This window comes from Asterias rubens, chromosome 4 (genome assembly GCF_902459465.1).
Source record: "Asterias rubens chromosome 4, eAstRub1.3, whole genome shotgun sequence".
Lineage (NCBI taxonomy): Eukaryota > Metazoa > Echinodermata > Asteroidea > Forcipulatida > Asteriidae > Asterias > Asterias rubens.
This window is the reverse complement of record NC_047065.1, coordinates 13,088,611-13,232,789: the sequence shown is the minus strand read 5'-3', so window position 1 is coordinate 13,232,789 and position 144,179 is coordinate 13,088,611. Positions and strand designations below refer to the sequence as shown.

The following is a 144,179-nucleotide window of genomic DNA, read 5'->3' as shown; positions in this document are numbered from 1 at the left end:
CGATTTGACGGCTAGCGGCAGGGGAGTCCTGGGGCTGTGTTTTTGAAGCTGGGTCACAGCACTGGCCCCCACGACAGTTTGGTGCTTATTGAGGAACTCTTGGTCGCTGTCGGACGTGATGTCATGGTCGTGTTGGGAATTGTCACTGTCATCACGGTCGAGCTCTCTACATCTGATGTCGCCGTGCTGCGTATCATGATATTGTCCATCCTGTCGCACACAATAGTTGTCTGGACTTAGGTTACCGTCATTCTTACGGTCAGACACCGCGTCATCGTCGTCCCTCGCTGGGTCAGAAGGATCAATACACCCGTCCCCTTTCTGACCTTCGCCGCTCCCCTTGGTGGTGGTCCCGTTGGCGGACTTCGGGCGTCGCTTACGTCGTCGAAAGTTTCCGTTCTCGAACATCTCGTCGCAGTTGGTGGCCAGCGACCAGTAGTTGCCCTTGCCCGGTTTGCCCTTCTCCCGGGGCACTTTGACGAAGCAGTCGTTCAGGCTGAGATTGTGCCGGATGGAGTTCTGCCACCCCTGCTTGTTGTCGTGATAGTACGGGAAACGGTCCATGATGAATTGGTAGATACCGTTTAGAGTGATCTTCTTGTCCGATGCACTCCTAATTGCCATGGCTATCAGGGCAATATAGGAGTAGGGTGGTTTCTGGGGTGCCTCCCGGCGATCCATCGGTGTCAGCATCCCCAGTTGCATCGGGTTAGCGTACCCCATCTCCCTTGCGCTGTAGAAGTACGGGTTATGATGACTGGCTAGTATATAATGTCCAGGATGGTGAGGAAAACCAGGATACAGAGCTCCCAAAGACGCCATATTGAATGAAGAGTTTCTAAAAGTTAGGTCTACTAATTGCAATATACAAAGTCCGGTGGGTCCAGTGTTTAGCGAGCGAGGACACACCTGGGACGGGTTCAGATTTACTTATGGACGGCTGTGCAGCAAAGCTCCTCTCATTTAAGGCGGACCACTGTTATTCTTGACGTAGTCCACTATTTTGTTTTAGGATTGTTTAATGTTGTTGTATGTTCGTTTTTAGGCTGACTTTCCGGCATGAGGCAGTACAAATGCAACAGTGATTTTTAAGCGTGGCTGTCTGCGCATACTACTAATAACTAGTACAGCCCACCCACACCAACTTGTACGTACATGTACACATCATACACACAGCTATAAAGCAATCCTTTAAACTCCCCCTGTACTTAACTCGTGCCGTAAGCTGCCTGGTGTGCCCTTAGCCAATAGCAACCATTTCTCGACTCTCGGGTTTGTTTATAAAATCCCCACATCAATTAAACGTGCCCACCCAAGTCGTTCGCTGCCCGTGTTTATTTTGAAATTTTGCTTAAAAGAAATTGACCACCCATTTAAGTAAACAAATCGCGCGCGTGAAAAATGGCACCTTTTGAACGCTGAATGGATGCGTGGCACGCCTGTATTTTGACAGTACCTTCAACAATACCCACAACTCACCCCGTTGCCAACTGCTGCGCACGGCATGCCGGGATTGTTGCTTGCCCCTACGTAAACACTTAGCCAATCAGCGCAAGTTGTTTTCTCTGTGATTTTTTTTAGGGTGATGCGGGAGCTAGCTAGCCCCTCGCTGTGGGGGGTTAATTTTGTGTGTAGTTTAGTTTAGAAAGAATGCACTAGACAACCCTCTTCACTGCGTGTGTAGATGGAAAGGGAAACAACTACAAGCGGAAACAGTAGCCCTAGTTAAAACCCGAATCTTCCTGAAGTAGGGAGGAGGGGGAGAGGGGACAGTTTAAGCTTGACTGTGTGTGGTTCTTGTCTTTTTTTTGTGTGTGTGGTAGTCAGCGTAAGTGCGCTCTCAGCGAGAGGGCCACTCCAAGTTTAGGCAGAGGAGGGGTACCCGTTTATTTAACAGCGGGACATTCCATAAGAGGGCGATCTAACCAAACAGTTCGTTACTTTACAAAATTGAGTCAAAACACATTTAGTTGGAGGAGGCTTAATGGTTTTAGGCGGTTTGTCTTATGGCCGGGCATAAGGATTATGATAACAAGTCGTATTCGGGAGGATGGATGGTGAGGGAAACAAATCTTGTTCTGGTCACACTGACTTGGTCAGAGCTGTCAACATGTCATAAGCAGACCATATTAGAAAAATAAATATATACATTATTATTTGTCGATTCTCAATCTGAATGTCGTGGAGTTTATGTCGTTGTCATTGTCGTGGTTTTCACTAGCCCAGTTTCATGGTTAAGCAGAAGTTATTGCCCAACAGTATTGTCTGCTATAAGCATAAATGTGAAACCCGGTCGTACATGTGGCATGATAGTTTGGCTGGTAATCTCATTCTGGTAAGCATGATTTTGTTGTGCTTAGCTACTTTGTGTGCTGATGCCGCGCTATGAAATTTGGTCATGCTGCTTTCCCCTTAACTGCCTGTGCAAGCATCCGCGGTTTCAGCCAAGTCACTATATATATCCCAAATAACAATGTGAAAAATAATATTGTTTCATACTTCACTTTCCATTCTTTGCAGGGACTTTGTGTCGTTCACTGTCGTTGTCATTGTCGTTGTTGTCATTGCTGCTTCTCTCTTTACTTTCTGTGCAAGCATCCGCGGTTTCATTGTCGTTGTCATCGTCATTTATAACATCATGACTAAAATCTCCTAATTATCTAAAGGGTAAAACCAAAGAACATTCTTTATCACCTTAAGCAATTGTACATCTATTTAAGTCGCTGCGGTTTCCGCTGCTAATTGCGGATTCGAACTGCCTCTAGCCACCGGGCAATCTCGGTGGTCTATGGTTTATAAGACATCTATCTGCTCTAGAACTGCAAGTCGTGGGTTCGAATCTCACCGATTAGTAAGCCTATGATTTCTTTCACCAGACTCGAGGAAGTGATGAGTACAGTGCTTACATCGTGTTAGCGTGAAACAGAATACATATAATTATTTATCCCAATGCAAATTCAGCATCTGATAAACTATCATAATATTCACTATAGAACTAAAAAGGAAGGCTATTCCCTCATTTTCTTTTTTTTAAGATAAAACCGGCACATGCAAAATGTACATTTTGTTTCCATTTACTGTATGCCCCCCTCCCCCGTTCAAAAACACTTCAAAGATTCATCAGTGCTGCACGCAGACAAAGCGTCACGAAGGAAGAAACAACATGGCTATAAACTTAGAACACCCCCAAACAAAACAATGGTAATGTTTCAAGAAGTAACAAAAGAACATCACCAACGGTATAAAGAAACTCGACACGATCCAATTGCTTTGAAGTTAAACAATTTTGTGCTGGAGTGAGATAGGCTGGAGTGAGAAAGGCTGAGTGTTTTTCTGCTTTATAGACCCGGGGACCAATCATTTAAAACGGGGTAAATCACTATTATCCACACAAAACAGCCGGTCGTTAAAACGTCATAATGTTTCATATACATATGCAGGATTTACGGCTGTGCGGATAGCAATACAAGGGGACATATGTGGTTCATAGTGCCAGACGATAAACTTGCTGTTCATGTTGCTCACCCCCCCCCCCAACACTCACATAAAGCGCGGGAAAGAGGACCGATGTGGCGGTTTCAGTTATCCGCCGTGTTCAGTTTTCCGGGTGACGTAGTCGGACATATCAACACGTTGTTCGAACGGTTTTAGCTTTCCGGCGTGTTCAGTTTTCCGGGTGACCTGTCAGATACCGCCGCGAGTACCCTGGCGAGTACTGTAGTTCTCTCAGCAGTGACCCCCAAATTGTTTATATTACGATTCTTTTCTGTGTAGTCACATAATCTCTTGCCCCATCTTTACATGTATTCATGGGTACAACTTTAGGCAGGTCACACTCTGCTTGCATAAAAAATAACTCATACGATCCCCGCATTTGCCGCTAGTTGTACTCGACTCGTGGACGCCGCCATGACAGCTACCGGAGGGTAATGGATGACTCAATACGGCACTAAAAATGGACTACTTTCGCTTGCTGTGCGCAGGCATCGCATGACGTAATGCTACCGAATTTGGTCATTCGGAAAACTGAACACCGCGGAAAGTTGAAACCGCCACACCGGTCGCCGGAGCAATGTTCGCACCTAAAAAACAACTCTGACAAATTGGAATCGTTCAAGTTTGGGATTTGTGTTTTACGGTGTTTGAATAAACACCGCGCGCCGAGTGTTTACAAACATGAGAGAAGCGAAAAGAAGAATGATAAATAATAAATAAATAAAATGTTATTAAATACAATATCTGCATTTCTCGAACTTCATGTACAACACTTTCTTTTTATGTATTTTTGGCAAATTTCCACAATCGGTTTAGATGAAGATGTTCTTCTTGTTCTTAGACCCTTTTGTGTGTGTGTGTGTGTGTGTGGGGGGGGGGGGGTGTTGAGGGGGAGGGAGTTTTGCTTAGGCCTATGAGCTGATATTGCTTAGTGAGTAAAACACCCATACGTAAGATATTGGGTCACTGGTGCAAGTCTCGCCATTCAACAAAATCCATTGCCTCATCGACCTTTTTTTCAAGATTCTGTATACTGTACAACCGCTCTAACCAAGTGCCGGTCACGACATGAGCATTAAGACAAGTCGTTAATGTCTGTCGCGGTGATAGCTTTCCGACTCTCTCCGCGATTCCCGCAACATTGGCGATATTCTCGCGATAGTGCTGGCCCCCTCTCGCCCCGTGCAATCTCTCAGTTAATGGGGGCAGCCATCAGATTCGCGCGAGAGCTGTGATCTCGCGAGAGCAGTATTCGATCGCGGAGAACCTGAGTCACTACGCCACCAACGACTAGACTATCTCACCGCGGCAGACCAGTAACGACTTGTCCACAAGTCTACAGGAGAATGGGTCTGCGTGGGTCATGTACTCATTTCCGTGTCAGCTTGACGTGTTAAAGCCCCTTTCACACGAGAGCAATTTAACAAGGGTCCCTTGCTAAATGGTTGCACGGTTGTACAAAATTCGTGTGAAAGGACATTATTGTCTCTACTGTCCATGTTCTCTTGCAAAATCTTGTCTTACATTGTTACATTTTAAAACCATGCTAGAATTAAACAAGGGAGCCCGGTTAAATGTCTATCGTGGGAACAGCACTTTAATGAAATTGATCCGAACATTGACCCAAATCTCAGCCAAAAGGTCTTAAGTGACTCTGCTGTATTCTGGGTCATGTTGATCTTAAAAAGCTAACAAAAACAAAACAACAACCAATAAAACGTGCTGACCTCATACGAGTATGCCCCATCAATGGACCAGACTTTGTGTCAATTCTTACCCAGGCCAACATTTCACAGAGTTGCGTAAGCAGAAATTGATGCTTAAAGGTACTGAACACTATTGGTAATTACTCAAAACAATTGTTAGCATAAAAACTTAAACCAAACCCAGCTATGCTTGGCGCAATATCGATACTGCGCAATTTTGCTTGGCGCAATACTGCGCAATGCAACCAAACCCAACCTTGTTTGGCAGAATCATAGCAACATAACCAACACAGGCTCCATCTGAAAATTAGAAGACCGCAACGCATCTCTGGAAACCGAGTACACTTTAACAATAAACCAAGCTGCCAAGATGGACGCCATGCTGTTGTTCACATTTCACTTTGCCAGATTTTGTAAATGATTGTGTACCGCTTTGATAAAAAAAATAAGAAGAAAAATAAGAGGTGTTTCGGGCTGTTGGCCCGAACACCCCCCCCCAAAAAAAAAAAAAAAAAAAAATAAATAAATAAATGTATTAAGACATGTTCTTGGGATATTCAGTCAAAACAAACACCTTTGAAGAGTTTTATAACCTTTTGAATAAAAATAGGCCTAAGGTAATTATGGGGAACATAAGGTGTTGAGCCTCCCAAAATCGACATAATTTGCATTTTAAATTTACGTCATCTAAAACATAGTTAAATTAAAATTTTGCGGCAAGTAAACAATCATAAAAACCGCGAGATAACTAGTTGAACATGCCTTTAATACCTTTTAGCTTTTCCCTGGAAGACAATCAGAGCAAACTGATCGAAACGTGGCGTGATTTCGCTACCGTTTACTTCCAGAACCACTAAAGTCTAAAGTGAGATATTTCACATTGGTCTTATGATTAGATTTAGTAGATTGCGACTCAATCATTCAACGTTTTAAACTCTACTTTATCAAAGTTTGCTCAATCAGCGAAAATAATGCACAACGTCTCGCCCGAAGACAGGTGGGGCACATCACCCGAAACGTCGACACACTAAATTCCCCCACAACAGGTTCCATTAAAAATCGTCTGAGAGAGCGATTGAATAAGCATAAACGATTCCGCCCCTAATGCCCCCTATCGTTGCCAGAAACCCTTCTCCAGTAAACCAGGAGTGCAGTAGGATTAACATCCTCCTCCAACGACGATCATAATAATTCTAAATTCCATTTCGAATATGTGGATAAAAAAAATAAAAATTAAACAAGGCCCCCAGTTCTTTGAAAACTCTATGGAGTATTGATCTAACTTTATTTGACATCCATGCCCCATACTCCATCTACCCTTCCTTACGTTTGCATTTCCTTCCCCCGTGCGACCCCACTCAGTCCTCCCTAAAACTTGAGTGACTTGGTTCTCCAAGTTTACCTTGGACTCAGAACCTTTTTCTGGCGAGCGGCAGCTGAAGATCTAAGATGGCCAATCCCCCCTACTTCAATCGTCGACTCTGATCCCGTAACCAAGTGACGTTTGGGTAGCCCAGCCAAGCTCGGCCGCTCTGCAAACTCTCGGAAGAGCGGATAAGTTATTCTTTCCCTCTCGCTCCGCACGGCATGACCGGGGAACTTACTTCTGCAAATCAAGAAATCATATAGGTACACACGTAAAGAAGGGACATGAATGTTTTGTTTCATTATTTTCTTATTAAATGTAGATTGCCGCATATAGTGTTCTCTGAATGACCTATGTTGTTGTTGTTGTCAATTTTTAAGTGGAAAGTCAACTGTCTCTACTTTGACTCTACACCCTTAGTATATGTTTTGATTACTTGTTAACTCCTGCGAGTTACGAGGCACAAATTTGGGGCACATTGGGGGAAATTATTTTGGGGAAACTACCTTTGATGTTACAAGCATGGAATCCGGCACACATTCAGAGTATATCATGAAAAAATATAACCGCTAGAAAGGACCATTGTCTTTCGAAAAAACAAAAACAAACTTTGTCACCACTGGAAATGAGTTAGTTGTGTAATTCTAATTAAATTACTTTGAAAAAGATAGTGAGGCAAAAACAGCCGTTTTGGACAATTTTGTTTTATTCAAAATGGCTGTTTTGCCTCACTATCTTTTTCAAATGATAAATAATGTGCTATGGCCCTACATACAAATATTGACCGTGATGTTATCTTCAAAAGAACAACCCGATCACCGACTTTGAAAAAGATAGTGTGGCAAAAACAGCAATTTTTGACAATTTCATTTTATTCAAAATGGCTGTTTTTGCCTCACTATCTTTTTCAAAGGATAAATAATGTGCAATGGCCCTACGTACAAGTATTGTTCTCAAGACATTGACCGTGTGCCGAATTCCATGATGTTATCTTCAAAAGAACAACCCGATCACCGATCTGCCTTATACGACAGGAACAGGCCTATTCTGCAATGTTGTCGTTGCAGTCAACGGCTATGGAAATATCCGTATAATTAGCAAAGGCTTTGCGATGTCACAGTCGGAGTTTTTGGTCATTCAAAGTTGGAAAACTATGGCAAAAAAAAATGCAAGGCGAACCCCCTCCCCCCCCCCAAAAAAAAAAAAAAAAAAAAAAAAAAACGCGAACAATCATGGGTGGTACTTTGTTTAATTGACAATTTGCAGAAAATATTGAGATTTATAATAAAAAAAAACACTTTTTTATTAGGTGAAAAGATCCATATCATGATAAGGGAACCGCGTGACCACAACAACGAGCATTTGATTGGTTTAATCCTCTGCCATTGATGAACAATGCTGCATTGATAAAAAAATATCACAGACTGGCAGCCAATGGTATGGTCTGTATGATCGTGAATCTGACCATCAACACATGACATCAGACCTTTTCAAGTTGCCCATTTACGGATTCGCCCGTTAATTTGTATTTAATGTTTTGTTACAATTTTGTCTAGTGGGTCTGTGCACATAGTCTGTTCTTATCGGTGCAATAGTTTTCAACCTTGTGACGTAGTGCATGGAGTACAGGTACCAGTCCTTTAGAACCGCGAGCCCTCGATGACGGTCTGTGACGGTCTTTTTGCATTTGCTCATTCGCCATCTCAATAATGCTGTGTGATATACATGAGTGATGATTAGAAAATAATTTCCATTGTCACCAAACTAAGACTTTCATTTTCACGACACGAACATAAGCGCTGTCATTGTTTAAAAGTTTCTTATTATACTTTTTAAAATTAGTATGGTAAGTTTTTATACTATTTTTTATTTGCCCTCCGTTCTCGTAGAAACTAACGAGAAGTGCGAGGTCTGGTTAGCTTAGGCCCTTTTCGAAACGATTGGATTTGGCTTTGGATTCGGCTCACAAGCTAGCTTGGCCCCGCCGGTTGTTTTGACTATTGCGCGTGCTTTACGTATACTCGCACAGGGTTTCGGACAAGAAAACGGAGCCTGAAGCCGAATCCAAAGCCGAAGCCTTGGTTTCGAAAAAGGCCCAATAGGCACATTGTTCATAAACCCGAAGAGGAGAAACTTAAAAACGAGATTTGTGGCTAGATTATGTTGAAGAGGGGAAGACAAATCATATTACACTCGGAGATTAATTCACAAGCATCGTGTTATTGCGTGTGACGTGTCCTGACCGTGCGGTTAAGAGCACAGGATTTTAACTCTGATTTCTTTTTTAAATTTGCGGAGTGTGGGTTCCAGTCCTGGTCGCGGCACTTGAGCAAGATACTCTATCACAATTGCTTTGTCATTCGGATGGGGCATTAAAGACCAGTCTTCTCACTTGGTGTATCTTAACATGCATAAAATAACAAACCTGTGTAAAGTTGAGCTCAATTGGTCGTCGAAGTTGAGAGATAATAATGAAAGAAAAAACACCCTTGTCACACGAAGTTGTGTGCTTTCAGATTTAGATTTTGAGGTCTCAAAATCAAATTCGTGGAAAATTACTTCTTCTCGAAAACTACGTTACCTCAGAGGGAGCCGTTTCTCACAACGTTTTATAATATCAACAACTCTCCATTACTCGTTACCAAGTAAGTGTTTTATGCTAAAAATTATTTTGAGTAATTACCAATAGTGTCCACTGCCTTTAACCCGTAGGTCCCGTGTACTAGGATTTTAGTAGACGTGACTTTGTGAAGGAAAGAACACTTATTGTGTTTCTGATTCATTATGGTGACTTTTTACAAATGAATGTTGCACTCACCCAACCACTTATACCTCATACACCATTTGATATATTAACACCCCCAGGGGTGCTACGATACTTTCCTGCATTATGGGGGGATGAGTCAGCATGGTGCCTGTGGGTGTTAATAATGTGATGTACAACGTAGGGGTCGGGGGAAAAGACATGTTGGAAGTTTAAGCAGGCGCTGCAGGTGCCGTGCTACCAAACAGGGGATCAAACAATATTGAAAGGAGGTTGATCAAGTAATTAGACCGTAACTTTTCAATACCGTAACAGTATTTTTAATTGCACTTTCTGGTATCAAAATTCAAAACACGTGTAAAGCATTTAAACATTATATCCCGGTTTTAGTTGATTTGCATCTCTGTGAAACTTGGCCAATTATTCCAACGGACGAGTTATCCAATAATGCATGATGAAGTCATGCGACGGTCAACAATCAAGTCGCTGGGAAGGCCTCGTTCCGGAGTCAGCTGCCGGGGACTGGTGGTGGACACGGAAAGAACGGGGGAACCGGACAGAACCGCTTATCAACCCCGTCGATCGGACTAGCAAATGAGGAGACTCTCGGGATTGATGGAACGTTGGCTTGAGTCAGTGCCGGACTTTTACACCTCACATGGGCTTTCATTGATGCCGGGCCACGCCTTGCACAAGAGGTGCCAGCCCCCATCGTCCCGCTGGTCCGGAGCGGGGCCGCTGCCGAGAGGGACCACTGAACTATTTTGTCAGCGGGGAGTCATTGAGAAGCACAGCGGTGTGGAAGGGGGAACACACTACAGCCTGACGGTCCAACACCTCTCACTACAAAAGCCTTCGCAATTGGTGCTCCGGGAGTGAAGTCACACACACGGATCCAAGAGAAATGAATTGTCGTTTGCATGATATTCTTTCCAGTGCTGTTGTGAGGCTTGTTTCTGCCCCAGTTCGCAAGAAGACATCATTTTTTGTTGTCGGGATCGCAGTCGCAACGATCAATGGATAAACGGAAGTCGGAACCGAAGCATTGGTTTTCCAAAAAAAAAGAGTACCCGAAGCGTGTAAAATCTACAAAATGAGAGAGACGGTTTTGATCTGGTTTTTTTTCTATTTAAATTATGCACCTTTTAAAAAGGGCAAACTGCTTTTCTTTCACAAATCTGATAAACTTTGAAGATACCATTCATTTAATTTTTCAAACCATTGAACAGGGATTTTACTGATAAGGTAGAAGGTGTTAAAAAAAATTCCGGATACTCGCGCCCAGAAACTGTTCTGCCCTCAGTTCAATTATTTCAAAAGGTGTGTTTTCAACTCCCTTGTCTCGCTCTGCTCGGCAAAAGAGCTCTCGTTCAAACTCTACCACGACCAACTTCGATGATCTATAGTATGCCTGGCGGAAACAATAAAGCCCCGTGTTTCCGATGCATGCTTTTTTTTTTTATTGGTTGTTTTCAAGTGAAATAATTACTTGCCTTTATTGGTCATGTGTTTTTGCCTTGATACTCAAACCACAAAGACAATTTCTATTATTTTCCATTTTATCCTGTTTAAAGGCAGTGGACATTGTTGGTAACTACTCAAAATAATTATTAGCACCAAACCTTACTTGGTAACGAGAAATGGGGTGCTGTTGATAGTAGAAAACATTCTGAAGTGACTTAGTTTTCGAGAAAGAAGGAATTTTCCACGAATTTGATTTCGATACCTCAGATTTAGAACTTGAGGTCTCGAAATCAACCATCTAAACGCACACATCTTTGTGTGAGAAGGTTGTTTATTATCTCGCATTTTCGACGACCGATGGAGCTAAAATTTTCACAAGTTTGTTATTTCATGCATATGTTGAGTTACACCGAGTAAGAAGACTGGTCTTTTACTATAACCAAAAGTGTCAAAATGCGAAAATCCCCGAAGTTCAAGCACAATAAATCACTCTGCTTGAGCAATAATATACTCTTAAAGTCTCGCTGAATGCCGAATTGACCTGAATTATTGTTGCCTGACCCATATAACCGAGTTAGGCTGACCCTACAAGAGGTTAACAAATGGGATTTTAACATTGATTCTGTGTGTCAGCTTGACCCATTTCTGGGTAATTTGGACACAGATTTCTGTTCATACTGACCCAGAAACGTACCAGGCCCAGCGGGGTGCGGATCCGGGTCAAGTGCACATGACTCCGCAAACGCAGAGTCTGTAAAACGCAGAGTCTGTATAACAAGCAATGCCCTGAAACTCGGACCGTAGTTAATGCCAATCTTGTCCTCACCGAAATTATGGTACGGTTATGTCCACGCGTGAAGAATAATCCGCAGTTTATGTCCACAATATCAAAATTGTTTCATGCAGAAACGTTTCTCAGATTGAAAAGTTGTGGAATCCCTTTCTCTAGAATCACATTCCGTGGAAGGAAATAATTTCTCAAAATATTATGCTTTCAGCTGCAGTGCTTCTACCCGCGTTTGTATGGCAATCACCATCGGTATACATACCATTATGTATTTGTATGTTTGTTTGTTCAAATTGGCCTTTTTGGTGTAAATTACTGTCAATTGTTGTCTATCGCCAAAACAAGTGTGTGTGAAATGGGACAATTTTGTTGGTCTACATTAGCTAATTGTTTGCAGTAGTGATTTTTTGTTCTGAAAAAATAAATACAAATATTAAACATTACTGCGCACATATCTGTCAATAAAGACACCCAAGGCGCAAAGTGTTTAAGAAGTTATTAACTGCCGAATAAAACAGCCGAAACGAAACCCTTTGATCGATTTTAAGACACAAACAGTTACAAGGAAGTTGAGCCCTTTGAGATTACGTATATTATGCAAAGTTTAAGCGGAATATTGTTGGCCACATAGGCTGATTGTTTGTTCTAAAAGTCGTTTTTTTGTAAAGAAATTAACTACCCATTTTGTTTCTCGCTTTAAGAACGAGGTTCCTTTTATCGATATTTGCAAACACGAAACAGTCACTAGTGTAGTTTGGCCCCATTGAGATTACGTTATACAAAGTTTGTTTTGTTGGCTATCATTGGCTAAGTGTTTGTTCATAAAGGTTGTTTTAAGAAGTTTCCTCCGAATAATTGGTTTTATCAAACGGAGTTCTTTTGTCGAATTTGCAGGCATGAAACAGTCGCGAGGAAGTTGTGCCCATTGAGATTACGTATTTACCTGTAAGTCTTCACTTCCTTCCTGGGCGGTACACGTTTGACACCTGTTTAAGATATAGACCCAATCCACAATATTTACACCTGGGGCATAAATCAGTCGTCTGGAGATACCTACGTGGTTTTGGGCGGGAAAATCACGTCTGCAAAGAAGAGAGTGGTGACAGCACGGACGGTTGTCAGGTGCCGTGATCTGGCAACCTGTCTCCTCGTTCCGTTTTGTAATCTGTCCTTAACGCATAAGTGTGGCTTTAGACGGAGCCCTCGATCCCTCCTTGATGTTCCCGAGCTTTAATTTATTGACCAGGTGTGTTGCGGGAATATAATTTACGAGAGAAAAGTTTATTGAATAGCTCCATCGCACTTTATCTGACAAGAGAGTGTTTACGTTCGGCCTTTAAAACTTCATCAACAACATGTAAGCCATGAAAATAAATATTGAGAGCTCAGCCCCCCAAACCGTTTATTTTTTCTCGACACCACTGGGTTTTATAAAAACCGGGTCGTCTGTTATTGGAAGGGTGTTAAAAATTGAGAGCAAGCTCTTAATTTGTCATTCTTTTGGAGGCTCTTGCTTTAATTTGTGATAATTTGGCCCCATTTCCGATTGTTTATAAATGACGTCACTTTTGAACTCGATGAGAACTTTTGTGAATCCAGTTTCTATAAGAGGGGCAAAGTGCAGTGTGTCTTGAGGGTTGCATAGCCTATTTGAAGAATACGATTTGGTCCGGACTTTGAAAAACTCTAATAAGTTGTTCCAGCAGTTGTTTGATCCTACCATTGCTATCAAGTTGATAGTTTGCCTGATGCATCTACACATACGATGGGTGTTTGGTTTTCCTTTTTATCTGTGACTTGTTTCAATGTTCCACACTTTTTCAAGATAATGTTATGCACTGGCCAAATATCATAGACCTGCTTGTTAAGCAAAATATAGCTGGAATATGTTCAGCTAAGCAAAGCTAAGCAAACATCAGCAGAATACAGTCACAGGTTATACATGTAACATGATATGTTGGCTGGTAATCTTTATTCTGGTAAGCATAAGTTGGTTGGGCTTAGCTACTTGTTAGGCCTAGCCGTGGATGGTATCCCCCTCCGAACGAGCAAGGCGATTAAGCAAGACTGCCCTTGGTGTTTGTTGAGATAAACATTGTCGAGATACCTTGTGAGAAAAAAACCTGGCTCCGAGTCTTATTTGACGTCGGTTCAAGGGTAGATCGTTCTCGGTGGACATGTCTGGCAGGGCTAACTATGGGTGCAGGACTACACTGTAGTGTGTGCAGTAACATTTAGGGCACGGCAACGTGCCTTAAAGACTCTGGACACTAATGGTAATTGTCAAAGACCAGTCTTCTCACTTGGTGTATCTCAACATATGCATAACATAATAAGCCTGTGGAAATTTGAGCTCAATCGATCGTCGAAGTTGCCAGGTAATAATGGAAGAAAAAAACACCCTTGTCACAAGAATTTGTGTGCGTTTAGATGGTTGATTTCAAATTCTAAATCGGAGGTCTCGAAATCAAATTCGTGGAAAATTACTTCCTTCTCGAAAACTGTGTCACTTCAGAGGGAGCCGTTTCTCACAATGTTTTATACTAACAACCTCTCCCCATTACTCATCACCAAATAAGTTTTTATGCTAATAATTATTTTGAGTAATTACCAACAGTGTCCACTGCCTTTTAAGAGTAAGACATATTGGACAACATTCCAATTCGTATCATAATTTATGCATACATTTAAGCACGATAAGAATTAATGAATGAGCAAGTTTTGTAATGAGCCTCCTTTCTTTATATCTTGTGTTTATAAAAAACCAGACTAGTGCGATAGCCATAAAATTATGACAAATTATGGGAATGAAATTATGCTGCAAAAGTAGATTTTTTTGACACACCATGAGTTATCTCTGTTTCAAACTTGTAAATCTCGAAATTGCTTGAGTCCTGCAAAGAGGACATTAGAAAACGTTACACATAATGAACTTGAAAGGGAAAAGCGATTTAAAAAAAAAAATCAATAAAAAAATGTAGCCCGTATTTGATTCTGTCCCACCCTGGAACTATAAAGTATAGTTTTTCCGTTTTGCATATTTTTTATTATTTGTTTTTGCCATGAGTCGATGTGTATTGCTGTGTTTGATTATAGCTTTTGGTGAATTTCCTTCGGTAAATCAAACACAGCAATCTGAATTTTGAACTGAATGACGACCTGGATACTACTAAGACAGCGGCCGATTTATAATCTGAAAGCTTTACTTCCAACGATGAAAAACATATTCAATTATACCGCGGCCCTTACAATATGATTGTATAAAACTGTAATTCCCTTTTCTTATTTAGAAACTAGTAGGCCTACTCTACTGTAATGAGTAAACTCATCCGAAATCTTCAGACATTTCCCCCGAACCAGCCCTGTACAACAATAATATTACCACGACAATTTAAAATGTTTGCAAACCTTGTATTTCTATTATTGGTTGATTCTGTGGCCCTTTCCTAAACTCCAGTTTTTTTGGATACAGCAGTTGTTGATCAGCAGTTGTGTGCTAATATAAAACAAGTCGCTCGTTTGTAACAAGTCCCTCCCTGCTCTTCGTCCGTTAGAGAGCTCCATTTTTGATGACGAGCGCCCTCTTTTTATTTTCGCTCACGGCCGCGTATTATGTGTTGACACGCCAACTACAAAGCAATATGTGCCAATCACCTTTGTATGCAAACAAACTCCGAGTCTTTTCGTAGAACGGTTTATGTAGAAGAACTAGTTATTAACTATACATATTTTATATAGTTCATACGTACTTCATCTGTCTTTTTAATATTTGTTTTACCTAAAATGCTGTGTTGTTGTAAAATGCTTGTTCTCCACATACTGATGAACTTGAGAACAATCTGACAACAATTGAATGTGAATTAAACGTTTAAAAGTCCTTTCTTTAATCGTGCACTTTTATGTTCGATCAAAGGATGGCTGATGGCTCTAATTAAAAATGACTTTATGTATGTTGTTGGTAGGCAAACCTTTGATCACGTCATATCTAGTATTCGATTAAAAAAAAAAAAAAAAAAAAAAAAAACGAAGAACACACTCTGACGGTTTCGACCTGTCAATCAAATCCACCAATGGGGGAAAGAAAAAAACAGCACAAACTCGATCCATTGACCACCAACAGCGCCACCAAGTGTCAGTCACGTGCTGCTCTCTCCGCCTCCCCCACCCTTTGTGAACACTCGAACAATCAAATTACTGTTGCTCTAATTATTCACTACACATGCGCATAAACTTGAACTCGCACCTTTGTGCATTTTTTTCCCCTTTTTTTTCTTTTTGGCTCTAGTGTTGTTTATGGCACACACAGACACATAGATTGACGTCAGAGCGGACATCTGTTTGTGTAGTTTTAAGCACGCAATTGTCTCGTAATAGTCCTGGCGTGGAATCCAAGCGGTTGGACAACTTCCGAAGATTGTGAGCCTGGTTTCCGGTTCCATGATAGGGTTTGCACGAGAAGCCCCATTGTACAGACTGACTTTGGGCTTTCACATTGAGGGAATGAAACTGTAAAAAAAAATACTTACAAAGTACCATCGACAGGTCATTGTTTTGTGAATGGGTTTTTATGCAGTCATTAGTGCAGCTTGAAAGGCAAAATAATGTACCTTTGGGTTTTTGGAACCGCTCGATCGTTTTAAAGGAACACGTTGCCTTGGATCGGACGAGTTGGTCTACAAAAAAAAAACGTTTGAAACCGTTTGTTTTGAAATGCATATATGGTTAGAAAGATGTTTTAAAAGTAGAATACACAAGTATCACTCAAAATTGCACAGTTTTCTTTTTACTTTGCGAACTAACACGGTCGGCCAATTATGGGAGTAAAAAAATTGGCTTTCATAAATGGCCGACCGTGTTAGTCGACGAGGTAAAACGAAAACCACGCAATTTCGAGGCATATTTTGTGTAGATCATTGTATTCTACTTTTACAACATCTTTCTAACCATATCGATTTTATAACAACGGTTACAGAACGCTTTTCAAAGACCAACTCGACCGATCCAAGGCAACGTGTTCCTTTAATCTTGTATAATTGTGGATGTATATAATTATACAGAACACGTCAGGCCATTATTTATTTCTTGCCATAGGTCCTTTTGGTTGGTAAGTTGTTTGCAACATAGTTCTATTTTCTATTGATAGTAAACCGAACACTATGACATTTTTTTAAAGGGTTGTCGCGTTTTTTAGATATCACCGACAATTCAAGCGAAATTGTCCAAGCAGGATTAACAATCCCTTATAGGAATACACAAACTGAGAAATTTTGGGGCACAAAAGCTTACATCTTTTTACATAACAATATGAATTCAAAGTAACACAGTTCTATAAATGCTTTGTACTGTCGAAAACTGCTGTATGCTTCTACAGCCAGAGGATTTATGACCATTAATTGTTAGGGTGATTACCAAATATACACATCCACTTTAATATTAAGTGTAGTAAATGATGGTGCATCTTAGGTGCTTAAAAAAATGTTTTTCAGGCCTTTCAGGGTTTTCTTAAAAAATGTTTTCAAGTATTTTAATATCAATTTGAGTGAGCAATAACCTCTTTCTAAAAAAATATTTTACTTCAGAGGGAGCCGTTTCTCACAATGCTTTCCGTTGCTCGTTATACCAAATAAGTTTTTATGTCAACAATTAATTTGAGCAATTACCAATAGTGTTCAGTGCCTTTAAACCAACGTTTCTCCCGAAGAAACGTATCATTGAACTATCCTGTCTTTAGACGTGTGCTCCTACATTTTATGAAAACGGCGTCGTTGATTAAGTGTGTGCTACTATAATAAATATCACCTCGCACTATTCAAGAATTGAGATCGGATACTTAATGTTCCCAAAGATTTCTGCATTTGAGACGGCAATTATTCCCATGGAGTCGGGGTGCCAGATGTTCTTTTTTTGATTGGGTCTTTCTTTTGAATAGTACTTTTCGTTCAAGTCCTCTGGGTTCCACCCAAAGATCACGACGTTGTAACAACCGATGTGACATTTTCACTCACTACGTCGCCAAATTTAGGACGGTTTGACATTTGACATTGGACATTGACATAATATAGGTTTGTACATCAAAATGCATACTTTGACGTTCACGCACAGTTGGTAGGATTTACAATGATTGTCCGTTTCATTTTGTTGTCTGAACATTGCTGAATGTCAATGTCCAATACCGAAATAAATATTATACAATTGCTGTATAAACCTAAACGTGGACGCCATTGTCCAATATCCAAATAACTATTTCTTTTTTAGACATTCGCTGTATATACCTATGTGAATGTCCATTGTCCAATATCGAAATAAATATTAGACATTTGCTGTATAAACCTATACGTGGATGTCCTATATCCAGTGTCCAATCATTCTGAATACAGTCGAACAACATGTATATTTGTGTCCACTTTACTATTCTGTATGGTTTGTCATGAAAATGAACTCCATCTTTTCCCATAACGACCTTCTCTGACCTTTTCCTTTCTTCTCATCCCAAACCCTATAGCAGAGTCCTTTGTAAAGTCTTCGAGAAAGACTCTTTTATAAAATCGGGTCATTAACTATTGTATGCACTTTAATATTCTGTACAGTTCATCAGAAAAAAATGAACTACATCTTTTCCAATGATGACCTGCTCTGACCTTTCCTTCTTCTTCTCCGAGCTTGTTCCCTCAGACGAGACGTAATACTAGTGGGGCTCTGCGAAGCGATATCCCGTGTCCGGTTCGACGACAGTTCCCCCAATCCCTTAATGCCCGGTCTAATACACCAACGTGGATAAAACAACAGAACAGGATCATGGAGAAAAGACCCTACAATGACAGTTTTGTGTTAGCCAGAGCATTTTATTACTAGACAAGGTACACAGTCTGCCCGGTTGGTGAACTTTTGCCAGGGATTTTCTCAGTGTTTTGTTGTAAAGATTTATTGCTCTCTGCTTCCGCTGTTTTGAGCCGTATTAGTTTTAAGAGATAACATTGACTTTAGGTTTTTTTATTGGAACAAAAACTTGTTCACTTGTAATAATGATTTCCTATAACACATGTGTGCATGTGTTTTCAGCACAATACGCAAACCGTTTGGTTATAAAAATAAATTAGTTAGGAAGCATTATTTGAATTAAAGGCACTGGACACTACTTAACATAATTATTATCAAAAACTTACTTGGTAACGAGCAAGGCACGGAGAGCTGTTTATATAGTGTAAAACATTGTGAAGAATCGGCTCCCTCTGCAGTAACATAGTTTTTTGTGCGAAATAGGTAATTTCTCCCTCAAATGATAAAATACTTCACCTGAAACCTTTTACTATGCATCTGAAAGCACACTTGCAACATATGTTTTTTCTTTCATTATTTTCTTGCATCTTCGATGACCAATTTAGTCAAAAAATTTCCCCAGGTTTGATATTTAACGCATGTTGGGGTTTACACCGAGTGAGAATACTGGTCTTTGACAATTACTGAAGGTGTCTAGTACCTTTAAAATAAATTTTACAATTTTCCAGAGATAGTTTGATTTCAAAAAAAATTCTCACGCAAAGCCTGTTGACCACCCTTCCTCCCACCTCCCCTTAGCTTTGTTCGCTGGAGCAAAACAAAATCGATAATTTTGGGATGGCCTCGAACACGATCGCAACGCGTACACGGCAATACGCAGCAAGGCAACTAATGAAGAACTCCTTGTGAAAAAAAGAGATGTCAGAAAATTGTCAGAGCCCCGGGAATCTGTGGCCTTTTCTCCCGGGTAGATTGGGTGAGGATGTTATAGCCCCAATTATTGGGCCACGGGCTGGCCCAAAAGTATACCTTCATATTTCCAGGGCAGATCGATGCGAATTTTCTATATTAGAAAATTGCCCTTTTTCCTTTTCTCTTGTGTTTTGTACTTCCCTCTTTTTTAAGTGCCGAATGAAAAGATGTTGATTTCATCAAAGGTTTTTACCTCAATCGGGGACCTTCGTTGACTCGACTCCTGAATGGGAGGGAATATTTCAATATCATCAAAGGTTTGTGCCCCCAATCGGGGACCTTCGTTGACTCCCTCAATGGAAAGGACGATTTCAATATCATACCCCCCCCCCCCAATCGGGGAGCTTTGAAGATTTCCCGAACGTGAGGAATGGAATGCATTGGGGTATTTTCAGTTCAGTTCAGTTCAATACAACATTTATTTCCAATTCCTCAATCAATATAAATACAATGTTAGCAAAGAGATACAATGCAGGAAATTTGGGGCAACAACCAAGTAAGCACAGCTCGTGTTAGGGAGTGCCCATACAAAGAAAAGTGCAATCAGGAATGTTCGGCCCACAATATTGTTTTCCTACAAATGTAAGAACAGGATTATTCTGTAGTCACGATGAGAGTTCCAAAATAGAGAATTGACCCCGATTCCAGGCCCCACAGCGGCCTGACCCAATTCCGGGTTAGGTTGACTCGGAAAGTGGTTACAAAATTGTGATTTTAAGTACGGATTCTGCTTCAGTTTGACCCCTTTCTGTGTTATTTTGACACTAGGGAGTCAGGGTCAGCGTGACCCAGAAATGCTGAGGCCTTCATACCAGAACCATTTTGTCAGTGAATTCTCCCCACTAGAAATGAGGTCATATACGAGAAAACTGTATTTCGAAAACCCTGATCAAAATGCAAGACTTCTGTTGTTAAAAATCAAGCTAAGGATAATGCATTTTACATGCTGGAAATGGTGCATGTTTTTTTTCCACTCTTTTCTCCTGACTTACACATCGGATTAAACACACTGTACACTATTGGTAATTGTCAAAGACCAGTCTTCTCACTTGGTGTACCTTAACATATACATAAAATAACAAACCTGAGAAAATTTGAGCTCAATCGGTCGTCGAAGTTCCGAGACAATAATGAAAGAAAAAACACCCTTGTCACACGAAGTCGTGTGCTCTCAGATGCTTGATTTCGAGACCTCAAATTCTAAACTTGAGGTCTCGAAATCAAATTCGTGGAAAACTACTTCTCTCTCGAAAACTACTCCACTTCAGAGGGATCCGTTTCTCACAACGTTTTATACTATCAACCTCTCCCCATTACTCGTTACCCAGTAAGGTTTTATGCTAATAATTATTTTGAGTAATTACCAATAGTGTCCACTGCCTTTAAACCCAACTTTCAGTGGTTTGCTATTTCATGTATGCTTGATTATGGTTGATCACACAACACATGAACACTGTGACTTTTTTGTCAGCTCTGCTGATCGTACTATGGCGTTACAGCAAACCTCTCCTGATGTTTAATCTTTCTTCATGAGAAGGTTTAAAGCCATTGGACACTTTCGGTAAACAGTATTGTCCAAGGTCCACACTTCGGGTATCACAACTTATATATACAATAACCAACCTGTGAAAATTTAGTCTCAATCGGTCATCGGAGTCGGGAGAAAATAACCAGAAAACCAACCCTTGTTTCCGCACGTTTCGCCGTGTCATGACTTGTGTTTAAAGAATCCGTAAATCTCGATATCGAGAACTGATAATTGTTTTAATGTTTTCTCAAAAAGGTAAGCATTTCATGGAATAATATTTCAAGAGAAGTCTTTCACCATTACCTTCTGTAAACCCTGTAAAAGTTATTTGTAAATCTGCGAACTTTTAATTTTTTTTTTCTGTACCGAAAGTGTCCAATGGCTTTAACCAAATTCTACCAATCATAAAAAAACTTCTCCCTATCAAATATAATTGTATTTACTTCCACCCCATCTCACAACGCACACCTTTTTAATTCTGAAAACCACACTGCTACTCCCAAACCGAAACTTGCGTGGGAAAATACTCGAAATTGAAAGCCAACTCATTATAAAAGGTCCACACATCCAGTTCCGTTTGTTTTTATGAAAACGTTCCCACCATTGTACCCCGTGTGTTACAGCGACAAATTGCGCAAACACGATCATTATTTTCGCAAGTTTTTGCTCTCGTTCTTGCCTATTTGTTTTTGTCCAGTTTGACAAAACAAAAACACAGTTCAACAAACCCTGGGTCTCTCTTTTTTTCTCCGTTGCAAGATATTTTATGTGGATTAAGTGAGTAGCAGCCGATTTCACGAAACTCTAGGATTAATCCTAACTCGAGTTAGGACGAGTACCCGTCCTAACTTAGGATTGGTTCAATGCGTCCTACGTATTTGGATGCGGGATTCAACTCATCCTAAGTCCTAAGATTAATCTTAAGTTAGGAAGAGTTTGGTGAAATCGACGGTAGGTCATTGTTCTTGAGCCGCAAATCACAATTATGGTAAACTAGAACAAGGGCTGCCGTATAGATGATCGTTTTGTCTTGTTCTACCTTAATTTTAACATCATTGGAGAAAATTCAAAATTTGTGACACACGGTTAAAATAAACAGATGACTTCTTGAAATAAGCTTTAACACTGCAAAAACTGGTGTTAAAATTTACACCATTGTGCAATGTCACTTGTTTAAATGTCGATAAAGAACCAAAATTAGCATTGTAAATGTGTTGGCAGAAAATAGTGTAATTTGGACACCCCATATTCCTTTTTTGGTAGCTTTATGTGGCAACACCAAGGGTGTACTAATTTTAACACCCAGTTTTTGCAGAGTGTAGAATCCCAAATGATCTGTTAGAAATATCCTCTTTTCAAATATTGGTGTTAGTTCTTTTACACCAACATCCGCTTCAAATACGTTAATGTGTCACAACCAAAATAGGACATGATTAGAACGAGCATAACAGGTTTCATCTGTTAAGTAGATTTTCATGGGTTGGTTGCATTAATGTGTTTACCAGAAGCTATAGAGGATTGGAACGAATGTACTCTTCCTATAAACCAATGATCACACCCCACCCTTACACCATTGTCGCGTGCAGATTTTCTGCAGTGTCACATAAAGTAAAGTTATTCAAATTGATCAATAGAATTGGGTGAGGTTTGCGGTAACACAGTGTGAAAATGTCTTTTGAGTGGTTTTGGTTCTAAAAAGAACCCGCATGTTGACACATCCTTTTCAGAATCAACACTACTCAAAAGAGATTCACTTCCATCATGCAACGTTTCCAAACTACAAGGATACAAAAACATGTTATTTTGGTTTTTACTCAAACACTGATGTGTGTAAAGCACTGTTTCCTTGGTATGTTCCTAGAATTGACTTGTCTGTAATAATAACAATAATAATAACCAATTCTTATATAGAGTATTTCACAATAATCGTATCAATGCGCTTTACATTAGTGCCCTGGTCATTGGGCCAATAACATCCCTGTAATGTTTCTCAGCTCCCTTGGGAGTATACAACCTGGGCAACAGTTTATATCGCTCCAAAGGCTTTTTCATTCACAATATCAACCTCTACCCTCGCAGGTACCCATTTATTCCCCTGGGTGAAGAGAAGCAATTATAGTAAAGTATCTTGCTCAAGGACACAAGTGTCACGACCGGGATTCGAACCCACACTCCGGTGAATAACAATCAACAGAGTTAGCATAAAACAGCCTGAAAGTGCTATATGCACAAAATCAAATCAAAAGAGATAGTCATTAGCATACTTTGTTTTACAAAGTAACAACATTACTCACTATGGTTCAAACGAGATCTTTGAAATTGACAATGACTTAATATTTGTTTTTGTGAAATCTTTTTTACTTTCTTTTGGGATGCGTTTTGGCGGTCGTAACCAATAACTGTTTCGATTGAACTGGCCATTTTGGTAAATAATCACTAGCCGAAATGACCGAAAAGGTATTGGTTTTACAGACACCGAAAACACACCAAATGATTCTTCTGGTTCAACTCTCACTTGACTATTTTCTCTTGATTGTTTAAGACGAGGAAGTGGGGAATGGGGGGGGGGGGGGGGGTGTAGAACAGGTGACCCATACCATTTCATCATCTCATGACCTTCTGTCCATCACTCGACAAAGTAAAATGTATTTTTGTTTTTCCATCCAAGTCTTCTTGATTGTCATCCCTTTGTATTCTCTTTGTTTACCTTTCATTGAAGGAGTCGATCATCTTTAAGATATTAAATATTGAAGATGAATGAACTAGGTTTATTTGTATGATAGTTTTGTTTGTTATTAATTTGTGCTATGCTCTCTTGATCTCTAAATAACCTGGAGTTATTGAAAAGACATTATTAGATGAAGAATTCGAAGGTGAAAGTTTTTGATCCTGGATTTGGAATGTCTAGACTCTGAAGTTCGACTGAATCGGACCCATCTACTTATCTCTCGAGTGCAAGAAAAACTCATTGATGTTCTATGTGCACAACGACGAACACATAACCTTTTCAGGGAGGCTTATATTATGTAATAGTTTAAATGTGTGCCCCCCCCCCCCTGTATGGGGTGAGGGTGTCCGTGTTTATGATATTTATGTAATTTGTGTTTTGCTGCACATTTTTATGGACTTTTCAATTCCATTTCTTTTTAAATGTAATTTTTATTGTTTGTCATTTTTGTTCAAGGAACGGATGGAGATGGCGCACAATAAAATAACGCAATACATTTTTATTTTTTTTTATTTTACAAAAACGAAAGCAAAGACCCAAGACGTAAAACATAACTAAACTGTCTGCAAAAAAAAAAAAAAAAAAAAAAAAAAATCAGATGGCGACCTTGCACGTTCATGTTGTTCCCGTATATACCCTGATATGGCATAGCTGCATCTTATTTCTGTCTACCTCTTTTGCATTTTTCTTCTTCCTGTCATTGGTTGCCAGTCCATTACTCTTGTTGTCCGTCTATTGTTATTTCTTCGGGCACAGTGTGTTCTCTCCATTCAAGATAACTAAGATTGCGACCAACAATATTTAAAGATGGCGTCGTGCACGTTCATGTTGCCAAGCTAGTGTGGTGAGGCCAAAGATCCAGAAAGCACTACTTAGTCAAAGTCAATTGATCTAAGCTTTAATGGATGACATTTCAGCGCTCACTCTTGTCCAGCGCTGTAAACCTTATTTTCATACCGAGTTACCATAACAAACATTGCTATTTTCATTGGGCATGCGCACACACTCAAATCTATCTGACCTTTGCCCCCTGTGACAAGTCAGCGTGAATGATTGAATGTCGCCCTCTGCCGTCACAGTTTCGTCGGCGTTAGTGTTAAATTATTTGAAGAACTATAATTTGCCCCCCAACAAATTATTTGCGATCTTTCAAAATCAGGGCCTTAAAAAAAATGTTTTGGTCTGATTGCAGGATTAATGATGATGACCCTTTTTCAGAACACGAATAAGATCAGAACCTTATCAATAATTGTAAGGCAGTGGATACTATTGTGCAATTGTGAAATTAAAGACCAGTTCTCACTTTGTGTATCTCAAAATATGCATCAATAACCAACCTGTGAAAACTTGAGTTGCGAGAAATAATGAAAGAAAAAACACCCTTGTCACACAAAGTTGTGTGCATCTGGTTAATTGCGAGACCTCAAATTAGTAGGAAGCCGTTTCTCACAATGTTTTATACCATCAACCTCTCCCCATTTATTATTACTCGTTACCAAGTAAGGTTTTATGCTAATAATTATTTTGAGTAGTTACCAATAGTGGTCACTGCCTTTAATAAAATTATTTCTTAGTTCGAAAGGGGCTGGTACGTTTTGTAATGACTCTGAAAATGAATGCAAATTCAAAACGTATTAAAATCAATGACATTATCTTTCAGAAAAAGTCAATTCTTTCATCTTGTCAAATGAAACAGGCATCACGTCTCATCAAAGGGAAAAATAATGTTGTAGACACCTCTACATCGGTTTTTCCTTATTACTTTCATAGTCTGAGAGGTTGGCTGGGGACTAATCGGATGTCATTTTTAAAGTTTTCACTATTTCCGATTCCAAAAGGAACAATTCAATTAGACAACGACGTTCAAAAGGGACCCCCGTTAGGGCAATCGTGTGGTTCTAGTTATTTATAGAGGTGTCCACACAACGGGTTGAAAGCTTATTATACATAGAGGGTTTTTATAAACAAAGAACAATAAACGAGTGAGTGAACGTTGTATCATCGGCCCCTTAAGGTGGTAACAGGAGGAAGTATATCTGTCAAGCGTTCACATCTAGATCCAAGTTCCGCTCAACGCTCTTCAAGTAAAAAAAAAAAAACTCTTACCAAACTGCTTCTGCCTTTTTCCCCCTTCCCCTTCACACACTACGAGAGAACCCTTTTCCTTTGACAACATCCTGTACCGAGCACGCGAAGAACCGCCGGCGGGCAAATCCGTGGCTATATACGGCGGGGGGTTGCCACCCAAAAACGACGCACGCTATTCCGTTCTGGTCTGATTAGAATAGGCGCACAAACAGGTAACGAATTGTGAACAGAAAGTCATGTACCGTCTCATGCCATTAATCATCGGTATTAGTGATACCGTTTTTTTAATTCACAAGAGGAAACGCTCCCGAACGAGGGGAACTCTTTACACACCTATTATCCATATAAGTGATACTGTGATGACGGATTTGTGGCGTATACATCACACCTTTTTTGTGGTTGAAGTTTTTTTTCTTCTTCCCCCCCCCACGTTCTTGTCAGTGTTCTCACCTCCAAGCCCAATTGCAACTAATTAGTTAATTCGATTGTTGAAAGTTTGATTTGTTTTCGCCGTTGGACGAAGAGTATGTAGTGTGGTGTATGGCAGGGCGCTGGTGCCAAAAAAAAAAAAAAAAAAAAAGCGAGCAGACTTGCTTTGCTCGATTTCCAGATTTGCAACAAACCTGTAAAGGAACATTACAAAATTGTCTTTGCTAAAAAAGAAGCAGCCGTCGATTTCACTAGGAGTTAGCACTCGTCTTATCTCGAGTTCGGACGAGTAACTCTACCTAACTTTGGATTAATCTTAAGGTCCGCATGCTACAGTGCAGGGTTGGGACTCGTCCTAAGTCCTAAGATTAGTCTTAAGTTAGGAAGAGTTTTGTGAAATCTATTAGATGCGTAAAAAAAGGCTACAGGCCTGAAGTATTTTATTATTTGAATGAGAAATTACCTCTTTAAGAGTTATCAGCCATCTGGGTCACGAGAAAATAGAGAAAACAAACCGATTACAACTTTTTGCATGAAAGCGATTAAAAAATTTCTAAAAAAGAAAAAAGTGCTCACTGAGCGATAAACTCCAGACGGGAAATAAGTTGTATATTTATCACCATAAACTATGACCTTAATACATAAATATTTCAAGGGATGTTTTCTACTATCATCATCAGTAGACCGTGTAAGTTTTATGTAAATCAGTGATCTTAGACGAGTGATGTTTCTTACCATTTTTGTAATGTTCCTTTTACTCTTTGATCTCTCACTCTCGTACAAGAGGAAACATGCGTAAAATGACAAACGAGATTAAACGAGATTAACGATTCTCGTGGGTTATTCATGTCAAAAATGAAGGGGTTAGTGTCTTGAGCCCGCATCTACTGTTTAGGAGAGCTGTCTTATAGTTAATTACGTGAGACTCCTGATTTCAGCTAATGGTAAAACTGTGAATAGTTTTGAAGAGATCGTTGTTTAACTGGATGATGTTGTAGTCGTTAGCATTTTTGTCTATCGAGTAATAGGCCTAAACCATACGGGAACTAACCCATGTGAATTACCATAGAGTCTGTTCCTTGCTCTATGGTATTACCATCAGCTGATATCCTCTGTCGAAAACCCCTAAAACCCAACCCAAAACAAAACCACGGATGAAATAGCAATTCCCAAACACGCCGGCTACTAAATTATAAAAACACACAAAACAAACTGGCAATAATTTGTAAACAGTGGAACAACCATTTTATTCATATAAACAAATTTGTCCATCATGAACCTTTTTTAACTGAATCAAGAACGAGTCTTAACGGTAAAACCAAAATTAATATCCATTATTCCAGATGCAAATTGAACATGTTTTAAAGAAAGTCTTTCTCGATCCAGTAGAACATAAGAAGGCAATCAAATTCATGTGATATAAACACGGGCTGGCCGACAACTAGGGTAGTACCGGTACAATATCAGTCTGTTTGTTTGAATGTTAAGTAATATAAAACTCATAAAAACAATATTTTAAACTTTGGGATAAGTAAAACGAGAAGCATGTCAAATTAGAGACGAGTTGTCTCTAATAAATAAGTGTTATCTATCTAATAGATTGGTTCGAGTTTACCCAGTCGCATCTAATGGGTGATTGGATTTCGTGGCTATCACTTTCATGTTGTCCCTTTTTAAAATAAACTTGGGGGTGGAAAAAAAATTAAACAAAAGGGCTTCATCATTTAGGCATTTGCAGCAGAAAGTTATTAAAAGTTAAATAAACGAAGGTTAAAATGAAATTGAAATAATTAGAAGTACGTAAAATATTATACAATTTTTAACAATGGTATTTTGAACACATTAAGGGAGACATTTTCAAGATTGCTTAAAAGAGTCCACCTTTCGGACTTGCGGCAGTAATAATAATACAAAAAATATATATATAAATAAATGAAGGTTATACAAAATGAACCAATTTATTATTAGTAAACAATACCCAGTAAAATCTTTCACCGTTGTTAACATTTATATTGTACACATTGTATGGAAGAAAAACAGTTACAAAATTGCTTAATAGAGCTTAAGACATTTGTAGCAGAAATTTGAATACATTTTTATTGAAGGCTATGAAACAAATTAAGATTCCAGTAAATAATAAACATTATTTCACAATTATTACCATTTGTTTTGTACACAGTGTATGGAAGACTCAAATACATTTTTAAAATCTTAAAAAAAAAAAAAAAATTATAATAATAATATAAGTTTAACAATTAATTAATGAAGTGGCAAGAACAAAAACTTATACAATGATAACATTAAACAATATATAACATATTAAATTCACTTAATTTCCATAAATGAAAAGGGCACAAGCCAAGTGGTTTTAGTCGCACTTATTTCCCTTCATCAAGTAGAAACCACCAGCAATTGTTACACTTTCCCCCGGAACCTTGATTTAGATAAATTCCATCAGCCTCTTGACATGTCCCTTTTTTTGGACGGACCTAGCAAGGGCACACTAGCAAATTGCAATCTCAATAAACCACATCTCAATCATGACTTGAACCTCCTTACAAGAAATATAACAGTCAGCCCCCCCCCCCCCCCCCCCCCCCCACCACCAATCGAGTAACTAATCAAGCAGCTCACACCACGGACCCATAAACTCTTCAATTCTCGACTACTGTGTAATTATATGAGTCAGATTGGCAGGGAGTAGTTTTCTACTTTACTTCCCCCCCCCCTTTTTTTTCGAGTCGGTTTTCTCTAGTATAGAATCACCTTGCTAAAACAAAATTCAGATTTTTACAAGGATTCCCTTTTTTTAATCGCTTTAGAAACAAGAAAAAAATCCTCAATGTAAAGTATTGCGAAAGTGGCAACGTACAAAAAAAAAAAAAATTTTAATGTCTGTCTGTTTTTAGTATACAATTGCCATCCTCAAACGTGTTCCTGATTTTTTATAAGGATTCACTTTTGAAACCAATTTAGGAAACAAAATACTTCCTTTATTACTACGACAGTGGTAATGTTGATGTACGTAAAACATAACATGTTTTTCTGTAGTTGATGCAATCACCTACCTCAAACATTCCCCCCCCCCTTTTTTTAAGGATTACCCTTTTTTAAACTGATTTATAGAAAACAAAATAATCCCCATTGAAAAAAAAAAGCACTACGAAAGTTGTAATGTTGAGGTACAGGAAAACAAAAATGTTCAGTCGGTTTATTTTTCCTTCTTCCCCGTGTAGACGCCGTGGTGTTCACGCCAGCTCGTGTTGTCGGGGCTTGCAACGCTATAACTCCCCCACCGTAATGACACGACGCGTAGGGGCAGTTCATGACTCACCTTGCCTAGTAGTCGTTCCATCAACAAAACGAGGAAATTTTAATTTGCGAGCTGTCCAATCTCGTTCCTATAGTCGTCGTCTTTTTCTCATCTATCTATCTCCTTCCAAGGAGACGGAGGAGAGAAGGAAAGGGGGGGGGGGTAACCCAAATTATCGAGCGTTAGGTGTGATGAAGCCCCGGGCGGTATGAGATTATATAGGGGCGGGGGGGGGGGGCATCTTGGGGGGGGGGGGGGTGACCGGTATGGGTTTGATTGCTTGATCCGGTCTCGTGTCTGTGCTCACCTAGGGATTGTGTTTTTCGGTCAGACTCTAAAGTTTCTATCTTGACACCAAGCTGTCCCATTCGATTCTATTCTCTATCTCTCCTCAAACGGTGAAGAGATCCTAGGACTTCAAAGCTGGCGACTGGTGGCTTGACTCGCTCGTTGATTGGTATCGTTGTCTAGAAACACTGAGGAGTGTGGATGATAAGGGGGGCCGTCCAACTCTCGTAGCCAAGCTCGAGTAACGCATGTGTTTCTGAAGAGGGGGGTAACAATCAGAAGGGTTACTTAGAGATGGGCGGAGCAAGGTCTCTGATAAATGGGGGAGGATGGAATGACCGTAGAGGAATCGATGAGAGATTGACAATTAATCATTTCCGAATGATTTCTAAACCACCCGGAGACAGTCACTGTATATTATCCCATAGCGGCTTTCACTAACAAGAAATGTGTTTCTTGTTGTGATGATTGAAAACATTCTAGGTTTTTTATTTTAAGTTAATTTGTTAGTTTAAAGACAATGGACACTATTGGTAATTGTCAAGAAATAGTCTTTTCACTTAATGTATCTCAACATATGCATACAATAACAAACCTGTGAAAATTTGAACTCAATTGGTCGTCGGAGTTGCGAGATAACAACGAAAGAAACAACATCATTGTCACACGAAGTTGTGTGCTTTCAGATGCTTGATTTCGAGACCTCAAAATCGATACCTGAGGTCTCAAAATCAAATTCGATGAAAATTAGCGTTAATTCAGAGGGAGCTGTTGCTCACAATGTTTTCTACTGACAAAATTAATGCATAATCATTAAATTTACACCAATACACCAGCAGTTGAAATTCACCTCTTTTTTTTGGGGGGGGGGGTGTCATAATGGCTATGCTGACCACAGCAGTCTTTCCTTACGGTCATAATTCTCTGCTTACAACAAGTTACCAGATCCAATTTTAGTGTCTAAAGCTGTTAGTGGTATAGCCAAGGAACAAAAACCAAATCTCGCTGGAGAGAAATGGGTTACCGGCGACAATACAATGTAATGTAATATGTTCATGACTGGTTGATTTCCTGCTATGTTTTTTTTTTTTTTTGTACTTAGCAACAAACTATTGTTAAAGAGTTGTTGGTGGTGTTGCTTTCTATGAAATTGGGTCTAGGATCTGTCATAATTGTCTACTAAAAGCTGAGGCACAGTCTATGGTTGGGTTGGGTTCGGACTTTTTATTATGCTGTGCGTAAGTGCAGTCTTTTAATTTGGATTTTGGAAACATAATGATTTATCTGTTAATATTTAGAAGTGGGTAAAATTGTTGACGGCGGTATGGTTTATTTGTTGATGTGTACTTTTTAATTTTTTTGGGGGGTCTCATTTTTAGCCAGTCTCATTAGCTTCATTTTACCTCCTTGCCAGCACTGGCGTAGGATAAAAAAATAAAAAAAAACACAAAAGCTGCTAAAAAGAAAGAAAACCTAGAGTTTTAGATCATAATGATGTTGAGGAGTAAACAAACCCAGAACAAAAACACACCCAATCAACGAAGGCGGTGTGGATGGTGGTACGCGGGCTTGGTAGAATATAGGTTGTGGTTCTCATTTGAAGCGTGCCTAATAATTACAAAACATTTTACAGTTTACACTATTTTGTTTTTCAAAAATTGAAAAACACAGACAATACGATAGATTCATTCGGTAATTTTCCTTGTTTTACAGTTCAATATCCGTGTCCAATTTGCAGCAATTGTCAAGCCTAATTTCCAGCCTTAACTCTACGTATGATTCAGTAAGGACTCTCCCAACGGGTATACACACGAGTCATTAACCTGTAACGGGTAAATAGTACGTAGACTTTTCGCACCACTTACTAAGTGCTTGTTGTGTGTTTTTTATCTGCGATGAAAATCATGTCTCAGATCTCCCCCACATCAAGCCCCGTCTTTTGATTACGCCGACTTTTGACAAGTCCCTTTGCAGGAGCCCACATCATCGTGGGATGTTGTCTTTTTTTTTTTACCAAACTCCTTTCGTCCCCGCCCGGTACATGTCACGGGTGTGTGGAGAGAAAGAGAGAGAGAGAGAGAGAGAGAGTCGGGGAGAAAGTGAAAAAAAAGAGGCAGTCTTTTGTGCCGTAGTGATGTCGCCTTAGGTTGCATGTATCCTCTGCAAATTGCGCTCCATAACTTTTCTATCCCCAAAAAGATCTAATACGGGATTACGAGCCCCAAATCTCCCCGACGAAATATTCCGCCAACAGAGAATAGATTATTGTTCTGATAAGACCCGGCAAAATGATCTCGGGGGAACGGAACCAATTTTCAGGCTAAGTCGTTCACGAGTCCCCCCACCCCACCTCCCCCTTACTCCTCGTATACCGCGGCCCGACGAGATTACCAAAGACCTCGGGTTATTGTTCTGCTAAAAAACGCTGCCAAATGCCGTTCAATTAAACCTAATTATGAGGGAGAGGATTGCCAAATGATAAAACTGATATGAGCATGCTGTCTCTCTAATTGTGTGCACAATGCAGAGATCCCTACTCATTTTTTTTTCTTTTTTCTTAAGATTCTCTAAACTTTCTGGATTTTTTTTCTTTCCGGAAATAAATAGAGGTCATTTTTAATTTGACAGCAGTTTCAATTTGAGGAGCCCTTCATCAATGTAAGGACATGCTTCTCTCATGAAGGGTTTGACTATGTTAGGACGGTCTAGCCTCTGGTATTTTATATATTATACTAGAACATGAATAGCCATAGAATAGTCGCTCGTGCATTTTGATTATCAATATTTTACTTTTGTTTGGCATTTCAACCAGAAATACTTGTAACACATCCTAACTGTTTGATTGTTTGTTTATTTGTCTTTATTTATTCATTTATTTAACTGTTTACTTATTACTTGTTAAGTTAACGTTTTCAAGCTCAAGTTTTTTTTTTTTTTGTGTCACGCCATAAAACCATTCCAGCACTATCCATATTCCACTGTCGGTTTGGGGTTAACAATAATGTACAAAAACACAAATCTTAGTGATTTGAAAAAACAATGTCAGGACGTAGGTCCAACACACATCAGATTTCGACTGGTATAAACTTAAGAAGGGGTTGACCAACGAGTTGAACCACCCATGGCGACAAGTTGTCAATTGACACCAATTGTGCTGGGTGACAAGGACAATAAAAAAAAGAGCAAATATCAATATCATAAAAAACAGTAAATCGACACCAATATTGCTGGGTGCCATTTCCACATCACCCACAAAAGTGAAAACAGTGGAAGAACAGTGGGAGAAGAATAAACTACAGTTAGATACAATAGTTGTAAATTGACACACATTTTGCTGGTGCCATCTTCGTCAACCTCCCCCCCCCCCAACACCCCGCAAAAAAGGCGAACAAAACAGAAAAGAGATAAATCACTATAAGTAAATAAATAAGTATAAACAAATAGTAAATACAATATAAATTAATAATAACACCTAATAGATAATTAAACAAATGACTATCCACATTTGATGACGTTTGGATAGTTACAACTCGTCTCGTATAACTCCACATCAAAAGAACAAAATAAATGTCAAAATCATACATGCCTTCATCTTTCCACACTTATGATTATTCAAACTTATAGTTACCTAAATCAATTTACATAATGTACTAAGCACAAATAATTAAAAACGCATTCGTCGTCGCATTCTTTGTTTAATTAGGCCAACTCAATAATTTCTCCATAATAAATATTGTCTTTTCATTGAATTTAATTAAACATTATAAGGACGACGACATCTGCCCTAAGCGCTAAATGATCAGATTAATTTTTATTATTATTACATATTTCTGATAATGAAACCAAGGATGCGCCGTAACTGAACTTATTACTGTAGCTCCCAAGCCTGGGGACACCTGTAAAACAAGGGTGCTTTCTATGCGAACCAGAAACACAACCTTTTTTTCGTATAAGGATTCCCTTTTTCTGAATCGAAACAAAATTCCACATTGAAAAGAATTAGAGCAGTGGCAGTTTTGATGCACGGAACAAAACATTGAGAGCTCGGCTACACGACGTAACTCCATGGAGTCAGTCCCATCCTCCCGGGGTGGGGTGAGGGAGGGAGGGGGGGGGGGGGAACTGACCCAGTTTGGTCAGCTGGACATAACGAGCATGCAAGGGAACCGCAGGGGCACACCACCATCAAAGCGCTCTCAACAAATTTTGCAGTTTAGAGTACATTTCAAAATAAACTCTTGTTGTAGCCCAAAGGCGCCCAATCCGAACGCAATGAGCTCCCATTTTAAACATACCTTTGTCTCGTATAGCTACGGATCTGGAAAACTGTTTTCCTTTATTGAGAGGTAGAATGTTAATACCATCAACTCATTTGCATCAATCGCTGAGCTCCAGGCTTCTGAGCAGACTGTTCACCACGTTATCACTCTAAAAATTTTACAAATAAAGTGGAAAAAGAAACTGTTGTTATGTACATGCTAACCACCTTTCGAATGAGTTTATGTTGGCCACGCAAATTCATACAGATAATATTTATTTAATATATTATTGGCCAGAATAGAACTTTTCTACCATAAAGCCAGCAACGGTTATGAGTTTGGGTAATAAAGCCCGCTTACAACTATGGACAAACGGTCCACCCAATACGAAAGTCGGAGTAACGTGGAATCATTTGTTTGAATATTATTCACACACTTGTTTTGTCTGTACACAGGATGGTGTCTCCGACAGAATCGGTTGCCCAACCCAACCCTAATAGGAGACTTTCCAACGCTAGGTGGCAGCAGACATACCGGGTAAATTTCCATTGTTTACGTAGTTCTGAACATGCGCATAATTCTGAGAACAATGGATTTACCCGGTAAGCCTGCTGCCCTCTATCGTCCCAGAAAGTCTCCCATTGGCGTAAACATATACCCTGATTGGTACCCTGAAGCCACTTTTCGTCCCCGATCAGGCAACCTATATGTGTCGACACTACTAGATGCTCACACATGTCTATAGTGCCGCTCAAGCTATGTCAAAGGGTGCTTTTGCTAACCAATATCCCGAATGTTGAGGCTATCATCAGTCCCTATACTATTATCCTTGATCTTAATATAACCGAGTAGTCAGTGTAAATTTCAAGATCATCAGTCAAACAGTTGTACAATTAATTTCGATTGTTGTCATCTTTAAATCGATTTGTGGACTGGCTGTACTATTGGTGTTTTGAGTGTCGGCCTAGACTCGTCTGCCCTGTTTCGGCATTCGTGTTGAGGCGCAGTGTGAACACATCCATAATAACTGACGTACCCGGTGAAAACGTGCGTGATTGGTGTGTGTCTCTGTGTGTGTGAATTCAGGGAGGAAGAATCCTGGTTGTCAGATATCAAACCATGGTATACTTTTTCAAAAACTACTGTGAGATTATGTGTAATTTTACAAAGCTATCTTTATCGTTGCTTAGAACGAAGTCGTTTTGAATGTTATTAATGTCGAACGTTGACAATTATCTCCAGAGCCTTCTCAAAACTCATCAAAACTCGAGAGACTAACACTAAATCTAGTTTCACCGATGGAGGCTGAATCATAAGTACGGTACTTCAACCAAAAGTTAGACTTTCTAACCTCGATTCAAATCTGTGTTAACCAACCTATAAATATCAGGCGCATCGTGCAAAGGCTTCATCATGGGCGGATGATGACGAGCCATATAGCTCCCATTGAATAGGTTTATGACCCGAGATGACTGGAGCTCGCGCCTGAGTTGCTTCAAATCAGGCAGAAAATGCGACAAACTTGGGCCGTGTCCCGGCCCTTTCTACGCTTCTTACAACATGTTTTGACGGATAACAAACTTCAAGTTCCCATTTCTTTACTCGCCCGTGGTGACAAAACTATAGCAACAAACTCTGAAATAAAGCAGTGGAGCGTCGCTTCGGATGATAAGAAAAGGGGGGAGATATTAAACAGCGAAACCAGGAGTGTATTCTGATTTCGGTGTCTTTTATAAAAAGGCTTGATCTGGTTTCGTTTGTCAGCGGAGCCTTCTGGCCTTAGCCAATAACTACCCTACCGTGGGGCAGTGAAATAAGCCCCGTGCCGTGTTTGGACGAGAGAGACATAGCTTGTTTAGGTGCCGGGGTATCGTGGCTTCAAGCATAGGGGAGTTGTAGGAGTCAGAGGGCCCTAGCTTCCAGTACTATGTGCTGATTCTCTCCCTCTCCTCTCGTGTTTTGTCTGTGTTTGTTGCTCGGGAAGTTACACAGCCCCAAGACACAAAGCTAGGAACTTAATATGGTGTTGAGATGAATTGGCGTGTCTTGCTTGTTATGAGGTTTAAACCCCAAACTGCAGGGTTGTTTTATTATTAGGATTTTTGAAAAATGCCGACTTGGCACATATAGTTTACAATAATGAAAACAATATGGAATGACACCGATATTTAATATATAAACATTTTTTTTTTATAGAGAGAGGAGGGAGAGATGGGGAGAGGGGGCGGGGCTGTAAAAGTAAGCAATTCCCTGCAAGCGATCTGTAACATTAATAAAGTGGTAAAATGTAGCTTTTCAAATCTCAGAATTCATTTGAGACCAATATAAACATCAACAACGTTTTAATTTAAATGTGAAATTTTGGTTCAATCCATCGTTGAAGCTGCAGGAGTTATCTGCCTACGTGTGCTGTTTGAGAACGAAATCTGGGTTATAAAACGTAATAGCAACTCAATTTTACTATCTGCCGATTTGTAGTCTTGCTACCGGCACTTGAAACAGTTTATGTTGGTTTTTATGATAGTTCATTCAAGATTCAAGAAAATGGTGTGTGGGGAGGGGAGGGTAGGGGGCGGGGGGGGGGTAGTTGTGGTGGATGTGTTGGTGGTGGGGTGGGGGCATTGTTGACGCTAGCCTCGTCTAAACATAGTATTAATAAACAACATTAAGATTCATATATAAGTGAAGATAATAAAATAGAGAAACATAACGCAATTACATTTAAGTGACGTTTGAAAGCTTTGCACGGATGATTCCCAACTATTGCCCTGAAAGGGTGACTAAAAAATTATTTACTTTGAAGGCTGATGGATCATCTCTCGGAAAATGTGAGTTTTTATTAATTTGTCTGTACTTGGTATGCATTAAAGACACTGGACACTATTGGTAATTGTCAAAGACAAGCCTACAGATGGTGTATCTCAACATAGGCATAAAATAACAAACCTGTGAAAATTTGAGCTAAATCGGTTGTCGAAGTTGCGAGATAATAATCAATTAAGAAAAAACACCTTTTCATACGAAGTTATGTGCTTTCAGATGCTTGATTTCGAGACCTCAAACTCTAAATCTGAGGTCTCGAAATTAAATTCGTGGAAAGTTACTTCTTGCTCGAAAACTACGCCACTTCAAGAGAGCCGTTTCTCACAATATTTTATACTATCAACCTCTCCCCATTACTCGTTACAAAGAAAGGTTTATGCTAATAACCTTGTTTGAGTAATTACCAATAGTGTCCACTACCTTTAAAGAAAAATTCACTTATTCGAATACTATTCTTATTATACACACCTATAGTAATTTTTCATTTACATATTTTTTTTTTCTCATTTTATGGTTGGTATCAAAGCACTTGTGGTTTGTTTCTCAAGTAAAGTTAAATCAGATCCACCTGTCCCTATCCCCATTTTTGTCATCCCAGAAAACTGATAGAAGTTGTTCTCGTTCCCGTTGTACGATGAACATCGCTGTCCCGTTTCAATCTAAAACGGATTGTAAATGTAAAAAAAAAAAGAAAAAAAAAAAAAGAACTTGCCGACCCGGCACCGTTACATGAAAGTCGATCCCGTTTAAGATTGAAGCCGCGAAGCTTGCCTTAGAAAATAACACACAAAAATCAATCCAACGCCCAGGGGCATTATTTCATGTGTAATTGTTTTTATTAAAAAAATGTGGAAGTAGACCAAGCTATAGTAGTAGTAGTATATGCACGTCAAAGTGGGGAGGAAGGTTGACTGCTTTACGCTTGCTGTCAAACTGAACACCCCCACAAAAGAGTCCCCTCTTATTTCGCGCGAGAGAAATTATCAAAAATTGTAATCAAATTGTTGAAAATGCGGCAAATGAAAGTGCATTACAGGTGCAGGCTCGGGCCTCGGGGGTCAAGCAGGGCCCCTGTTTCTCCCCTTAATTTCACGCCCAACTCACCTGTTAATCCGCTTTGCATGAAGCTTGGTTTGTCCCGTAAAAACAGTCTCAGAATCAGGTGTACCTTCGAAATCGGCACAAACCAGTGGTGTAATGCTATTATATCGGACAATTTCGCGACGGAGAAGTGGTCTATTACGTGTAGCGAGTTAGCCGGCGGCGGACCTGGCAACAGATGCGCGTAACGCGGGGCCGAAATAGAGAGAGAGAGTGAGACTCGAAAAGTGCGGCCTACTTCATGACATTTACAATCGTTGACTTATAAATGAGTTAAACGGAGTAGAGACCTGTAAAAAAGCGCTTGTGACCCAGTGTACTTTCTCCCCCCTCTTCCCCGATGCCCTCCATACTGTGGAAAAGTCAATGTTTGCTTTGTTATTTAGACCGTTTCTGGGCTGTTCTATGAATATAAAAAAGAGAACAAAAAAGCGAGAGATGGGCGGTGCCCACTTGTCATTGTTGCCTAGTTCCACTGCACCGCGTGATGGCTTATCAACACTCATGCTGTGCGATATCAGGCCTGGTACTTTACAGGCGCAACGAGGGCGGTTGCTTTCATGCCCCCCCCCCCCTGCCCCTGCCTTGGTGCCAGTGAAAATGCTCGAGTAGAAATCTACCATTTCCCCATATGGTGGCCTTTACCAAGGAGAAACAATGCCCTGGTGCCCTTGCCCTTTCTGGCAGCGGCCATGGTTTCAACGGTATTACAATATACGGAGACAGGGTGCCAGTCCTATTTCTTTCCATGCTCATTTGGGATGCAAAATGGACAACACAGAGAAATGGCTGCACCGGTGTCAAGGTCTTATTGACATATGTTTTGCTTACTGCATTTCATAGAGCTGCTAACCGTACGTACACGAAAAGGATATGCTAACCCTCCGGCGCTTAGGCAACTGCACGAACAAGAATGAGGTAACTATACAAATTCATGGTGAGCGCGCAAGATGGCCACCTATAATCTTCTTGCTAACCTGTTGATACGCGTTTGCTTATGCAGAGTTTTCTGCTACAGCTAGCTTGAAATGTTTGCTTACCGTTAAGAAGCGCTATGAAATTGGCTCAGAAGGATACTAGACTCGCTCGTAGTTTGGTCCAACTCGACCTGTGGAAACATCCATGGTTCAATTTTACAACCCATCATTTTCTTTTTAGGCCGAGTCCCGAGTTGTAAGACGGCGACCTTGGCTCATGATCCTCCCCCTTCATCCCAACTCTCCCCCTACTCCATTCACATTGGACACGATATGTTGTTTACTTGATAGGGAAATAGCATCCCTCCACCTCTCTGACTTGTGTCAGGCCATGTTTAACATATACATCGATTGTTATCAATTCTATCTGATGACTTGAATACTTCTTCAGCTCGTTGGGAATCTCCCGATTATGCTTGTGCTATTTTTTAGTGGTTACTTCATAAACATGACAGAACAATAAGCATGAAAATTTTGTGCATAAAAGTAACAAAAACAGTAAACAAAAACAAGTAGAAATGATAATGATAATCCTTAAAAAAATAGTGAAACCAAATAAACCAAAAACATGAAAATAAAGTGTTCAAATGCTTGTTCTTTAAAATTCACCAAAAACGAATTCAAATAAATAATACACAAAAAAACATGACCATGAAGTGTTCTAGTGTTGTCTTTATAATTGTCTGTGCTAAACAATTATATATTATGTGATCCGAAAAGCCGATGGTGAATAACGACCCCCCCCCCCCCCCCCTATTCATCGTGAAATAAGGTTGGAGGTAGATAGAGGAGGCAGACACATATCCAGGATGCAGAACTGCACAAACTTATTGCAACATACATTATAAAAACAAATGCATTGGTGCTTTCCGTTCACAAGGAAATCAAACCAGTTTTTGAGCTGATAATAAGCCGAGGGTCTTAGCTAATAAAGCCAATCTCGCCAAGTTCAGGCAAGCGGATGGAGGCATCCCAGTCGGCATTAAAGACCTTTCGATCGCCATTTAGTCACCGGCTTACTGAACATCTCTCTCTCTCTTTCTCTCTCTTTTATTCAGAAATACAATCCGGGAAATTGGCGCTCAGTCAGTACCGTATACAAATTGAAATAGTATGAATGAAGGAACTTCCTTTGAGGAAGAAAAGAAGCGACTGCGGGATTGACACTACTCTGCTTCTTATTAAGTGAGTCTGAATGCCTAATGGATGGGGGGGGGGGCATGACAGTGGGTATAACCTTGCCGGAGTTAAAACAAAAATGGAAGGCTAAGAGTGGATTAAGGAGCTACGGAAACGAAAAAAATGCATGTGCTGCTTAAAACACAAAAACTCGGTGCGTGGACGACTAAATTCATCTGCGGTCAGTTGCATCAAACGGACTTAACACTTTGTTCTGCTCTCTCTCTCTAGGTTACGCCATGATGCATGCTAAGGAAACGTTTGTCCGATTGTTTGTGGAGGAAAAAGGAAGGAAAGTTATACAACCCCTTTATTGTTATTCTTTAGACATATTAAATTTTAGCACTCCCAGGCTAATCAACGCAACGAGAAAATTATCAAAATGGTATCCCTTTCTTCAACGCGGCAGAACTCGCCCGCGTGTATTATGTGATATCCCTCGTTTGATAAAAAGCGGCTGGAGAAAGAAAAAATGGTTCTGAAAGCCCTCAATAACACGCCATCCTGGATGAATTGTAACATAAATCCCAAATATTTACAACTAAACTATACGAGTATATAATAACGTGCATTATGCGATTGAAGGCGAATCGCATAATAAATGGTGGAAGGAGGAGATCGTATTACGCAAGTATAATACACTCCATAGGTCTGTCAAGCGATTTTTTTTTTCACGCGCCTCTTCATGGCCGCCCCTCTACGAAATACATGTAGGTTTTCTTCCCCCATCCATAATCCATACTGTGTGTTGTGTGAATTAAGCTCTTTCTGTTTGATATAAGCCCTGTATACATAATAGGTAAGAAACTGCTATCGGGGTATCAAGTTGCGTGAATTCTTCGCTTCTGAGGAGGTGTTAGCTTACCTTGCCAAGAATCGCGCCCACCGTATCATAGTTTGAAACAATTCAGACACCTTTTTTGGACGTATCATCTTTAGGTTCGATGCCCGGGCGATGCTCCCAACCCCCGACCGTCCTTGTCTCCTCTCTCTGCCTGGGTGTATGACCTCGGGGGATAGTGTCAGAGGCAAAGGCATCTTGCCATCGGCAAACCTCATGATGATGATGACGTCAAATGAACAATGACACTTCTTGCTGTTGTTGTCTTCTCCTTTTGATTGGGAGTGTGCAACAAAGATACCCAATTGTGCTGGATTTCTGAATGGCAGACAATGTTTCACATAATTTGTTATGGCGAGTGAAACGGTCATAATAGAATACTGATAGAATGGATTGTGAAACTTCATCTTGTACTGAAATATTTATTGAATTCCTTATAAGGGTATATTTGGAGTTAATATGGAGTTCAGAAGCATCAAATTTTATGATTAATACCTCTTGTATACAGGGTATATACTGTGTGTTTAGAAGTGGCGTTTCAAATAACTTCCTCTGAATACCTTTGAAGGTATCTTAACACATAGTATCCCACTGCTGCAACCATTTCCAACGTCAATGTACTTTACATTTCCAAGCATACAAAATCATTCGGCTTTAACCAACGATATCAAATAATCATTACAATAGGTATACTCAGTCTTGAAGCACCGTAACAAGCTAAAACTTCCTGGTTACTTGTGAAAAAGCGCAAAATGTTGAAGCAGGAGAACCAACAACTGTGGACATCATTGTCTCAAGACCGTCATAGACTCAGCTTAATGATCCCGTTAAGGCTAAAGGAAAACATAGTACTTAGTATTCTGAAACAACATGTTTCATTTTGTTTGTCTGATAGTAGATAACTTCAAATGATTGTACAATAAACGAATGGCAAGGACGTTTACCATCAACAACAAAATTGACCCACCGATTATGCCATCTTGAGTCCCGTGTAATAGGTGTACAACAAAGAAACCTTATTGGATGTTCTAAAGATGAACTCCTTCAAAAACAATGTTTCAGACTGCGGGCATATGCCCTTAACATCGCAACAAAAGAGACCCTTAACCATAGCTCCGCCCATTAAGAGGGCACTCTCCCAAGGCGCCTCTTTTCAAGATGAAGTGAGAGACGTTTTCTGAGCTTGACACATAATTTCAAAATGTGTTCTCAAACAAACAAAAGAGGACAAAATAGAGTAGCGAAGACTGTTGACGATTTACATAGTTTGTGATCACTCGATACTCCCAGAGAGCACATTTTATTTCAATCGAAATGTACATCGTCTTTAATAATGCAAGAAGGAAGGAAGAAAGAAAAAAAACCACACACGACATTCATCTCTCGTGAGTAGAGAGGGGGGTGCTCTCTCGTTGCGCCATCCCGGGGCAAGAGGCAACGACGGCCCGGCCAAGAGAAATGCTATCCGTCTGAAGTACATCTCAACACAGGAAGAAGACAAAGAGGAAGAAAAAAATATATATAGAATACCAGATGAGATGTTATAGAGGATAGTCAACTTTGATCCACGGCGAGACGTTGTTGGTGAGGGGGGACTTTGGGGCGGGAGGAAAAAGAAGTGGCTGAGTCGGGGCCAATCACAGTCAAGATCCCCATGAATTTTCTTTTGGGATCTTGTCTTATCTCTTCGCAGAAAACAAAAAAAATATATAAAAAAATCATCATCATCGAGTGCCGTTTATTGTGTGTGTAAATTTATCTTCCCGCCTAAAGTGGGAGAAATGAATAATAATATGCGCGGGCAGCCCTGGAGGACAATGACCTACTATCCACACGCGAATGAAATTGAATATCTCCAGGCTGTTTATGTGTGAACCATCCACTCTATAGTTGAGCAGGAGGAGGGGAGGTGGGGGCGGGGGGAACCAGTTAAACAGTTAGACTCATAATATTTGAAACTAAGCACTCTATAAATATGTTTCTGGACTGTATGTTTGTGAAAACAATACCATTCAAGTGTTAGTGACTAATATACACGGATATGATTCCTTAGACGAAAAACATAACACAACATGTATTTGTACTATCGTAACATACATGCTGAGTGCATCATCTATTTTGCGTGTTAACAAAAGTTTTGCAAACAAAACAAACCCTGTTTTATAGACACTGGACACTACTGGTAATTGTCAAAGACCTGTCTTCTCACTTGGTGTATCTCAACAGATGCATAAAACAACAAGCCTGTGAAAATTTGCGCTCAATTGGTCGTCAAAGTTGCGAATGAAAGAGACAGCACCCTTGTAACACGAAGGTGTGGTGCTTTTAGATGCTTGATTTCGAGACCTCAAATTCTAAATCTGAGGTCTCGAAATCAAATTCGTGGAAAATACACTGTTTTTTTTCTCTCGAAAACTACGTTACTTCTGAGGGAGCCGTTTCTCACAATGTTTCACACTATCAACCTCTCCCCATTACTCATTACAAAGTAAGGTTTTATGCTAAACACTATTTTGAATAATTACCAATAGCTTCCACTGCCTTCTCTGAAGTGGGGTCCTTTGTGGGGTCCAAGTTGGAACAAAAACATATTTTTGGGGGATCCATTGTTCAATTTAGTAAAATACCCCGCAAGAACAGTCTCGTGAGCCCAAACTGTTGATCAATATTAAGTAACACGTGACGCAGCCAGCCTATCAAATAGTGCGTACACAGAATTAAAAAGAGAAGTAGGCGGTACAGAGTCACTTGCAAGCGACCGAGTGGGCTGGAGATGAGAATGTCATTTTGGCACGTCAACGACAGCGACACCGACACACAATGCGTTGACGACAACGACTCCTACACATGACTTGTTTTCAGCGACAAACAGGACCGCACTGAATGCTCAACAAGAGTAATACAATCTAGAATCGGCGAATGCGCATCCTTTTAGCCAATCACAGGTCTTTGTCTGCATGTCTTTTTTATTCTTATTCAAAAACTAGAATTTAGTTCACTGTATCGCTGGATAAAGAAAGCGTGCTTCTGCATATCGTTTTTACATCGGCCCTGAGTGCATATAGGAACGATTTAAACCACGGCTTTGGTTTCACTGTTTGTTCAACCTTCAATGGCTGTTTCTTATGGGGAGGAATGTATAGTAGGCCTAGTTCGTATACGCGTGGGCCTACGTGGGTTCGAGCGAAACAAATACCCATTTACCAAAAGACTAAAAACATAGGATTCGAACTGCCTCTAAAGCTGCAGGGCAGTCTCAGTGGTCTAGTTGGTAAGACACTGCTCTATAATTGCAAAGGGCGTGGGTTCAAATCCCACGCGCGTAATATATGCCTGTAATTTATTTTTCACAGAGCTCGGGATAGTACTGAGTATAGGCCCTATACAGTGCTTATAAACATCGGTGTATATGGGTAAAACCAACTGAATCAAATGAATAATTCTTTATCCCCGATGCAAACAACACATATAAAGACTATTGTCGTTGATATATTCACACACACACTTTGTAAGCAAATGCAAGTTATTCAGTTATTTAATAGAGACGAATATTTACATTGATCGCTATCAATGCGAGATTATCATCTTTATATTTTGGCGGTCATAAACTATGTCTCATGAGGACTTCCCGCGCGAATTATTACAAGTCAAAGTGTCGTGGTGACGTCATCCGGATGTTATGATCGGTCCTCAAGCACTGTCCGAAGTCAAGAGTTATGTGACTGTGGCTTTGGCTGTGACTGCCCCAGTGATGAATAATGCAGGGCTAGTTTAGCCTAGCCAAAGCCGTAGCCGGTGTTGTCGACCTTGGTACAAAAGCAATGCATGAAAATGAAATGAACAAGATCACTGTATGCTGCTACCGAATGCTTGTATTTATTTTGGTGTAACTTTATGAAATGTCTGTGTTCAGCATTTTGTAAGTTTGAAAATACATCTTTAAATGATCAAACATTAATTTGGACATGACTTTTAAAAATGTTGTAAAGATTCTCATAGTGGGAAACCTTCTTTGAAATAGTTTTGCTTGAAATGCTTATAGTTAAAATCAGAAGTTTGAAAACAGTGAAAACATTTAATGGGGGTTTTCACTGTTTTCTCGTGACTCTGATGGCCGATTGAGCCTTTTCACAGATTTGTTATGTTATGCATATGTTGGGAAAAAACTTACTGTTTTTGACAATTACAAAAGGTGTCCACTGCCTTTAAGGCTGACATTTCCATTGAAGGAAAAACAAATAAAAAAAATGTGTCCGACACCGTTTGGAAGTACAATTGTAAAACAGTTGCCACCGGAAATGTACTTGTAGTTTCCACTTGTTCTCATGTTACCGTGTCACGATAAACCTATCCCTCAATGCTCCATTGCGCGTCCAGTTCGATCTCAAACTGATAAGGGACGAAAAGAACAGAACAGGCTGGAGCCCTCTGGCATCACTGGTCCGAAGTGGGCCGATTATCCAAATGAACCACGCCCTCTCTCCGATCATCGGGTCAACTCGACTCTAATACCGTGGCTGGTCATACCGTGGCGTGGGCACGTTTGCCAGGAGGCATATTGGCTCATCAGGGGGGTGAGAAGGGGGAGGGTGGAGAGCTAATGACGTTAATGCTCGGGCTAAGACGAAGGATTTAACCGTACTGAGGTGGAGGCTTTTCCTGGATGGGCTGTTTAGACCTCCCTGAGGCTAGGATCTTTCTTCTTTTAGGGGGTTTAAGAAATCACCTTCCATGTCCGGCGTGGATACCCCCAGGGTGCTCAGCTAACACAAGGTCCCCTACCGATCGCAGAGGGCAATGGACTTGCGGTCTTGTGGTTTGTCCGTAAAATGGGGGATGGAATTAAAAAAAGGAAGGGAAATTATGTTACAGTCAATTTCGAATTAAAAAACGAAAAGGTTTGAGGGTGATGTGCGTCCATTTATTTTGTCCAATCTGATTAGAAGGTTGACCGTGTGCGCCTCAATTAACTTGTCATGCTACATGATAAGAATCCTGACATGATGTGAACCCATGTGAAAATTAGACACCATCCCTAAGCAATGTCAGTGTTTTCGTGTACAAGTCATGGTCAAGTCAAACCAGTTTTTGTTAGCACCTTACGTGCTTTATTTATCCATTTTTAACGGTCGCAGCTGTCTGGCTAACAACAAATGTTTCTTTGTGTGTTTATTGTAGATGCCTGTTGTATAATTTTATAACAAAGCAATGTGGGCCTTTATATTTAAGCTTTCTCGACTCCTATTGTTTTAAAGCACATTGAGTTACTGGTACGTTATGCGCTGTAATGTTATTTATTGTTATTGTTGATTTGGGGATATTTTAATCCCTATGACATAACTTTACTCCTTTCCCCTTTTATTGCAAGAACCTTCTGGTTACTTTTAACTGCTTTTTTTGTTGCAATACAAACAAAATATCACACATTGGCAACGCACGCATGTTTTTCTCAGTGTTTTATTTTATTTTAGTATAACATACCGCCGCACGTAACAGTGACATCGCACAAAATAAGGTAGAGGCCGCCAATGCACTTAAATCCCATCAACTCATAGGTGGTTTCCCTTATTAGTTAAATGGAAATTGTCTTAAAATATCCAATCATTGACGACTTTACCAAAACGCAATAAAGGGTGATATATACGTTTCCGGATCAAATCCCCCGCAATCTCCCGCGATTTCCCGCGATTTACGGCACCCTAAGTCACCGCATACAAACTGCCACAGCCTTTCCCTTATGCCTGTAAAATTTCTTTTGAATGCGTTAAATGCAGTGAGAGAGCTTGATGCCAGGCATGGCGCCAGATTATACGAGGAAAAAATTAAGATTCAACGGCACAGAATGGATCTGTCTTAGAAGCCAATTTGATTAAAAGTTTTTTTTTTCTTGTTTTTTTTTGTGGCACAAGTCAGAGAGAGGGGCAATGTTAAGCGTCTTTTGTTAAATTCCCCGTACAGACCTGTATCCCGTAGAATTACCCATATCTTTAATAGTGGGAGGGGACTGTCGACATGGGACCAGGGGTAAGGGTGGCATACCAACCATGGGTGGATAGGATTTGGGTTCCCCACGGTATTGAATTGGGTGATTAATAAAATTGTTTAACCTAATGACACTATTCGGCATTGATAATTGGAGTGACCCTGTCTAACGTGCCTTTGCGGCCGCGATACCTTAGCTTGGTGTTCAACTATAAAGGGAAGATACACGTTTGGTTATTGCTTCTAAAACGAATGGAAATTATACACTTTTGGTTATAGAAGCCTTTATCTATGTATAGCTTTCGATTAAAGCCATTGGACCCTTTCGGTACAGAAAAAAACAAAAAGTTCACAGATTTACAAATAACTTACAGGGTTTACAGAAGGTAGTGGTGAAATACTTCTCTTGAAATAATTATTAATAATTATAATTTTGCTTTTGCTTGTTTGTGCCTTTGAAGAAGGTCCGGTCGGGATCGAAGACCAATATACCATCTCACCAACTAGTTTTAAATCAAAGAGAGGGGATATGCTTTTGACAGCTACTCTTAAAATTACTGCCAATTCAAATTTACTCTGACTTGTGAGAAGTGTCCTCGATGTTGGGAACACGACCAGTACAGCAATAAAATAAACTATAGGTTTTGAGGCGAAGCTGTGTTTCTCGAGGAAAATCATGTTTCAATGTTCGGACGGTAGGTTTAAAGTATTAATTGGGCTTGTGTGTAGGCGAGAGTAACAAGACTCTCAGATTATCGCCAGATCGCTTGAAGTTCACAAATGAATGAACTCTTTGTGGTTTTCCAAAAGTCCCTCTAATTCTAGTCTTGCTGTGAAAGGGATGCATATAAAGACTAAAGGAGTATATGGGTCTGATGTTGAATGGCTTTTTAATTAATCGCACAGCGACTAATGAAATTGCAATTGAAGAAAGAGTAGAGGGTGTTTTTGTTTGAGATGTGTTGCCATGGAGAATAACGAGCCAGACAGACTCTTGTCATTCTCCCGTCGTGAGGAGAGAGGAGGAGTTGGCCACAATCCTCTTAGCTCATCTAGCGGCTTATTTACACATATTGGAGACATTAACTCATGCGTCACCGAGGAATATAACTTGCCGCCGACTTTTAAACCGCCATTGATTAATTAAGGGTATCGTATAAACCAAATCTGCAATTTTCTTTGAACCGATTTCGGCGGAGATTTTTTTTTTTTTAAGAGAGCTCTAAACAGTAGATCTTGTTGTGTGCCCTTGACCTTATCAGGACGGATTCGCTAGAAGAGAAACAAAACTCCTTGTTGGATTGGTAAGGATGGGGGGGGGGGAGGGGTGGGTCTGCCTGTCTATTGATTCCATGTTACTGTCTAATCTTATTCACCGGCTCACGTGGCAATATTCACACGCCACGCTGTCCCCAAGGACTTGAGAAAAAGAAGGGGAAAAAAACCTGGGTCCCCCGGTGTGCGCGCGAGAGATCCCGCCGCGGTGTGTGGGAGCAGACGATAAACGCTGATTTCAAAGGCGTTGATTTGGCGCGAAAAAGTGAATCGGCCCGGTTCACACTGAGCGGAATGAAGATATACGCGTCAAGTCTGACACATTCGCGGGGCTCGCAATTAAATGTCACTGATCTTTAGCCTCCTTCTGATGTTTATTATTTGGTCTGCCGACTCAGTATTAAAATACAGACCTCTTATCGATCCATTTTTTTTTTATTATTAGAATACGGAGTAGGTTTTATGTGTATGTTCTGTAACAGTGTGCCAGCGATCCAAATGATTATTTCCTAAACTTTGATTAAGAAATCAAACTCACGAGCGAAGGTCTCAGCACCGGATGATTTCATATCACCCGTTGATGCCTGAGATTCTGTTTTTTATATTAATAAAAAAACCACGTTGAATTGAGCGGTATTCCCCGTCAATGCACGCCGATTAAAGATGGGTTTTGACCGCCGCAAGGAGCCTTGGGGAGCTACTGTATTCACCGAGGCTTCTCTGCAATCTTTTCTTGTTGTGTGTCCGAGAACTAATAAGGCACTAGCTACAGCCACCATTGAGCCGACCGTTATACGCGTCCATACTGCCGCTTCATTTACTCCTTCCGATTTGCCATGCTACTCGCTCTTCTTATTGAGGGGAACTCACACATTATTAGCAGCTACCTACTTTCTTTGTATTTGTTAATTTAGCTTTGCATCAAGATACAGCCAAGGAATTGCGTGCATTTTACAACATCGTTAGCCAATTGCGTGCGACGGGATGGCTAGTTACACGACAGTAATATATAGGAGCTTAAAGGAACACGTTGCCTTAAACCGGACGAGTTGGTCTTTGAAAAGCGCTTTTGACCGTTTGTTATAAAATGCATATGGTTAGAAAGATGTTTTCAAAGAAGAATACAGTGATCCACACACAGGATACTCGAAATTTCATGGTTTTCCTTTTACGTCGCGAGCTCTAAAACACGGTCTGCCATTTATGGAAGACAATAATCTGACCCACGATTAATAGGGTGCTTTTGGTAGTCATTCTTGCTAAATCCCAGTCATCTTGTTAACTATATTTCTAGGTTCCGACGCTCATGTTATAGCGAGGTAGATTAATGCCTTATTTTGTCATTTTGCTTTTTGACCGTTTTGTTTCATGCCATGCATTTTTGTTTAGGCTTATTTCTTGTTTCCTAAATCAAATACTTAAGTTGCGCAATGGCTTAGTCGGGTACCCATGAAGAGCTACTCGAGTACTGTGTTTATGTGCAGTAGAAGACTGGGTTTATATCCGCGGTAAAGTTACCACTAAACTTGTAGATCAACTACAACGGTAATGACTACATTTTAACAATACCGTGAATAATACTTAAAAACCATTAGTTTTACTAATATTGAACGATACTGTTTGCAATTTCCACGGTGAGCATTTTGATCAACAACACCCGAAAAAATAATAATGCTAATCAAAACAGACTGTACCCTATTATTTGCTGTCAGTGCCCATGTTAGGTTATTACTTGATCTTGATCCATGCTTTATTAAAAATTACTAACATATTTATTTGACGATAATCACTGCACCCCCCCCCCCCCGAATCAGTCTGGAGTCGTGTCTATTTTGCATTTGCTTCAGGCACCAAGTTAGGTGAGTATATCATGGTTGGAGTACAATCCAAATAGTATAATTATCATCTCAATAGTTCGACGAGGCCGAAACCAGTCTTAGAAACCGATGGTTTGTGATCGTATTATGGGTGCGTTCGATTAGCTTCCCCGGGTCGACCCCGGTATGTGGCTTTTTTTTCCAGGACGAACGTGTACAAATAATTACCCACGTTCGTCCTGGAAAAAAAAACGCCTCACACCGGGGTCGACCGAGGGAAGCTAAACGAACGCACCTTATAAAGCCAAGCAGTCTGTCGCATGATGCAACATGACCCTTACATTATAATTATTTTATTATACGGGTGTCTATCTAAAACGGATCCCTTTTGATGAAGATTGGGCAGTCACAAATGTTCAGCACATTTGTTTTTGTGATGTGGCAGACGAGTTGGTCTAATAGTGCAATGGTGTTTGGTGCTAGTGACTGTAGAAGTCTTGTCTCCGTGTCTTTTACTGCCTTTGTTTAAAGGCAGTGGACACTATCGGTAATTACTCAACATAATTATTAGCATAAAACCTTTCGTGGTGATGAGTAATGGGGAGAAGTCGATGGTATAATACATTGTGAGAAACGGCTCCCTCTGAAGTGCCATAGTTTTCAACAAAAGAAGTAATTTTTCACGAATTTGATTTCGAGACCTCAGATTTACAACTTGAGGTTTCGAAATCAACCATGGCGCACACAACTTCGTGTGACAAGGGTGTTTTTTCTTTCATTATTATCTCGCAACTTCGATGCCCGATTGAGCTCAAATTTTCACAGGTTTGTTATTTTATGCATATGTTGAGATACACGAACTGTGAAGGCTATAGTCTTTGACAACTACCAATAGTGTCAACTGCCTTTAAATGCAGTTAGTTGTATACGCTTTACTGACCATTCGTAATAACAATTAATATCAAGGCCCGATTTCATAGAGCTGCTGAGGCAGAACATGTTTATATACACTTTCCTGCTGAGCAAAAAATCACAAGTCACAAATAGTGCATGTGAAATGGTATTTTGAGTGGTTATTTTATTGTACTAAGCATAGTGTGTGCTTATTTGGGCACAGTGTGTGCTTATTTGGGCACAGTGTGTGCTTATTTGGGCACCTCTATGCAATTGGGCTAATTGTTGTTCGCCTTTTTATGAATAATGTTCTTGTGCTTATGTACGTTTTGTGCTTAAACAGATATGCAATTGGGCTAATGGTCGTACTCTCTTAAAGAGACGCGTCATAAAAACCTGGCTTATGTCTCCGTTATACCATCTAGGCACTAGATAGTCTTCAATTGAGACTTTAAACCGCATACGATCTAGCCCTATTACTTATGCATACAAACTCTTAGGGGATAATGTATACACATTATAAGTACTGAAAACATGCATAGTCATTACGGAAGACAACACTCCCCCTAAAATCCAAGCCATACAATCACCATCATATCCAAGAACGAGAGTGCTGACAATTATAAAAAGGGCTCTAATAGCCACGACCCTATGTCTAGGTTTCGCGCTTCCGAAGTTGTTGTAGCGACCTCCGATCGGGTTTAAGGCTGGCGTCGCCTGCCCCAGACGTGCTTTTAGAGTGAGGCAGCGATCGCCTCCCGTGGCCTGGTTTAAATCGATATGCCCAATCGACCCGGTCTTGCCTCAACCCGGTAAATCCCACGCGCGGTGTCCCTTCAAAATCATCATTTTGCGATCCTGGTACTCTGGGTGCGAAGCCCTCCGTGCTATAATTTCCCCTCCATTTTTTGTCTCCACCCCCCCCCCCGCCCGCCTTCCGGATCTCCAGCCCCCCTCTCTTACCCCCGATCGACACACACGCGCGCAGCTAGAAACCACACACATGCATACCACTTTGATATTGCAGATTTTTTAAGTGCTGTCAGGCGGAAAAAATAAGGCAGGGGGAAATATTTTGTTCCATATCTTTCCCTCCCCGTCTCTCCTCCCCTCGCTCTCCCGTCAACCTGTATCGCATCACTACGAGGAGAGAGAAACAGCCATGCCAATAAAGATTAATGCGTTCACAGATCGATAAATATAATTTTCTCCTTTAGGATTGACAAATTGAATTACAGCATCTACTATTTCATTAATTCGGGACGAACTGGTTTAAAGCCTGCCCACTGAGCCTGCCACATAGCCCTAATCATTTTGAATTAAATGCACTAAAGGCCGTTCCTGGCGCGCGCTCCAGCTATCTAGCTAGCCCGACCGTGGGCCCCATTGTGCGCAGTAAAGCGAACTAAGCTAGTTATTCGCGCATGAATTTAATTTCGGGGTAGGTTTAGGGATCACGTGAGCCGGCCACTCATGGAATCAGAATGATGTTGTAGTAGATACATACAGCATGTACGAGGCAAGAAACTCACTCCTTATTACTCAGAAACCCCAATGATGGTAGGATTTCCCTCAACCCCTTATAGAGTTTAGCTGGGGGGATAGAGCTGGTAAAGTCCTAAATTAGGATGCTTTAATCACTTCGATCGACCAGGAAGGAAACTTAGCGGCTCAGCGAACCCAGTACTTTATGCGTCTCCTTAGTTTTCAGACGGAGTACGGGGCGGAAAACCCGCATGGCGAGAAAACACTGCTTAATTGAATGAATCGCGCAACAGGAAAAGAAGGATGTTTACTCATTTGTTGGACGAGCTAGTTCCGACATGACATTCGCGTCTTGACTTTTTTTTTGTTCACACGAGAGAAGCACTAGATCACAAAGCCGTTTACAAATAGAGATTTTTCACTTAAACAAAAACAAACACTCGTTCTAAAAGACAACCCAAAACCACCCGAAACCTCCACCCACCACATTTGACATGTTGAACTTTGTTTAAAAATTCTCCACTGGGAGAAAACTTGCTAAATGATCTGTCCAGGGTAAATAAATACGACAGAATTTGGAGTGTTTTTATATTATCAAAAGAATATAAACTGTGTTTCTAGGTGGGTGTATAATTTCGGGGTCAATGATAATGCCCCAACTTGAGAATCAAGAACCTTGTGTTCATGGGAGCGGCCATTTTGTTTTTAGTTGGCGCACATCCGGGCAACTCCTATGTTCTGTTGGTACAGGATCGAGGCTAAATTGGTTGCGCACTACTTTCAGGAATACATCTTTCCAAAGATGGTTGTTGTTTTTCCCAACATTTTCTTCCTTTTATCACGATAGGAACAGAAAAAAACCCAAGAAGAAGCAAATGAAACTGAAAAAAAATATATCTTACTATAGGTTTTCTCGGTCAATTTCGGAAAATAAGCAGCCAATTTAACCACCAACCTATTTTAATTTGCGCAAAACCGAATGCTACTCAAAAGGGTCATTCGATTTCGTTTTGGGACTAGTCAAGTGCAATGTTGCGTCATTCGAATTAACAAAATGATCATTCAATTTAACAATTCATCAAAGCAGCATTCAAACTCGCAGACGCTTCTTTAGGCTCGTGTGTCACGAAAAAGAATGACGATACGCTAAATTGAACAGAGTGCTAAAGGAATTTGACATAACCCAAAACGAAATTGAATGGCCGAATTCTGAATTTGAAACGCAGTAACAACTGGAGAGGGCAAAACAGCTTTAATTTGATGGCATGAAAACGAATTTGACTGCTCACTTGCCGAATTTGACCGAGAAAACCTATATTAATAAACATTTATTTTAGCGCAAGTTTACAGTGAAGTCTCAAAGCGCTTTTGAAAGTCAAGAGAAAAAAATAACAGAACTGTTGACTACAAAAATTACAGAAAAATACAGAAGAACCGCGACCTGCAAACAATGAAAATTATAACTTGTTTAAAAAAAGGGTATATATTCAATAGAATACGTAAACTCTTTTCATTTTAATGTTATAGCTGTAGATGCAACATGTAAATGCCCTATATGCCCATAATGCTTTGTAGGTGGCTGGAAAAGGTGTACAAGAAAGGAGTATAGAACGACCTGGCCTACTTTTTGCATTGAAGACACTGGACACCTTTGGTTATTGTCAAGACCACTCTTTGGTGTATCTCAACATAATTATGCATAAAATAACAAACCTGTGACAATTTGAGCTCGATTGGTCGTCGGAGTTGCGAGAGAACTATATGAAAGAGAAAAAAAACCTTGTCACATGAAGTTGTGTGCTTTCAGATGCTTGATTTCGAGACCTCAAATTCTAAATCTGAGATCTCGAAATCAAATTCGTGGAAAATTACTTCTTTCTCGAAAACTATGTCATTTCAGAGGGAGCCGTTTATCACAATGTTTTATACTATCAACCTCTCCCAATTACTCATTACCAAGGTTTTATGCTGATAATTATATAGTGTCCACTGCCTTTAAAATGCTTGAATCTATTTCGTTAGAGACTAAACGGGCAACAAATTTTGAACGTGTTCGATACGAGGTGTATTTCTTAACATCCTTAGGTTTTTACCTTTTCTCGCTGCTGAGGATGAAATGCTGATTTTATCGTAGCTTGATGCTGAGATAGGTGCACGACAGTCTGCATCTGTAAAATAAACATAATATTATGACGTTGGTTTTAAAATGAGGTTTTAACATCTTGGTATTATTATGTTACCCAACGACACCACGAAGCAGTGCTTTGGACCACCATGTGGCACACGTCCACACAGTGTTTTGACACTAACATACGAAGTGTGGACCTGATAACCAAAGACGTCCATATATTGGACTTGAAACACTTTGTGGATTTACAGGAGTCTACACATCATGTGTCCACACCTTGTTATTTTCTGTGTGCATAACAAACGATGTCCACACAGTGACTGTGTGTGGGTGTATTAACTATACATACGAAGTGTGATTCTGCGAACTAAAGAAGGCCAGTGTGGACTTACAAATGTCCACACGTGTTGAGAAATAAGATTAATATCCTTAAATGTACATTGCAAAGGTATGTCCACAGGGTGACTGCAACACAGCTTGGTGCGTTTGTATATTGGATGGGGGGGGGGGGGGGGGAGGGGATGACCCAAATTCGTGCAACCTTCGAGTTCTCCATCCCAATCCCATGGTGTATGTGTATACCAACCTCTCGTTGAAAGCGCCCCACCCCAATCCCTGTTTACTGTTTACCTCCCACTAGTTTTTCATTAATCATCTGAGTTAGGGTTCGGGTCACTGCAGACGTCCTCCCCCATGCCCAAACAAACCCCAAACCAAAAAGAAAAAAAAAATCATCATGGCTCGTCCGTTAAAATTATGGCGGGGAGAAAGTCGCAGGGGTGGTGACGGCACAATTCGCTCTCCACCCCGACTCTGGAGTTGTCATTCGCCAGTATAAACTTGAGTCTAATTGTTTACAGTAATGACAGACCATCCCGTCAAACAGATTAATCATGATATTTTCTCTCCATAGTAGATGGGAGATCAAGGCATCAACATTCTTCACCTCGATGGGTCTTGCTTTAAAAGTAACAAAACTTGTCAGAGAAGATTCTGTAATTTTGTTTCTATTTTTTTTTTTTTTTTTTTTTATATATAGCAGACGAGAGGAAAAAAATCAGTTCATTGATGTATGGTGGTAATGAATTCACGCGAGATTGATTTGTGCGCGAGATATACGTATGCATAATAATGTTGAGGCGGGCGAGACTTCGAAGAAATTGACTAAGGGTAATGTTTTCTCTCTAAAGGATGCGAAGAAATGTGTTAAATTTAAACCATAATTTAAAGGCACTGCACATTGCAGTTAGCCTAACACTTGGATGGTACGAGCAACTGAGAGCTGTTGATAGTATACAACATTGCGAGAAACGGCTCCCTTTGAAGTGACGTAGTTTTTAAGAAAGGTGTATTTTCCCACTAAAACAATTATTTGAAACTGAGAAAGACCTCAGCCCTGAGGCAAACTGAAAGCAAACACATTTTGTTTAACAGGGGTGTTTGTTCTGTCATAATTTTCTTGCAACTTTGATTATCAATATTGAGCGAAAGAATTCCCAGATTGTGTATTGTATGCATACGTTGGGATACATGAAGTGAGAATATTGGTCTTTGACATTTTACCAAACATGTCCATTGTCGTTATTAAAGTAAGATCTTCTAAGGAGAGGATAATGAAATGCTCACGCACAAAAGTTTGTGGAAATGTTGTGTTTTTTGTTAAAATACTAGCTTGATCAAAGTGGAATTAACTCGGTCCCTTTGTATTGTATGCATACTTTGGGATACATGAAGTGAGAATACTGGTCTTTGACATTTTTACCAAACATGTCCATTGTCGTTATTAAAGTAAGATATTCTAAGGAGAGGATATTGAAATGTTCACGCACAAAAGTTTGTGGAAATTTTTATACTTTTCGGTGAAACAATAGAGTGATCAGAATGGAATTAACTCAGTCCATTAATTGAAGTATACAGTTACGAAGACATGAGAGATTGCGGAACATTGTTCTGGGTGGATATTGAAATTATTTTCCAGTAAAATAGCCTCGGTATACTGGAACAACTTTGTCCCTTGGTTGCAGTTTGCAGTTTTCAAGAAATTAAGAAAACATCGAATCTTTTAATACATGCGGCTTGCTGGTATGCGGGTATAGTGTGTGACATTCAGTGAAAATCGGATTCTGCTCAACTGATTTTCTTCTGTAAATAGTGTCTGTTTGGAATAGATTAATGACTGGGTATAGATTGCTGTGCCCTTGGCCTTTATTTTGATTTCCAGTATTCCAAAAATGAATTAATATTAACTTGCCTTTGATTGAAGTATGCTGGTATTAAGCATTTTGAAAATAGGTTTTCATGAAAACAAAGTTGAAATTATCATTGAATTTTGCATTTTGGAATTTGATTAATTTTGACCAACTTCGTAATCCGAAGCTGCATTTACAGAGTCATTACAAAAGTTTTTTTTTTTTTTTTTTAAATTAGTAAATTAATTAGAACACATTATTCCCATTTTCTTTGGACTTTGGATGTGTACTTTTTGCTGTATTTTGTATAGTTGACGCCATTTTGAGGTGTGTGACAGACACATTACTATAATACTATGTGGTTTCGGTAAATCTGAGAGTAATCCAGCCGAATCAAAAACAGTGCAAAGCCGTCAGTGTCCCATTTTTCGAAAAAGGCTTATTGGAAGTTTACCCGGCGGTAATAGTGGGTGACCCAACCATAGTAATTGTATCGTCGTGTTACTGAACATCCAAATAAAACGGTCTCGTCCCAAGGCTACTCCCAGATGGTTTGCTGCGATAGCATTATTATCTCCCCCATTGCATCAACTTTAACCTTGCGAATTAAGAAACTACTCTCTCTGGAGGGCGCTGTTACATGATGTTCCAATTTTCAATAAACAAGACTATGTACATGGAAATGTAGTGAAGGTGATAATGTGTAGGGTTTCTTCATCATAGGATTGTGGTCATAAACACTGTGCAATTATTGGGGACAGAAGTTTCTTGTGGTCATGCATGTGTTTTGCGGTTTAAACGTAATATGTAGGGAAAGATATGCATTGTCTAAACAACTGACACAGCATGGTCATAAATGATATGTTTACGCGTGACTCCAGTTTTTGCATCCTTTTCATTACACACTCATTAGTAATACCATGGAGCAATCCATTAAGGTTTGAATTCCCACAACAGACACCGGACAAGAACCAATCAACAAACTGAAGCCCAGGTTCCATGACCAATCTACGCTGTAAATTTCCCACACACAGTTCTCATGAGCACGAACCACGCACTCTCAGCACGCTCACCAGCCAACCACCAATACATATCCTCTATGCCACTCTAATCCGATTACCAGTGAGTGTTGACACTACTAGATCAAGTAAACATGATAACGATGCCAAATTTGTGATTAAAGTCAATTACATATTTCCCCTGTTGTGTATTATTATTGACTCTTAAAATATGGAAACTGTATTTATGGGCGATAGTAAACATACCTTAGAGCCGATTTTGGCGGCAAAATTGCACGATACAACAACACAGGCCAGAGATCATACACAATTTGTTATGAGTTTATAATCCTGCCAAAAGTTGTAGAAGTTGTTATAACCATTATAACAAGCCATTTTTTCGAAGGTAAATGCTTCAATCCACGCGGGGCCCTATGTCGTCAGAGTGGCACATATAATCTACCCCTACACATTTCTCAATCTCCCGCCAAAACTTAACAGTGACGTCATATAATATGCGCAGTAGTCTCCTGTGCAGCGCTACCTCTGCACATGAAAACATGTGTGAAACTGAGAGTGCAGGAGGGAAAAAGTCGGGACAGTTTTAAGTGAATTAGAAACCACAGAGATCGGGGGAAAGCTGAGGCCTTGTCTGTTTGAAAACCCTCCGATGTTATCGTTTGTTTTAATTGTAGAGTACAAGTTGGACTTCTACGAATGAGTGAAACTTAAATTAAGCAACTAGGTTAAAGGGAATTGTATGCTTGGTCATCACTCTAAAAGTTAATGTATATAAAAACGTCTGGTAAGAAGCCTACAGCACCTTTTGATAACATAAATAGGGTTTAAGAAGCATTTCACTTCGAAGAAAAGTGGCAATTTTACAAGCAATCAGTTTGCATTCCCCCCAAGTGGAACCAGAGAAGCTTTACTGTCAGTAACATTTATAAGATGTTGTATTCTAATTAGGGATTATTCTCACTTGTGGACCTAATTAAAGACTCTAGACACTATCGGTAATTGTCAAAGACCAGTCTTCTCACTTGGTGTATCTCAACATATGCATAAAATAACAAACCTGTGAAAAGTTGAGCTCGATTGGTCGTCGGAGTTGCGAGATAGCTATGAAAGATAAAAACACCCTTGTCATGAATGAAGTTGTGTGCTTTCAGATGCTTGATTTCGAGACCTCAAACTTGAGGTCATGAAATCAATTTCGTGAAAATTACTTCTTTTTTTTTGAAAACCACGTCACTTCAGAGGTAGTAGTTTCTCACAATGTTTTATACTATCAACCTCTCCCCAATACCCGTAACCAAGTAAGGTTTTGTGCTAATAATTATTTTGAGTAATTACCAATACTGTCCACTGCCTTTAAGGCGCTCCTGATTTTCGGCGGTATCTCCAAAACGCGATCACCTCTTGAAATGAAACTTTCACAGTTTAGTTTAATTGTATACGTCTGCATTTATATGATTAAAACAGTTGATCGAACGATCCCCCCCCCAAAAAAAAAAAAAAAAAAAAAAAAATAGATCAGATTCTTAACTCGAAAGTGTAATGGCACTTATACTATACTTTACAACTGAACTGTAACATTTCCTCGAAATTTTCCTCCGAGCTAAAGGGATATAAAATAGACAGGAAACTGAGTTTTGCTTCCCCATTGTAGGCCAAAGGGCCAGTATGTGTTTATTTCATCAACTCCTTTTTTTATTATTGAAGTAACTACACCTTATCTATTGTATTGCTTCCTATATATGTGTACACTAGCAATCGAAGGTTTAGTTGAATAGGCACTTCTCCGGCAAGTTTTTTATCAATTCGAGATTTGACCGTCAATAAGTTCCCCTTTTGCGTGGTTTGTCCCGTTCACTGACCTCTTGCTGCTCTTTTTTTTTTTTTTAGAATCAAACACTGTCTTGATTGATTGTCACGTTGCGGCCATTTTTTGTTTCAAACAATGCAACAACCAAAAAAGTTACACATTTTGATTCATACATTTATTAAATAACTAGAGAAACGCAAAAATGCTGTCGAGATATACAAACAACTTTCATCTTAAGATGTGTACAACCAGACCCGTGTCAACGATAAAAATCCAACTATTATAATTTTATTATTGTAAAAAGGAGTTTACACTCAATTGGTATTAAAATCACACAAGAAAGTCAGGCTGCGTGTCTGTGGCTACAGCTTTAAATGATAACACTGTAGTATATGAGACAAGGTTAGTCAGCAAAGCCGCAGCATCGTCGTCCTCTCAGACCGTGCCTCCTGTAGGGCCCAAATCAGATGAAGAAATAGTCGGACCCTCTGTGTGTGACAATGCGACATTTGACCTGATGTGATACAGGGAACACGACTTATCGTTGAACGCAGGACGAACAATTAATGCGCGTTCTATAAAAGTGCTTGCTCGAGCAATTTATTCCATGTGTATTGTGTGTGGAAGGCGTTTTCCCAAAGACGTCTTATGAAGCTAAAATGCTGAATGAAAATGCTGAATGCTGAATGTTTTTTTTATTTTTTTTTTTTATTGATATCCACCTTTTTGGATGAGTCGGGCTCGTCGTCAATTAGTGCATTATTTCCAGTCCATTATGCACTATGGATTGGTAACCCGGTTCAACCAACGTTGCTCCACACTCGTACACATCCACATTGTGTTATAAGGAACCATGGCAGACCGAATTGTTTTATTTATGTTAGGATTTAAATGTTTGTGTCGTCCATATGAGTCCTAAACCACAGCGTTTGTTCTCTCATTTTGCTATTCAATTACGCACCGTGAACTAGATTACACCACAGTTGAGCGAAATCAGAATACGGCACTGCTCTCCCCCTCTCTCCCTCCACACACACAAGAAATACAAGGAATATTGCTGGTCTGCAATAGGAATTTAGTTTCAATTGCCGCGGAAACCCAATCCAATCTCGCCGGTTCATCTACACCTCGAAAACGTCAACTTTTCTAAATTGGAAAATTCCGCAAGAAGTCGGGCCCCCCCCCCCCTATATTAAGGACTCACCACCCGAGCACCCCTTTAGGGCATGTTGCACTGTGTGATTAAAGCTTATTGTTTCATACACACCCTTGTTTTGTGGCAGAGTGAGAAAAAGTCAGGTATGTGTTAGTATCTTTGTATTATAGTACAACGGCCGATATTCATTATGATCACAGCTGTTTTTGGGTACATGTACACATTGGAGTGCTATAGGGAAGCAAGTGTGGACGATACTCCAATCTTACCCGAATTATGATCTCGCGCGCTTTCGGGGAAAATACAAAAAAGGTGATTGGCAGTTATAAAGTAAGACCGTGTACGCTGTATATATATATATATATATATATATATATATATACATACATAAAGGAGAATAGCGGTATCACTTTCGAGCGGCACTGCCTCGGGCTTCGATGGTAATTCACACAGACATTTTTCACCAGAAATTTTATCCCCGTAATGCGGGCCACTCGATTCGGGCTGAGAAATTGTATCCACTGTTTAAGGTTCGTCAAGGCTTTTTTTTTTCTCTTTTTGTTTTCTTTAAAGATATAACCCGGGAACTTTGCACGTGGGACGCAATATAGTGTTGCGTTTCCCTTATAAAAAAAAAGCCATAGGTCCCGAGGAACTGTCGGGACAAAGAATGCAATAAAAAAAAGGAAGAGAAATCCATCTGAAATGCTTTGGCAAATCACAAAGGAAGAGACACAAACTCGCCAAAGTGATGTTACCGAAAAGAGAAAAAAAGGCGGGTAAATAGCGATAGAGATAAATCACCTTTTTCCCTATTGGATCGGGTATCTCTTTCATCAAGACACACTAAGGCGGATTGTGGCGTAACCAGCGAGGGATGAAAATGATCTTTAATAGTCAATGGTACAACGGTTATCAAGACGAACATTATAAGTCGTGTAGATTAAGTTTATCTATTTGTACATCCTCCATAGACTTCATGACATGTCACACAAGACGTTCACAAGAAAAGCCCATCAATAGTATAAAAATAGAGTTGTTACTCGCATGCATTATATAGGTTTAGAGAGGTATCAGTTTTTGTGTACTCATTCGGTTCAAATAAAATACAATGAAAAGTAATGCAAAATGAAAATATGAGAGGCTATAGTGTCACATCATCTATGCTGTGAATATTATAGTATTATGCATGGATAAGCGTTTCATCCAAGCCTATTTGAAGCAACATTGACACCGTATAAACACTTTATTAACACTGAATCCGAAAACGATCTTTGAGAGTGTAATTTTGAAGTTATGATTCTGAGCAAGGGGTAGCTGTTTAAAAGCATAATACTTTATACATTCCTGGGTTGGATTTCGCAAAGTCTTATCTCGAGTTAAGCTGAGAAAAACTCGTCCTAACTTAGGATTAGCCTCAAGTGTAACTATCACCAGGTTTAAATTTCTCAAAGAGTTAAGACTAGCCTTATCTCGAGTGAGGCCGAGATTAACTCGTCCTAACTTAGAACTAGCCTTAAGTTTAAACACCAGGGTTGGATTTCACGAAGACATAAGACAAGTCTAATCTCGACTTAGGACTAGCCTCAAGTGTAACTATCTCCAAAGGGTGGATTTCTCAAAGAGTTTAGACTAGTCTTATCTCAAGTATAGGCATAAGTTTTAATATATCCTATAGGACTATCTTTGTGATGTTGACCACAGAACACGCAGTTTGTTGCACCGTTTTGAACGTTCAATCATCTCCATCATAAAGGTGTGTCTTTAAACTTAATCAGAGCTCTCTCACGAGGTTAAAACTTGTCTTTCTACTTTAATAATACGCTCTCGGATCGAGCAGTTATTCCAGTTGGCAGGCGGGGCTGGAGAGAAGTCAGAGAATGTTTTCGAGTATACACGCTCCTCGAGAGAACAGAACAGACTAAAATGCAAAGATTTGAGAGGAGACCGTAATGGGGACTACTGTTTGATGTGCATAAACGTGGCTTGGTTTGCAGATATTTAACTTGAATTAGAGACAGAGAGATTGTGAGAGAAAAAAGTGCACTGCCCAATGTCACCATGAATGTAATACCAGGGGACCCGTGCGATATAATGTTGCGCCTTTTCATCTATATGGTTTACAGACTGGGGCAGTCGATGGTGCTCCCATTTTCCCCTCTTCGTTCATCTTGTCTCTCGATAGCACCAAGGAAAACAGCTTCAAGTGACGTCATCTGCCAACTTATACTTCTATCCATCGGTTGTATGTGATCCTATCCGCCCTTTTGAAAATTAAAAAGAAAAATGACAAAACCGAAAAAACACGTCGCGGGCCAGATTGGGGGTTTTACGAGGCGAACAAAGAACAGACGGACGGAGGAGTCCTTTTTGTTGTTTTAATGTACTCGACAACATTTGAAGTGGAGACTGCTGGGATAGTTTTTGCCACTGGAGTGCCGAGGCCACGGGCTGGCCAGAACCCCACCCGCGGACAAAAAAAAAAGTAACTTGACATCACACCGTATACACGTGGTAATGCGAGAGTTGTTTGAACAGCTTTTAGAAGGCTATTAGCCACGTATCAAACAGAGACACTGAAAGTATTTGAACTTGGAAACAAAAACACTGCAGCCTGGTCTCGCCAGCGTCTAACTGGTGGGCACACTATTTGCAGTGGGTTCGGGTAGAGCGGGAGACAAAATGTCAAAATGTCCCCCGTACTTAACATGTTGGTTCCTCCGTTCCGAGTGCCCGGTTTGCTCGTGCTGTGCGGAGAGAGGAGGATGTGTTTTTTTTTTTTTTGTTTTTTTTTACGTAAAAATGGGAAAACTTCATAAACGGCCAAAGGGCTGTTGAAAGATGGTCGTGGACCGCTCGCATTGTCAATTTACTGAAGGTGGACAAAACGGACTCAAGTGTTGAGCAGTGCCGGGGACCTAGAACCGGCTGGTTCTCTCTGTGTTTGTCACGTGATACTGGTTTATCGAGCTGGGTGTGGCGGGTCGTTCGGAGGAGAGAGTGTACGTCGGGGCATGTCGGAGATATAGTTTGAGTCACCTGTACTTTGTGAAGTAAGCGATGATATAGAAATACGGGCCACGGATAAATACATGAAGCGTGATCGGTTCGACTGGTGCACTTAAAGAAGAAGAGGCGAAGAATAACTAAAATATTGAAATAACAATCGAAATACCTAAACTAAGAACCGAATTCAGAGCAGCAATTAACTTTTTATTTAACTTAGACGGATAATGGCAGGAATAAATACATGCAAGAAGAAGAAGAAGAAGACTTTTTGACTTTGCAAATGTAACTTTATTGTTTAAAACAATCTTAAAGGATTTGGGTACTTTTTAAAAATGCCCATAGATTTACATTACTGGGTTAACTTGCTGGGTTTGAAGATAGTGACAGTGGAAAGCTGCCCTTCAAATATTACTTACTGGGGTGCTGTCGTTTTTGAGAAATGAGTGAAACAATGCCATGAAAATACGTTTGTAAATGATTAAAATCATTTTCGTCTCATGAGACGAAAATTACTTTCATGACATTGTTTTACTCATTTCCCCAAAACTACAGTACCTCAGCTTGTAATATTTTCAGGGAAGCTTTCTACTATCATTATCTTCAAACTGTGTAAGTTTAGTGTAAATCTGTAAAGATTGTGTTTCTTTTGTCCTACAAAAGTTACATAGACCCTTTAAAACAATATACAAATGAAGAGCTGTTCCATTGAATTTACAACAAAGACATAACTAGAACATTTCAATCAATCGAAATACCAAATTTAAGAACCGAATCCACAAGAAAAGTAAACTTGTTGTTAAACGTTGACTGATATAGTGCATTTTTTAAACGTAGACTGATATATAATATCAAAAGTACATATATACATGCGGCGGTAAATACATGCAGCGTGATCGGTAATAGACTGAGTTGCTTTACAAAGAGGCGAACAAACATAGAACATGTCAAACAATCGAATTACCGAAAGAACCAAGTTCAAAGAAGAAATAAACTTGTTGTTCAAACGTACACAGGTAATGTATATGCTATTGTATTAAAATGAGAGATTCATTGGCTGCAAGAACAACGAACATTATAAGAAGAAGAAGAAAAATAACTAGAGGAATAAGATTGTTCAAAACAATCGAAATACCGACATAAATATACAAAAAATCAAAGAAGAAGTGAACTTTTTACTTAAACGTAAACAGATAATGCCTAACATTGGTGAGAACAACGAATGTGTTCCACAAAACTGGAATCCAAAACAGTTTCAGCTAGACTCGACCCCGAGATTAACACTCAAGAGACTGATGGAACTCTTAGAAATGGACGGCAGTTGGAGGCAGTGTAGAGTGAAATAATGGCGTTAAGTGCAACCAGGGAGTTCTACTTCTCTATGGTTTTGGTTATTTGGAGTTGCAGGTGTGCAGGTATGTCAGCCGCAGTGTGATGGGGAAAAAAACCGTGTTGAACATCTCACAAAACCGATAGTAATATTTATCGTGCGTGTAAAATCAATGGCTTCTGTGGTAAGAAACACGCCTAACTGGATAACAAGGGAAATGACAGTATCCACGGCTGACTGTTCGAATAAATGAAATCAATGGGGATGCGGACAAAAAAACGAGGGAACATGTTGATAATTTCACATGGTTGTGAACACGGCCACGTTTCTCGTACGGGACCGCTCGCCCGTAAAAACTTGGGGTTTCAGATCACCATAAAGAAGGGGGAACGTGTGGGGACGCGTCGTATACACCTTCCTCCCGTGCGGGGAGGGAGGGTGAGTTCGAGCATCCAGTTTACCGTTAGTTGAGAGAGAATACCAAACCCGTGTACTTTCTAGGCCGCGGGGCACGGGGCAACAACTCCGCTACGCCACCCAATTATCGGGGAATCAATGTAAGAAATCTCGGTGAATGATGTCAGAATCGGGGAAAACATGCATCGGGCGTGTGTGCGGACTTCCTAGATGTGTTGTTTCTTGCTCTAGGACATGGTTTATAAGCTACCCCCTACTTTCTGACTCCTAATCCACAAGTCTATAACGCCCCGGACATACTTTGTTTTCGTGCTTTTTGGTGCTGGGGTAAAGAAGAAAAAAAGAAAATCGTCAGTCAAAGCTATTTAGTGGTCTGGCAGACGGAGGAGGTATTAAGGCAAGCCCGTGTACAGAGTGAGAGAGAAGCTATTCACGCCCAATAATCAGTCCAAAGTTTGCCCCGGGTCCAAAAGCACATAATATCACACCGCCTGCCAACCTCCTCTTTTAAAGTCTTGGGACCCCCTTTTTTTATTATAGTGCTACATAAATAAATGCACAAGGCCAGAGCATGTCCCATATTGACAGTCACCTGCTGGTGTATAGGGATTGAAAATTATTCAAATTAATGTCAAAGGAACGAACTAAGTTGATTGAATGGTGTTTGGGAAGGTAAGTTTCAAGACTTCAAAATTCATACATGGAAAAACGGTATCAAAAAAATGATTTAAAGAGCAGTGGACACTATTGGTCATTACTCAAAATAATTATTTGCAAAAAAACTTACTTGGTAAGATTAATGGGGAGAGGTTGATAGTAGAAAACTTTGTGAGAAACGGCTCCCTCTGAAGTGACTTAGTTTTTTGAGAAAGAAGTAATTTTCCCGCGAATTTGATTTCAGTACCTCAGATTTAGAATTTGAGGTCTCGAAATTAAGCATCTGTAAGCATACAACTTCGTGTGACAAGGGTGTTTTTTCTTTCGATATTATCTCGCAACTTCGACGACCAATTATTGAGCTAAAATTTTCACAGGTGTGTTATTTTATGCATGTTGAGATACACCAAGTGAGAAGACTGGTCTTTGACAATTACCAATAGTGTCCAGTGTCTTTAAGTAGGATTTGAAACTTTGCATGGTGGAAACACGGTATGGAAAGGTTTGTGCTAACATGTAACGGCTATCTCTAAATGAGTTGGGGTGGTTCTGAAAAGAGCCGTTGGATTCAACTCGAATTCAATTGGTTACTATTCGAATGATTTAGTCTATACAATAGCATATTATACACATCAATGTGTATACATGACAGAAAATGAAATTCCAGGAGTAATTGATAGATCTCATATACCTGTCTATTAAACAAAATCAAATTAAATTAAAATTAAAAAAAATAGGTGTCTAATTTAAAAGAAATTACTTTTTTTATATATAGAAACGTTGTGCGTGTACTGACTAAGCGGTATTGTGAGGTTATGTTTTAAGACTTGAAATACACACAAATTGTGGACCCCTTTTGTTCAACTCTTTGTTATAGCAACCGTTGTCCCCATTGTATTCCTTTGTGATAGCAACCATTGTCCCGTTTGTTATAGGTCCCCGGTTCGATTGCGGATACAAACCTAGGGACACCCGGTATCAGAAGAATGATTTCTTGTACAAAGTAGCATACACGTCAATAATTTATTAAATACAGATAATGAAACTCTTTATAATAATTGTCCATTATTAAAATTTACCCGCATATTATAGAAACCACAAGCTTACCCAAAACAAGAAAGGGAAAACAGTGGTGTGCGTTCGGCTTCCCGTATAGGGCTGATGACCTTTAAACCAAAAAAATAAAATAAAAATACAATGCTATACGTCGGTATCGATCGCTTTTTTTTTTTTTTTTTTTTACTTCCATGACACGGTGATTTTAATTTAGTTTTATGAAAAGTAATGACTAGTGACCTGTAAGTTGCACTTTGCCGGGACAAAAGAACCCCCAACGCGTCCATTTGTAAAGCTTCGTTTCCGAAACGGATTCGTCCAGCTCGTTGAATGACTTTATCGCGAACCCTCAGCAGTGGCAAGCGCACTTCCTTAAGAACCAACACCAACTATTGGCATGGGTTGCTATTTACTCTCTCGGAAAGGTTTTTTTTTTTTTTTTGCCTGCAGGGGACCCCCGTATGTAAAGCTTTCTATAAAATAACAAAATAAAAAAAAAAAAATAAAAAAAAAAAAAGCTTTTGAATTTGGACGTAAAGGCCTACACTAAGTAAAATCATTTTATAATTTCTAACAATTGAGCGTCCACACCCGCAAAATAATTCTGTTGGCCGAAGCTTTTTTTTAAATATATTTTTAAGTAGATTTTTGTTTTTCTTACGAAAATATCAATTGTGTGTATAATGTTCTGTCTTTTCTTCCAAGTCTTCTTCTTTCTTATTCTGGTTGCGCATTTGCAGGATGATGATAATATCGGATGGGACACTTGTTAAGGGTGTGCGAACCGGTTGAAAAAGCAGTCTGCGCCCTTTGATTGAATTACACAATGACGGCACTGTCGACTGCAATATAATTTACGGTATATCGCTATATACAGGTAACAGAAAGCCATGGATGAGGTGAAATTGAGTTAGTGATGAAAAGGCAGGGGGAAATTACTTTGAGAGTTTCAGCTCTAAATTGACGACATTTGCACGGTTGGACAAACAGAGTGGACGGGTGATATTACCCATATCAGAGCCCGCACGTGAAAGGGGGGCCCTCTCTCCGATGTCATAAACTTGATTTTTTTTCCCTCTTTTTTTTTTTTGGGGGGAGGGGCAAATGTGGGGGAATTTTCATAGATCCCGGCACGCACCAACAATTGGCCAGCTCAGGTTCCTCTCGATTAAAAAAATAAAATCAAATAAAAAGTAGTCGCAAAAAGGAAATAAGTGAAACATCGGTGCTTGGGGGTATTTATATATCAAAAAGCTTGTCAAAATGTGCTAAGTTTAAAGGGAGGATTGTAATCAACTATATTTCAATAGAATTGAAGAGCCAAGTAGAAGTCTTTCCAATGGTCGTGTGTCGCCTTGACATACATATCCCGTTGAAGAGTGATTTATATAGACCTAATGACAGCATAGATCCTTTTCACATTACAGCAAATTAGCAGGGGGTCCCTTGCTTAATTTGAGCATGGTTGTGAAATTTAGCAAATTAATTGTACTGTTAAAGGACTGTTCAACGGAACTTCACAACCATGCAAACATTAAGCAAGGGACCCTTGATAAATTGCTATCATGTGAAAAGGGCTATAGCTGTTGGAAGTTTCCTCCCCTTAATCGGTGCCTTGATCAAAGACTTTATAATTGCTTCATTTTTTTTTTTTATTTGAAGAGGTGAAGTCCGGTTACTGTTCAATGACCATGGTTCATTACATACAGAAGAACCAATACCATCTCCCACTCCACCACTCGAATCCCTGTCTGACACCTAGACGTCATGCAGGTACTCGGTTTCCTCATAACCATGTACCAGCTAAAAATGACACCACATCAATTTTGATAATGTACAACGTCAAGTTCACTGACTCATCTTAAGAGGGAAAACAAAATGAAGTCATTTTTATTTTCTGTCATATAGCCCCGGGGGCACTCACCCCTTCTGGTAGCATGAAGAAGAAAAAGAAAAATGAAATAACATGGAAAAAAAACTGCCAGATAATCACTACGCTCTTTTACAGACAATTAACTTAAGAGGCCCTTGGTAGCGATATCAGCGTGCCGTAGCTGGCCTGGTACGGGGGAGTGGAGACCCGCTGAGCCCCATGACGGGGCAGTCACGACTCCGGTAAATTGGCCGGGGCGGGAGGTTTCGTTCCCTCTGGGCTCGCCTTAATGACAGCATTTAGCACCTTGAGCGTGACAAATGACAGGCCGAGTATTATTGAGGACCACACACCGGTCCCGTTAAGGGTGTAGGACTGTTTTCGACAACAAACTCTTTTTACACAAACTGAAAAACCTCGTTGGATTAAAAAGAATGAAAGAACAAAAAAATTACAAGTAAATCTAGGTCATCGTTGTCAAAATATGACTTTCACACAAACTTAAAAAAAGGGGGGGGGGAAACAACAACAAAATAAGAAAAAAAAGCTACACTTTGAAAAAAAAAGTGATTGATAATCAACTTAAACCAAAGTCATGGTGGAACTGGATATAGTGCGTATGCATAATTTATGCTAATTTTTCCAGAAACAATCCCCCATGGTACGGGACTTCCAAACTTGTCTCGTTCGAATATCAATATCTGGAACATGTTTTTGTGTTAAATGTCTTCTTGAAGAAAAGTGCGCGTGAGAAAACGTACTGCGAGCGATATTAGACTTTCACAGCATGGACTTAAAAAAAAAGCCAAGCGTATGACAAGGCAGCAACTGTTCCCGCCAAACTAATTCACACGGTGGTTAAATCACGACTGTTTGTAGTATGTGATCAATTGCTTCTCTGCTTGGTAATGGGGTATCTATCTCAGTATGCTAAACCTTTACCCCCGGTTAGAATCCCACCTCTGACATAGAACCTTTCTTGAATATTGTCTTTGCACTCCCGACCTGACCATGTTGGTTCCCTAGTGGACTTATCGTCACCGGGGCCAACACTCCTGCAAGTTTACTTTTCAGTTGTAGCATGGAGCTTTACAAAAGGATAGCTTCATGGTTATAGTTACTCCATAATTGTTAAACTCTGCAAAGCTTCAAACAACCCATCAAACTTCTCAGTTTTGTTTGGTCTATTCCTTTTGGTGCGGCAGTATTTTGTGTCATCTTTCCGTCCTAAACAATTCCCATAAGGTTAAGTGTGCTAAATGGATCAATTATTATAACGTAATGTAGCCAATAATGCCCACCATCAAGGCCTATTTAAAAAAATAAAAAAATAAATAAATAAATAAATAAAAAGTATTTTGGCGGGGATGTTAGCATGCAGTGTCATGCTTGATACAAAAGTCAGGTACATAAAATGTGCCATACAATTTCGTGGGGGGGGGGGGGGGGGGGGGGGGGGGGTAAGCTAGTTCAGTGGACTAAATAAAGCTTGTCAAAACTGCAACGTTGTGGCTACAGGAAAAGCAGAGTACGTATAAAGGGCAAACGATTTTGAGGGACATTATTGTGGAGTTGTGTGCCGTTGTTCCAGCGCGGCGGGACCCACGGTCTCGTGGTATAACACCGCGCTGCTGGACCGGAAGGCGGACCTTGGCGGTGCAGTGGGGTTTGTATTATGCTCATCAATGGTAGGCAGAAAAATGTATACAATAATACAAGGAAACAAAAGGGGGTATTAAAAAAGCAACAAGGCGGATTAAACCAGTGATCACACGGTGTGGTTTTGGAGTCTTCTGCATACACAATAAAACAGAAGAATGGGCTAGAAATGGTAGAGAGAAATAATATACGGCTGGTGTCTGATTGTCGGAGTTGAACTTGGGCTGACCCCGAATGAGGCTGGCTGGAAAGAGTCATCGGTAGAAATTACTCTACAAGTAATGTTATCTTTTGTGGTCATGAGTTTAAACATGATTGTGAAAACCGTACGTTCCAATTGTTCACAGATTAGAGCGAATGTATCTATGTAATGTCTATCTTTTTACTGCCAGCAGCTAAATTAATGTCTGACATTATTTGAAGAAAGAGTTAACAATTAATTAATGAATAAATGAAATTAAATAAATGTTTTTAAAACAGGAATCAGTCACTCAAAACTCTTTATGGTGTTATTCACCGTAACAACTTGATTGCTATGAACGAGCGAGGACACTTTGGTGATTTTGGAGCCTTGAGGGATGGTGTAGTGTTGGACCCTCGTTCAATTCCTCGCAATATCAAGAGGAAATAACCAACGGGGATGTCCGATGCAAAAGCTGTAAATAAAGTTTGAAGAAATAAAATTGATTCCATCAAATTTATTTTGAGAGTGCATTTAGAAAAGAGGAAGAATAGGCATAGGCTACATTCATAGTAACTCGCTTATGTATAAAATAAAATACCAAATAATCGAAAATATCATGTTTTAACTTATAGCTACATGGATTTTTTTCTCCTGGTCATGTTTGATAATATTTGTTTTTCCACTGGCCTTCTGTCTGTATCTTGTCTCTGTCTTTGCATACAATGCATGTAATGTTGTCGTGACTGTTTACTGTTACAATATCTTTGATTATGAATATTATATTAAGCCAGGAATATAGACATAATGATTCACACAATTAATAGTGTGTACAATTAGAGCAATTTGTGGTCTTTTGCCCTGTTACTTTTAGGATATTGTGTCGTTTGTGCAATTTATTGTTTTCTGCTTTTTAATCGTGTTACATGTAACTATCTTTACTGAAAAATTGTAAATTCAGACCCTTTTCATTTTTTTTTTTTTCAAATTTCGAGATTTTGCAATTGATTAGTTTTTAGTCTTCCTATTACATTTTGAATGGGCAACATTTTGAAATTGTACAATATATAAGAACACTGGCATGACATGCATACACGGTTCTGGAAAGCAGTTTCTGTTATAAGCAGTTTCTATACACACACAACGTGGACCCAATCTTCCTGTGAATTTCCCAGGGTTTTAGTGTTTTTTTAATGCCCAGTCTGAGTTTGTAGAATGGATGTAAAGCCATCTCCTACCAAAACTGTAAAGTCAATTGTTGTTAAATTCAAGTGTCTTCTTAGATGCGGGAAAACAAAGTTGGTTAACCAAATTATCTCAATCTTTACACAAAAACCCTTGTAGTTGCTTTCAAATGCACCGTTGCTTTAATGTATCTCCCACATTATACCTAACCCAACCCAATAGGGAAACTGCGAGGGTGTGAGAATTAATGTCGTGTTGTGTAGGTAATAATAATCTACATTTATATGACTGAATTAATGAGTGGTGAGGACACACAAAATCGAAAGAATCCCCTGCTTCAATTTGGTTTTGATGCACAACCGGGAGTCCACTGTTTATCCTACGTATGTTGTGCAAACTGTTTTGGGCAGCGGTGAATTTATAACTTTGACCGTCAAGGGATGTCTCTCCCTGACGGTGTATTATATTATTATTCGCGCAGGTACAAGGGTCCTGGCACGGGATGGGAAGTAGATGGCGGCAATGGGAGACTACTTTATGCCAGAAGTCTTAGGAAGAGAAGATCGAAGCAAATGAAACAGGGACTGGAGGCGATAAGGGAGGACAGATAAACAACAATTGAGATGTACGCTCCATCTCTCTAAGGGCAATCTCAACCAATTTGTTGGGGGAGGAGAAAAGGCGTTGTTTCCCCACTCCCGTTACCCCGGTCCGGTATGGTAATTCTTACCCATCGAGCCCTAGAGAGACTCATCATGTGATTTCATTTTTTTTTTTTTTTTTTTGAGGGAGCTTGGCATAAAGTGGCAAGACAAGAGTCTCATCATGCTAGGGTGGTGACGGTGAACCATAGCGCCCTCAATGTTGGACGGGTGATAGTGTTCGCGTATAGACTCCTCAGTAAACGGAAATTGATATTATTTTAATGGATGTTTTTCGTACCAGATTTGCCACGTGGGTCGCTATTGACCAATATTAGGTTAATCATTGGAACCCACATTGTGACTGGAAATGTTGTTTCGCTTTGAACTATTGGGTAGGGTTTTGCGGTAGCACCTTGTGTTATAATCTCCTTTGAGTAGTGTTGGTTCTCAAAAGCACCGGCGGTTGTTAACGACTCAACTCCGTTTGCTCTGGTCGTCTTCAGGAGGATGCTGGACTCTGTTGCAAATAGTGTAGTACCGCTTTGGAAATAAACTGGTGGTTGGGCTTGGCTCGATGGTTAGTGAAGGCGTATTTGAAACAATTACAGATGAGCAATCCCCTTTTTTTTCTACCTTTTTCCACTGATGGATAGTTTGTTGAACCCACAACCAATTGACTCTCCCGTTTCAAACTTAACTTGTTTGTCACAACTCCTTTCGACCTAGGACAATACATGTCTAGCCTATAGTCACGAAAAAGACCGGCATACAAAACAAAATGACGTAATTACACCCCATGCCGATTGGACCCATTTTATTTCCACACTCCCTGTACTTTTTCTCTCTCTGCACTTCCGTACCAAATGGGAAGCTTCTAACATTTCTCCTTTGATTTCCTATTTTCCCCTAAACACAAAAGTACAAAGAAAAATCACGCCTACATAATCAAACCATAATGGTGTCCTCAACTCGACGACAGGATTTTGTACTTTTGTCCCAACGATGAAAAGGAAACCAACAACCGAACTTTATAGAAGCTGAACTTTATTTGACCTGTTGGTGGTTGGCTAGAGGATCTAACAGGTAGTACGGTAGTCTGGTCATGATGATGGGGAAATGACAACGATACCGCACAATGTAACGTTCTGAATACATAGTGTAAACAACACAATTTGTTTGTGTTCATTCCTAGCAATTGAACTAGAGTTATTTTTAAGGCGGACAAAACCTAGCACATTCCCTCCTTCGCAATGTATCATTTTGCAGTGGGTTCCAATCCATTACTACAAAGAGGGCGAGGCGGGGGGGGGGGGGGGTCATAACAGATAAATGCGAATAGAAGAAAAGATACTTGTGCACAACGTATCTGAAGGGTAACGGCAAACTGTCTCATTTTAAAAGTCAATATAAATTATTATTTATTTTTTCGCAAAGTGAAAGTTGGTCTGCTCACAATAGGTCGAGGTCACAGAACCGCCCTGTTCAATTGAAATCGACCAATGGAATAATTAGAGTAGCAGTTTGACACTGGAATCCTTTATCAGACAAATACATCGCAAAATCGTTCCCTCGCTTCGTGTCTTTCCCGCCTTTTTGTATGAACATGGTATCCGTGTGCATTATTCTTCAGAACAAGAAGAGAATCAGAGCACCAGCACTGTCACCCATGACTGAATAATCACGTAAATAAGATACTATAATTATATCATCTCTTAATAATGAATGCGCTTTGCTATATCAGATTTAAAGAACGTGAGTAAACATACTGGCTCTGATATTATTAGCCGAATCCTTCCCTTTCTTTTAAAAAGAGACTCCCTCAACCCCGCCCTTATATCCGTTTCCTTTACCCCTAGTCTCCCCTCTCCATATAGTAAACTGACTTTGCAAATTGCATGCGGGGGGCCAGCTTTGTCCATTTTCATCCCCTTAAATGGCCGTTAATAATGTCTGTATAATTTCAGACCATTACTTCTGCCTTGAAGTCTCCTAAAAACTCTTTTCATATAAAATGACGCGGGATATTGACGGCAGAACAATAGCCACCGAACAATGGCTGTCATTCATAATTTTTGTTGCATTGACTGGGGGATAGTTTTTCTATTAATTTCGGGGGAGAGTGACAATGCTCCCACCAGCCAACCCACCACTCAGACCCAAATCCCTCTGTACATTATTATATATAATATTGTATGCAGACACAAGTAATACCATCACAAAGCGATCTCATGGCATTGTATATATCCGTTCTGACTCTTCATCCGAAGATGATGCAGGATCGAAGATAACAACAAAGGGCTCGTTTTGCGATTTTCTCTTTACACAGACCCCCCCCCTCCCCCGTAAAAAAGAGACCCTCGTCAGATAACTGATTCAAACCGGAAATCAAGCCACGTGTATTTTGAATGTAAAAAATCATTGTGCAGCAAGAGGGGGGACCGGTTGTATAGCGCCCGACCGGTTCAATTCAAGGAAAATAGTAGCATGGCTCCCCCCGACCGTGTGCTGCAGGACCCCACAACAAAGGGGGATTCTATGAACAGTCTAGCTGAAAAGTCTCCCCCACGTCACCGGTCAGTCAATAAACCACAAAATGTTAGTTTCTGACTATAGACTTGACTGAAAAGCTGATTACCGGTTCTAAAGTATAAGCCTCTCTCGCTCATCCCGAGCCCACTGTCTCCCGACTCTCTTTCTCCCTGTTCAATTAAAACGAATAGGGTATTATACGCTAGTTCAAGGCTAACGAAGGTTTACGTATACGACAAAAAAAAAAAAAAAAAAAATGAGGGGGGAAAATATAGACTAAAAAAAAGCCATACGCTTTATAGAGCGATTAAACATTTGATATTATGTATGTATATGGGGCGACTTCAGAATGACTATTTTGCTCCCTGAAAGCAACTTTTTTTTAAAAGCCACGCTTTGTGGAGATGTGCAAACAATGCGTGGCATTGAGATCGAGAATTTTTTGTAAAAAAAAAAATTGAGTGACAGACAGAGAATAATATGAAGGTAATATTATAACGGTGGATGTTTTAGGGGAGATGTTTTTGGTTTTGTTGAGGAGGAGCGGATGGTTTTAGATACGCGTGACTTTATAGCAAAATGCTAATATTTTGATTTATAATTCTGGATCATTATGGGGTGGGGTGGTTTTGTCATATTGTTGCCTTATAAGTGATGTGATTTGCAGCAACCAGGGTCAAGTGCTTAACTATTCCTGTGACCTAATTAAAATAGGTTTTGCTATGGGGTTTGTGATGCGTCATCGTCCGTCATAAGTTTACTGTAAAGTTAGTTTGATGTTGGACATCGTACATTCACGTTCAAGTGTGTACAGTTGCGACTGTCTACTTTGCTAGTTCGATATTGTATCCAACTTTTAAAGGCAGTGGACACTATTGGTAATTACTCAAAATAATTATTAGCATAAAACCTTTCTTGGTGACAAGTATTTGGGAGAGGTTGGTGGTATAAAACATTATGAGAAACAGTTCCCTCTGAAGTGCCATTAGTTTTGGAGAAAGAAGTAAATTTCCACGAATTTGATTTCGAGACCTCAAGTTTAGAACTTGAAGTCTCGAAATCAACCATCTCAACGCACACAACTTCGTGTGGCAAGGGTGTTTTCTTCTTTCATTATTATCTCGTAACTTTGATGACCGATCGAGCTCAAATTTTCACAGGATTATTATTTTATGCATATGTTGAGATACACCAACTGTGAAGGCTAGTCTTTGACAATTACCAATAGTGTCCACTGCCTTTAAATGAATACTTTTGGTTTGGAGATTGGGCATTGCTGTGAACTTATGCTCCGTGATCAAGTTTGATTCCATCGTGTTCACACAAATTGCAACGCACTGGTTGTCGTACGAAGTTATTGCAGCAGAACTTGTCTTCAATTTTGAGAATGGAATCACAATTTAAAAACCCTGTTTGATATGCTGGAAATGTGTTCCTACAATAACCATTACTAGCTAACCGATCTCACCATGTTAGATCATCACAAAACTCAGGACAATTAATGTTTTCCCCCACCATTACCTTTCTTTTGGGTCATTGGTGATGTACCCAATACATCGTGTTATACTGCACGCAATACACGTGCATTGCAAGCGACAAACCGCGGGCCCCAAGCCGCGCTCAAGAAAGGAAAAAAAAAAAAAAAACAGGAAAGAGAAGAAACAAAAATGCTTACTCTGGAATAATATTATAGCATAACGTACCCTTATATTGTGGTAAAAAAAAAAAAAAACAGCGACCGAACAGGCACTTGGACCATCACTGAGTCATCATGGCGAAATTCAAGACTCGCACTTTTGACGAAGAACGACAGGTATTAGAGTGGCAAGAAAAAAAGGAACTGGTACCGTTACAAATCATGAAAAAAAAAAAAAAAAATCTCCAGAATGATTTTTGAATACCCCCTAAAAAGGTCCCTTTTTAGTCATCGGGTTGAGACAATGTTGTTTTTAGGCATCACATGGAATGGTAGACTGCGTTCATTTTCCATAGAACAGTTCAGTATTGTTGTTTACTTGAGCAGAACAGAAGTGGATTAAAAACAAAAACACAAACTCATAAATGTGACATGCAGTGCGTTTTAATTGTAATATATGTGACTAAAACTAATACGATATATCTTGACAGCTGTGCTAGAATTGTCATTATGTCTTTCAAAGTATTTATATCCGTACCAGCAATAATACATAACATGTGAGTGGGGGAGGGGCGGGGAGAAGTCAATGGGGTGCATTTATCTGCCTCGAAGTAGAGCCATTATACACTTTCGGTACAGACAAAAACCCAAAAGTTCCCAGATTTACAAATAATTTACAGGGTTTACAGAAGGTAATGGTGAAAGACTTCTCTTGAAATATTGTTCCATGGAATGCTTTACTTTTTGAGAAAACATTAAAACAATATCAATTCTCGATAGCGAGAATTATGGATTTATTTTAAACACATGTCATGACGCGGCGAAACGTGCGGAAACAAGCGTGGGTTTTCCCGTTATTTTCTCCCGACGACTCCGATGACCGCTTGAGCCTAAATTTTCACAGGTTTGTTATTTTATATGTACGTTGTGATACACGAAGTGTGGGACTTGGACAAAATTATTTACCGAAAGTGTAGAATGGCTTTAAAGAGATCATAGCATGATCCTTAGATTAGGACAAGTCAATTACAACAAGAATAAAACAAAAATGTATATATTTATATATTTTCCGATTCTGCACTCTTATGGGCTTGCTTAGATACTGTTAAAGCTAAGGTGCCAACCATTAATGGATGGTATCACATTTTACTTGTTTTTATTTGACAATTTTGATTTGTACTGTATTGTATTTATTATTATAACGGTAATTGTTTTAACATTATATTGGTGGGTTGGGCGCTGAAATGAGCTCAACCAATAAACATACGAGTTTTCTTGTAAACTGACATTAAACTCTACCATACAGTTTTTACAACGACCAGGATCTTTGCAAATTATGGAGATATACAGGAATTAATGTGCTAGAATTAATGTATTGCTCAGTTAGAATAAAAAGACAATCAGACGGCTGGCGTTGGGCCTGAACGTGGCAGCGTCAATAAAAACACATCAAACTGAAGGTTATGCTGGTACCAGGTTTTATTGTTGGTCTGCCCTCACCCAGGTGAGGTGCATTGGAACTCTCTTCGGTATAGTTTACTTGCCCCACTTATATACAAGAAAACAAACATTGTTTTTGCTGTTGACTTGACATTCTTAGTCTTGTTTGACAGTTTAGAAGCTCTTGCATTTGGGATTTAATGACGCGGTGTACCAGTACGAATCGTTAATTGAGAAGCTTAGCGTGAATGCAATACCACGAACGTGCTTGAGAGGACCATAGTTGCTCGATTGGAACAAGCTAAAACCATTGGGGAACAAACAAACAAACAAACAAACAACACCAACAATTAAAAAAACCAACAGCAGCAGCAACAACGACAAACAACAACTTGACAAATTGATGTTTTTACTAAAACGACCACACATTGCTAATTCAAATTAGTTGAGAATTGGGTTATAATGTTGACTTTACCCATACACCCATTTATTTTGTGTATACTCAGTACTTTCCCGAGTTCTGTGAACAAAATCACAGGCATATTATTGCTAAGGTGGGGTTTGAACCCACGACCTTTGCAGTTCTAGAGCAGTGTATCCTGCAACGAAAGTTTAAGACATTGGACCTTTTCGGTAACCAGTATTGTCCAAGGCCCACACTTAGTGTACCACAACTTATTTATAAAATAACAAACCTGTGAAAATTTAGGCTCAATCGGTCATCGGAGTCTGGAGAAAATAACGGGTAAACCCACCCTTGTTTCCCCACGTTTCGGCGTTTCATGACATGTGTTTAAAATAAATCCGTAATTCTCGCTATCGAGAATTGATATTGTTTCAATTCTCAAAAAGTAAAGCATTTCATGGAATAATGTTTCAAGATAAGCCTTTCACCATTACGTTCTGTGAACCCTGTAAATTATTTGTAAATCTGTGAACTTTTTTTTTTTTTTTTTTCTGTACCGAAAGTGTATAATGTATATACGTGTATACTAATAGCGGTTATTCAAATGAACCGGATAAAAAACAATATTGTGTGGAATCTAATCCCAAGTCAAAGTAACGTCCATTTTTATTTTATTAAAGCAACATTATGTGATGTTATATTTTGACAAGAATGGTCAGTGTTAAAAATATCTTGGAATTCGATGAATAATACAATATTCAAGTCTTAATGCAATAGTGATTATGGAAAAATATTTTTTTTATAATAAAAACGCAAACAGATTGTACACAAATCACGTTCAACTGAATACAAGAAGTATAACGACAATTTTGTATGGGTCTACATGTAACTTGATCGAAAACGCTACTGACACAGCAATAACTTTTTACCAATATTTCATCATCATATTTTTTTCATTATAAAGGAAATACAAATGATACTATTCTGCTCGCATTTGTTTTCATAAAATGCTGAATTGCACGACGGTCTACTTTACACTTTTAGAGCGTTGTGGCAAACAGATTCACGGTTGATTTTGTTAAGTAGGTTTTGATCCAAGATGTCTTATTTTCTTCATAATAGCCCAAGCCATATGATATAGATGAGTTGTTGTGGATTGTGTTGGGGTGAGGGGGGGGGGGGGTCGGACTTCCTCGATGAAATCTAACTTGAAAAGCATCCTTTACTGTTATAGATCTAACCTCCTCGTCAACTCAAACCCATCTCACTTCTCATCCACAAGAGGTCTTAATTTCAAAAATTGGAGCAACCCTTGTTCATAAAAAACAAATAATGCTGCTTAAGATCAGACCGATCAAACTCAAGAACATAAAGATGAGAAGCGATGGTGTAAAACCAAAAAAAGATAAGGGCAAAATGAGAAGGTTTTTGTGTCTTCTCTCTTCTCTACTCGAGCTCCTCACTAGCCGGCCCCATTCAGAAATGGCCGGGGGCTAAACCTCACTGCAAAATGGGCCGGGAATAAACCTCTCAAGTGATGGGGCACGATAGCGTGCTATCTGTATTAATGTCTGGGCAGAATTGCCGTGTTGTTGCGATTATGTAGGGAGGAGGAGTGCTTAAAAACCTGTTCTACCACTCCCCTCAGTTTAAAACCCCATGGTATTTTATAATAGATAGCGTTTATCAAGCAAGCCCATCTTAGAAATACAAATGTTCACACTGTAAGGTATTGAGGCGAAATTATTGTCATGAGATCGCAAGCGTTTATCAGGGGAAGATGAAATCCTATTATCTGAGAGTAGAGAGAGAGAGACGAAACAAAATCCTGTATATTTTTTTGTTTGCTTAGATCTAGTGCATTTTACTGAACGGTGTAAGCCTATAGCATATATTTCCCCCGTTTTACTGTCACCATTCGTTTGTAAAACAATACATTTTATTGATTTGTAAGAAATTCATGGATTAAGCCAGATTTATTTAGTCAGGAAATAAGAAATCATTTTAACATTTAAAATTAATACAGTGTGTGAGATGCTTTCAATAAAGTGGAATCAAAATATTCATAATTCAAAACGAATAGAATAGGCACAATGCAAATGTTTGCAATAAATACAATATAAGGCTAAGTTATTAAGTAGGATTTAAAACTTTGCATGGTGGGGAAACACCATTATATGGCTAAATTAATACAAAGAATAAGGCAAATAATCTCAAGTGTGAAGCTGACCCGATTTCTAAATTGCTCCTTTTAAAATGTTAATAGCGGTATTTAGCATTTCTGGTTTAGTAATTGAAGGTGAACAAGCTACACAAGCTATTTCTAAATTGCTCTTTTTAAAATGTTAATAGCGGTATTGAGCATTTCTGGTTTAGTAATGGAAGGTTGAACAAGCTATACGGGGGTTTTGAAAAAACAACAACAACAACATCTGTTACACACAAGATCAATACACGTCATAATGGTAACAAGTGAATTCCTGACTCGACATTGTTACAATAGTAATTATTGGCACAGTATTCACGCATAATGGTCGTTAATTGAATAGGAAATATGTAGGCTGCATTAGATAACCTCTATTCAACACGACAACAAACCTCCCCAAATAAAAACAAAATCTTGTGACATCCATGAAAACACAGCGACTAATTTTTAACGAGATATACAAGGCCGGGGGAGGTCGTATAGAGTTTTATTTCACCATTTTTGGTGTGACTTTTTTCATATAGATTAATCATATTTTAGCCTTGTGTTGTGGGTTAGAAGAACAACCTTCCTGTATGTTCCATTCACACATGCACAGCTGATGAGAAGAAGCTGTTGCTCACGCAATGGTTATGATATGAGTTAGTTTTTAAAGACACTGGGCACTGTGGTTATTGTCAAAGACCAGTCTTCTCACTTGGTGCATCTCAAAATATGCACAAAATAACAAACCAGTGAACAATTTGAACTCAATTGGTCGTCGAAGTTGCGAAAGAATAATGGAAGAAAAAAACCCTTGTCACACGGAGTTGTGTGCTTTCTGGAGACCCCAAGATCTAATTCTAATGTCTCGAAATCAAATTCAAATGTTTAAGCGGGAAATTACTTCTTTCTCTAAAATTACGTCACGTAACAGGAAACAGTTTATTAATGTTTTATACTATCGACATCTTTGCATTGCTTGTTACCAAGTAACATTTTTACTGTTTGTCCATTTACCCTTGATTTTTTTTCTTGAATTTTGGTTTACACCAACGACCTCTTTGGCAAAAATTTCCACCAAAGACCAGACACAAATGAAATGGTAAAAAAGGGCCCGTGTGGTTATTAATTCTGTTTGTTTGTGTTTAGGCAGATTTAACTTCCATAAACCTATTACGAATTCGCCCTGGAAGAACCCTTCCCCCCCTCCCTCCTCATGTGATCGAACATTTAGACATAAATTAACGACTAATTTTTGTTTAACTATGTTTTGTTTCAAGACAGATTGATAGTTCATATCAATCATACCATATCATATCAAGACAGATGTTGTATAGAGAAATTGTTATCCCAGTATTCCATTATATAACACTTGCTGATGGACGACCGCCCAATTACTTATTCGACATTCACCCGTAGCTAATCCGAACAGTAATGTGATTTCTGTCAGCAGTGGTGCATTTTCTTTTGTAATGATCACAGCACAACAAAACGGATTATAATACACCACCACCCTTAACGTATGTAATAATGTAATAAAGCGAAATACAATTTCGAGAGAAGCGGTTGGAACCCTTTTATTCTCTTCCTCCTTTCTGTCCATGATTCTAGATGATGGACAGGTTATAATAATTAGAATCAACGTTATGGTCTCAGTTTAATTGCTGTCAATCAAAATCAAGGGCATGACTAGAAGGAGGCCATGATAAAAAATAAAAAAAAAATCTACAAGAAACAAAAATGATACCGGTCTGATTCACCCCAAATTCGTTACGGACAATATTGTTGGTCTTTATGCACGGCACTCGGCTGCGACCTAAAACTGACATCAACAACGGCTAAACGTTGTGTTGCCTCCAGTGCTATGGCCATTGCTAGCTATTAATGACATGCAGATTTAATTACTATACGCATTTCCAATAGTTACAGGCTAGCGTTTGTTCCATCCCCCATAATGGAATGATCGGCCTTAAAAATAGAAACACCTTATTTGTGAATAAACATGAGGCTACCACGTGACCTCAATTGAGTCATTTTATGCAAATTAGGCGATTATCCCAGTTTAGCTACTTTGGAAGTAGGCTGCGGCGAATACAATTTAATAATAATTACACAGACAGAAACGAAATTCTGTGAACGCAAAAATGTACACAATAAATTCATCTGATAGTTAACTAAATGGACAAGATTTTTCTTTTATGATTGGAAGACTGGTAGCAAACAAACCAGTTTCAAGTAAATACAGTCATACCCCAGCAGCTCAGCAAGACACCCGGCTTGTATTTAAAGCCAAGCATTTTCATTAAAACGTCATCTCCGTACGTAAGGCGAGCTTACTTCCCCTAAAACGTTCTTATAGCTCCCTTAATTACACCGTACATGCCAATGTAATGGTTAATTATACAATCCACTGTACTGTATCTCACGCTACTTTAACCACATTCAAATCTTTTGCCAATCTTTTTTTTTCTTTTCTTGCGAGCGATACCGGGAGAGAAGAAGAAGAAGAAGGTTTTATACTTTGGTAATAAACATCGTTTGAGCCTGATTTCATTAGGGTCCCCTCGCTCCTCACGACCGGGTGATGTCGGTGCCGTCCCCCGCACCTGGGCAAGGTGCGTGAGCTGTAGACGGGCTAATTGACGCTCTCAGCCCAACCAGAAGTAATTTCCACCCTGTCCGTCCGCTACGACGGACCGAGAGAGAGCGAGAGCGGGAGAGAGAGAGCGAGGCACCGTAAGTTGGCCGTATCAACTCCGGGTTGATAATCGAAGAGGACCGGTCGGCCCGGTAATAATGTGTCTTCTTCTCCTGGTTTCTGACATTTAAAGTATATTGGGATGCCAAGTAAGGCATGACGGGTTTGTTGATGGGGCACAATGAACTCGTACACAAAAATCCAGCTTTCAAAAGGAAAAAGGGGATAACTAACTAAAAAAGAAAGCCACCACAATGCTCTTCTCATCAAAAGACAACACAATTAGAAGTACTGATATTACAAGAACGATGCTTCAATATAATACGAGTGTGCCTTTTTTGTAAATTAGCATGATGGTCGTGAATATTCATACAATTTTGAATGCAATGTAACCACGTGACTACCAACAAATAACAATGGAAACAAAAATCAACATGTTTCGTTTAAAGCGACCTACGGATTGGACTGTGGATTGCTCCATATACATTCAATTAATATGTCGTCGGGTTTTCATTTGGTCTGGTCACCCCTCACTAAAGAATAATGCCTACCATATCATGCCTACCAAATCATGCCTACCAAATCATTGGCTCAATATGGACTGCGAATTAACAATCGCATCACTGCCATTGGATCTCTGAAAACCCACCCGCCATCTTTGTCTCATTCCTGGCCTTCATATATACATTGTCAATGGTTCCGAACCCGCCGTGCAGCGGAACCAATCTATATTTTGTCCAAGCCTCAGTTCGGTCCTATAACTACTCACGGGACACAAAAACCCATAAAAGAAAAATGGCGACGGGTTTTGTGATATTGGTTTGCATGAACAAGTAATACCTCTATGGCAGGACGAATGCATGTCTGCCATCATGTTTTCTGTAACCGAGTGTGTATTGCAACACGGAGTTGGGATTACGTGCACAAAATGGCATCTGCTCACAAATCACATCATTATAGTACGTTGTCGCAAGAACCATGCATGTAGTCACAAGTTACGTTACATACATGTGTATGTTGTGCCCACCATTCATATAGTGAATAGAATATAATATGACCTACATTTGAGACCAGGCAGTGGTAACTCACATGAAATATTAATACCACAACACTACACACATTATATTCATTTAAAACACACTTCGTCACGAAGAGAACTGCAACCGATTTTCAAACTTGTGAGCAAATTTACAAAACATCAACTTGAGTTTCACAAAAAAAAAAGTTATGTTTATGTTCATGAACTAACCTTACGCCGAGTTGTCTTTGGTCGGATCGTGGAAGTCATGACAAGGCAAGGTTCTGGATACCTGTCATCGTTACGGGAATGTTCGATCTTTAAACAGCTCCCCCTTGGCCTGGGTTGTAAAAGGACTGTCGGCAAACTGTTGAGGTGGGAGAGTATAACCTCTTAGCCCTCGTAAGAATCATTCAAAGTTCAGGATAAAGAGTTCCCCCCTAAAAAAAAAAAACTTGCAGGTGTGTGTGTCTGTCCGTGTCGTCTGCAGAAGCAAAAATATACGAGTCAGTGTGAAAAACGAGTGATTATATATACACGAGTGTTGGCTGTTTAGACGCGGCTCTCGGGCCAGGGACACACTGGGGTCGAAATAAGATACCTGGTGGAGTTAAATGTGGAAGAAAACAAACTGGAAATTACTGTGAAAGAAAAGAGAGGGGAAAAAAAACCTAACAGGGCTTGTTGTGATGCCGGGTTTATGAAAATAGCATGGGAGGGATAAGGAAAACACTTGGTCTGCATAACGAGTAAAGCTACCGCGGTCGGTTTGCCCGCTCAGTGCATACAATGCGTTTAGCGTAGCGTATAATAATTGTGGTGTATACCGACCCTGTTTGCTCGCTGAGCATTTTTTCTATGTGTGTGTATTTTTTTTTTTTTGCTTTCTTGGTTTTTCTCTCTCCCCCTTCGCAACCAGCAGCTGGCCAGGCTCGAGGCATATCCAGCGAAAACCCTAGGGGGAATACGACTCTTTTTATGATGGTTATTCTTAAGCGAACAAAGTGCAGGAAAATGCCAATATAGAGGCAGAAAAGTGGAGGTTTTATAGTCTACCGTGTTCGTTTCCATGTCATTGTGAAACGGTTTTCTTCGCTCCCTCGTGAGAGAGGGGAGAGAGAGGCAGGCGAAGATGTAGAGAGGAGAAGAGACGACCTTCGGAGGAGAGCCAATCTTGTCTCCAACAATCGTACGGAAATGGTGGAAAATACTGCTCGGTAAACGAAGGCCTCTGTTGGGGAAGGACTGGGTGACGAGTATTGTTGTAGTTTGCTATTTCTACCTCCATAGGTAGGAGGGGAAGGGGGAAAAAAAAGAAGAAGAAGAACTCACGTTGCTGCGCCAGCATCCGTTGTAAATCTATTCAATAATTTAATATCGTCTGTAAAAAGAAACCTTTATATACAAGGTTGTTTCTATGACGTGGTTTATAGCATGAAGGAGACGTCAGTAATAAGCAATGACGATTAATTTGTTGGAAGGCAAACACTTGTTTTCTTAGCTCTTCTTGTTGGTTTATTCTTCACCTACTTTTCTTCTTCTACTCTCTATAATAGTGGAAGGTTATTGCTGTGGATGGCAATGGTTTGGTTGTTGATTACACATTATAGAGTCAACACGGCGAGAGGAGAAGGTTACTTTAGATCATGCTGTGTGATCTCTCAGTAGGTGACTGACACTTCTACAAAATGTCACTTGAACCGCCGTGACACGCGCAGACGGCTGTGCAGTAGATTAGTGCAACTTTGGTCGAAAAAAGGCGGGCTTTTGTCGTCTGTTTGCGGACAGCTTAGGCTACTTTGTCAACTCCGGTCACATCGTGCATAATCTTGGGCCGCGCGCGTGGCGATCCCCTCATTCACTTGCGCGAGGTATACGAAGAAGAAAAAAAAGGAAAAAAAAAACTCGACTAACGTTTTGTGGATGGTGAACACCGAGCGCCAGTGTTACTCTTAATAAGCAAAAGGCGACGAGTCATGCACGAGAGATCTACTTTTTTCCCTTCTTTTTTTATTCCTTATAATCTTCAAGCCAAGTGGTTGAGAGCTACGCGACCAGCGGATGAAATCTAGAAGTGATCCTGGGAGTTAATCATGGCAGTAGAGGTGTTCAATATCACAACAAACATCGACTCAGAACAATAGAGGTTTTTGAAAGGGACATCACTAAGAACTGAAAGGCACACGAACAGTTTTTAGACTTTACATTTAGAGAGCTGTATACGAGTATGCAAACAACACTTTCAAATAACAGCATTAGTAAGTGACGTGCATAACAGCGCGACAGGGAAACACTTCTAGGAGTAAATGGGGGCAATATGGTCACTTGTTCCCGCCAATATTTTCCCCAGATGTAATACAGACGGTGGTGAGATGAGTATGGAAGTCCGAGATGAGCATTATCGTGAATCACCGGGAAAGGCAGGGGGCTTAAGCACTCCACAACTGGCTCTTATAACAAAAATATTAAGAACGGTTAAAAATATAGAAATAAAAGTAGAAGAAACAGAAGAACAAAGCAAAAACAAAACACAAACACACATAATTGGCACAGGAACGTTTTACGCCTTCTTTTTGGACTCAACCCGTTATTCTGATTACAAGAAATGACAACCAATTTATTCTGCATGCTATTACGTTTGTACATAAATGTTTGCATTGAGTTTGGATACTGTTATGCAAATCGTGCCAAAACGGTTTTTATTCAAATAGCACGCGGTCACTCTGAGCAATCGTCAAGCGCCGTGGAATAACACTGCTGAGAAGTTGAGCATAATTGTGTGTGCTTGTTTGCCTCGTTATTGGTGCTGTTGATTTGTTTGATTGTTTGTTTGTTTATTGTTTGTTTTCACTGAACAGACCATTCGTAACTGCCACACTTGATGGCTTGTTACATGAAAACCAGAATTGTCTGCATCTTCTTGGAAGATTTTACACTTTTGTATACCATTTATTTTTGCGGTCCGATCGAGCAAACTGAGTCATTAATTTGTTGTCTACTCCGGTCATTTGTTATTTTTGAATTAATATGAAAAGAGCATAATCTAAATTGCTTTAATGTTGTCAATACACCGGTGATACCCCCGTTGGTTTGAAGACACTGTACACTATTGGTAATTGTCAAAGACCAGTCGTTTCACTTGGTGTATCTCAACGCATATGCATACAAAAAACTTGTGAAAACTTGAGCTTAATTGGTCGTTGAAGTTGGGATATAACTATGGAAGAAAAAACACCCTTGCCACACGAAGTTGAGTGCTTTCATAATTTATATGCTTGATTTCGAGACCTCAAATTCTAAATCTGAGGTCTCGAATTGGTGGAAAAATACTTCTTTCTTGAAAACTACTTCACTTCAGAGGAAGCCGATTCTCACAATGTTTTATAACACCAACAGCTCTCAAATTGCTTGTTATACAAAGCAATGTTTTATGCTAAAAATTATTTTGAGTGATTACCAATAGTGCCCACTGCCTTTAAAGGTTGGGAAAGTAAGACACGCCAAGAGATGTATGAGAACGAAACTGAGATAAAGGGGTTTAAAGTTAAATTGTTTATTTAAAATACATTGGAACACATTCTTTCAATGTTAATTTTAACATGGTGTTATATATCAGGAAGGAGTCGTCAAATAAATAATGGTAATTTTTTGCCATTTATATTTTTTCAACCTTTACAGTTTTTTTTTTTCATTGTTAGCCTGTTTTGTCTTAGGTATCTCACAATGGTATTTCTGACAGCAACTCGTTTACCGACTCGTTTTTTTCTAACCATGAAATGTTAATTTATTTGTTTTATTTGTCTTGCTAACTAGTTTCAAACATACAGGCCATTATTACCCTAAATACAGACAACATAACATAAACTGAAATACAATATAAATACCAAAGAAAGATATGTCAATTAAAAGCAAGAGAAGCTACCATATTCACCAAATCGTCGGTGACGTTCGGTGTGCATCAATGTCAAACTCGCGTAACTGTATCAAAATGAACTTGTTCAATTCCCCATGATGGCCCTTTACAAATGGCGTAATATTTCGAGATCATGCACAAGATATATTCTTGTCCTTGAAACAAGAAAAAAAAAAAAAAAAAAAAAGAGATTCTAAACGAAGATTCTCCGTACTTCCCTCTGATGAGATCAATAGTTATTAAATCATAACATACTCAGTCGCTTGATAAACCACTGGAGAAACACAAAATAAAAGACGAGACTACCAGAGAAAAGGCTACACACAATACGTGCACTCAATACGATGGCGGTATCAAGGAATAGAGCCCGCGGGCAGTGCAGGCAAGTGAAGAAGGATAGCATATCGGGATGCTGCTGGTCGGGGCCCCGTTTAGTCGTTGGCTGATCGTTCTCCAACATGACAAAAAAAAAATCCAAGACACGACTGGCGCTGATAACGTGGCTACTACTACATATGCCACAATTAATACTGGGGACTGAGAGATCGAGACACACACACTCGCTCTCTCCCCCCTTCCGTCGCTCCTTGCGTCGGCGAGGAGATACTTTCTCTCAGTCGTCTCTCCCCGCATTTGCAGGTGGCAACTTACAACAACGCTGGATACATTTCCAGGGGATTGATTTCCAGAAAGAGGAAGAGCTCGAGACAGGCAATAATTATTTAATGAAGTTTCTGATTTCTATTTCCTGAAATTATTTGATTAAAATTGGAAGGGTGCAGGATAACAAATATGACATGTAAATAAAACCGTTTAACCATCGATTTGATCAAATGATACGACGTAACGCTGTAAGTGCGACACCGCTTTGCAATGTGGACTACTGCTTGATTCAGTTTCACTGTGCTAGGATCATTTTCGGACTGCCGAATATTTCGATCCACTTTTATTCTTGGTCTTTATTTTATTAAGAGTGCGTTTGTCTTACAGTTACATGTATAGGTCATCACTACATTGTAACAACCTAATGAAGTTGTGATTGGGTGGTTTTATTACACGAGTCGCCGTGTGTTAAAAGACTGAGCAACTTCTTTCGCTATAGGCACGATGCATCTTCTTTTTTTTTTTTACAAATCGATCTTGGCTAAGCAAACCATCAAGGATAATGAGATAAAAACAATGAACAGACTAGCAGATTGTATGGTTTGTTGCTTTTCAATAAGCAAAACATATACGAGGTGTGAACCCGAGACCAAAAGAGTCCACATAAGACACGGTTTTGAAACACTGTGTGGACTTCAAGACGTCCACAGCAGGGTTTTCACAAGTGATGAAGAAGATATTTTTCCTTAAAGACAGTGGACACTATTGGTAATTGTCAAAGATCAGTCTTCTCACTTGGTGTATCTCAACATATGCATAAAATAACAAACCTGTGAAAATTTGAGCTCAATTGGTCGTCGAAGTTGCGATATATTAATGAAAGAAAAACACCCTTGTCACACAAATTCTAAATCTGAGGTCTCGAAATCAAATTCGTAGAAAACTACTTCTTTCTCGAAAACTATGGAACTTCAGAGGGAGCTGTTTCTCACAATCTTTTATACCATCAACCTCTCCACATTACTTGTTACCAAGTAAGGTTTTATGTAGTTACCAATAGAGTAATTACCAATAGTGTTCACTGCCATTAAGTAGTTAGAACAAAAGAATGTCCACAAAGTGACCGCAGTAAGGTTCGATTTGAATAGCCAAGTGACCGTCGAGACAGAGATCAAATTGGAGAAGAAATAAAAAAAGAACTTCAATACATTTTGAGTCACAATGATAACACTTCAGTCCCAACGAGGAAACCATAGATCAAGGTTCGCCGCTCAGTGATGTAAGTAAAACAAAGGGTGAAGATTGAGAAAAAAGAAAAGAAAAAAAAAAAAACTTTCTGTACAAGTAGACTTCAAAAGTGAAAAAAAAGAAATGACATTTCGTCTCTTCCAGAGGGGTGACATGTTTAGGGGTTACTGAACGGATTTATCAGACGATGGCAGCTCAATGAGGAAAAACGTCTACGGTTGAAGTTTCAACACTGGTCGGAAATGGCAGCTATTTTTAAATACAAGTTTTGTCTCCCACGCCCTTGTCTTGGGAAATGACGAAATGACGTCATCGGATGTCTCCCCGCTGGTATTTCCCTCAATTCGAAACGGTAGATAAATAAGACACAAAGTTGAACACTTATTTTGCTGTGGTGGGAGATATTGTGGTGATATGCGATAAAGGCACAATCGAGCTATGGTCCGTTGAAACAAAAAGATTACATATTCTAAACTTTGCAATTTCCGTGGGGGCATTTCACATTTCCTGTATGTGATATTTGTATATGGGTGACGGCATTCTATGAAACATATATACAAATATAACCTTATATCAACAAGTGACATTTCATTGCAAGGCGAGCAGAATAAAAACTGAAGACGAGCAGAGAATACTGGCCGAAACGTCGAGACCAGGCTCTTTTCAGAACCAACACTATTTTTAACTCCCAAAAGAGATTTAGTCTGAGTTATCTAACATAGCTACCAATTATCTTAAACACAAATCTTCAAAATACCTCATTTAAGCACCAGCTTGAACGAAAACGATGATTGGCGAAACTCATTAAAAATGTTTTCAACCAGTAAGGAAATTGAGTTCACATGGGATGAAACAGATTATAGTGTAACAAACGGATCATTTTGAGGTGTTTTTCAGAAAGATTCACCAAAAGCCCAGTTTTGAAACCCCTCGTGTTACGTCATTTGGATAAGATTACTGTTTTTTTGTTTGCTTGTTCTTATCCTGGTGCTCCTTGTTTTTAACAAACAACAACAACAACAACAACATCAACAACAACAACAACAACAACAACAACAACAACAACAACAACAACAACAACAACAACAACAACAACAACAACAACAACAACAACAACAACAACAACAACAACAACAACAACAACAACAACAACACAACAACAACAACAACAACAACAACAACAACAACAACAACAACAACAACAACAACAACAACAACAACAACAACAACAACAACAACAACAACAACAACAACAACAACAACAACAACAACAACAACAACAACAACAACAACAACAACAACAACAACAACAACAACAACAACAACAACAACAACAACAACAACAACAACAACAACAACAACAACAACAACAACAACAACAACAACAACAACTATTACAGTTCTGGATACGGACTACCCGGTCGACTATGGCGAGGTTAAAGCACATCAATCCATTTACACTAAAAACAATAAACAACTCAATGACACAGGCTTGAACTGTTCACCACTATTGATATTGAACATGCAGACAATTTCAATGGCACCTTCAAGCGAACCAAACGCTATAATTTGACCCTCTCTTTATAGAAATTAATTAAATTGAATTCTCATTTGTTTTCCAGTGGGCAAACTTGATAAAATGATGTCATATTTTTGTGTTTATGTTACGTGATTATAATTTGACTCACTCAGCGGACTTTACTTAACAACTGCTGATAGGACTGAACTGTAATTATGCGGCTTAGCCCTAGCATGAGGAATGGCCTGTGCCCATTTTTATCGAGAGCGGCTTTTGCAGAACAAAATGCTTAAATATTCCCTGCAAAGCAAATATAAGTAAGGATATCAGTCACATATTGTACGATAAAAATGTTATGTTGGTTGGTAAACTTATTCTGCTCAGCATATTTTGTTTTGCTTATGATAATAATAGCTTATTTTTGTGTTAAACCACTTCTTGAAATGGTGCCAGTTTTTTGTTGTTTTAATACTCTTGATGTAAATATTAGTTAAGCATGCCTCACACGGTATTCTATGCTAAGCAGAGATAAGCTGATACCAGTTACAGATTGGACATTACATGCTATGTTGGTTGGTAAACCAATTCTGCTTACAGCTTCCGTTTGTGCTTAAGCAGCTCTGTGAAATTGTACCAATCATTTTTTTTTAATTATAATTACACTGGATGTGAACCACAGTTAAAGCACGCCTCACTTGTTCGTGTTCTTCTTTCCGACACCAATTAAACAAATTGGGAAAAAAACTATATCAAAGTGACAGTTAAATCTCCGTCATTAATGAAAAAAAAGGAAAACAAAACAATGCCAAGTTTAATTTATAATACGGTAACAAATCCGTTGTAATTTTGGCGCCGATTTTCTTGCCAATAATCGCAATGCCATACCCGCCGTCTATGTATGGTCTGTGGTTTGAGATACCAAACAGCACGCTGTGTGTAATCTACGACGATGGGTCTTAACCCACCAAGGTTGAATCACATAAAGAGAAAGATCGAATAATACGAAACTACTTTCACCATCCTTCTGTCTTCTGCTACTCTTTTTTAATTAATGGCTTCGTATCCCCGTCCAAGGTCGTCCTGAAAAGGAAGGGATCTTTTAATTTCTGTCAAAAATGGGTTGGAAATGATAGGGGTTAAGTCTTTATAACAACAAACTGTTCGTGAGAAGGGCTTACTTATCTGTCGTTGTGAAAATATGGAGGGCAGTCCATACGAGGTGCGTCACGGACAGCTTGGTCTTATGGATGGAGTAGTTTTTTTTAGTCTCCTTTAGAACTTGTGTACTTGGATTGTTAGATTGGGAACTTCTCAGAAGCATTTTCACGAAGATGTGCTGAGATATATTTAGAATGTTAGATGTTCCGGGGTCACACGAAGCAAAATGTTGCACCCAACTTGGAGGCAACCCACTGTGTATGCTACAGCACCACTATACTAGCACATAAGTTTTACTCTCCTTGACAATGATGTGTACAAGAGAATTGCTGGAAGTGTTAACTTCTTGGTATAGTTTTTTGACCAAGATGGACTGATAAATATTTAGATTTTTAGATGTTCTACTAACGAATAAGGCCTTGCCACACAAAGCAAATTGCGCATGACAACGTGGAAGCAGCCAACTACAGTGCAGATGAACAGAACAACACCGGTAGCACATCATTAAGCGCTTTTTTTCAAACGATGTCTTATGATCCTCAAGGAAAATTATGTGAACGATCGAATGTAAATGGAATCTCTTTTTGGGGATTGCCTTTAACGGGCGGCTGTAAAAAAAAAAACTGACTGGGCCCTTTGTTAAAAATGTCGAAGTTTGTCCATGCGATAGAGTCACCGTCAATGTTAACTTCAAACTTTGACTTGAATTTTGCCGAATAATAACATGGGTTGTTTGTAGACCAGAGGTCTAAATCTTGGTATGGGTTAGCGAACCATCTTCGTTAACTTAAATTATTGCATTGACATTTGTGTTTACGTTTTTAAATGAAAAGCTTGCATAAGCTCGAGCAACCCTCACAAATAAATGGGGGCAATCAGTCTTTATACGTACACGAGTCCTAACTAATAGTAGAAGCATGTGAAACGGTAAGCAACTATAAGCTTGCATACTGTTAATCGAGTCTTTACATTGGGCGTCGTCTTAAGAAACATAAATTTCCTCGCTTCATATTTCAAGATTTGAATGAAACTAAAACTCCGGAAAATGTCAAAACTAGATTTATCGCAAATGAAAATTCGTAAATAAATACGAAACCAGCTATCGTCATAGCACCATCTGCACAAACACATCAGTTTAATAATTCTCTGGTTTAAGCCATGAAACTTGACCGCTAAAAGCTGTTTCGAGCACAAAATCAAGGCCTGTGTGCCAGCCACCACACGCATCAGACTGTGCAAGCCTCAGTTGCTAATCCTCCAATGTGATTAGACATCAATGAATAGTAAATAGGCGTTTAATCCAGTCGGAGGGGGATTAACTAGCGTCATAATGACGTCTCCGTAAGTGGAAATTAGAATCTAAACTTAAGCGGGTTTTCCATTAATTTGATGAATTGGTGAAGTTGGATTGTTAAAGCGGGGATGGTCGGTTGAACACGGGCAATGGGTGATCGGGTTAAAACAGTACTTTAAAATTCGTTGGACTTCTATCTCTATCAACTCATAAGTTTTATTGTTTTTTTTTGTAAAGGCACTTGGTAACCACTCAAAACAGTTGAATTTGTTTGTATGTATCTGATAGCTCACACCATATGTGTTCACCAAAGGTGTTTTTACTTCTTTATTTCCTTTCAACTTCGACGACCAATTGAGACCAAATTTTAACAAGTTTGTTTATTCATGCATATTTTGGGATACATTAAGTGAGAGCATGGTCTTTGACAATAATATTACCAAATGCGTCCAGTGCATTTTATCTAATTTGTTCTTTTGATGGTAATCATTTTCTCCCTTAATAATAATGTATGCACAAATAATATTGAAAGTGACAATGACATTTATTTTGTTCTGGATGAGCAACATTGAGATAATATCTTATATTCAGCAAATATTTAACCTCAAATACAAGAACAAACCATACCAAATTATTGAATTCGAGTGGGCCGTTATGAAAAGTCCGAATCCGAGCTAAATTCGTGTATTCGGGAGGGGGGGGGGGTGGAATAAGGGAATAATAAAATGTTCAAGTATGAGGATTATGAAGTTGAGACTTCTACTTCACTTTGATATCCGAGGACCAACTAACGAAAGCCCAAACCAATTTTTAATGAAAACAGGTGTATGTTTCAACATAAATATGAAAGAAGAAATTATAAAACAAAATAACAGATAATGTTTTCAGACTCTCGTCTAGGTTTTAGTTTTCGTTTTCGTTGCCTCCGTGGCAAGTCTTAAGGTTCATGAGAACGGAGTTGTGTAAAGAAGTATCGGTCCTGTTACTTTGTGGATTTGGAGACGATATTTATGATGTTCGTTTTTAGTTCCACTTACACACGGGAGATCAAGTTAAGAGTAAAACCGAAAGGAAAATAAACGACTTTTCCGGTGACAGAAGCTATTCCAATTGTTAAAGACACTTTCTCACTTGGTGTATCGCAACATATGCACAAAATAACAAACCAGTCGATCGTCGAAGTTGCAGGATAATGATGACAGATTTTGAGACCTCAAATTCTAAATCTGAGGTCTCGAATTGGTTGAAATTTACAATTTTTTCACCGAAAACCACGTTACTTCAGAGGGAGCCTTTTCTCACAATGTTTTATACTATCAACAGCTCCCCAGTACTTGTTACCGATTAAGGTTTTATGCTAATAACTATTTTGAGTAATTACCAATAGTGTTCACTGCCTTTAGGGTGGCCAGAGTGTGCCAGGGTGGGGGCGAGATGTTAAGCGCAGGATAAACGGATGTACGAAGTCAGAATAATAGCATATCAATCAGTTTGTTTTCCTTAAAGCCATTTGACATTTTCGGTAAACAGTATTGTCCAAGTCCCACACTTCGTGTATAACAACTTATATATAAAATAACAAACCTGTGAAAATCTAGGCTCAATCGGCCATCGGAGTCGGGAGAAAATAACGGGAAAACCCACTCTTGTTTCAGCGCGTTTCACCGTGTCATGACATGTGTTTAAAATAAATCCGTTATTCCGTAAATCCGTAAAAAGGAAAGCATTTCATGGAACAATATTTCAAGAGAAGTCTTTCACCATTACCTTCTGTAAACACTGTAAATATTTGTAAATCTGTGATTTTTGTTTTTCTGTACCGAAAGTGTATAATGGTTTTTATATATAATACAGAAAACAGAAAAGGAATTGAAGGGAGGTTATGTTTTGATAAATGGAACCCACTCTTTGTTTAAATACTATAATAGCTCATAAAAAATATCTTGGAAAAGTTCGTTTCAAAAGGTTTACGTATTTCCGAAAATCATGAGTGGTTATGTGCTGTGTTCCTCTTTCACTACGGCTCCAACCATCTTATTGTTGTTAAATCAGAATCAATGGAACCAAACTCAAGCTGTGTCAAGAATTGTCGGTTACGGCTATGGCTGTTGTTAAGGGTGTTGCTAACAACACACAAAGTCTCTGTGGGATCAAGCCGTAGCTGTATCCATAGCCGTCAATTCCAGACACGACCGATACCTTTGCTTATGTTGCCATTGTTTAAGTCAATAATTGACCATTGTTTCAAGCTCAGAGGGGACCATTGCAGAACAAACGTTTATAGACTACATGATGAGTTTGTTATTGCAAGAATCTTGCCCAACCTGAATTTAGCTTTTTGAGGCCGGCCATGACGGCTAGACCATCCGAAAGTGCCAACTCCCTGACATAACACCCCTTAAAACAACCCACCCCAAAACCAAAACAACGGGGGCACTCCACCCAGGTCTGTCAGGGTGTGTGGGTGCAGCGTCTTCCTTTTTGGGGAACTTCTTATCGACCGTATTTTGGGGCAGTTATCTCGGCTGGCTGGCCCGGGGGGAATTGTTCGCAGCGGAGGTGCACTGTCGTTCATTCGTGTAATTGCAAAAACACGTTATCCAAGATAGTCTAGCCATTTTGTTCACACCTCCTATTCAAGTATGAACTAAACCTATGGGTACATTATAGGTTTATGTAAAAACCAGTGACAACTCCTAAATGTAGGCCATTTTGCATTATACACCCTTGTATGGGCAAAAGTAGAAGTAGATCAGAAACAAAAACAACATTGCTGAGGGACCTTGTTTGGTGATTTTATTGGAGATTCTGGTTTGAGAAACAATGCATTAATCTCTGTGTGATTTTAATGACATAACTTTTTAATGAAACCTTCCCTAAAAAAAAAAAAAAAAAAAAAAAAAAAAAACCGATGTGGTGTTAACTGCGGACTCGAATGTACTATTATTTGTTATCGCTGACTTATGTTGTGAAACGTGTGTTTAAACTTCAAACGCAAAAGTCTGTTTATACATACAGAATTACCCAAATCCTCGACTAGATTTTGGAGTAGTTTCAGTATTTAGCATAATGGCGACCTTCAATCGTCCAGCTATTTTATAAATTTCCTTTAAATTTATTTTGCATAATTATTCTTTTGATAGAAGGTCTAAAATACCAAAACTCCTTTTGACTTAAAGGGTATTTTATGTACTATTTCCTGACAAAAAAACAAAATGTCCACAGATTTACATTAAACTAACACAGTTTGATGATTATGATAGTAGCTAGCTTCCCTTAAAATTTTACTTACTGAGGCGCTGTAGTTTTTGAGAAATGAGTAAAAGAAGTAATTTTCGTCTCAGTTTTAGCATGTAAAAACGTATAAACCAGTTATGCTATGGTAAAATATCATAAATGGTTAAGGGGATTTTACATGCTAAAATCATTTTGGTCTCATGAGACCAAAATGATTTTGTGACTTGTTTTACTCATTTCTCAAAAACTAAACAACCTTAGTTAGTAATATTCGAAGGGAAGCGTTCCACTATCATTATCTTTAAACCCTGTAATTTTAATGTAAATCTGTGGACAGTTTGAAAAAGTACCCAAATCCTTTAAGAACCCTTTTGCAAAAATTTGGGTGTTAAACTCGGGATGTATTTTAAAACCTCTGGTTTGTGGCTAGATGAACTTAATTATAGAAAAGAAACCTTTACAAACACTATTTGCAAATTGGTGCTCTTTTAAACCGAAAGGTTATTTCTTTGTACGGTTTCATTGTGATTGAGTGACATTTTATGATATTCTTGAGTAAGTCGTCTATGAACATGCATATTTCTTATTGTGTACTTATATTTTATTGCAATAATTGGTATTTTGTTAAGACCAATGAAAGGCTAAATACCATTCGCAATAAATTCACAAAAATAGGTAACTGAAAACAACCAAAACTGTGAATGGATTTAGTTGTACATTCAGACAAGGTTTATTTCGAGTGCATGGATCGAATTTAATAACGCTGTTTTTTTTTTTTTTTTTTTAAATGAAAATTATTTCCTTGTACTTGACTGTATGTTCGAAATGTTATGTTTTTATAGGCCTACTGATGGTATGGATATGAGAAAAAAAAAATCAATGTTTTTTTTGTTCTCTTTAAAAATTATATATATATTTTTTTCTTTGTCCCACTTTCGAGAATTACACATAATTTTTACTTTGGCTGTTTCTGAAATACAAATAAAATCAAATTTATTGACTGCTTTGTCTGGATTAGCAACGCAAAAAAAAAATTCTTAAATTCACAATTTGCCGACCCATTTCGATATTAATCTTTTAGTGTAAACTTAGCCCTTTATTTGTAAATCTCTTCTTTTCGGTAAGACGTGACAAAGACTGGATATCCCGTCTAAAAAACCTCATAACCACACCACACCTGGAGCATATGGCTCGAGACAGGTAAAGCTTTAACTATACACAAAGAAAACATCAAAAACAGATAGGGGAGCGGGAAACAACAATAATCCAGAACACTACCTTCTGTTTCAAGGATGTCCAAATCTCTTCAAGGAATAAAAGTCGAAAATTAATAATCTCAGCATCATCTTCTCCGCAGGGGAAATCATTGTAAACGATACCTGCAAAGAATTCAAAACAAAAGAAATGTTTAGAAGAAGTAAAGTAGAATAAGAAGATTTGGTAGTGAAAAAGAACACCAATGTATACGGGGACCAGGGAAGGCTTGCAGGCACTGGACACCTTTGGTAATTGTGAACGACCAGCATCTCACTTGGTGTATCCCAACTTTTTGCACCAAACATCAAATCTATGAACATTTTGACGAAGTTGCAATACAAAAAATGAAAGAAAAACACCGTTGTTTCCACAAATTTGTGTGGTTTCAGATGCCAAGTAAAATGGCTTCAGGCCTGATTTTTTTAATTATTTGAGTGAGAAATCACATCTTTTTCACTAAACTAAGTTCAGAGGGAGCTGTTTCTAGCAATAATTTAGACTACAGCTCTCCATCATTTTGCCTAAGTTTTTAAGGATTTTTTTTCCAAGTAATTACCAATAGTTTCCAGTGTCTTCAAAGAGCTGCACTTAAATTGTTATCAAAAAGTGAACGCAAATAATGAAGAGTGCGGAGAAAGAAAAAAGAAAAAGGTTTGCGCCTGTCTACGAAGCTGACCGCTTACGCGGGGGTAGGCCCCCATTATAATACCAATATTGATGCTAGGTATACAAATATTGCACAAACGTGGGCTACTTTGGATTGTAAAGCCAACACTAACCAGAACGGTGTGTATGATGAATAATGAAGTGACATTCTAGTAGGACTGGGACTCTACCCCGTACGTGCTGAGCAAAAAAAGACAATCAAAATGCTCCCGTGGGATTCTTGTGCTCGGTTATTGCCCCTTCGTTTTTTTTTTCTTGCGCTATTGCTGTTTGGGGAACGAACTGTATATTATGCTTCTGTTTCTCCCTCTCGGTAGTGTGGGAGAGCTAGCTCGGGTGGAGAGGGGGAGTCTCCGCTGGTGCAGGGTATACGACTCGGGTGATTGTCGCAGCGCTCGCCAACCAGTGCAAGCAGACCCACCACACCAAAACCGAGGGGGCTTTCGTACTTTTATAAGGCGGTCATGAACGCGAAACTGCGCAGGGATTTCAAGAGATTCCTTATCGATTTTTTTTTCTCTCCCCGTCCCCCCTCTCCCTGTATACGTTCTGTTCGTTTTTCAATGGTACGAATTTGGACAAAGACGACGCAGAAATACTTAAGTTTTTATTGTCAGTGCGAAAATGATCATACGGATATAAAGATGGGTTTAATTCCTTTTAGGTCCATGCTATGCATATTAAACGGCTGTATCGATTAGTAAGTTAATTTCAAATAATCCAAGGGAAAAATGGGCACGGTTTATGATTCCTTATTTCACAATGAGCCAAAGAACATTGACCCTGTCTCTTTAATGCTGAAAGACGAGGTCTGGCTGTTTTAAAAGAAGTATACCATAGTAAGTTCATGTTTCTTTAATTATTATACATATAGACTAATTGCTACAATTACTACTATGACATAAATAGGCTATTTGGTTTACGGTAACGCCATGTGGGTGTCTATTTGCCATGGTGTAACCGCGAACCAAATATATAATTGATATATAACCAATCACACTTCCAATCCCATATACTATTATAATAGTAATTATTGTTATAATATTAGGTCCGACCACTTTTTCTTCATTTCTTATAAATTAATTAAAGTCTGTGAGAAGGTTACCGTAAAATTACAAGAAAACACACCTTTTTATTTTAAATTTAAGTTAACATCCTCACCTCTCCCACTGTCACACAAAATGGATGATGAAGACAAACAAAGAGATTTCATGCACGGATAGCGTTGAAAAGAGTACATGTTACATGAGATCGAAACGTCGAGGTAATGAGCATGCAATGATGTGTGTCATGTGTGTCACACTTTAAAGCAAGGGTCACACCCAGAACATAAATCTTACCATATCTATTAGAAAGAAAAAAATAGGCCACATATAGAAAGGAAGATTCGAATCTGACTAGGTCTGGATTTTTGTCCCTTCGTTTCTCCTTTTGATGTTCCTTCTTCTTCGGAGAGAGAGAGCGCACGCTATGCACAAGGGACACCCAGGCTGCGACCGGGCAAGCCGGGGCCTCACATCGGGGGCGCCTGACTGCTAGTCATCCGGTCGTTTCAACACTTAGACCCCACGCGCCCCCTTGGGAATTCCACAGCTATCATCAGAACAATGGGTGGAACTACCTATGCCGCCGACAGGTGTGAAAGAGGGGAACTGCAGCCCTAGCTCATGTCGCCCCAGGGTAAAAAAAAAAACTAGGTTTCGATGAGGAGTTCTTTTCCCTTCTTTTTCTTCAGTTGCCCTCCCTTCAACTCGGAAATCGTGGCCTCACTTCCCCACTATGGCTCAAGTTAGAAAGTATTATTGTGGCCCTTGGGTTAGTAGAATGATGACCATCTGTTATGATTGTGTTTTGTGAGTGATTTTATAAAACACATCCTTTTTAATTGATGGTTGGTTGGGGTGGTGGTGGTGTGACGTATTAAAACAGCTTCGAAGAAAGAATGTGCTCCATCTTAGAAAGTGTCTATATAGGTATTGAATATCCTACTGCCCCGAGCTAGCTGATAAGAGATGGTGATGCAATGATATGTGTAAATAAAATTAAACTTCAACCATTGACTGAAAACCCATTTCAACTCGCCATTTTTTTGAACGTTGAGAGGAAGGGGGGGGGCAAGGTGTTTGCCCTATATACTTCTCTGCGACTTCGCAAAGCGCCACCTATTTTTTTCAAGAGCTTAAAGGCCCTAGACACTATTGCTAATAACTCAATATAATAGTTAGAATAAAACGTACTTGGTAACGAACACCGAACCGCTGTTGATAGTATACAACAATGTGAGAAGCTTGTCCACCAGAAGTAACGTATTTTTTGAGAAAAAACAAAACGAGTAGTTTCTCACTCAAATAGTTTTATTACATGACTTAACTGGAAGTGGCGTGGCCGAGCGGTTAAGATCACCGAACTCTTGTGTTTCTGATCAGCAGAGTGTGGGTTCGAATCCCCAGCCGGAACACTTGTGTCCTTAAGAAAGACACTTGACCATTGCTTCGTCCTTCGGAAGGGACGTAAAGCCGTTGGTCCCATGTGTTGTGTAACGCATGATAAAAACAAACAGCGCACTCATCGAAAAGTGAAGGGGTTAGCCCCGGTGTTCCTGGCTGTGGCTGCTTAATGCGCCGTAGCACCTTGTTAATCCTTAAAAGGTGCAAACTAATTGGGTCTCAAAATTCATCACTGCAATAACCTATCTTTCTGAAAGTTTGTTTATACTCGGCGCATTGAGTACCTTGTTTGGTACATACGTGCGCTATATAACACTTCGATATGACATAAAGCCTGAAGCACATAGGCATCTGAAACCGCACACATGTGTGCAACAGAGGTGTTATTTATTTCATTATGTAACTTCGATGACCAATTGAGTAGACAAATTTCCTCAAATTTGTTATAATATGCATATGTTGGGACACATCTTTACACTATTACCAAACGTGTATGTTGCCTTTAAGAAGAGAGTGATGGCTGGAGTATCTGAGAGCTTATTAGACGATGACGCAAGGGGCTTGGAAACGGGATCGCCAGAGTGGGGTGAGAAGGCCTGGGATGTTCTCCCCTGTCATCATGAGACATTACCACCCCCCCCACACTCAGTGCCCTGGGGGAATCTTTTAAGGAGAGGGAGTACCCTGCTAAAAGCTTGCTTGTGGTCTCTCCATCCCCCACCGTATCTATACGCCCCCAGGGTCGTTGATACGATGGAGCTATGCGAAGCTTGTTGCATTGGGGTGGGGGGGGATTGAAAGGAATTACAAATCTCCCCCCTCCAAAGTTGAGCTAAATATAACAAGCTTGCCCTCTTTTTTCTTTAGACGTCAGGGAAAAACAGTAGGGGACAAAAGTAATGATATTTGGGTTTCTACATTAAGATTCTAAAATGGCAGTAATTTATTCCATTTATACTTAGATTAATGGATACCAAGGCGTGGCTGGAAGGGGGACACAATCTGCCATTATGTATCGACTAGAATTAAAGGCGAAGAGTACTTCGCTTGTTTTAATCCCATTGTTGTATACACTATAACAACCATAGATCGATATAGCCAGATGTGCTTAAACTAACCTGTGAACATTTCGTTTTCAAAACGTAGTCGTGTTTTGAGATATCGCCAAAAAATATGCCCACGAAGAATATTCCCCACTAGGAATACACCATCGCGTTACGACAGAACACCTCACAGGTTCAAATTTTGTGGGTATAAAGCTGTAATGTTTTCACGTGTTTACCACATTACTTCGATGTGAAATGTTTCTCAAAATACTTAATGCTATCGATATAACGTATACCTTTCCTTTAAAGGCAGTGGACACTATTGGTAATTACTCAAAACAATTATTATCATAAATCCTCACTTGGTAACGAGTAGTGGGGAGAGGTTGATGGTATAAAACATTGTGAGAAACGGCTCACTCTGAAGTGACGTAGTTCTCGAGAAAGAAGTAACTTTCCACGAATTTGATTTCGAGACCTCAGATTTAAAATTTGAGGTCTTGAAATCAAGCATCTAAACGCACACAACTTCGTGTGACAAGGTTTTTTTTCTTGTCATTATTATCTCGCAACTTCGACGACCAATTTAGCTCAAATTTTAACAGGTTTGTTATGTTATGCATGTTGAGATACACCAAGTGAGAAGACTGGTCTTTGACAATTACCACTGGTATCCACTTTCTTAACAAAGACACTGACTAGGAAGTGATGTAAGTAGACCCCATATTGATAGTTTTTACCCTAAACTTGACTTGTTCTCCACTTGTTCTCCACCAATGCAATTTACCAATGCAACCATTGACTCGTAGTTTCTATGGGACAAAAACACACAATTTACTCACGACATGCTCTAGCAAGACTTCCATTTTGCGTATTCTCCGTACGAAAGGTAAAACTTTCACTTTTCATGAAAAGTTGGTAAGACTCACAATATCAGGTGAATCAAGGAAAGTACGAGAACTAAACTGAAATTAAGTACACGACCCCGAATTTGAATCAAAGGGGAAATACCCATCTATTTTGTATTTCAAATTGAAACAATTGGGAATTTATTGTTTTCGAGTACTTCAAATTAGGTGAAACGAAAGGGAGATTGGAAGACAATAGCTTTTGTCGAGGTAATTTGCTTTGTATGTTACCAACATTCTTCAAGTCCGGATGCGTGTATTTTGTTAACTCTGATTTTTTTTTTTTTTGCGAGTTTTGACAGAAAGATAAATACAAAATAAAAATAATAGGATATCAAATAAAAAAAGTCTCTGTAACTCCCCGGATACCTTTTCATTTTAAATAAATTCATCATTTTGGTTCATCATAAAACAAAACAACAATTGGAGGGGAGGCTGCTTTACTAATGTCGTTTCTGAAACAAAGCAATACAAATGTGAAATAATAACAAACAAATTTTACACATTTTAAAATGAAACCAAATTTTCTTCGCGTGATATTAAGTCCTATAGGAATTTTAATAAGTCTAACAGTACATTTTAATGTCCAAAATCTGCCCCTACTTGAATCTACAATAGAAAATTCAACTTGGTAATGAGCCGGAAGTATGTTAGTAATAACATTGTGAGAAACGACTCCCTCTGATGTAACGTAGTTTTAAAGAAAGAGGTAATTTCTCACTAAATTATTTGAATCTGAGAAAAACTTCATGCATAAGGCGTTTCTAATGAATCTGAAAGCACACAAATTTGTGGTTCTTTCATTATTTTCTTGCACATTCAATGGCCAGTTGGGTCCAAATTTTCACATGTTTGTTAACATTTTATGCATTTAGGATACACCAGGTAAGCATACTGGTCTTTGACAATATTACCAAAGGTGTCCAGTGCCTTTAATAATTAAGGTAGCTCAACAGAAATCCTGTGACTCGTAAAACGGTTAAATTAATGAGATGGGGTGGGGTGGACGAGTGACTGATCGATCTTGAAGATTAATCGCAGTCTTGACAGGTTTAATAAACTGTTTATAAACACGGCTGACCGTCCTGGTATGTTGCGATTCGGTCGACACGTCAACACACGGGCAATAAAGGCAGTGCGTGACGTCACTGCGTTTAGTGACGGTAGGGCATGGGTTCTAGGGACGGGTTATAATTGTATGATGAGTATTATTATTACTTCTACCTGCACGGTCTTGCATAAAACCAAAAGCCAGAGGAACGAAGTCAAAGACCCGGAGAGTGCCAAGACCAGGGCAAGAGAGTCTCAAATCCAGGGGCAAGATATTCCAATAGCAAGGGAGTCCCAAATAACAGGGCAAGATGGTCACAAGACCAGGGCAAGTCACACAACCAGGGCAACACAGTCCATGGCCAAGATAGTCCATAGACCAGGGCAATATAGTCCAAGGGAAACATAGAACCCAATGCCAGGGTAAGAGAGTTCCACGACCAGGAAAGTGGAGTCCAAGGGCAACAGAGGTCAAAGACCAGGGCAAGGGTGCGTCCCAATACCAGGACAACAGTCAAGAGAGTCCAAAATGCAAGATAGGGCCAGATAGTCTCAGGCAACGGAGTTGTGGGCAAGATAGTCCTAAGAAGACCATGGCAAGAGTGAGTCCCAATACCAGGGCAATAGTCAAGAGAGTCCAAAGGCAAGAGAGTCTTAATACCAAGGCAACGGAGTCTAGGGCAAAATAGTCCTAAGACCAGGGCAAGAGTTTCCTAAGACCGCCGGGGCAAAAAAATGAAATGTGTCATAAACGGAATCTTTACAGTGTAACTACTTTTTTAACCGAACGAATTATTTCCTTCACGTCAGCCATCCACTGTTTGTATTTTCTTAAATGGTTTATTCCCCGTCCTATTCAACACTGGGGACTCTTGCCACCCCCACCCCCAAATTTTGCTCCGCTGCAGCTTACGAATTAAGTTATAGCATTTTTCTCCGAATCAATGTTGATGGGTTAGTAGCCTTGGAATTAAGGTCGTTTCACCACCCGTGAACGTCCAATTAGCATCAGTACAGACAGAGTACCAGTTATAGGTTTGATCATCATCAAGTTATGCCTTTTCTCATCACCCTCCATACACAAAGTCCAGTCCACAGCCCGGAGGTTGGTAGGGAGGGAATTGGTTTACGTCGCCCCAGATGTTGCCGGAATTCCTGGGGTTTGCTTGCTATATACCCGGACGGTGTGGGGTTCATTAGCTTCTTATGCGTTTAATACAGCATACAGCCGCGGCTCCCCTGAGGCCGAACCCTTCCTGTCGCAACTTTAAAAGAGAGATTGCAAAACAAAAATCCCAGTAAAGAAAAACACCAGTATCATCAGGCCATGGATTTACTAGCTATTAGTTGTGATTAGATAATGCTACCACAATCTCGTAACAAACTTTTCTTGTCTGACTAAATATACAAACAATAGTTTGTCATGCAAGTTAAAGACAAACGCAACAAGGAACCCCCTGATTTCTGCACATAGTGTTGACATACAATACCTAATGTTTGGCATTAATAAGTCGATCATAATTTTAGATGATTGGTTTCACCATTCACAGGTATGGTTAGAAAAGGAAAGGAAATAAAGAAAGATAACATCTATTAACATGAAATTATGTTAAAGGAGCAACCTTTGAAAACATAAGTGCAGTCTATGATGGTTATGATATGAAAAGACATATTCAGTTATAACTTAGAGGTAGAAATAGATATGAACTTTCCATGAACTTTCTAACTGAAAGGTTCACAGAGTGGTGTTCTCGACGGATTTTAAGATCGACCGTTTATGAGAAATTCTTCGAAATAATACCCTTTTAACTTCCAGAAAAGACAAAAACAAAGTTTATTATCTAAATGCTGTGTTCGAAGTTCATTAATAATAATAAGTTCATAACAAATTTAAACGAAGGTTCTATCTCCAAAATAACAACAACAAACAAAACATTGTTGCAACCCGCATCAAGCTAACAAACCGTGCTTCATTCGAATTTATTTGAGAAAATGGTGAGTTGTGAAATTATCGTGGCGATTTGGGGTAGAATAGTGGTGAGTTGGGAGGGGGTAGTTGTGAGTCGGGAGGGGGTAGTGGTGAGTTTGGATGAGAAAGTGAGTTCGGAGGGGATGATAGTGGTGAGTTGGGAGGAGATAGTGATGAGTTGGGAGGGGATAGTGGTGATTTGGGAGGGGATTGTGGTTAGTGATGGGATAGTGGTGAGTCTGGAGGGGATAGTGGTGAGTTGGGGTAGTGGTGAGACGGAATTGGATAGTGGTGAGTTGGCAGGGAATGCATGGTAGGGCGTTAACAAGGGTGCAAATACGTCCCACCTCATTTGTTATTCATCTGCTGTGTGCTTGCACACACGTGTAGATATTGACAGCAACTACACGTTCACTACCTATGATGTGATGGGGTTATCAATTATATTTTGAGGGAACGATCACCGACATTTCTGTTTACGTCACATTGACGCATTACGAATGATCCCCTAGAATGATTTCCCCCCAAATATAAGCACGGGGTAGAAACAGAAGTATGCTTGACTCTTCATAAAATTGTGGCTAGAGTTCACGTACCGAATTAACATAATCTTACTATCAAAGGCCAGTGCTGTTGAAAGTATAGAGTTTATTGTACACTATTAATTTGGCTGGTTGTTGCATTGTTTCCATTGTAATGTGATCCATTGTGACATCACATTTCATAAAAGAGCTACAGAGCCTGGACTTCTTGCAGACCTATACAAGGCTCACATTTGTACATGTCTCAATGTGACACTGATATCAAATCTTATATGGAGATTGCACTATATGCTTCGCATGAACTGTTGATATTGTGGAAAGGGGGCACATTTTACAACTTGTAAAGCTGTTATTTTAACGAACACCATTTTCCATTAAAGGCAGTGGACACTATCGGTAATTACTCAAAATAATTATTAGCATAAAACCTTACTTGATTACGAGTAATGGGGAGAGGTTGATAGCATAAAACATTGTGAGAAACAGCTCCCTCTGAAGTTGCGTAGTTTTCGAGAAAGAAGTAATTTTCCACGAATTTGATTTCGAGACCTCAGATTTAGAATGTGAGGTATCGAAATCAAGCATCTAAAAACACACAACTTCGTGTGACAAGTTTTTTTTTTCTTTATTAGCTATTTCGCAACTTCGACGACCAATCGAGCTCAAATTTTCACATGTTTGCTATGTTATGCATAATGTTGAGATACACCAAGTGAGAAGACTGGTCTTTGACAATAACCAATAGTGTCCAATGTCTTTAACACATAAGTGTAGTATATTGCCTGCCAGAACGGCCCTGGATTGTACAAGGTCGATCTTTGTATACACAATGGTCCAGTAAGTATAACATGACTTGCGTCAATCTAATCAAAGAGCAATGCAAGGTAAATAATCTCACTGTGGTTTTGAGACAACGCAGTTGATCGTTATGGTATTTGTTACCCCCAACATTTCTTGAAATGACTGAAATAATTGTTGAACACAATTCCTAAAGTGTTGTCAATTCTAGAGTTCAGCTCTTCGTCTTGGGGTGTTGGTGGCAGGGGTTGGGGGGGGGGGGGTGAAACTGACTGGCTTGGATCGAAGGATGGGTTCAAGTCCGGCTCGAAACGTCCTCTTTATATCCCTCTGAAGAGAAAAGTGCACTGCACTAAACGCCTGAATCGAAGGATGACTGTGTGATTTATACATTATGCGACGGGGACTGGAGTGCACCGTTACGGCAGTTTGCACTTTCTGAAAAATTCATGACTTTCGTAGGAGGCAAAAAATAAATCGAGAGGACCTCAATCTTCAATGAGTGCGGGGAGAAGAATGTATGTCATCATTTATACATTGTGATCCTCTTCAAATATAACTCCTCCTCCAAAGGAAGAGAAAAACACGGATGGGATGGCGAGGGGGATAAGTAGTCTGTATATTAACCGAGAGGGGCCTATCGGGGGTGTTTATCAGCCAGAGCTAAAGGGGAGAGATTTTCCGATTGTGAACTTTCTTCAAAATTGCCTGCTTCCCTGGGTTCCCGCTTTTTTAGAACCGGAACTTCACAGGGGTCGACTTCAAAAAGAACTAAGGACTAGTCATATAACTAAGAACTAGTACTAAGCGATATTAAACAACTTTAAGGCTAATAAGTTTAATAGGATGAGTAATACTTGACTGGTCTTAACTATTTTGTGAAATCCACCCCAGATGTTACAATTTAGGGAGTTTAGGCTATCACCAGAATATAAAACAAACTACATGTATGGCCACATTGTGAACTAATATATCTGTTCCCCTTCGATGGCTGATTTATCTTTTTCAGGAAGATTGTATTAGGACCGAAAGAGGTTCAGTAGAAAACACGAGTTCAAGAAACTTCCTGAAACTTCCTGAGAAATCTCCCAACTATCTAAATCGCAACTCACACTTTCTGGTAAAGTGTCCCGGCAAAAAAAAAAAGAGAAAAAAAAGAATGGTCCTGTAAAAGTCTCGGTATACAGACCTCGTTTTTTTGTACACTAACAGTTTAACATTATTTATTGGACACAGCTTCGAACCAACATACGTTTTAATTATAGGCGTGTTTACACCGGTAACACAAGTTAAATTAAATCAGCCCCAGCTAAACCAAACCCGACTTCACGGGTAATTATTACCAAGCTTTTTTTTTCATGGGATTCGTTTAATAATAATTGTAACCAGAAGTTTTTTTTGTATTAAGAATCTGTGCAGCCGTTTGCCCGGGTTTGCTGTCGGTAACATTTGCTGGTGGTATTTTGATCTATGAGCAAGGGGGACGCCCCCGGGGCAGGTTTCACACCCCTGGCCTATCCCATGGGGTACATTGACTGGCAGTAAACGGCGTAACAATCGTAAATCATTCCTGTTCCCTCGATTACTGCTTATGATCTATGCTTCCTGAACGCGTAAATTCACGGTCTGTTTCCCTTGACTTTATTCGCTACTCGCTCCTCGAAGTTTGATCGTGGTTTATATCGTTGATGACAGGCTGAGGAGATTGGTGCACGACCTGCGTGTTCTCTGGGAGCGGATCTCTCGATAACTGTGGGTAGATTTGCTCTTTCTTACACAAGCCAGCGTCATTCCGACAATGTATTTATTGCCTTGTCCATCAAAATCGAATCGAAGATTTATTCGAGGCAGACGCTGTATTTCATCGGCCGCGAAGCACAAAGTCGAAACGTCACTTTCTTATTACTGCGAAAAGTAATTCAAGTCGAACATCAAAATTAAAGACGTATCGTTCGAGCAGTGCTATTAATCTTTGAAGGAGAAGTTTGATTGCCAAATCTCGTCTTAACTCTCCCGATTCTTGACAAATCACGTGCGAGTTCCCTCATTCATATTGATCTAATTGTTTCTTAACATAAAATATTCGAAGGAAAAGTACTTAAATATTAAAGCCTATAATAACTTTCAACTCAGACTCAGATATAAAAATGCAATTCATGTTCAATCAATGTATAAAGACTAGGAAATACTAACTTTCAACTTTCGTGGAAATTATGTAGATTACGTTCAGACCCGAATCAAATTTAATCATGCATTTAAAGGAACATTACAGAATTGGTTTTGCTATCAAATAAGTTGCTGGAAGTGTAAGCACTTTATGTAATCCACCATATACATAAACTGACAAACATGTCACGAAGTTTGAGATCGATCGGCCATCTGGGTCACGAGAGAACAGTGAAAAACCGATTGCAAATTTTGCATATGCATCGATGCCAACACAATAATGAATAAAACGCTCACTGAGCGATAAACTCTAAACGCGAAATTATATTATTTGTTTCTTATCAAATATGACATTTCAGACAGAAATATTTCAAGGGATGTTTTCTACTGTCATCATCATTTTACCGTGTAAGTTTTGTGTAAATCTGTGATCTTCACGATTTTTGTTCTTACCAATTCTGGAACGTTCCGTTAATGTTCAACAATAAAGTACGTCTGCAGACGATGAAAGCATCTGATCGAAACAATTGATTAACTAACCACCGATTATTTTTCAGAACCAACGCTACCCAAAACAGATATTCACATTATGTTATTACAGCCCTCTCTTAGTTAAGAAAACAAACCAAGACACTTTCTGTATTTTGCGAATCATAACTTCAAACCTGTAGTCGAAGCTGCGCAGTCTTGGTTCTTTTAAAGTTCATATTACTAGAGGACACCTACAGTTTAATTTGACCTTTAACCCCTTCCATGTGTAGTCTCAAGTTCCAGCTGAGATGTTGAAGTGTTCAGGGTCATAGGTCAACCGTCGAGTTCCGTGCACACCACATTGCGCTTGTGGAAAGCCTGTTGAAAACTATGTTTACACTATTGGCGAAGGTTATCTGGAGAAATTGTGATTTTTTAATTCATAAAAGTCAAACAAAATCTCTGGCAGTTGATTTACGACCCCTGGTATGAAATTAATCATACATTTTATAAGTAACTGTCATGTCAACTCGGAAGGAGTTTAGCTACCGGTTGCAATCGATCTCTGTATTGGGCAGACACAATTAATTTATTGTTCTTTATTGGTTGGCAATCCTCAGAGTGGGGTTCTTTCTTTTGAAGCTTACAAGATAATTTGTAATCAGTTTTTTCTCTCGTGATCCAGATCATCTGATCGTTCTAAAACTTCTACAGGTTTGTCAGTTTTCATGGTGGATTACCTTAAGTGCGTACACTGCCAGCAACTTATTTGCCAGCAAACCCTTGTTTTAAATGCTCTTTAAAAGTAAAAAATGCTGTACCCTTCAACTCATGCTGCCTAAAATTTCTATATTAACGTATTGAACTTATTTCTTAAAGGCAGAGGACACTATTGGTAATTACCCAAAATTATTATTAGTATAAAACCTTACTTGGTAACGAGTAATGGGGAGCTGTTGATGGTATAAAACATTGTGAAAAACGGCTCCCTCTGAAGTAGCGTAGTTTTCGAGAAAAAAGTAATTTTCCACGAATTTGATTTCGTCAAGCATCTGAAAGAACACAACTTCGTGTGACAGAGGTGTTTTTTCTTGAATTCTAGCAAATTCGATGACTGATTGAGCTCAAATGTTCACAGGTTTTTTATTTTATGCATATGTTGAGATACAGCAAGTGAGAAGACCGGTCTTTGACAATTACCAGTAGTGTCCAGTGTCTTTAAACAACCCCGAATTCAATTACAGAGACCATCGGTTCCCAATTTCAAACCGCTTACTCAACACGGTGATACCACAAATATATTTTTACTTTAAATTTGTCCCCATCATGCAAACATTTTCAATAGTTTATATAGAAGGGAACATTCAGTGAGGATGAGTGAATCCATGGAATTTATTTCAACCATTCAAACAAAAAGGTCTACTTTCACTGTTCATTAAAAAGGTTATGCAATATTCAAAGGCATGTTGTTCATTCAGAAACAACAATACTTTGTTCCCCAACGATCTATCTTTGGTCCTTAACAAACCGTCTTTGGTCCACCTGGATGTGTGCTATTATGTGTGATGAATCTAGATGACTCTGAAGCTATGATGACAAATGACTACAAATAAATCTCCAGCTGTAATTTACCTTGGCACGAAATCGAAATGTCTTAAATGCATCCATGAGTAGAACGCTTGACAATAGAAAGGTGAACAAAAAAAGACAGAACAAAGACAATGGCGGTTGAATGCAGTTTCGATGCAATGCAGTATGCTTATTTGAATGTAAATGCCTCATTGCTAAACCCGGAATTCTTTAAGTCTGCACTTTATAAGGAACACGACAGTAGATACGTGGTTAACTGAGCTAGAAAAGGAATATCAGGCAGAAAAAATCCCCCCCCAAAAAAAAAAAACACATGACGGATGAACCATAAAAGTCCACACTGTCAGAATACTGAGGATGCCTACTGAGTTGCTGATCGGACAAAGTTCACAATTTTTAAGGTACATCTTAAAGACTTGGGACGCATGTTTCGCCCTTATGGACACACCATGACATGAGACTATATCAGTCGCAGATGGAACGGGTAGCCCTACATCAAGGACAATCCCAAGAAACTAACACGGCAAGATCAATACTGCAGCAACATCTGGAGACTCTCGTATTGGAAACAAGGATGAGTGTGGTCAATACATTGGCAAGGACGCCCAGTCATCAACCTCGATCCTTGATCTAGATTCAAGAATATAAAAAGGTATGGACAAAAAGCGTGTCATTGTGTACATAATTGTATGAACGATGATATTGTACTTAAACCTATTATGGAAATTATGATTTAATTATTGTGAGTCTAATGTGAGAGAAATGATAATTAACTTGAACTTTTTATGGAAGTTATTATGAAAGTGGACACAGGGTGGTACTCTGTCTTAGCGTCGAAATGGGTATTAAAGAACACGGTCCTTGCTAATTGGCACAGCGTGAGAAGTATGGTTCACTGTCGTCACTCACAACGTAACATAACTAGTAATTGTACTCATTGCCTTGAACTTGAACTTGGAGCTAGGCACAGGGTGGTGCTCTTTCATAATGTCGGAAAGGGGGGGGGGGGTATAACACAACATGGTTCTCGAAATTATTGGCTTAGTTTGTGAAGTCTTGTTTCCAATATCGTAACTCAAATCGCAACAGAACTTAGTGGTTATTTGCTTTGGAATCTATAGAAAACTGTTTACTGTGTGTGAACAGTGGCAATTTTACAGTAAATTGTAGTGACTGTAATGTTAGGTGCAGCTGTATTGCTGGGCGAGGTTGTAATGTTAGGCGAGGTTGTAATGTTAGACGAGGCTGTAATGTTAAGCCCAGTGCAGCACAGTGTAAGCGCAAAATAAGAGCACCACAGTATTACTCCACGGTCTGGTTCCCAGAGCACCACGACCGTTTACGCCTTCGTACAACGTACACAGCCATTCAAGTCAGCACTCCCTGCTGTGGCCGCATAGTGAGTGATAGTCGTGTAAGATGCCCTACGTCTGACCCTTAGTTTGTCAACCCAGCAAGGCTATACGAAAAAAAACAAACTATTATTAGAGTACCAACATCAGGGGGAAGAGCTCTGGCAAAAATCTGTCCAAGTAAATGAAAAATCTGGGTCTCGTTTTAACTGTTGGCATTGTCATAACATACGGACGGAAAGAGGGTGAAGAGAAACTTGTGATAGGCCTATATTCATAATCAAACTTCATGATAGTGTGATAATAAGGCGGGATCCCCCGGGTAATAAACGCCAGCCTGCCTGATCGATCATACATGACCTTATACGCTACGTCATTCTGAGATGGCAACCCCCCCCTTAATCCACCGGGGTGGCAACTCCCATCTTTCATCACCTTCTCGAGTTGATACCTAAATCGTGTGTCGTGTGCGCAGCCATGACCGACGGTTGCACGCAATTGGTTTCTTCGGGAACGAGAATTTGCAAAATTATCGGGATCTGTGGGCCTGATGTAGTTCAAGCCGGTCGGTTTAATGGTAAACCGTTCTTGGAACTAACTTGATATTTTCATCGGTTTGAAGATTGGGTCTTTTGTTGGAGTTGGTTGTGTGTATTATTTTGTCATCGGTCATTTCGTTTTAAGGGAGAGAGGGGGGGGGGTACGGGGTACGGGGAAACCGAGGGAAAGCATGGGGAAAAAATAAGAAGAAGAAACAAAATGATATTAACAGACTTGCACAGTACTTATAATCGAATCGATATAATTCACTGACAAATCAATGAGACTAAGAATACAAAACAAAAACCGACTAACCGGTTGAACGAGAGTAAACAAAAACCCGTATACCTACACAGTTATTTTTAGGTCCCCCCCCCCCCATCACACACCCCCCCCCCCCATCACACACACATACACACATCTAAAACTGAACCATTTTTCATTGTCTTCTCTCCATCGAGTTCTTGGCTGGCGCTTTTCTCAGAGTCATTGGCTTCACTTACAGATGCAATAATGAAATGTACCATGGGTGTGTGGGCTCAGGGTGGGGGGGGGGGCGTTATCACCAGTGCCTCAATTCCCCCAACCCTACTCTCCCCTTCTCACACCACTGTGTCTGTGCACACCACCCTCCCCACTCTTCCCTGACGCCCCCCCCCCCTCCAGTGATGCTCGTCCTTAATCATTGCACTCGGTCGCGTTGAATCTTGAATCTTGTTCAAAATTAATAGCCCACTAAAATATTCATAGCGCTGATTAAATGCGCACACACCTATTACGAATTTATCAACTGGAGGAAAAAAGTGTGTCGCTGTAAGTGCATTAGGTCAACCGACTGTTACAGGCACTAATGGTTTATACTGATGATGAGGTTGTGTATTCTGTGGATTTGTAGGACGTTTTATAGCATCTCAATTTCGATAGCTGTAGTTTTATAGGGACTGGACACTAACTGGTAATTACTCAAAATAATTGATAGCATACTAACTTTGGTAAGGAGCAATAGAGAGCTGTCGATAGTACACAACATTTTGAGAAATGGCTCCCTCTGAAGTAACGTAGTTTTTGAGATAGAGGTACCTTTTCACTAAAAAGCAACACTTTAAGACTTCTTGTCTGCGTCCGTTTATTATGCATCTAAAAGCCAACACATTTTGTGCAACAAGAGTGTTTTCTGTCATACTCATAAACCTTTTGCAACCTCGATGACCAATTGAGTCCAACATTTCACTGATTTTTTATTATTTTATGCACATGTTGGGATGCACTAAGTGATATACTGGTCTTTGACATTTACCAAAGGTGTGTGTCTTTAAACAACAGATATATTTTATATTCCATAATTGAGACTTGACATTATTGTTGTCTGTACATGAAATAGCCACCAGGCTGAGAAGTCAGGATCTTGTTACGATGACGTGTTTGATGAGGTGTTACAATTATTGTGTCTCTGACAAAATAGGTTAATGGTTGTGTGCTGCAAATGACAGGGTAGGCTATACTCACACTTAACTTCCAACCAATACTTGTACTGTTGCACATCGTCAAATAGGGACTTGAAGCTAATTTAATATTCCCAGTTTCGTTAGTAAACAAAATACTGGATTAGTACATACAAAATATTGCAAAATCTGTAAGATCGCTATTGTGGCCTATACTGATAATGTTTATATACCCATTATATCAACTTATACACAATGTTTATTGATGACATTGCTGACAATGTTCAGGATATAGTGTTCGATGGTCCCTGACACACAGATTCTTAATTTTGATCGCCATATTTTTTAATTATTTTTTTTTAATGGAAGTTATGCAAAGTTTTGTATGTTGTATTGATCGAAAAGTAAAGAATACGTATTACTGGGTTTGCTCAACCCATCCATGCACTAACAAGAACCCGGCTCTCCAGAAACAATCTGTGATTTTTCCATGAGTAAACAAAATACGCAGTCATGCAATAGTCGTTTAGTCAAGGGAAAAGGCGCGAAAAAAAGCATGGAGTTCTTCTTTTGCACCAAGACAGCGCGGCCAAAAAAAAAAAAAATAAAGTCCCGTGGGTTCCGCTCTCGGTGAATCACACGGAACGCAAGAAGAAACCAGAACGTGCCGCGAAATGAACGTTGATGTAAAAAGATGCAACGATGCCTTCCCAAAATTACTACACCACTCGAGGGAGCGACTTTGAAATCGGCTGATTGACAGAGCTATTAATCTTTTACGGCACCTATTAAATGCTGTACACGTTAGCGCCCAGCAATATAATTACAAGCCCCTTTTTTTCGCACCGTGTGCTTCGAGCTATAATCGTCGGTTGGATTGAGCCTAGACCCTTGGCCCCCATCCCAGTGTACTTTTCTTGGTGCTCCTTGATGTAAACCATCGGATGTAACCTTGTTGTAAACCCAAAAGCGAGACCTCACTTCGCCCTCGTGTACTAGAAAACCGATCTCCGGTTTCTAAAATCCTCTATCCGCGGCACAGTAGATAAAATAGCAGGGGCAAGTTCTTACAGAACTAAGCATGACTGGTTCTTATTGGTTCTTAATGTTTCTTACCAGTACAATATTCTACTCGGCGAGGTTTTATGTATAAATACGGCACCCACATGGTACATCCGCAAGCCTGGATCCAAACATAACTCATTCTATGATAATATTACGGTAACCGCAGCTCCTTTACGTCACAGCGACCCCTTTGTTCAATATGTACATCCTTGGCCTACATTGTAATTATACTGTACCTCAAAATACATGTGCGCATCCCTCTGTTCTATGACATGGCCCATCTGCATATGGCGTTACCAGTCTTGATTGCCACTCCTTCCCAACTTGTACACCTCGTTCCATACTGTAACCTCGATCCTAGTCTGTAACCCACATTCTGATTTCAAAAGTAACCCCTCGTTCATGACTTGACCCAAAAGGCGACCTAACTACATTAACATTGAATCCAATGTTACTCTACTGTACATTATTATTGTAACTTTACCCTAAATGTAACTCAGTGTTGCCAATATTCCGAATTTTTTTTTGTTTATGCTGTGTTTTTACCACCGATGCGGCTTCAAAACAATCCCATGGAGATGCGACATCGCGGTTCCATTTTTTCAGGAGCCAAGTTTCATGTGTTCTGGAACAAATTGCCACTGATACTTTTGAATCTGTTTTGACAAATCCAGCATTACACGTATTAACTCAAACATTGAAACATAGTTTTTTTTTTGCAGTGATCTTGTCGTTTTGTTGTAAAAGAAACAACAACAATTTGGTCCAGTCATCACAATTTCATTCCGAACAGACATGTTGACATTTTACGGCAACTTTTAAATTTTTAAATTGACCGTTGGCTCATTCTGAATAACAACAAAGTAAAAGCTTCAAAACCATTAAAGTCACCTGGAAATAGAATTTGTTTTCTTTCAAACATTAGAGTATATCCTTACGAACAATAAAACATTTTTTTAAGTCATTGTTTGTCACGATTTATATGTTTAAAAAATATATAAAGTTGTTTGGGGGGGCTGACTCCGCCTACCCCTTTTGTGACGTCAATCGAGGCAGACTTTGCCTGCAATGCGTATAGTAAACACACGTTTCAAAAAGTGTTTTTCTGCATTCAGCAGCAATACACCTGGTCGGCATTGCCGGAAAAAAAAAACTCACGACTTGGTCCGTACATGTAACTTGCAATTGTGTTTACTCTACGCATTACAGGCAAAGTCTGCCTCGATTGACGTCACGAACAGCGCTCTCTCGGGTCGGGGTCTACTCTTAAATTTGTAAATAACATAAGAACTGCCTTTTTAAAACCTTAGTTAACTGTTTATACATTCCACTCATCAAAACACATATATTAGTGACAAAAGCTTTATTTTGAAAAAATACCACTTCCAGGTGACTTTAATGTCATTTCACGATTCCCATTCCCGTAATCAGGGTGACATGTTTTTACACATAGGTTTATGCATTTGCCTTTTGATCCTTGACACACAAACAAAACAAAAACAAGACAAATTCTAAACGGTTTGCCAGTAGCACTTACTTTAAGATTATGAAAAAAAAGTCTAAATATCAGGAACCAATATTGATGGTGTTGTTTTAATCACCAAAATGTATGGCCCGTAACCTTTGCATGTCAACTTGTCTCTCCGTAATTGAACAATGTTGTAAGCAGAGATCACATTAAGTGTAAGGAATCCCTTCACAATGCGCATCACGCTCTCCCCCCTCGAAAATCCCTTTGTCCGGGGCCCTCTTTTCTTTAATTAGCCCATCCTTACACATTTTCAAATTAAGATCATTCTGTGCCGTGTTTGTGATAGACAGCCTAGATGTCCCATGCCTTCCAGTGAAGGTATTATTGGTGGTGGGTCTGATGACAAGAAAGCGGGTCTGGAAGCTTAAGCGGGGCATTCGACAGCGATCCGCCCGGAAATCCGAGCAAAACTACGGCGACTGGAGTGATAGAGATTCCCTCCCGACATCATGGAACATCATCGATGATTGATACCTACGGTTGTAGGAGGATAATAAGACGATTTTCCTCCCTGTAGCTGAAGCCCTTATACGTCGCTCAGCCTTTGCCTTATCCCCGGAGCGAGGGATACTGACGGGGGAGACCTTCCTCATGTAGCTCACTGTATAAGCTTAGATCACGTTGCTTGGAGGCGGTAGTGAGAGGTACGGTTAGCTTTAATTTGCCTCGGCCGCGGCGGACTACGGTCTCTCGCCGATGTCAACAAATTTAATCGTCGCTCATAAGGGACTTCATCAAATGCAGGGCAGTTAGACCCCAGGCCGCATGAGCTACATCAGCTTCAGCAGCAGAAGAAGAAGACGAAGACGAAGGAAGAAGAAAAAAATGTGTAGCGAAATGAGAAGCAGCCGTGAGAAAGCTGTCATGTTGCTAGCTGCTGTTTTTTAAAACGTGATTCATTTGCAAACAAGTATTTGACCCCGTGATGATTTATGCAAGCTAATGAATTAAAACAATTTCCAACCCTCGATTAAGGCGTCCTCTCATAACTTCATTAGGGTGTGCGTTTTATTATAGTAATATGGGAATCAATCAAGGCTGGTTTGGATTGACGTGTTGTGGATTTGGATTTGGATTTGAAGAAATATTTGATTACGTAATATTAACACATTGACAGTAATGATTAAAATAAAGGGGGATGTTGTGCACTGATTACAGTCACCTGTGGATTTTTTCAGTAAGACAATATGATATATTTAAATTAAAAAATGTCTGATTGAAATTGTTGTGGCGTCCAATGTTGAGCTTTGAATATAAAAAATATTGACACATTTGACTGTATTGGTTAAAATAAAGGGGAATTTTGTGTACTGCAAACAGTTACCTGTGGATCGCTTCAGTGAGATATCTTGCGATATCCTTTAATGTAAATATGTTCTGATTGGAAATCGATGCTCGCCATCTGTCTGATAATTATTTTGTTTGATTCTAGGAACAGATGTTTAAATTCATAATCGAAGCGCACTCTATTGCAAACAGTAGAGGGCGATGCATGCACACCATTAATGGGTTCGCTTGCCCCCTTTACTTTGAGTTGACTTCGAAATTCATGTAGGGAGTGGCCTCATCAAAACACAATAAACAATTAAATAAATATGCCATCTGACTTTGACATTGAAAATTAAACCTCCCACCTCCCTACTGTTAAAGTCAATAATGATTTATTGTGTTAGAATGTAAAACAGCTCCCAAACGCCCTTCGTTTGTTCTATCTATTATGAATGGCAGTGGCAATGTGCGAATCACATCAAGTCAGTAGTACAAATTATCGATATTAATCAACGGTTTCATAATATATTTTAAAGAGAGACTCTTAGATAGTTTAAGATACCTATAGAACATTGTTGTGTTATCAACCTGCTCCAAGAACTGGAAAAATACACGGACATTTTGTCCATGGAATAGTTTACATAAACAGTTAAAAAATGCAGACGCACAAGACCGTGTAAACCTTAACAATGTGTTAGGCCTACACATTCAAATGGGTCTCAAAATTCACACACACTTGCAGAACAAATGTAACTTTCGATATATATCTAGTAGTAGCTCACAGGTGTTATAACAGAGAACACTATTGGTAATCACTCAACATAGTGATTAGCATAAAACCTGACTTGGTAACGAGTAATGGGGAGAGGTTGATAGTATAAAACATTGTGAGAAACGGCCGACTCTGAAGTAACGTAGTTTTCGAAAAAGAAGTAATTATCCACGAGTTAGATTTCGAGACCTCAGATTTAGAATTTGAGGTCTCGAAAAAAGCAACTGAACGCACACAACTTCTGTGTGACAAGAGTGTTTCTTTTTTCATTATTATTTCGAAACTTCGACGACCAATTTAGCTCAAATTTTCACAGGTTTTTCTTTGTATGCTTATGTTGAGATACAGCAAGTTAGAAGACTGGTCTTGGACAGATACCAATAGTGTCCAGTGTCTGGTATACACATTGCACGTGTGTGCTGTGCAATTGCAGCGGTCAGCTTTGTTTTAAGCTGACCCCCATGCCTGACGGGGGAAATGGCAACACTTTCATCTTCAATGTCAACTACAAAGTCGCATGCTGGAAACCCAGGAAGAGAGCCATTGAAAACTCGTGTTGGAGAGCACTGAGCTAAAATATCTGCTTTGTTTGAGGCAAAACTTTTTCTTCGAAACAACTTCGAAAACAAGATAAACTTGTTAAATATAATAATCCGAGTGGCCATTATAACCCTTTCATTTGACGCAATCATTTATTGGACGAGGTTTGAATGAAAACGACTTTGTACAGCATGTTTTTTATAAAACCCAGGCAAATGCTCACACAATTCGAGCACTGCACTGACTTAAATGTTCTGTTTTTTTTTTGTTTTTTTTTACATTTCCCCTCTTCATCTTTTGTGTGTGTATATTTTTGAATTTCCCACCGATTTCTTATGGCAAAATCAAGATGACGTGATCGATTGCTAACGAGGCTCATCAAGGTATCATTGACATAGTACTATTATTTTGGAACCACTAGACCTACAATTTGCATAATTTTACCCCATATAAAAATGTTGTGACCGACACTATGAATAATTCATTGTGTAGTGTCAAAGGTCAAAAGGCGTGTGTAGCCAATCAAATTGAATCTTCAAAACAACTTTCATTTGTTCAGACGTGTTTGTACTGAAGTTTGTGTATCAGAGAGGGGAACAACTCGTGACATTCCACCCTTTAAAAAAAAATAGTATTATCACTTGGTAGGGCGTATCCCAACATATGCATCAAATATCAATTTTTGACTCAATTGGTCATCGAAGTTGTAAGAGAACAATGAACAAAAAAACACCACTGTTGCACAAAGGTGTCTGTTCATGCCTATCTGAAAAACCACGTTACTTCATAGGGAGCTGTTTCTCACAATGTTGCACGTTACTATCAATAACCCCTCATTTCCTGTTACCAAGTAAGTTTTAGGTCTAACACATATAGGCCTATTTTGAGTAATTATCAAAAGTGTCCAGAGTTCTAAACGCCGCTTTGACTTTTATACGTATGTCCCAAACATGTGTTTTTTTCTAGGTAACTCATTTGACCATACTCTGCTCTAGAATTGCAAGGGCCGTGGGTTCGAATCCAACTCGATTAATATGCCTGTGATATTTTTTTCACGGGACTCGGGAAGTACTGGGTATACACTGCTAAAACACATCGGTGTATGGGTAAAAACGATTTTGTTTTCTTCATAAATCCAGTGTCGTAAGAGATTGACAACGGCTTAATCATCGAACTAAACTAACCACCGACTTAAACTGTATTAATTTGAATCGAATTGAATTAATCGAGTTGCATTGAATTAATTGAGATGCAATTCGTCTCTATTTGTGTCACCAACGCTGTCCCAAAACCAAACTTAAAATTCCTTTCGGGAAATTATAGCGCGCGTCACCAGCCTGCGACGAGAATACCATGCAACGACCGTATGGGAAACGGTATGCGCTGTAACTGGGTTTTTACCATACCCTGCAGGCACGGACAGTGTCGAGCGAAGAAAACCCTAACTTTCCTCACATTCAAAACGGCCACACACGTAAATCGCATGTAGTGAGAAATTGTAATGGCCAAGTCTCAGCTTTACTGAAGCTGCACGGACCCCCCCCCCCTCCGTATTCACAGAGTAGCATGTTGTAGTGGAAACTGTAAAATGTCACGTAACCATAGTTACGTGTGGATGAATAGATTTGATTATACTTTACTAGTTCTCTGTCACAATCATCGGAGTCAAGGTTCTATACACACACTCCTTTATACACGGGGGCATGGTTTCGATGACGCTTGTTTTGAGTAAAAGGTTGAGTTTCTAAAGTTACGTATTCCATATTGTCTATTACCCCCATCTTCTTGTTCTTCCTTTAACTTATGTTTATAAGCACGAAACCTCTTGAACCAAACTGCACCGTGTTGTTTCTTAGTCTTACCTTGGGCGGAGGTATCATACTTGGAGATGAGATACTCCTTGCTGGATTGAAGAGAAGGACACGAGGAGGAGGAGGCGGTGAGGGTAGGGAAATCCTGTCTCAGTGTCGACGGTCTCTGCTGAGGAGGTAGACACTCCCCCCTCTCACACCCCGATGAAGTTACCAATATTCCAAAGATGTATATAAACTCCACAGGATATGATCCTTTTGTGTTTGACAGTTGGATGGACTGAGGGAGACGGGTTAGAAACAGCTCCTTGTACCCGAACCGCCTAACGCTACTCTAACGGGCAAAGAAGAAGACACTGCAACAAACCGCCGTTTAAAAAAAAAAAACACACACCAAATCAATGGCAAGCGACCTCCCCCATGTTTTTCTATATTATACTAAGGCAACAAATCGACGCCATGTTATCTTAGGACCCATGTAACGGGATGGTTTTCTTTTGGAAGCACACACACACACACACACACATATACAAGACACGTGATGGTGGGGCAATTTTCCAGAGCGGCCTTCCCCCCAAATTGAATTAATCAGGTAAAAACAACACATCATCCAAGTCCGTTTGTCAGTGACGCACCAGGCCGCGCAAAACATCAAATCCTGCCACTGGAGTTTAGTAGTATATGTTCCCCCCTTTCTCCCGACCGTCTTGGAAACAGCAGCACCGACAACGGGACACACGGTGTCTCTACAGTGAAATGAACTGAAATTAGAATTGTAGGGCTAAATACGCAGGTCGACCCATCTGGAAAAAAAAAGGGAAAGGAAAAAAAAAACAACCAAGAATGACATTCTAACGAAAACAAACCAAGCCGGACATAAGTATACCCTTACCAACGCGTGCACATGCCAAAAATCCCATTTTATGCTGGTGTTTTCGTTGTATGGTTTAGGAAAATAGCGCGACTGTTATTCTAAGGCTACCGAGTTGTTATCATTTTCTGCCCCGTTCGTTTCGTGGTGGAGGGATCTCATTCCCAGATGTACTGTCTTTATAACCCCGTTATTATGCTAGCTACAAAACAGTCGCTAAATTATGGCGATGATGATGAAACAGGGGGGTTGTGTCAGCCATGCTAATTTAGCAAAAATATCCCGTATGTTAATTTCGTTTTCCCATTAGAGACAGGATTTGTCCAAGTGCATTATTATCGATAAAGGACACCCGATGGAGTTAATTTCGGACTTCAGAGACGCTGTAAAAAACAACCTTCCAGCAATCGGTTATGTTGTCATAAGCCCCTTTCACACGAAAGCAATTTAGCAAGGGTTCTCTGCTAAATCGTAACATGGTTGTCAAATTCTACATTATGTACCTCGTGTGAAAGAACAACAGCTTTTGGAGTGTCCAAGGCCCCTTTTAAAAGTCGTGCCCAACATTGCTTTGTTTTTCATCGCTACGATTTCGCAGTTTGAAAAGGGCTATACACGGTGGGAACATGGATGATGGGTTAAAGCATACAGCACGGTTTAGAGCTTGAATAATAACCCCAACATTGTGCTAAAAATTCCCCGTACACTTAAAAAGAACTGTCAGTTGTTCTTGAGTAAATAAATAATCACAAACAGGACAACATCTAGACATATGGTGGAGCAAGGCTTTTGCTCCCGTACCTACGGACAGACGAAAACGAACAAACAAACAAACAGACAAACACACCAACAGACTATCACAACACTGACTTACATAAAACACGTGTACATGTATGGGTACAAAGACAAAACATCATCCGGAAAATATATCATAACTTTTCATTCTTAACTAAGAATTAAGGGCTGCTTTTAATTCTTTTCACCTCTAATGTTTCGATAAGTACGCTCTCATCGTCTTCAGGAGAACCACTGGTTCGTTCTAGAACCAACACACCGCAACAAAAAAAATATTCACACGGTTTTACCGCAAACATACCTTATTCCACCATGCAATGCAAGTCAAATCTTATACTCAGAACTAATCATAGATCCCAAACCAATCCCATGATAAATGGTTTAATAAATGGAACTCCTAACCAGTTTTCTTGGTAGCAGACGATAAACATTTGTTGACCCCCCTGTTTTTCCCGCCATAAATCATCGCCCGTCATTACCCACGATGCTCATACCCAGTTAGTTCCACACCCAGAGGGCCGGGTAGCCCCCCACTCAGTGTTTACCGCATCCGCTGGTTGTTTGTAAACAATATTAGTTATGGACGGGCTGACCAAAGACGATGCAATGTGACAGACTATTTAACTGCTGCTTGCTAACAATCCACGTTCACCTTCTTGTTTGGACGGTTTCGTAATGGACGGTGGCCATTTTGTGCTCTTGATTTAGCTTGAAAGTGAATTGATAAGAGGCCGAGGGTGTATTCACACTGCATGTACCCACGGAGGTACCCTACGAGGTTTGCGCATATAACATGTACATGTGAATTCGTTCAACATCCTTGAAGCAGACTTTTCAATGCGTGGCCTGGACGCCATATTGGCAACTTGGACGTCCTTTCTAGAATATACAACCCCTTTCACAATATTAGAGAGGCACGTCCCCATGAAATGAAACACTGGAAATCCCATGGGAGTTTGAACCCCACCACTTGCCCGTGTTCGTTTCACCATACACACGTGGAGGTGTGAACACTGTTTTCTGTGGGGTTTTTCTCCCCGGGAAATTACTATTCCCAAGAAGTTTGCCAAGTATTGGGCAATTCAAATGTGAACAGCTCTATCAAATTATGGAAGAGGAATGTTAGAAAACTATAAATTGCTTCCTCTATGATCAAAGTGCCATGTGAGGTTTCTTGGGAAAACCGCCCAGTGCTTTTTAGTTAAACCATTTTAGCAATAACATCAATCACTAAACGTGTCAGCCGCTAAAAGTGTAAAACGAGATTGAATTCTGAATCAGTTTAGCTTCGATTTGATTTCATTGATTCGTTTACATTGGCGTCAATAACAAGTATACTTGGTTATTTTGAAGCAAATAATCGATTACCTTTAATCTCAGTCTGGAAAATGTTTGAGCTGTTGATTTAAGTAATGTTGCAATGTTATATGTTGTCTTAAAGGCACTAGACACCTCCGGTAATTGTCAAAGACCAGTATTCTCACTTGATGTATCACAAATAATCATGCATAAAGTAACACATCTGTGAACATTTGGTCTCAATTGGTCATCGAAGTTCCAAGAGAATAGTGAAAGAAAAAAAAAAAACTTGTTGCACACAAAATAAAATGTGTATTTCCCAGTTTAAAATATCTGAGTGAGAAATAACCTCTTTCTCAACAAACAAACAAACACAAACAACGTCGTTTACTTCAGCACATGAATTCGTTGCTCACAATGTTTTATCAATACCTCTCCGTTGCTCGGTGCCAAGTAAAGTTTGTATTATAATGTATTTTTTAGTAATACCAAGCGTGTCAAAGATATGGAAAATGTTGAGGTCGTTAGGGCTGCTTTGTGCACATTATATACATCTTGTCTCATGTCGAGGTGCATATACTTAGGTCCTCCCTTTCTCTGTGGTCTACCATAGTGAGGAAGTCAAGAAGATTTGAGATGTTTGGCAGAATACCGTCTGTATATTATTCGGGTTCACTGACACATTACACGATTGGCAAATCTCACACACAAACAGTCTAAGCATTGGTAAGACGATACACGAAAACAGCGAGTCCATTATAAACTACCGATTTTATTGGTTGATAGCGGATGGTTGATAGTTGGGTCCAAATTGGCTAAAATAGCTGAGGAGCGGACAGTAAGTACATCGACGGGTCGTCTTGACTCGTCTAGTCGGTCGAGAACTCCATGGTGGACGTTTTTTTTTTCTCCGAGAACGAACAAAATCAAAACAGGGAACGGTTTTCGATGGAGTGCTGACTTTCAACAGGGACAAAACAAATGCAAATACATGGTTGGAAAATTACGTTTGCTGTGTGGACGTACAACGGCGATACTATGGACAATAATTCATTATTTGCAATATTATTCATCGTTGTTGTGTGTGCAAAGAAATGGGAGGGGGTGGGCAGAAATCACTTGTAGTTAATCTTCTTCTTTTTTTAAGTCAGTTTGGTCTTCCAAAAATCTCGTCTTTTAAACAATTTGCGGGTCGAAAATAATAAACAAGAATATTCTAAATAGCTTTCACCCAAATGATGCAACGAGAAAAGAATACCAGACAGATTAGGGGAGTGGCTTTCTGGTATACTACGGCCAGAGAAAAGATTTGTCTACATATGGCACACTATACATGCACATGTATGGGGGTAGTGGTGGCTGTTTAAGGGAGACGGGGTGGGAATTTAAGTGCATTTTGGGGGGATCCACATCGTATTTAGCTCCTTATGAAACGTCAGCTATAGATGCATTAAATTTAACACCAACTACACGCCCGCAACGGTCACTTGACGAATAAGAGCACGATGGTCATACCTCCCATACATCTCCCCATCACTGTCATGTCTTCCTCTTTTCGCCACCTTGCCCTCCTCCTCACCACATCAAATCTCAACACTTATAACTCGCACCTTGAAAGAAGAAGAGTTTTTGAACGAAAAAATGGGCGTTGGAGAGGCCTCCCCCGTCTGTCGGGTTGTGCTTGTCTAAGTCCCCCTCGAGGAAACCCACGCGCGAATTCGGCCACTCGGCCAGCACCATTTAAGCTCACTTGACCGGGTTAAAAAGGGTCCTCATTTTAATTAAACCCCAAGCTCCAAGTCCTTTCTTTAGATCCCTAAACTAAACCCTCAAAAAAAAAAAAAAAAAAAAAAAGAGGCAAATAAATGTCACCTTTTATAGAGACAGGTGTCGATAATATCAAACAAAAACCTGTCGAGCTTGAAGTTCGAAGTAGCAACTTTAGGGAGTGGAGTGATGGGATTTGTGTTTTTATTGCTGCAAATTTAATTCGGGAGTGTGGGGTTGAAGTAAAATGTGGTTGGATGGAAAGTGGTTGTTTAATTACTGAGTTATGTGTTAAGTGCTGGTACATCTCATAGCTTTTTTTTTTTTTTTTTTTTTTTTGAGTGATGGGGGAACAGTGATTGACGTCTAGGGGTTAGAGTTGTGACGTCATGAAGATGAGAGCGTTGACCGTAAAGGGTCGTGACCTCTGTAGATTGTGCTCTGATTAAAGGCAAATGTGCAACACTTTCGGATGAGTATGTCAATGCATGACGGCTTATGTATTTGCCTTTAAGGACAACACAGTATATACTCTTTAAGGGCACAACCTTTGGTTTTTGGAACCGTTTGATAGTTTTGATCCTGGCTAAATGTGAAAACTTCATTTCAAATGATGGTCGCGATGTTGAGATATCGCCAAAAATCCGGAGCGATTATATCCACGCAGGAAGTGTAATCCCAATACGGGAATTATCAAAATTTGAGAAGCGTTACCGCGGTAAAGCTTCTCATATGCAGTTTGTGGGGATAAAAACCGATGTCTTTTCAAATAACCTCAATGCTTCCAAGTGAAATGTTTCTCAAAATGTTTATACTTTCGGAAGCTGTTTGTGTATAGGCTTCAGTACCGAACATTTTCATGACCGTTTATTTTTTAGAGTGATTATCAAAGGAATAAGTAACATTCCCTACCGCACAGAAATCTCTCATCTGCAAACTGCAGGAGCCGTTTGAATTAAAGTGTTTTCGAAACACTCAATGTCACAACCTTCCTTTTGAAGTTCGAAGTAAAATGTGTGTTGTTATTGGGCAGTCTACGTCATTTTTTGTCTGTTCAAAGAGAGATCCGGACACAATCAGATTGTGAGTAAGACTTCCATCTCAAGCCTCTCTTTTTGCTACATAATCATCTGCATGGTAAATGTGCAAATCAGTTTATCCAGCCTTTGGTTCCTCTTAATCAGAATGTTTGAGCGTGAAACCAGACGTTCTGCTTCCTCTCACCCATGCACTGTTGCTTTGCTGAGATGTATACTTCCATTGCCACGTACTGCATCTCTTTTGAACTCCTTGCCTGGTGGATGTTTCCCTCCATCCTACATAATATTACTATCAAGACTGTTTTTTTTTTAGAGGAATATCAATTCCTACCTTCAACTCCCCTGAGTTATTTTTTACATTTAATAATTTGCTCTTTTTGTAGGCGCCTTTTAGCCTTGTTTGGGGCGAACGGGCGTTTAAAGAACGTATACATGTTTTTGTGTTTGTGTAGGCCTAACAAGAGTTCTGGTATATCTTAGCAATCGTCGTTCGTGACGCCATATTGTGACTGGCACCAACTTTACTCAAGAGTACCCGTCTGTCTGCAACTAGTGCACCGACATTACGTGTTTAAGTAGGTTGCAACTCAAAGTCTTCGAAAGGAATACGATCTTTTGACGGTCTGTGCATGCTAGCCTTCGGAGTTTTTGTTATACCTGCGGAAAAAGGGGAAATTCCACGATGGTATTAAATTCACAATGGCGTATTTACCAGTATGGCGATATCACATGTCACAGAGGGAAAGAGGTTGTCAGTGAGCTGTCGAGGTGTGTATTGCAATGAGGGTTGAGAGGTCAAGGGAGAAAGGTTGTTTAGTTGAAGCAAACGGGGCGTGAAGGCCTCGTACATCATGGGTTAGAGGTTGACAAATTAGCACCAGCACCATAAGCAGTAGTTGTGGGCGGGGACTTGGGGGGTTGGAAGTTTGATGTCCATTTATGGGTTATTTTGTTTCCATTTAATAGATGCGGTTTCACAACTCTCCCCTGACCTCCACTTCGTGCCTCTTACTATTTACACCGGGGGCTATGTTTTATAACTCCTTCCTCTTTCCAGCCAAGAGTTCAAAATAATCGAAGTTGACACCCACTAAACCCCTCGCCAAAAAAATAAAGGGTGGACAGCAGAATATACCCCTGTGGGCGACCCCCGTTATTATGTAGGTTCCACAATTTGATTCCATTTTTGTTTAAAGGTTGTTGTCAGCATTGGAATTGAGGTTGTCAAAAAAAACGGAAGGGGTACAGGGGGGTTGGGATATTATTCTCCTCAAATGACTCGAGCTGACATGATGTTGATGCTAATATATTCTGTGGAATTAATTCACCCCGGGGGCCACACAGTAGGACTGGCAAGCGGGTTGAGAGAGAGAGAGAGAGTAGAGAGAGAGGTGAAAAACACCAGGGTGGTCTAGTAGCACAGTCCAGGTGCTGAGTGGTAACCTGATATCACCGGTGGATGGTGATAACAACCCCCCATCTTGAACTGTTTACGCACCCGCGAGAGATGGGGGCGAACGAGGCACGGAGGCCTGGGACATGATGTGCATGTGATGAAACGAGACTGATCCCTGTGTTCTGTTCTCTGACGGGGGGAAAAGGATGTTTCCACAACTGCTGATGGATGAGAAAGGCGCGAAATCGTCTGTCATCTTCAAATTTTGTCTGACAAGAAAAGAAGGTGCTTGGTATTGGTCTTTGTTCGAGCAGTTGTTTTTCCAAATGGGAGGCTATTTCTTAAGTAGAGAGAAGGAGCAAGAGGATGTCGACCAATAGAGGGCACTGTATAAGACTCTTTATCATGAATGCTTTTGTATTTCTCTTGCACGGGGGACAAGAACGTGTGTTGCTGACAATTGTGACAATCCTAGAACAGGTTTTTGTTTTCGTCTACTGGTTTAGCCGCGATGATGTGTCATGGAATTTGCAGGCCCGGATTTCACGTTTGAACAACTAGCAATGACGTACCGATTCTTGTATAACATTTTCCAAAGACGGACATGTTTTGAAAGTGTTTTCCATTGTACAAATTTATGGTACAAATTGGTAGATGACCTCCAGCATGATTGGATGATGTCGTCTTTTTGTAAATGTGTCCTTCTTTTAACTTTGCCATTCCTTTTGTGTGTCTGGACCAACTAGGCCCCTATACTGGCATTACTGAGCTGTTGAAGTACCAATAAATTTCTAAACCAGAAAATAAAAAACTAAATCATAAAAAACCACAGTGCGTAGCCACCACAGCCTACCAGCCAAATTGTCATGTATTGCACTTGACCGGTCAAGTGCATACAATCATGGAGCAATACACTTTTGACGATATTATGATTCGTAATTGGGCAGTTCAAAAGAAATTGGGCAGTCAAACACGTCATCATTGACGACCAAGTTATAATATGGGCGGTCTTGCACATAGACCAGGAAAGGTAGATGAAGGTATACCCTGAAATATCATAGAAGTAGAATGGAAATACAAAACAACTAATAGCTTTAGAAACTCAGACAGCATTGTATTATTCATTGTTGACTTAGGCCTATAACTTTAGGCATTGGACACTATTAGTAATAACTCAAACTAACTGTAAGCATAACAACTTACTTGGTAACGAGCAATGGAGAGCTGTTGGTGAGAGACGGCTCCCTCTGAAGTAACGTAGTTTTTGTTAGATTTAAGTAATTTCTCACTCAAATACTCGAAATGAATTATAAACCTCATCTGAGGTTTAGAATTCGAGGCATCTGAAAGCACACAACTTGTATGACAAGGTGTTTTTTCTTACAGTATTACCTCGCAACTTCGACGACCAATTGAGCTAAAATGTTCACAGGTTTGTTATTGTATGCTTATGTCGCATCACACCAAGTGAGACGTCTTTGACAATAATTACCAAAGAGGTTCAGTGCCTTTAAAGACAGTGAACACTATTCGTAATTGTCAAAGACAAGTCTTCTCACTTGGTGTATCTAAACATAATCATGCACAAAATAACAAACCTGTGAACATTTGAGCTCAATTGGTCATCGAAGTTGCGAGATATGAATGAAACAAAAAACACCCTTGTCATATGAAGTTGTGTGCTTTCAGATGCTTGATTTCGAGACCTCAAATTATAAACTTGAGGTCTCGAAATCAAATTCGTGGAAAATTACTTCTTTCTCGAAAACCACGTCACTTCAGAGGGAGCCGTTTCTCACAATGTTTTATACTGTCAACCTCTCCCCATTACTCGTTACCAAGTGAGGTTTTATGCTAATCATTATTTTGAGTAATTACCAATAGCGTCCACTGCCTTTAAAAAGGGAGGGTTCAGAATGTGGTCGGATAAGAAGAACTAGATTCACACTAAGAGTTCGGACCCCCCCCTTCCCAATACAAATCACCATCATCGACCTTGAAACTGAAACGCAGCCAAGTGGAATCATTATTCCTTCTGAATGCTCGACTGGACACAACAAAAAATCTCCTTGCCGTATCTTGCTATTCGCTTTGACTTTTTTGAAAATCCTCGGTTTAAGTAGGGCAGATAAGATCGGGCTTTTGTGCCTATCGGCGCTCCGTATCTTTCTGGTAAAAGCGGTTGCCTTCCTGGGGGCCGTTCCTCGCATATCTCACCTTTTATTTTTAAATGGAGTAGAACGGTGTAGTCGCGTGTTTTCTAGATTTTCTACGTGAAATTCAAACACAGTATAAAGAAAGGCCCGTCCTTAAAGGTGCCATTTTAAAAATTGAAGATCCTGGTTGGATTGACTCGTTGGTTTTTTTCATTGCTTTGTATCCATATCACGTGTCATTTTGCATTAAGCAGCTGATTCCCTTTTTTATGAAACAATTGGAAACGAAAAAAATCAAAAAATTCAGGAGATGTGAATTTTTCTAATTCACAAGGAGAAACTTACACAACATTGTGTCTTCTATTTATTTATTTTTTATTAAAGACCTCCAAATTCTAAACTTGAGGTCTCGAAATCAAATTCCGGGAAAATTACTTCTTTTTCGAAAACTCTACACTTCAGAGGGAGCCGTTTCTCACAATGTTTTATACTATCAACCTCTCCCCCATTACTCGATACCATGTAAGGTTTTATGCTAATAACTATTTTGAGTAATTACCAATAGTATCCACTGCCTTTAACACAAGAACCGTAACATTTCAAACTGATGTGACACCATTGTTCTAGAAAAAATGTGAGTATATATCAATTCCAGTGGATTGATTAATCAAGTAGAAACAATACAATAATTTATTCTCACATCACAAGCCAGTCAACAACTCAAATCAAGACAATTTCAGCAGTTTTTAAGTTTCTCGTAATTTTATTCAAAAACTCCATTGCACAGAGATAACAGACAGACAGAATAATTTACATTTGTAACTCTTGTAGGCTTTAGGTATTGAATGGTGCTGTATCAATGTATATCAATATACATTCTGGTCTCGCGAATTTATAAATCTACAGGCAGTATAATACATAGGAAGACGGATTATGGAAAGGACAAAACATACACAGCAAAAGAAGTAGATAGGCCTAGTACACATTACCACAAACCTAATACAGGCCAATTTAACTCCTATTGACCAATAATCCACGTAAGAAAGTTCATTGAGCAGTAGTGTAAATTGTATTCGCAAAATCCAAAACGGTTTAGAATTTTCTTTCAGAAATGTAGATTGTTAAATAGGCATAGGCACTAAAAACTTACAACACTTGTCAATCTAAGTAAATTAAAGGCAGTGGACACTATTGGTAAGTACTCAAAATAATTATTAGCATAAAACCTCACTTAAAACCTAACGAGTAACGGGGAGAGGTTGATAGTGTAAAAGTTACATGGTGAGAAACGGCTCCCTCTGAAGTGACATAGTTTGCGAGAAAGATGTAATTTTCCACGCATTTGATTTCGAGACCTCAGATTTAGAATTGTGAGGTCTCGAAATCAACCATTTAAAAGCACACAACTTCATGTGACAAGGGTGTTTTTTCTTTCGTTTTTATCTCGCAACTTCGACGACCGATTGAGCTCAAGTAAGAAGGTTGGTCTTTAAAAATACCAATAGTGTCCAATGTCTTTAAGTTCAATGTTAATATGTCTCAGCTTACAAATATCTGTCAATTAGCTTCACAAAAATACAATTGTTTTCAAATCATCATTGAGACCCACAGAGTTGAAATGACGGTTAAGTCCAGAGCATTAACACTGGTCATAATACCCCTTGCATAATGCTAAAACAAAAGTGAAATGTAATGTCTAAAACGGATTTCCTTGGTATTTTCCTCTGGATGCCACGGCTATAGAAACTTTACACTTCCCCCCAGCACATAATTCCCACACCATACCAAAATGTTCACATGGACATTATAACGGTTCGGCAACAACACTCCAGTCGAGGAAATCTCAGTGTAAATAATGTATATAATGGATGATCAATTTGCATCGGGGATAAAGAATATTGATTGGGTTTTTTTTGTACCAATACACCGATGACGATGTGTGTTGGCGCTTTATACTCTTGTACTTTTCCGAGTCCTTACAAAAATATATTAAAAAATGCCTCTAGCTACCGGGCAATCTCAGTAGTCTGGTTGGTAAGACACTGCTCTAGAACTGCAAGGGTCGTGGGTTCGAATCGGCCCGGGTAACATGCCTGTGATATTTTGTTTCACAGGACTCGGGAAAGTATTGAGTATACAGTGCTATTAAACACACATCGGTGGATGGTAAAAACCAACAATAATATTATAAATTTGTGTTTGGCTTAGTATTGAAACGACGTCGCTTTCACTGATATTCGACCATCCCTTGCTCTTGAACTTATAGTTACCAACAAAGTACATTCATTGTGTTTTAAAACACGTCGATCCCATAATGATTTGTTGCAAGTCCACCCCAAAATGGCTCAGAACTATCAGTTTTCCCCTGTTATCACAATGGCACTTGAGTTGCAATTAAGCAGAAAAGGGCTTAAAAATCCCTGTTAAGCAATAATGAGCAAGATACACGTCACACGTTGTACATGTGACATGGTATTTTGGCCAGTAACCTTATTAGGGTTACCATTGCTTTGCTTAGCTTGTTGCTGTGCTTAAGCAACTCTATGCAATTTGGCATAGGCCTATAATGAGTGTTACACATTTATTGACATCAAGTGTTCATGAAATGATCTACAATTGTTGGTTTTGTATCTTGATTCAATGTAAGGGCATTTATAAAACTGTCCTCCATGATAAAACGAGAGCAGTTGAGCATCTTTCCATAGTTCCATCTTGTGATGATTGGAGACGAATACTGTTTTCTCTCCATCCTAAATGACAGCCTCATGCTATCAAGAGAGGACACAAGACGTGCCTCGTTAAACGTTGGAGGAGAGAGAGTTTAAGTTCATGGAGAATTAGTTTACTGGGTCTTAGAGCCCAAGTTGCCATCTCTCGCTACAGGGTTCACTAACTGGATGGGCCCAGACTTGGGCCTGTTTGTTCGGTGCTTCCAAAGGAAATTGCAAGCTCCAATACACCCCGGGGTCAGCCCGACAGTAACGCTAGTCGACCCGTGTGAAGTGCTAGCGTGTGCTGGCTGCTCCAGCACGGCCCGGTTTATAAAGTCTATGGGAAGAGGGGAAATCCAACTCGGCAGCCCGCCCCCGGCGCCTAGTTTGCCGATATGACAGCTCTTATTACCCTTGCAGCCAACAATGTTTTCAAATTAGTCATAATGAGTACGGATCAGACCTCAGCACCTCATAAGAACTGATTATAGATCTGTGAGGATATAAACTCTTTAAGGTAGTCTGTGCCGAGATATCAGTACCCATTTTTCAGCTCACGGCTGTAGTCGCGGAGGAGGAGGCGGCCAAGCGACGGGACCCCGGCTAAAATGGCCTCCTCCGTTTTCCCAAGACTCGCCGGAGGCCAGAATTGAACGGGTCGGATGCTCCGTACAAGCCTAGTCTCAATGGCCTTAGTGTGATCACTCTGGTATATCGTTGCATCCATCTCACAAGTGAGGAAGCTCCTTCAGTTCGAATGATACATGCCAAGGTGGCTTGGCATAACCATCTTGAGTGATGCACCGGCCGGGGAATTGGGGCGGATGGTTTATAGAGAGACCACAGTATCCCGACCGAAACACCGGGCGCATCGCGAGGGCCCCGTATATGCCCGAAGAACAACCCGGTGTACGGTTCGCCATGTGAACTAGTATGAACCTGTCAATGTATACCTTGATGGGTGGTGTGGGTGTCTTGCCATACCAACATAATTCACGGTCATGAACCCCTTAAGTGGATCGGCTACATTGTTATGTGTTTTTAATGAACGCATCAAAGACGCCAGTATACATCAGCAATAGTCATCGGGAAACATTAACTGGCTAAATTGGACTATTGAAATTGTTGTGTCTTCTTGACTTCAACTTGTAAATGTAGTCGGTAGCATTTGTGTTAAAATTCTAAATTCTGAGCAAGACACCCATTGGCAAACATTCCATGTTTAGTGACAAACTATTCAGTGGAACGCCAGACGCTATTTTGAACCAATTAATTGTGATGTGACAAAATGACACAATCATGCAATTAAGGGAAACATAATGGTGAGTGTTTTGTTTAAAGCGAGTAATATCATAATGGAACACAACATGTTACCGTATGTTTTTTATAACATTAACAACAGTTTGATCACCTTAGGTGCAAATTGTAATGTAACAGGCATAATTACACACATATAAAACACAGAAATAAACAAACAGTCTAATTAAATAAAAACTTTACAAACCGTTAGATGTTTATTTCTCAATAATGTGTGAATCATAACGTGGACATCCATCAGTCTCCTTCGTCATGGCCTCAAATGAGGAGAAAAAAAACTTAGCTTGCAAACTATTGGCAAATTTGGAAGGAAAAACAAAACAATGGACGATCAAAAACATACCATTCAATTATACACTGCTCTTCTGTAGAAATGTCCGAAAGGTTGGGCTCCTTTACTTGCCATCGACACGTCTGGTCCCTGGTTCGATCCCTGGTTATGTAGACTTTTTTTTTTTTTTTTTTTTTTATGCAAGTCGCCTGACACACAAGGCCTGAAGGCCACTTCAAGGTGTGGGCTACAATTATTTTTTCCAGAGGCCGTTGCCACCTACTCCAAGGGCTGAAACAGGGTGAACCCCTTTACAGTCCATACGGATGTAGGCTTGGGTATCATCAATCCGAAGCCTGGCCGGTAGAGCAGAAAGCACTGCCTCCCCAACTCTGGTTCTAATCCCAATTGTACACTCTTTTATACGTGTGGGTTAGCTTCCCAAGTTGCATATTTCCTTCCAACAACATACAAATGAACAGTCCTTCATTGTAGTCTTTCATTCACACAATTATTCAGTTGAGTTCAAGCTACTTGAAACTTTCAAGATCCATCAATTTAAAAGATGCTATGTCAGATTTTTGGCCGATTTGACCCCCAAGTTTTGATTTAAAATACACTAGGTATTTTGATGGGGGTCGAGGAAGTTACAAGCTTTCATTTGAGCTATTGCTCTAAAAAGTCTGCCAATTATTAGTAGCAGAGAAATAAAGTGCTCAAAATTAATTTGTGTCGGGATCTCGACAATATATCACGTGACCAATTCGAATGTGTTTTATAAGAAACGTTTTTAATTTATTGTCATGGTTCCTTGACCATTAAAAGTAAAAGTTAAACTTGTTTTCGTTAGAGCGGGTGATACTCTTTGAAATACCATTCACTCAAAACAATATATTTGTTAATGTTTGGGGCCAAAAATCTGACATAGCATCTTTAATAGTCATTTATATTTTGACTAAAACTAATGACAACAAAATAAAAATCCTTACATGTATGTTAAAAGATGCCATGTCCATGGGACGATAATATGATGAAACGTATACATCTACTGTTGCACTATTTTGTATTTCCACTGATTTCTTTTGAAATAATAGGTAAAATGTCACTAATAGCATAAGGCAAAATTGATCTTGTACCGGTAATAAATCTATTGATCGGCTTTCTCACCGTTAAATATAATAACCCCAACCAAACGCGTTAGAAATACAATGACCGGGCAAGTGAACTTTGTTTACAATAAATGTGACCCTGTACATTCTTTGGCTGGTCTGGCAGGCAAGATACTGCACTGGTCATATGGGAAAGTTGACATGTTGTGTCATAATTTCCACAACATCCAAGAGTTATGAAAGTTAAAGCACGACGAGTGTTGAGATGTGCCCCCTTTCATCATATCAAAAATTGAAAAAAAATTGGACAATGCAATCTCCATAAAAAAAATAAACGTACAATTTTATGTTTTCTTCTATTAGGATGTGTACAAATCGTGCCTGCAGGAAGTCCAGGCTTGGCGGCTCTTTTGTAAACATGTGATGTCACAGGTCACCAAGAAGGAGGGGGAAATTAAACAGAACAGCGACGAGAAGGGGAATTAAAAGCTCCTGTCGTGTCAACAGGTTATAACCATTGGGCAGCTAAAGCCTCGTCGTAAATCAATTACCCGACGTGAAATTAGTGTAAATAAAGCGGGTTTACCAGAGGGAGTACCCAAGCAGAACAAAAACAACAAAAGCCGAGATTGGCAGACCTAGTTTTCTCGCCCCTTACCACCACCCTCCCTCCCTCCCCCATCCCCCCATTTCTCCCCGCTAGCTGATGACTGGCGAACCCGATCGAAAACATACTATCACCCATGATGACTTCTATGACCGGTTAGGAAAATAAAGTAATTTTCTCGAATATTGAGTCGTGGGACGATTGGGGAAAACAAAGAGTTTATTAAAAACGAACAGATTTATGATAAATACAAAATTACAAATTGAAAGGGAGACAAATTCGTCAGCAATTTTACTAGGGACCAAAAAGTTCCCTGCAGCCAAATATGTCTGTTTCGAGAAAACCAGGTTTAGGTAATTTTGAAACTACTAGTTGGTAGACTATTCTAAATTTAATCTTAGAATTTGTTACATGTCGGGTAAGAAGAGATCCTAAATCATACAAATCTCTTAAAAAAATCCCTAGCGTGTTTAATTAATGAGTAATTATTGTATTAACAAAAAAAGATGATGTTATCGCAGTGGTATAAAGTTAGAACAATTAATTAAACGTTGGGTAAAGGCAGTGGACACTATTGGTAATTGTCAAAGACTAGCCTTCACAGTTGGTGTATCTCAGTATATGCATAAATAACTAACATGTGAAAAATTGAGCTCAATCGGTCATCGAAGTTGCGAGATAATAATGAAAGAAGAAAAAGAACACCCTTGTCATACGAAGTTGTGTGCGTTCAGATGGTTGATTTCGAGACCTCAAGTTCTAAATCTGAGGTCTCGAAATCAAATTCGTGGAAAATTACTTCTTTCTTGAAAACTATGGCACTTCAGAGGGAGCTGTTGTTCAGAATGTTTTATATACTATCAACCTCTACACATTACTCGTCACCAAGAAAGGTTTTATGCTAATAACTATTTTGAGTAATAACCAATAGTGTCCACTGCCTTTAAAAGGCAATGACAAGTATTCTCATTTGATGATTCCTAACATAATATGAGCCAAATGTTGACTCAATTGGTCGACGTAGTTGTAGGAAAACATTATAAGAAGAAAGAACACGTGTTGTTGCGCACAATTTGAATGCTTTTTAAATGCCTAATAAAATGCTTCGGGCATAACAATCTTTAAATATTTGAGTGAATATTGCCTCTTTCTCAAATACTACATTACTTCAGAGGGAGCCGTTTCTCACAATGTGTCATACTATCAACAGCTCTCCATAGCTTGTATTATAACAATTATTTAGAGTAATTACCAACAGTGTCCAGTGCTTTTATTAGCAATTTTCCGTGCGTCCATTGTTTGTTTTAGCGCAATAGTCTAAATAGGCCAACACCTATAACAGCAATCGTTGTCCTTTATACACAAAAACATACTACACAAATAAGAACATTGATTAGAATCTAGACACCTGACCTTATTAAAGGGAAATGATTTATTGCCAAAAAAAGAACAATCTGTACTTAAAAAAAAAATAATAATGATGTACAGAAACTGCGTTTCCCTGTGTGGGACAGGAAGTGTCAGAATATACCAAGAGTACAGCAATCTGGGCTAACGAGATAACATTTGTTTCAACCTTTCGATTTGACCAAATCATACCTTGTTTTTTTGGCAATGATGAGTAAAAGGGATAACAATGTCACTGGTCACTGATGATACACTATGTAACCTGTGACGTCACAGAGGAGCTACGACTTCATGCAGGCTTGGTTTGTACACAGCTCAATGGAAGAACACTTTACATTTCACGAAGATTGCACTGTTCGATTTGTATAAACTTCTGATGTGTTGAAAGAAGGGCACATCTCGGAACTTATTCAGCTGTTTTTTGTTTTTAATATTAATAACTCTTGAATTTCTATGGAAATAAGAGACAGCGTAAAATGTCAAAAGTGACCAGTGCAGTACGTTATCTTGCCTGCCATAATGCCCTGGAATGTACAAGGTCTCAGTTGTTGTGAATAAGGTTACGTTATAATAAGAAAGTATGTTTGCCAAAATTAATAGGACATTACGGTTTTACCGCAGAAATGTGTTCATTTTGTTTGTAAGTAAAATGACGCTTTCTTAACATTTTGCAAAACACCATTCATTTTGGGAATACAGTATAACAATTCCACATAACCGATTTTATAAGTAAGACAAACTAAATCTCCTGAACAGTTACAAAGAAAATTTTAATGTTGATGCAATGCAATATAAATATTACTAGTCATTGATTTATAGTTATACATCTGGTGATCAACACACAACATATCAGAAAATGTAAATACTAGTGAAAAAATACTGCTAAAAACTGTCAGAAAAAGGTACCAAAAAAATTGACCTTGTGAAACGGTCACTAACACTTGTTTTCAGTGCCACCAATAACAGTTATTCATTGACCACATCCCAGCAAGTAACTTGCAAAACAATACATACTGATGATGTTGCGAGTGTACACAGATATACATGGCCACTATAGTTCAGACCTGTAACTTGAAAATGATTAGAAAGTATAATAGTGAGCGGGCATTACTATTGCAGTACGGGCCGTCTACGGGCGTGTATGGGTTACCAGCCAGCCTGATCACCCTACCCTAGTGCATTTACCAAGTACGCCAAGTTGAGTACATAAGTATTCTCAACTATTTTCTTCTTTTTGTTCGGTCCCTTTTTTTTCATAGTGTGTTTTTCAACTTCTCCTGTGTTCTTGAGGTCACGCCAGGTCATTGCATTTCTAGCTTTCTGTCAATCAAGAGAGAACAAGCAGCGGGCAGTTGTGCCAATAATACAAGCCGAGCCGTTGCTTTCAAGTCCACAACTCTTAAGAAACAGGCCGTACGTGGTTTGTACGTGCGTTGACATGAACCTGAGAAAGGTTCGGTTTGGAGCTTCAGCTTGGCCGACCGGGTATACTGTGCATTGATTTACGGTGCTTCCTTTTTTTGGAAGGAAGAAGTGTCCAGGGGTGATATGGCGTGCATCTCTAAAGCCGGCCCCTTCTTTCCGGAAGATTTCCAGCGCTCGACAAACCTCATCGGGGGTTTGTTCTAGAAGTACGGGGGGGGAGAAAGAGAGAGGTAGAGAGGGAAGTCTCCTCACGTGGGCAGCTTGGGCGAGACACTCGCCACTAGAGCCATCCAATGCATAGACTTTGAAGAGAGAGAGAGAGAGAGAGAGAGAGAGAGAGAGAGAGAGAGAGAGAGAGAGAGAGAGAGAGAGAGATAGAGATGGGGAACACTGAGTCCGAGACAGGGGGTGAACGAACGCGTTAAACCATGGGACGTGGGGGTGAATTCGATCGAGTGAAGCGTCAATTGCAAGGGAGAGCGTCTAGTGCGCGTCACAACACTAGTGGAACGGGTCCTGGGGGATGTAGCGTTGCTCCTCAGCCGCTCTGGTAAAAAAAAAAAAAAAAAAAATCCCAAGAAGGGCCGGTAAGAGTGTCCGAGCGAGCCGTCAACATCGTCACCCCGCGTGCAAACACTGGGGCACCGTGGGGATATCACGCGGTCCGGACCCGGGAATAACACGATTGGCGTTTGGGAGAGAGAAGAAAGAAAATAAAAAACTAGTATGGGGTTAGATAGATAGATAGAGATGGATAGATTCACCCACCGTAGTGTGATGTAATGTTAGACGCAACATAGACTAGGGAATTCTTCCAATAATGCATGATCAATGTTAAGAATTTCAGCACATCTATTACGTGTGAAGTTGTTATTGGTAATTGTACACACTAAAAGCGTTTGTGGTGCTATTTAAAAAAAAAAGGGCTAAGTTCTCAAAGGTGTTGCATGCATAATGCAGCTGTGCCAATACAGACGCCCCCCCCCCCTCCATATACAGCATGCTTTAGCTATAATGTTATTAGTGTCAAATGTATCAAGTTGCAAAAACTACTGTCGGTAATGAAGTTGACTGTTTTTTTTAGTCATCACACCGGCTTAGTAATAGGAACCTTTTATTTCAGTCGTGATAAAAAAATCAACATAATTTAATTTAGACGGAAGCAAGATGAATAATGTCAGGTTATAGGACTTTGTAAGGGTTGTCAAATACAACCTGGCAACATTTAATCCTAATAATAATGAGTGATTAATGGGTAGGAAGTAAAAGCAAATTAAATGTTAATTAATCCTAAACAAAATATCATGATATAAAATAATATGTTCACTACACAAAAAAAGTCATACCCAGCCGAAAGACAAACGGAAACAAAATCGAGAAAAAAAAGACTCTTACACTCCATAATTCAGGAAAATAGTTCAGAATTAAGTGGTCAATATTATCAGTAGATAACTTTTGTTGTCTGGTAATTGTTGTTGCCTGTTGATTGTTGTTATCTGGCGTGCACTTTAAGGCACCAGACAGTATTTGTAATTTCTCAAAATAATTGTTAGCATAAAAACATACTGTTAGCGTAGAAAATTTCTGTGATATGAAGCAATGGAGAGCTGTTGATAGTATACAACATTTGAGCAACAGCTCCCTCTGAAGTATCGTAGTTTTTATATAAAGAGTTCCCACTCAATTAATATTAAAATACTTTAGGACCGAAGCATTTTAGGCATCTGAAAGCACACACATTTTGTGCAACAAGGGTTTTTTTTTCTGTCAGTATTCTCTTGCAACTACGATGACCATTCGACCTGATTTTCACATGTTTGTTATTTTATGCATATTATGTTGAGATACAAGTGAGAAGACTGGTCTTTGAGAAATTACCAGATGTGCACAATGCCTTTACGTTTCTAACATAGCCCAAAACAGCTGTTTAAAGACATTAATTACCGCAAGTTATTTTCCACGAATTTGATTTCAAGACCTCAGATTTAGAATTTGGGGTATCGAAATCAAGCAAATGAAAGCACACAACTTCGTGTGACCATGGTGCGACAAGGGTGTTCTTTTTCTTTCAATAATATATCTTCGACGACCGATTGAGCAAAAATTTTCACAGGTTTGTCATTGTTTGCATACATTGAGATACACCAACTGTGAAGACTAATCTTGGACATTTACCAATCTTGTCCAGTCTCTTTAAAACCTTTAAAACGCAAAAAAGGGAAAACTAGAAACGAATAAAAAACACGCAAGAAGCAGCTCTCTCTCCCCCAAAAACACGTACTATTCAAACGCGCACGCCGCCACTCGGAGACTTGAGGAAGTTTCTAAAAGGGTCGAAAGCCTCATCCACTGCAATTATTATTTGTACAACTTCGTCAAGATGTGACCGGCCAAGAATAACTGACAAGCAGATTATAACCGAGTCCAAGCTCCTTACGATCACCCCCCATGCTCGAAATTCCCCCTTCACGGCTTTAATACGAAAGAGTGTCCAGAGAAAGGTAATAATTGAACGCGCGACCCGTCAAGTCGGCCGTGTTCCCCGCTCCGATATAAGTTCTTGTTTTTCATATGTTGTTTTCTTCTTTTTTTTCTTTTTTTTCCCCATTTTTTTTCTTTCTGTTTAACTCTCGTAATGTGACGTTGGCCTACTCGTCGCTTTGCATTGCAAATCTTGTATTTTGTACTTATGCCTTCCCCCCGTATGCCTTCCCCCCGTCTTGGCGAATGCAGTCACAAGTCGAGTTTGAGTGTCGCCTACTGCCGTGTGACAGGGGGAATGGAAGTCGACTAATACTGATGGTGAGGGTGTACACCTTATGGTTTTTCCTTCTCATCGCCATGTTTGACAAGTGATTTGATTTCATTGGATCGCTTCTGTAGCAATTTTGCTGCAAGATGTCGCACAGTGATCCCACTACCCCCCCCATCCCCCCACCCCGCCTCGTAATCCAATCTTTATTTTAATACATGCAGTGCATGCTGACTTTTTAATTAAATTAATCATAACACGAGCGTCGGACACACAGTGTTGCGTTTGTTTTGTTTTGCTGAAATCTGATGATTTGACAGTTGATGTAATCTTAGGTCATGTTGTTTTATGGTCATTTTTCGGTTAACGCAAATTGTGATAATTTTGATACAATTTATGTTGTAATGTCTAATTAAGAGTGTTATGGCGTCACGTTTCTATCTCAACAGCGCCCTCTGTATTTTTGTTTATTTATCATTTTCCCACAGTTTC

General features: G+C 39.6%; 2 protein-coding genes and 1 long non-coding RNA gene across 3 annotated transcripts in view; 1 reads left to right on the top strand and 2 right to left on the bottom strand.

Moving 5' to 3' along the window:
* Window positions 1-1,253, bottom strand: part of LOC117288763 (forkhead box protein L1-like) — a 3,883-nt gene extending 2,630 nt beyond the window's left edge. The window contains exon 1 of the mRNA XM_033769593.1: window positions 1-1,253. This exon is cut by the window's left edge and continues 2,630 nt beyond it. Coding sequence (XP_033625484.1) covers window positions 1-822 — 822 coding nt within the window. The 5' untranslated portion in view covers window positions 823-1,253.
* Window positions 1,254-29,675: 28,422 nt separating this feature from the next.
* On the bottom strand, window positions 29,676-85,141 carry LOC117288810. The gene is made up of 4 exons (XR_004518913.1): window positions 84,792-85,141; window positions 54,432-54,506; window positions 34,001-34,133; window positions 29,676-29,961 (listed from the first exon to the last, which is right to left on the bottom strand). It is a non-coding gene; the product is annotated as an uncharacterized LOC117288810 (long non-coding RNA).
* Window positions 85,142-91,344: 6,203 nt separating this feature from the next.
* Window positions 91,345-91,685, top strand: LOC117288809 (ataxin-8-like; the record flags this gene model as incomplete). Its single annotated transcript, XM_033769655.1, is given in 2 exon segments — window positions 91,345-91,474; window positions 91,477-91,685. Coding segments are annotated over 2 exon segments (339 nt in total), but the record flags the coding sequence as incomplete, so codon positions are not given.
* Between the last annotated feature and the right edge of the window lie 52,494 nt (window positions 91,686-144,179).